Below are 138,946 nucleotides of genomic sequence, written 5' to 3' on the forward strand. Positions count from 1 at the left end.
GCTTTCCTCCGGTTCGTGTCCGTTACCGTCCGCCTCCCGGGGCTGAAGTTAACGCAGCAGAGCACCTGAACGTCCCCTTCCTCCCAGCGCCGAGCAGGTCCATCGTGTTAGCTCAGGCGGTCTTAACTTACTAATAATTTTCATCGTCACTGTGCAGTTTACCAGAGCTGGACTGATGCTTTCAGACAGCCACTGTTTGTGCCTGAACGGGATCAAGCACATTAAAACAACAAAAGCCTCCCCCCGCTCCCCACCATCACCCATGGTTCCAAACTTGAGCACACTTTAGCCTGTCATCATCACATTTCTTTCTTTTTTGCTACACTAATTCCTGGTCTTACTTCAGAGTTAAGTCCAGACCTGCTTTCCTGTCGTGGTTTAACCCCAGCCAGCAACTAAACACCATGCAGCCGCTCACTCACTCCCCCCCCCCCCCCAGTGGGATGGGGGAGAAAATCGGGAAAAGAAGCAAAACCTGTGGGTTGAGATAAGAACGGTTTAATGGAACAGAAAAGAAGAAACTAATAATGATAACACTAATAAAATGACAACAGTAATAATGAAAGGATTGGAATGTACAAATGATGCGCAGTGCAATTGCTCACCACCCGCCGACCGACACCCAGCCAGTCCCTGAGCGGCGATTCCCCCCCCCACTTCCCAGTTCCTATACTAAATGGGAGATCACATGGTATGGAATAGCCCGTTGGCCAGTTTGGGTCAGGTGCCCTGGCTGTGTCCTGTGCCAACTTCTCTTGCCCCTCCAGCTTTCTCGCTGGCTGGGCATGAGAAGCTGAAAAATCCTTGACATTAGTCTAAACACTACTGAGCAACAACTGAAAACATCAGTGTTATCAACATTCTTCGCATACTGAACTCAAAACATAGCACTGTACCAGCTACTAGGAAGACAGACTCTGTCCCAGCTGAAACCAGGACAGTTCCAAATTCTCACCATTGGTATTATTACTGCGCCAAACACTTTGAATTCTATTACACGTTTCTTTTAAACATTTCCTGCCTTCTTCCTGGTCTATCCCAGCATTTTGCTTGGCAGCATTGCGGATCTGCTCCTAGGCACAGGCGATGTGCATAGCATTGCCCACACAGCGCTCCCAGGGCTTCAGTCCCGTGCACACGAGGAACACCAAGGAACAGCATCCCAGGGGCCTGTCCCACGCCACAACCGGGGCCTAAGATGACTGACCGTTCGCTGCCACACAAACTGGCAGTTTCTGATGGCATTTTTGAGTTCTCTGGTGCTGGAGGGCTCTCCTATTCAAAAATGAGGAACTGACAGACAACCCATCTTACCAGCAAGGTTAGAAGTGCTCCCTGGCACTTTGTATTAATTCATGTCATTAAACCAAGGCAGGCACAGGAAACGCCACACACCTAGTTTTCTTAATACTTCCAGACTATACACACAAGCTGAGAAAACTTGAAAAATAAATCAAATTTTCATTGGGTTTTCTCTACAGAAAGGCATGATTACAATGCATTTCTAGCTACAGCTTTATAGTTCTGTAACTACTTTGCCTCCAGGGAATTTCCCTAAAGGAAGGACACACGGCAACACAGAGGAGACTGTACTTTGCAACGAGAACTGCAATTATGTGTTAGAAAACACATGAAAAGTTATCTAATAAAATGTTCCTGTGACTAGAAAATGCAAGGAAGAACCTTAGAGCAGGCACATGTATTGGCTTACCGGACAATGAGATTACAACAATCCTTGTCCTGGACGCACATGGAGTATGAAAAGGAGCTTTTTAATCAGCAAGGGAATTGTAACAAACTCCAAGGGCAGGCTGCAAACACCAGGGAAAAAAAATTCCTTGGGTTCAGATCTCATCACAGCTTTCTAGCACCTGGACAAAGATTGCTGCTAGAAATTGACACGCTCTCTTTTAGGGTGATATTTCACATAAACTGTTTAAGCATTTTGCTCTCCAAAATTTCCTGGAAAGTTTTTCAGATTCTGCCCTTATTATTTTACATCGTCTAACCTTGTCATGGCCAAATGTTAAGAATGAAGACGACCTATCCCACTGTACTTGCAAAAAGCAACAAGGCACAGTTTTAAATCATTGAATATTGACTCATTTTTATTAGTCACTTCATAATTTGTTTCAACCAAAAGACAAGACACACAGCAGAAGTCTAATGCATCCCATGTAAATGTTTACATCCGTTACGCTCCTCACTCACCTAAGACTCAGCATTTATTTAAATTTTTCACATCTCAAAAATAGGTCTGCAGAAGTTAGAATGCCACCAGGCTCCCTGCTCAAATGGCATGTTTTTACTTTAAATTCAGTTGGGTCTGTTGTGGTTTTGGTTTGGGTTTTTGTGGGTTGTTTTGTTTTTTTTATTATTTTTTTTACTATACTGTCAAAGAGGTGGGATGGGGCTCTATGTAAAATGTAAATTACAACATCAGGGAAGAAAAAGGAATATACAGGAGTAGAGTTAAAGTTCAGAGGGAAGCAGTCCAGTAGCTCCTTCCCTCACAGCCCCCAAGTAGAAAATGAACACATAGAAAGCGCATCAGCAGATCTAAAAAAAAAAAAGCCATCTTTGCTGCTCCAGCTTGCAGCTAGTACCAGCCTTGGGGAAGGCACTAAGTCACCTTTCCCAGCTGTTTCAGCATCTTCTGAGTTATATATCCAAGGTACTGTATAGGTGGCAGCCCCCTCACTGCTATTGCTTCAAAAGGTTGTTCAAGGCCATATTTTGTCCCATCAAAACCTGGACAAAGTCAAGTCTTATGACCTTCTCATGTCTCCTCCCCCTTCAGGCCAATTATGGCCACTATTCTTTCTGTCATTTTTTGACTCAAAATACATTCACTTGAGAAAACAGACATTCAATCTCTCCCAGCTCCAAAGTCTCCAATGCAGGTATTAGTAAGATTAGCCATGAAGTCTGTATCTTGCTCCCTTTATATTCCCCTTACACTGAAGCAAGGAAAATGTTGACCTGACCTGTAAGAATTGTTGCATTCAACTGGTGGAAGAAAGACTCAGAGTGCCTCAGATGTGGACATGCGAGTACTCTCCAGTGAGAAAAAAAAGCAGCAGCACAGAGCTTAAGAGATGCACTTAGGGGTCAAGGAGCAAGCAATGGTATCTAGTATTGCAGATACGGGAACTTGTGAAACCTGGCCTTCCTTCTGGCATAATGTTAGTACCGCATCCCTTAGCAGGGAAGGGAAAGAGCTCCAAGGACAACAGGAATGTTCGGCTGCTACAAAGGAGTACTTCATAGCCAAGGGATGGCTTCAAGCAAAATGCATTTCAGGTACATGCACTGCCTCCTTCAGCTTGACTCAAATGTATGACAAAGCACCTATTTCCCAAAACACAAACACTGTGCAAGGGTAGCTGAAGGAGCCAAGAAAAGAACATAGTAGGAATTTACCCTACAAGCTTACCAGAGACCAACAACAAAACCCAGCTGCCCTAGGAGACAGAAAACAAGTGCAGCAAGAGGGACAAGATAAGCTGTTCCCAACTATGCCACAACAAACCGGCCAGGTGAGAGACCATTTACTTCTTTTTCCCCATCTAATCTCCTGCACCAGTGTTCTTTCTCAGCAAAAACAAATGGAGATTGAGGCATGCCAGCTTTCAGTACAAGTGACCACATAACAATTATGCGAGGACAATGAGAGAGCTTATATGGAGTTCAGGAACTAAGGCAAAGACTTTTCATCAGCTTCATATCTGGGACACCCTCAGAGCTCACTGGAATCTAGATTTAATATGCTCAGCCTTCAACACTAAGGAGTTTGAACTAGTGGGGTAGTGAACAGTCACAACTGCAGTGAAAGGAACAAAGGTAAATGCTCAGCACCTACAAGTGGACTTCGATTCAGCCATTTTCTGCAAGACTGCCTCCTTCATGATGCTTCTAGCTGAAGCACAGTATCTATCTCACCACTGATAGCCAAAGCATGACCCTGCCACAACCAGAATTACTTTTAAGAAAATCATACATCATTCTTCTAGATTTTATAACCCCATGCTGATGCCAGTTCCAGGAGAATAATAAAGCTCTTTGCTAATCCAAAGGCCCAAACCTGTTTAATCAGTAAGGCAGCAAAAATGCCCTCCAAGAGAAGCTAAACTTATCCCACTACACAGAACAGCACTTAAGTCAGTGACAGTCAGTCCTATGTTATATTACTTAATGCAGTTAAAACCAAAGCAGACTGAACAACCTTTAGTGGCCTTCTGCTCCCAATTCAAGGGCAGAATAGGTCTTCAATTTTCCCTAAGTGCATTGTGCACCACTCTTGCAATGTTTTTTGGCAAGGACTGGAGCCTAGTGTTAGCACTTTTGCAGATGCAAATAGATGTGTCTAAGCTTGCCATCAGAGCACTGAGTGATCACTATCTGGAAAGCCCTAGAACAGAAATAAAGCAGATGTGCCATCCATTTCTTTTGAGAAAGCACTAGGTTGGAAGCTGGACTACCTTCGGTTTACCAGTACACTCATAGATGATGATCTAAGATATATCCTCCCCTCTTCCTCCCTGAAGAGGGCCAAACTTCTGAATAGTTTTGTCACACTGTGCTTTATGTCCTGTAATTGCCTCCATGAGAATTCACAGAACTGTACTACCTCGACAACAGTTCACGCTAGGAAGCATAACTGAATACAGCTTTCTACAAGCTTAGAAGAGTACTGGACCTCACATCTTTGGATCCAAATACTCAGACTGGCTTCCATTCAAAAAACAGTTAATTACTTTCAGTCCGAACCTGAACTAGCACATTTCTCTGAAAGGGGAGCAAGGAGCAAACTACAAGGATCAATCAAGTAACAAAATGGGAAAAGGTCTCTTTAAACCGCATGGTCTTTATTTCAGTGCCAATATTACAGATACAACACAAATATCCCAGTCAGAAGTAACTCAAATGGAATCCAGGGGGTCTACAACAGGCTCTGGAAATTAAACTGGGGAGAAGGTCTGGAATAACTGGGAAGAGCAACTTTGCAGCATAGTCTCTGATGAGTCTCCCAGCAGGAACAGAGCCCTTGCTCAAAGACTGATCTACAAAATTGAGTATGTCTTTTCTACCCATAAACCACAACTAATGGGTTAAAAGGCTTTGAAACCATCTGTGGTAGAAAACCAGCTGCTCCTTGGATCTCTACATCTCTCATACATCACCACATTTTCTGGGGAAGCTACAGAAGACTGACTGTGAATCTGCATGGCTGTAGCTATTGATGGAAAGAAAGAAAATTCAAGTGTAAGGTCTTCATTTCCAAGTACAGCACCAAAGCAATTTTATCAACTCTCACCCAGCACCTCTTTTCCTGCACTGTCTCAGGTTTGCAGATGAACTCCCAAGGCCTAACTTGCTCTTGGTATGTATCACATAACTAAGAGGTGGGTGTATACAGTAATGCACTGAATAGGCCATAAGAAGCCTCCAGCCGCTTCAGACACAGGGGATACAAAAAGAAAGAGGCAGGGCAGCCTGACATCCCCCAAGTCCCAAATCTGAGCCCCAGATGAAAGTGCCTGAAGGAATCCAGCTAGTAATGAATGACAACACTCCTTGCCCACCCCAGGGGAAAAAGACAGCAGAAAGAAGGGGCAGCTGTTCACTTGCTGCAGAGAGAAGAGATTCCCTGCTAGAAATTCCAGACTTCTCTTCCAACCAGGCTGTGTTTCTTTGCAGGGGGGTAGGGGAGGGTGGGGGGGAGAGGAGGCGAGAAGGGAATGTTGCTTCTGGCTGTGAATGCATATGTGAGGGAGTGCACAGTAGCCTCCACAAGCCGCCAGCCTCATCAGCGGAGGAGAGGAGATTAGTCTTAACAGATATGCTTCAAAGTCAGCAATCACTTCGGGAAAATTCCTCCTCATCAGCAGGTCTCATCTGTTCCCCATGCCCATGGTGCAGTTTGGGGGATTGCCAAGGATCACAACCTTCTTCCCAGAGTTCTTTTGATTGGGTGGGGTGAGAATAAGAATGGTGCCAGAGCCTCACTGCCAAGACTGAGGGGGGAAGTTGTTGACTTCTGCTAGATCCTGCATTGCTGAGCCCTTGTGATTATATGTCAACTTGATCCGCATACGTAGTTGTTGCTACAAGAGAAAAGGGGGAAAAAAAACAAACACAAAACAAATTCAGGTCTCCATTAAAGGTCAGTGAATCACCCCATGTCCCGCTCCCCTCCCTTACCCCATGAATACAAAACACAGACCTTTCCTCACCACAAGAGCTTGCTGGCAGGATGTACAGGGTAAGCTATGACACTGCGATAAATGCTTAATCTGGCAAGATGTTCATTGCTCGCTGTAGTTCTCAGATCAGGTACAAGCTCTCAGAAAAGATATAGCACAGCTTCTACCCATATCTCTCTCTGCACTGGCCCTACTCTCACAAGCGCTTAAGTCCTTAAATACAAAAATAACTGCCTTAAAATCCCAGTCAACAATGGAAGAAAGCAGGAGGCAGATCCGGACTTTGCTGCTTTGCACTTAGGCTCGCGGGGAGAGGTGTCATTCCCATACTAGCTGTTCACTTGAGGCAGCAGTCTGGAAAATTCAAGTATTGCATAGCTTAGTAGCACTGTGAAGGAAATAGCCTAAGGAAGACTGGAAACAGAGTCTCTAAGAACTTTTTCTCCTCCTGTGAGTAAATGATGGAATAGCTCAGAAGTTGTTTTACACTCTTGTCATTTGGCTGTCATCCAGATACTAGGTGGCCCTTAATAATAGCTAGAGCACAGCATGCTCCAGCCAGGTTCCCTATTCTCCTCACTCTCAAAAAACTCATTTCCCAAAAACCCTAAAAGGAAAACCAAAAGTTGGCTATTTCTGGCTCTTTTCCCCAGATCTAGAGGGAAATATGCAAAAGGAATAGCAGAGGGAGGAAAGGAGGACAATGACTGCTCCAACCAGCCTCAGGACAAAGAAGCTATGCTTTATGACTAATAGATCAATATAATCAGTGTCAGTTTTTGTTATATTTGGTGTTGTTTTGGGAAACTGGCCATCAGTTTCAATCCAGCATAATGACAGCCCATGTCCAGGTGAACAGACTTTTTTTACAACACTCACAAGACAAACAGCTACCTCCTAAGTAGCAAAGCCGTTCCAAGGTTGCCTCCCTCAGAGTATTCCAGGTAACTACACTATCTCATGGACAGGGTTCTTGCAAAGCTGTACTTTGAGGCAGTAGCAATCTAAAGGACAGTAAGAGATGCACAAATGCCTGAGGTGGAAGAGTTAGAAAACAGTGGGCAAGAGAAGAGGGTAGTAAAACACTCTGTATTCTGAAGCGTTCATAGGAGTTCTGGTGTTCCAACAAGAACACATCCCACTATCTAGGTGTATTTCATCTTGTGGGTCCCATCTGAGGTGGATATATTGCAACTTCTGGCATCTTACAGGAAAACTCCTAAACTCTCCCAAGTTCAGAAAATAACTTTCAAAGTGATCTTTGAAAGGTGCTCTACAGCACTACAGAGAAGTTCATATCAGAAGTATACAAGACCAAGAGAATTAGTCTTGTGCCTTAATATAGGCAGAGGGGAGCACACTACACAGAGATAAGGGGAGAGGCACGGAAACCACAAAAATTACACACTAGAAGACAACCATTTCAGTGAAATCTTGGGCTGAGATTTGAGAATTCTTCTAATTTGCACATCAGTCTAGCAGCAACACTTAACATCTAGAGCAGTATGTAAGTGTTAAGCTATGAAAAACTTAAGACGTTTTCAGTTCTTAAAGATGTTTAAGATCTTAAGGTGTCCCACAAAGGAAGAAATACATGATTTCAATTTTATTTTTCTTTCTGATGCCATCTAAATACTTGCAAAGCCTCTTAAGGAGGACATGTGGGCCACACCCCTCCCTCCCCTCAAGTCTGTTGCATCCCAGTCTTGAAGCCTGCCTCTGAAGGCTGTAAACCAAATGGAATTATGATTAAATCACACCTAAAGATTTTTTCCATCAATTGTTTAAAAATACACTCATCACATTAAAAACAAATGACACCACTTGAGAAAACAGACAATTTTGTGAAAATTATGGGTCAAGCTATTTTTTGTGTAACAAACATTTCAAGTAATGCTGCTGTAGAAAGCAAGAACAAATGTTGAATATATTTATATGGCAAGGTGCTTGCCTTTCAGACATCACTTTTACAACACATACAAACACCAGGTTGAGCTGTGCTAGAAAGGCCATCTAAAAACTTGTTTAACAACAATTCCAATGCAAAAGACATTCATGAATTCAAGAAGATAGCAAAGCTGTGAATCTGTTTTAGCAGTATAACCAAATAGAAGGCCAAACCTGTGCCCAGGACATCCTGTCTGTTTCATAACTTTTTCCTAACCCTAACCAAAATGACTGTCATTAAAAACACATCATCCACTACCTCACTCCCTATCTCTCATCAGAGATGCATCCCTAACTGACCGCCACTAAATGCACAATTCCAAGACAGTATCTTTAGTAACTGTTCTTGGAATCACTCACCTTTTGTGGATTCAGGACTTTAATGACCTGTGTGATGGTCCCCGAGTTAAATGCAGGGATGACACTGCTGCTGGGAGACAGAAGCTGCAGCTGGAATGTCTGAAGAAAGGGCAAAGAAAAAACAATTTGATGCTTAATCAAGTAAGAACATAAAAGTGTTTTGTTTGCACTGAGAGAAAGCAAAGAAAATTAAGAGTTCAGTTCCTGGCCCCAAATAATCAGTTCTTCAATTCCCTACCTATAAAGAACAAAATATTCACTAGTCCACCTGCTTTCTACACAAGTAAGATTCAGGTAGCACAAATACTAGGGGGTGGGGGCTTACTGTAGCATACCAAGATCAGCAGTGATGCATTGTTTCAAGTATCACACACAGAGGAACAGTCAAGACTGCTCACCACACCTGTAACTTCAGGAGTCCCATTCTTTCCCTAATTCCTTCCTACAGCAGGTATGAAACCTATCCGAATTAAAGTTAGAGCATCACTAATTCCTACAAGTGAAACTCCCAGAAGTGAATGTATTTTCCCCAAACTTGAAGAACATTCCAATCAAACCCTGCTTAAATGGTCTGCTCTATTATAAACTAGGCAATATCTGTCTCCCATATTTTGTGCTGCAGCTAAGTGCAAGGGGAGACAATTCACTGCTTAAAGGAGGACCACTACTCATCACCATGTGGGGACTCGTTTAAACTTTTATAGGCAGCTAATAGCTTCAAAAGACTTTTTTCATGTATTCATAGCTGTAAAGAGCATGGTGTATTTCCTAGAAACTAAGAATAAAGGGAAAGATTAGTGTCTTCACTTTTTTTTTTTGACCCAACATTTTTCTGTGTGTGGTTTAGCAACTTTCCTAGAAAGTGGTGATTTTAAAACAAGATTTTGTCCAAGCAGAAGTAGTCCAATCTGATAGGAACCGGTGTTCTATTGCATTTATAACATTTACTTTCAGACTAGAAAGAGATGACCAAACTGAGCACTAAGAGAACAGCTCTTAGCCTTGATTACCATGCTGCAATTTTCTGTCTACATGAAGGCACTGATCAGGAAGTATTTGCAGCTGGCCCTCTACCTATCACTGTAGTTGACCTAAGTGGGTCTACCTTTGGTACTGCAGCTTGGAAAACAAAATCTGTCATATCCAGCTCTGTGCTGTTGGAGGCCTGTATCGTGATTACAGTGACGCTAGGGTTGGTGTTTGACCTCTCAAAGGTGAAGTCAATCTTCAGCCCATTCTTGTTGTATGCAGTAATTGAGGGGATTCCTGTAGAAAACGAAAAAGCAGCAGACCTACAGAATCTGGAGATCATTCTCAACATCACAGAACACATTTACTTTACCCCAGACACAAACTCTTCTGAAGATTAAACACACCCCCTCCTCCTGCTCCAGTGTCAGTGCCACACTTCACTTCCCAATCCCCCCCTTTTTTACTACCCCTTGTTTCCTCTTTAGTTGGGTGCTGTGGCACCTTAGGCTAGGGATTTACATGTCCCTAACCTGCAGCAATATCATTGAAGAGAGGCTGTGATGAAAGTCCATCAAGCAGGAACGGAGGCTGTGCTATCTGGGGCACAGGGGCAGATATTGGAGAACCTACAAGAAACGTTGAAGGATTATTACTTAGCTGTCACAAAATGAAGAGTAATTACTCCTTCTCCAAAGATCAACTGCTGTATATCATCTGTGTTGTCATCCTCCACTTCTCTGCTTTCATTAACAAGCACTGGCTCCTCTCAAGCTAGCAGGCATTCAAATGGAATGAATTCCTCACATATTCCAACCCTCTCTGGAAAGGCTCACAGCATTCCCAGGCTGGAGTGTGAAAATGCTCATCTCACCAGCTAATCACACACAGTCAACCTGTGACTTCATTCCCTGACTCCCACCTGTATGCCAACATGGATCTTGGTAAGAAAAAGCATGAAGACTAGGACTTGATAGAAAGTGAAGAACTAGCCAGCCCTCATCCCACCCCAGGACTGAGAATGTAGACTTGGAAGAGATGCAGCCTGCTCACCTGTTAGGTTGAGGTCTCCCAGGAGGTCAAGGAGCTCCCCACCAGCAGAGGCTGGCTTGCTTGTAGGTGCAGTGGGGATTACAGGTGTTATATCACTTCCCCCCAACAAGTCCAACAAATCATTTGCCTAATGAGAGAGTGGATGTAATAGTTACATATTCAGGTTCCTGCTACTTTCCCTTGCAAATGTAATGGATTCTACTTGCTCTCAGATTGAAGACCAACAGAGCTGCTGGCCAGTCAGAGAGGTTTTTAGTTTGGCTATGGTCCCATGCCCCACAAGAGATCTAGTTTCCATGCTCTTGGGACCACAGAAATAGAGAAGGATGGAGTTCGTGCACACTGAAACAAGTTGGGTGATATATGGCTTTACCACACCTGGCTCTTGCACTCCCCACAATGACCTCTTCCACACACCCATGCTTGACACTAGAGCCATTAGAGTAGAAAGATGATGCAATCATCACCAGCAAAGAGGCAGAGAGGGGCAAGGAGATGGTCTCAGCTTACTGTTGGCAGTGGCTAGTAGTGTGGTCTGACATGCAGTGGAAACTCATCCTAGGTCAGTTTCCATTACCTGGCTAGCAGGCTGCAATCCAGAGGGTGGAGGTTTGGTTTCCAGTACTGCTGGCTCTGTCTCTCCATTGGTCTGTACAATCTCAGTAGGGCCATTTGTGGTGACTTTCTCCATTACTGGCATTCTCTCAAGCAGGGCTGGCCTGAAAGAAGCTGACATAGTTACACTGTGCCATCTTCCTGGATCCCAATCCAAATACTCAGACATTCAGGAGATGGTATACACAATGCAGGGGAACAGTAAGACTGCATGACAACTTGAGTGGTCAGAAGCAATTCCTGGCATTCTGTGCCAGTGTAAATACATTAGTCAACAGCTGAAAGCCAAACAAGTCCTCCTGCTTCCTGTTTTCCCTTAGTACTTAACACAGTTTCCACTGTGAGGCTAGGATAACAAACCCAAGACAAAGATTAAATTGAGAAATGGTGGATTAACTGCAGACATGGGACACTTGACTGCTCTGTTCCATATGCAGCTTAGTCAGAGTCAGCTCATTTGACTTCTCTTTGCAGAAGGGTTTACCACTTAGAACAGGTGAAAAGTTAGCAAAGCAAATCACAATGCTCTCATTTAGCCAAATTAAGTTTCCAAAGAGATTAAGTTCAGCCCTTGAGTACCCTCCTGAAATGATACAGAGACTGAAGAGGCGGCATGGGATCCAGGATCCTTACATCAAACCAAAAAACTAGGAAAACGTGTATAGGAAGAACTAGTCTGTAATACAAGAAAGGCCACTACCCTTGCAGATCAAGCCACAAAGGACTGCATGTAATAGGGGTAAGCCACACTGTCTACACATCTTTTGGGCTGAAAAAGTGTTCCAGTGCCAATAAACCCAACAATGGACCACATTTTTGACCATGAACAAGGCCTTAACGAATAGAAACTATTAAACATTGACCTTTACACTGTAATGAACACCAGAATACACTGGGGGGAAAAAAATACAGATGCTCTCTTGTAAAACTGAATGTTCACATATGTTTTTCTGAAGTGTAATGCTTCCCAAAACTATGAATAGTGTACACTGCCATCTGATCAAAAGCCAGCTGATTGCCAGACACTGCTGTCTGCAATGGTCCACTCAGATCAAAAGCCTCTCATGCTAGATTTTTCTCAACTCATTCATAAGGCTTCGCATGAAGCTCCAGGCAGCTCACATGCCCTAGCTCATTAACACAACTTTTCCAAGAACAATTTGAGCTGCTGCATGGATCCCATGGGAGGAGAGAAAAGAGGAAATCACAAGGATGTCGGTGTCCTACACATAGTGAATAGGATCGTACCTATGGAAAAAAGTGACTGTGAATAGCCTTTGAAACAAGCTTTAGAGGCTCTTACAAACACAGGCAATATTTCATCAAGTGGCACCCATTTTCTCTCTGTCCTCTCATCTAGACTCTAAAATGGATGCTCTTCCATCCAATGGCATCTTATGGCAAGTTTTCAAGGGTGGATGAAGTTAATCCCCAGAAGATCTCCTCCAATCTTATGATCCTCACTGAACAGAATCTGTGGTGCTCCTATGTATCAACCATTAACTATTGCAGATTAATGACTATTCTGCAAAGAACTATAGCTTTAGTTATTGCAACAAAGTAGGGTTTTAACTTTCTTGTAAAGAAACAATCACTTGAGCAAAGCAATGATGAATGGGGACCTCTCAACGATAAAGGTGTAAGGAGGTTAACATGCTCATGTAGTGTAGAACAGGGAAGCCAAGTGGCGCAGTGAAATATTATGCCTTTGCATACAGAATTTGAGATTTTAAACAGATACTACAAGAAGATACAGTGAATTAAAAAGATGTTCTGAAAAACTGAAAAGTATTAACAGTTGGATAATTACTTCAAGTTCAGAGCACAGCTTAGAAGGACAGGTCAATGGATCTCTGCATGTTTATTCCAAAAGACGTTTTAAAATCAATTTGAACCTAATGACTCTAGTAATGCTAGCATGATAAAAGCTACCTGCGGACACTTACTCAGCTAGCAAATTTAAGATTCAACACCTAGAAGCAAAAATTAGTCAAGTTCAAGCTCAAAGCAGGGCAAATGTTTTGGCAGAGAAAGTCTCTGATCACAGAACAATCTCCCACGATATTTTAAGTTCTTAAAACACTCACTAGCCCCATAGATGAGGGAGGAATTCTAGTTCCTCTGTAATCCTACCAAAATCACCAGGCAAAGCTCTCAAAGCACAAAGTGCGGTACACAGGAGATCAGAATAGAGTATAATGATCCTTTTCAAACACCAAAACCCATCAGCACTTACCTCATGTGATCGTATTTCTTGAAAAGTGCATTATATTCCACTGCCCTCTGCTGTAACTCCACATCAATGCTGCTGCCATAAATGGAAACTACCTTCTTAATGCGACTGTGTGGGGGCAGGGGGGAAACAAAAACAAACACACCATGGAATTAGCAGCAATAAGGGATTAGCATGTGTCATCCAGAAGACACTATCTGGCTTCTGCTCAACAGGTGTCCTGTGCAACTCATTTAAAATAGTAGTCACTGCTATTTTCCTGGAGTATCTACACAACATCCATTTCTGAACTGCCCCTTCACAGCAGCATCAGCAGGTGATTAATATACCACCACAAGACAAGGTATATCATAAAAATGCTCAACTACCCACACCGAGAAGCCATTGGTAGGAAACAAGGCTATTTTTCTCTCCATCATCTAAATAACGAACTGGAAAGAACAGTCTGCTGAAAGTAAGGACTTATCTTCCTCATAAAGTTTTCAAGCAACAGCAACATGGATTAAGTCCCTACATAGTAGTGTACATCCACAGAGAAAACAGTATAAATCAGTGGAGTCTTCCACCCTGCAAGCAAAGGAGGACTGTAAAACAAATAACAAGATGACTCTTGTAAACCATGGAAGCACAACATGTCCAAGGAATACTTCTACTGAAGACAACTGATGCCAGCATATTTGCCACAAAGCCCTGTGCAGTACATCAATGAGAACTCACTTGACAGTGCAGGTGAACCTTGTGGAAAGCTTCATGATAGCAGTGAGAGCATAGCCTCGTGTAACAGATGCAGACATATTAGATATCAGGACGCTTTCTAAAATATCAAGAACTTCATCCTCTGTTACCTGAAAAAGTACAGAAAGGTTAGGCTGAGACAGAGAGAAGCTTTGCAGCAAGCCTTCCAGGGCATACTGTAAAAACCTGTCTCTTGCTTAATGGCTGTGTCGTACCTCCTCCACAAGTTTGTGAGCCTGTGGCGTTATGTTCAGAGTGTGTGAGACAGATACACCTAGGTGGAGATCTTATTATATTTGTTTTAAAATACAGTTCCTGTTCCACACATTGAAAAGCAGGTTTATCACCAAAATACACAGCTAAGACCCTAGCAGATACCCTGCAAGCTACGGTAGCACTGAAACCACACTGCTCTGCCAATTGTAGCTGCACTCCTCACAGGGAGTGTTTACGCAGCCGATGCCTGTAGCATGGGAAAGAGATTCCTGTCCAGGGTCCATGACCATAACAGACATCAGTGCTAAGTAACCATTGTGAGTATTCCCCTCACATAGCCCGCATGAAGCAGCTCCAGCCTAGCCAGGTATAAAGTTGTTGTTCTTTCCCAAGCTATACCTGTATTGGCTCCTCCTCTTCACACTGACCAGACACCAGAAGATCTCCATACTCTCCTATGCACCAAGAGGCCACTTGCACCAGGGGCTGCTGTTAGAAGAAGAAGAAAAAAATCAGATGCCTCAGAGATAAATGGATGCCTGTATGACAAATTAAACTATCACCGTTTCCCAGAGCAAGCTTAGCCCTCCTTCCAGCCAAGGAACTTCTGCAGCAGAAGAAACAGGAATATCTGATTCAATCAAGAATTCCATAAGAGAATTAGAGAAAATAAAAAGAATGTGAACTTACAGAAGACATGCCTCCTCTGCAATCTGTCCCTTGGAGCTAGATAGTGTGATGTTGACTGACCTTGAGATGCTTAGTAAACATGCTTATTGCAGTACAACAATGAAACTGAAGCTGGTTGTGTTTGGTATTACCTGGGAGTAATCACCAAGGATGGCTTTGTAGAGTCTCTGCACAGTGTAGGCATGCATCTCCACACTATTAGTTATTAGCTGAATCAGATTGGGAACAGCATCATCACGAACATAACTTCCTGCCTGCAAGAACAATTGTTGTTAGGTTTCACTATCTGACTTCTCAGTAACACTGAGCATCTGCTGATATCCTTCACAAAGCCACCTGATGTGCATGGAAATAAAGAGCAAACTCCTCATCCCCAAGCACTTTATGGTTGATTTTCCACAGGCTCAGATGGGTAGAAATACAGGACAGTACGTTTTCCCTATGAACTCAACTATACCCAGAGAAATCCATACTATAGATATCCTGAAATTGTCAAGAAGGTAAGAGTGTGGACATAAGAATTCTGTGCTACAGAAGGAACAAAAAGTAACACAGAAAACTTCTCTGTTAAATGGAAGGCTTTAAGTCAAAGACACCCTGGGGGCAGAATGCAGCTTATTCAATCACCAGCTCAAAGCCAGACTCTATGCCAAGTAAGCACAGGACCCAGGAACTTGCCTGCATATCACTCTTTGGCTAGAGGATAGGAACACAGAACTCAGAGGGAAAAGCCCACCTTAAGGCCAGGAAAGTATGTGCGGGAATACACAATCACACAGCTTTGGCACTGAAGGGAAGATATATACTGTTCAAAACCTGTTCTGTTTAGGCAATCCTCTAGCACAGAGCAGAGCATGCAAAAAGAAGGAAATTAAGTGAGCCCAATTAGGTCAACAAAGCTAACCAAAGATGGCTGTATTGGGTTTGCATGTCAAGATTTTGGTAGTGGGGGTGGTCTACAGGGGTGGCTTCTGTGAGAAGCTGCTAGAAGCTTCCCCTATGTCCGATGGAGCCAATGACAGCCGGCTCCAAGACGGACCCGCCGCTGGCCAAGGCCGAGCCTATCACCGACGGTGGTAGCACCTCTGGGAAAACATAGTCAAGAAGGGAAAAAAAACAACCCCAAACTAGGCAACAGAAACTGCAGCTGGAGAGAGGAGTGAGAATATGGGAGAGAAAAAACCCTGCAGACCCCAAGGTCAGTGAAGAAGGAGCAGGAGGAGGTGCTCCAGGTGCCAGAGCAGAGATTCCCCTGCAGCCCACGGTGAAGACCATGGTGAGGCAGGCTGTCCCCCTGCAGCCCACGGAGGTCCACGGTGGAGCAGATCTCCACCTGCAGCCCATGGAGGACCCCAAGCCAGAGCAGGGAGCCTGAAGGAGGTTGTGACCCCGTGGGAAGCCCATGCTGGAGCAGCCTCCTGGCAGGACCTGTGGCCCCGTGGAGACAGGAGCCCACGCTGGAACAGGTTTGCTGGCAGGACTTGTGACCCCACAGGGGACCCACGCTGGAGCAGTCTGTGCCTGAAGAACTGCAGCCCGTGGAAGGGACCCACACTGGAGCAGTTCATGAAGAACTGCAATCCATGGGAGGGACTCATGTTGGAGAAGCTTGTGGAGGACTGTCACCCGTGGGAGGGACCCCATGCTGGAGCAGGGGAAGAGTGAGGAGTCCTCCCCCTGAGAAGGAAGGAGCGGCAGAGACAATATGTGATGAACTGACTGCAACCCCTGTTCCCTGTCCCCCTGTGCTGCTGGAGAGGAGGAGGTAGAGAAAATCAGGAGTAAAATTAAGCCCAGGAAGAAGGGAGGGGTAGGAGGACGGTGGTTTTTAAGATTTGGTTTTATTTCTCATTATCCTACTCTGATTTGATTGGTAATAAATTAAATTAATTTTCCCCAAGTCGAGTGTGTTTTCCCGTGACGGTAATTGGTGAATGATCTCTCCCTGTCCTTATCTCAACCCACAAGCCTTTCATTATATTTTCTCTCCCCTGTCTAGCTGAGGAGGGGAGTGATAGAGCAGCTTTGGTGGGCACCTGTTGTCCAGCCAGGGTCACCCCACCAGAATGGCTGATACCATCTTTCTGTGTTAGTTCTCCTAAGTTTGGTAAACTGAAAAGGATGTTTATCTGTAAGAGTCTACAGTAGTCAGTCTCGTAAATACAAGTTTATAAATGGCTTCTCCAGCAGCCAAGAGAAGGAAATTACTTTATTGAAGGAAGTCATCCGAGAGCAATTTTAACAGCCAACCTTCTAATGAAGGTCAATTCTCAGTTCAGAGGAATCTACTTTTCTCTGTTTCAGGGTGGCAAAATAGCACACAAGCCAGACTCGCTTCCTGATGAACTTCTCAAATTTGAACACTCATACTGATAAAATAAATCTGTTCCCACTCCTTTGCCTCAGGGAACACACTGCCTACCCAAGTGATCAATCTCTTCCCTCGTTTGCCAAAACACTACTCCAGTTCCACCTCAGCTGTGATGTTTATGAAGAAATTCAAGTAGGTAAAGAGTAATAATTGCACCCAAAGAAGAGAAACAAGAAGGCTGCTGATACAGTTTCATTAAAAAGCTTTCATAAGCTCAACTTGGAATAATTCCAAGAAATTGTTTCACCCCCTTTCTCTCTACAAGTTACTTAAGGCTGTGTTCATTCTCCCCTGAAAGCCCTGTATATTGGAATCACAGACAGCACAAGAGCTGTCCCAACTTAAGAGCTGATGCGATTACTGCAGTAGAAAAACTATGCTACACACTGTATTCTTGTGTGTTTCTGAAATCATACATTTCATCTAAAAAACCACTCAGTCATATTTACTGAGTTTATGTATTTCTGACTGGCTGCCTTGGGTCACTAGCATATAAGTACTCTTCCTCTGTGTATTGTAGCATTTGTTATCTGCCAGCCTTTATAGCCAACTCCAACTTGATAATGAGTAATTTCCTACAGAATCAAAAAATTTTTATATAGTCACACACAAGAGACACAATTTCACTCACCGTTGTTAAGACTCTCATAATTGTGTCTATGTGCCAGCGTTTGGAAGGAGCATATCTGACAAAATTAAGAAAACATGTTAGAGCAATAGTTGCTAGCCTTCAACACCAGCAAGAAACCCATCATTATCAGAACCTTGCCATTCAGTTACTTCCTGGCCCACTGTTTCTTGAGGGGGTGACATCAACAAAACACACACAAAAAAACTCCACAAAACAAACCACCACACACCTCACATTGACTTTTTTGTGTCAATGCCAACATTGGAAATCTGAATGAATAATACTGTATAATAACGTATAATAAATGTACGATACAGCGCAGCCATACTTTGCATATACAATGCTTCAAAGTCAGGCTGCTCATTACAATGGATCAACAGTAATGAGATCATTTCACTTGTACAACGAACCACAGAGAATTTGTGTGTGTGAAGGCGGGGCAGGGCCAGGATGTCAGCACAATACCTGTTCCAAAGTGCATTAGAAATCCATATACTAGACTGGTTTAGTGATAGGAGGACTATCCATATGGGACGCGCTATTGTGTCCCAAGGCACTAGTGTGTCCCGTTCCTCAGAGTGGGTTCAAACTGACAAACCACACACAGATCAGCAAACGGAGAAGAGGTGATCAACATATTCTCTCTTGGGGGTAAGGAGGGGCAAGAACAACACACAAAATGCTCATAATTCTGAGGACGTACGAAAAATTAGTAGCAAGTAAATTGACTCCATACTTTTCAGCTGCAAGAAATATTCCAGATGCACAGTCTGCCTTGAACTCTGGTTCACAGGAATCTAGGAAATACAGCAACTCCTTCATCATTCCACGGACATTGTTCCCATTAACAAGAGCAAAACTCAGTTCCATTGCACGCCTAGGGCAAGAGACAGAAAACTAATAAAGTATCTTCACCTAGTGAAGTAAAAAAAACCCAAACCAAGTCCAGCTACTTACCTTTTAATTAAGAAGAGAGAAACATTTATTAATCCTGTGAGAACAGCCTTCCACATTAAATGTACCAGTATTTTCCTGTTCATGGGCAGACAATAAATACCCACCCACAAAAAAACCTAAGGGGGAGTGGGGGTGTTGGGATGTCCAGATGTCCTAAAGGCTAGAAATATCTTTCAGCAACCAGAGTCCATCAGCGTTAAGGTCTGACTGTCCAAGTATTTGTAATCGCATGCTGGTCATTTCTGACACACAACTGCAATAAGTAATCCATGCTACAACATGCTTTCTGCAGCTTCAGAGATCCAGAAGAGACCTGTTTTGATCTCCATATATTAGAGATTCAAGTACAGTAGAGATTTAAAATACTAACTGATAAGGTTTATTGTATCCGGTCAGATAGACTACATAAGATTTCTAGAACCCAAAGTTACCCTGGTGCTCTTTTCAGAACCCACCCCCCTCCCCAAGTTGACACCACAACCAGACAGAGTACTGACTCTTTGCTATTCCTTGTTGCATACATCGAGAAGTCAGAGGCTTCTTAGTCCTTAGCCCTTCCACTTGAAGCTTCTGTAGCTGATTCTAGCACAGGTCTCCCATTCTTCTGACATTTTTTGAATGAAGACTACTATTTTCAAATGTGATTGATTTCTGTACAACAGTTATGTTAAAATGCATTAAAACAAGGCATTAAAACAGCCTCACTAAACAACCCTAACTGTTCTTTAAAATTTAGTATCTGGTGGAATCCAGAACCCGAACCTCCAAGTTGTGTCCTCTTCATACTATCAGGAACTTTATTCTGTGCCTGTCACCGACAGCCTACTAGAAGACAAGATTAAGATCCTCATAGCACATCAAAAACTTCCTCCCTCATTTCAGTTGTCTTTTGAAATCATCTGGATAGTTGCTGAATTACTTCATGTGTACAGTGATTTTGCACTGCTGCTTGTGCAACAGATTACATCCAAAATTATGCCAAAAGGCCTAGAGTCTGTTTTCTGACATACACTTTCTTTGAATAGAACAGACTTCAGCGTGTGTTTAACTCCAGCAATTTTCATTAAAATCATAATGTTGAGATGCATGAGTTATGCTGTCACCCTTTCATGTATTTATTGGCAGCAAACCCACGAGCAGTCCTGCTGCTTCTGTCTTGCTCCAGGGTCAAGCTTGCTAACCTACCACTACATGGAATAAGTTATTTTTTTCTGATCACTTAGTATTTTCCCAATGTTCATGAAACATCAACAACTTAGACCAGGCACATTACCCAATCCAATGGTATTGGGCACAAGCTATTTGTTCTCAAGAATCTGAAAACATATAGACAGCACTGCTTCTCAACATCTCCCTAGTTATCATTGTAATAAGGATTTCCACAGAATTGTGAACTGTAAACGTATTATTTTGCTTTTTACCCAACTAATACCCCAGGGACCTAGAAGACAGAGGTGTTCAGAACTAGTGTTGAAACACATAACTAAATTGTTACCTTTTATCATCCAGATCTGTGGCTGTTTGAAGACCTATACCATTATTAGAATTGTTTTCATCCCTCCAATTAGTTCCCAACCCCTTACACCTAACCCTACTGGGTAACAAGTTTTCCACGTTTACGTTTAACTTCTCAGTCACAGCATAGCAGATATATCAATACTGCAGGTGCACAGAGGTACTCTGCAACCTTAATACCAGGCATTTATCTCAACACATATTGCTTACCTTCAATCATATTACACAGCTCATTTCTGTCACAAAGTTCCTAATCATGTAGTTTGATCATATTAAGCAGACAGACAAAAAGACTTTAATTAAATGGCAAAGCCAATCTGAATTATACTACACGGACCAAAGATGCACTGTAATGCTTAAAAGATGATGAGAACAGGCCGTGCTTCGGATAACCAAAACGAGGTATTGCATCTTTCCCTCAAGTTCCAGCCCTTGAAACCTGGGGGACTCTGACATCCAATCAATATATTGCTTCAATGAAGACAGTGCATTGTCAGCAGCACGAGTGTCAGCACGGCAACATCATGCTCTGCTGATGGATCACTCAAAGGCTTCATCCTCCAACAGCACTCAGACATGAAGCTCTGTCATTTGTAGCGTACCTATGTTTTCCTAGCAGGCACCAATAAAATGCTTTCGTCGCCTTCTACCCAAAACTCAAATGAGGCCTTGCTATTCCACAACCTAGCCTCGTGGTGACTCTGGCACTGAAAAGCAACAGCAGCCTGATTTACTCAGCATATACCATACAAATTTGTGTTTTGGGATAGATTGCAACTGTAAAAATAGATTACGTGATACCCATTACATAACAGTTAACACTAAGTTTCAGAAGAGAGACAGATCCAATTTATTTCCTATTCAGTACATCTTAGAACAAGCAGTACTGTTAAAAATCCAGATCCGATTCAAAGATGGGCATAAATTTGAAGAATGCCTAGCAGAACGAGTATCTATGGCATATCTAATCAGTTTGACATAACTAAGTAATGAGAAGAAACAGAGGAAGAAGTTTAGACTGAGCATCAGAAAAAAGCTTTCCCGTAGTGAGAAGTAAGGTTGCAAGCTCTCCCGTTGCCTAGAAAAGTAGCAAGATACTGCCATTTAAATGACAAATGAACACCAAGAATGCATAACAGGACATGGTTTGTAAGCAAATTATTTGAACAATCAAGTTAAGTCTGAATTCTACCACTGCCTAATCAAATTTAATCAAGAATACATTATCTGGATGGCTTAATACTGCTTCAAGACAACACGGCACCGCCTGTTCATCTGGGAAAGAAAAGCAATATGGAGCATGTCAGAGTAGCTTTGATTAGGATCATACTTTATAGAGGCTTTCCATCTTGTTGGGAGCACACAATCTGATCTCCATTGAGACTCCATTTTGGAAAAATGCAGGCAAACAGAAAAACCTTTTTTTTCTTCCCCAATCCGAAATGTGCAAAATGTAGAAGCAGCTTCCCAAAGAAGGTGGCTGCACATCTTCATTACCCTCTTTGAAGTATGAACCGTACTATGCATTAATACTAGTCTCACTTACAGTTCCCCAAGATTATTGTAATTTTCCCCTATGCCCTGCTCACTTTCCATAGGCTGTCAACCTTGAGAGCCTATTTCACTGATATTTCAATTACCTCTTAATGGAGACATCCAGATCCTTCAGGCAGTCCACGATCGTGCTTCTATGCCGCTGTACTGCATTATGGTCTGTCTGCACAGTTTTCAACAATGATGTCAAAGCTACGTATCTGCAATAAATACATACGGTAATAAATAGTTGACAGTATGAATTTAATTTCTATGCACGGATGCTCACTCCCCCCAAAACTTAGTCTTCTTTTGCAACAGAACAGGGTTCCCTTGTACTCAGTAATGAATGGAAATCTTCCAGGGGACTGCCTGGCCTATCTTCAAAGGCGAGCTACCACATTAAACTGTAACAAGCCTAACAACATCCTGCTGCCTGGGCAAGCACCTGTCCCAGTTCCTGGGCTCGTGTCAGTTGTCCAGTCTTCATGAAGATTTTGAAAAGACAAGGCAGTTAAAGGTTAGACCTCTGCAGATCATACACTCAAACTAGCATGAGCTGCAATTCCTGACACTAGAGTCTTCTACCTATACCATGATTTGCAATCAAAATGCCTAGAGATGGAACTTAATTCTAGCAGTTGCAGCAATTCCATGTCCAGATTCATAGTGACCAAAGCACAACCAAAATTCCTTGTTGCCAACAGCACGCGATCCGAAAAAACACAGTCTTTGCCTAATTTGTCAGGTCTCCAATGCCAACTCTGATTTTAATATCACCACAGACCAGCTGGGACAAGACAGGAGATTCACAGGTGATTGGAAAAACCACTTGACTAGATTCAGAAATCCCATGTTAGGAATTAGATCATACACCCAGACTCATCAACTAAGAAGAGCAGGGCCACATTTAAGATTTCCACAGAGAAAAGAACGCAACAACATCCTGGTTTCAGCTGGGATAGAGTTAATTTTCTTTCTAGTAGCTGGTATAGCATTATGTTTTGGATTCAGTATGAGAAGAATGTTGATAGCAACAACTGAAAACATCAGTATTAAGTAGTGTTAGTATACTAAGTCAAGGATTTTTCAGCTTCTCATGCCCAGCCAGCAAGAAGGCTGGAGGGGCACAAGAAGCTGGGAGGGGACACAGCCAGGACAGCTGACCCAAACTGGCCAAAGGGATATTCCATACCATGTGATGTCATGCCCAGTATATAAACTGGGGGGAGTTGGCCTGGGGGGCGGATCACTGCTCGGGAATTAACTGGGCATCAGTCGGCAAGTGGTGAACAATTGCATTGTGCATCATTTGTTCTGTATATTCCAATTCTTTTATTATTGTCATTTTATTATTGTTACTATTATCATTATTAGTTTCTTCCTTTCTGTTCTACTAAACTGTTCTTATCTCAACCCACGAGTTTTGCCTTTTTTTTCCAATTCTCTCCCCCATCCCACACTGGGTGGAGGGGAAGTGAGTGAGCAGCTGTGTGGTGCTTAGTTGCTGGCTGGGGTTAAACCACAACAACCAAGAAAGAAGAAAGCTAGACAGTCATACTAAGCCCAATAATAGTACTTCCCAATATGGTCTCCTGGAAAGCTCTACTTCAGCATAATCTTTGTGTAATTGCTTCTCACACATTTTAAACCGCGTGTTGCCAAAACACACTTCATATAACTTACCTAATATTTTTGTCGTTGTTTAATAAGAAACGGCCTAGGATGTTAATGGCTAACACCTGCAGAAAGAGTTAGGGAAGGTCAGTGATCAAAAAAGGCTGCTGGTCATCTTCATTGTTTCAAGATGATTTTAAAGGCAATGTGTCAAAGCTACCATTGCTGTTCTTGGCCAAAAGCATAACATAAAGAACTCTAGAAGCTGCCTAAGCAGAGCAAAAGCTAAGACAAACACAGCACAGGCAGGCTCTCTCCTGCACTCAAGAGAATAGGGTCTGTAGGAAGTTTTGCTTTTTTATTTTTGTTATTTAAAAAAACCTAAATAACCAAACAACCAACCAAACAAACACTACTTTCTGAAGAGGCTACAGTCTTATCTAGAGCCAACTGCGGAGCTGTGTTTGGGTGAAACAACTTTGCTTCGTGTCCTCTACACAAATTACTCTAATACAAGCCTAGGAAAAAAACCAAAAGGCCATAGCAAAGGCAACTTACTCTCAGTCCACTCTCAGATTTTATGTCCATAATAGTCAGCACAGTTTCATAGAGAATGGCATTTCCCACGTTTTTACTTGTTTCTGTATTAGTAGCAACCTGGAGAAAAGAAACAAAATAGGTAACTCGAATGCATCCAAAACAGATCCCCTTTGTGCTGTTCTGCACAACAGGCAGTGGAACTAACCAATCCCTAACAAACAAGCATCACACCTATGAACATGTGTCTCTTGCAGCAAAATTCAACCCAGCGTAGCAAGCAGCTGTATCCTCACCAGTGCTGCTGAATCCAAATTATTAAGAAACCAAAAGAAAAAGTTTAAGCTGCTCATCAACCTTGCAGACCTCACCTGTGCAAGTATATCATTCATTGCTTCACTGGAATCATCATCATTTCGCCCTAAAATTCTTAGCAACCGCAGGATTCGTACCTGTTTGATAAAATAAAGCAAAGAAAAGCTCATCGGATGGCAGTGTTTTACATGGGGGCCATGAAATGCCCAGTACAATTCCTGAGGAGTGCCAAAGAAGCAAAAGAAGCTGCTGATTTCCTTTCCTAAGCAAAATGCTTATCCTTAATGAGACCTTTACCAACAAGAACAAGTTTATGCTGTGCTCATTTTCTTCCCACTAGCCAGAACTGTTAAGAGTACTCCCACTACCCACAGCCTTGCAAGACCAACACGTGTTGCTGCATCTTCCTTTTGTCACAACTTCACATAACATAAGGTACTACAACTGCTGTTTAAACTAAGGCAGGTGTCTTTCACTAAGGTAGATGAAGAACATCTGCACAATCAGCTCTAAAAAAGACACAAAATCTTAAAATCAACACAGCTGCCCTGAGGTAACCACATCATCACACCTAAGTCTCAAAACACAGCACTAGACTTAAAGCTATTAATCACTGTTTGCATCAGTTCTTACCTGCAAAAAGGGGTCACTGATCCCAGACACATCATGCTCTGGTGAATACCCAGACATGATAAGGTTCTTCAGAATACGAACTAATTGGGGAACAAGCTGTGAAGAAGAGAGATGTCCTATTAGGGTGTTGTTCCTTCCCCCCCACTCCCAGCTTTGAAGTACAGGTCCAAGAACAAATTTTGTATTTGAAAGCAAGTCAGTCTACGGATTCTTCCACAAAGTTCAACCTGCATACCTAGAGCTGATGTTATATGAATACCTACAGCTTAGCTAAGGCACAGCTAGAAACAGTTAAGCTGGGACCTGAGCACCATATTGTATCTTTAAAGTACTAAATCTACCAGAGCTTCGCAGTTGAGACCTGAGAGGAAATATCAACTTAAATCCTTCTCTTCATGAAAAGGGGATGTCCTGGGACTATTAAAATGGTATAACTCCAGGACTTCGCTTGCGGGCTTTACATTAGGTCCTGACTCATTTTCAGCAACATCTCCATGGAAGCATCAGGCATAGTGAAGAGTTTTGATCTTTTCAAGTCCTGCACTGCTATGATTAGAGTAAATTATTCAGAATTCCTTCAAGTTTGACACTCCATCCAACTTAGCTTCTAGAAAGAAAAGCTGTGTGATCTGCCTCCTCTCCAAGAGTTTCCAAATAGGGTTGAGAATGGATTTCCCTCAGCCCCCCCAGGGCTCTATTGTTAGACTACTTCTTCCCTGCAAGTAGCTCCAGGGTCTATTCTCCCCCTCTTCATCCCAAACTTCTTGGCAAGAGCAGCAATACTGAATGGACCGAATTCTTTGCTTCACTGCTGTTAGAAGGGTTCTGCATAATAGCAGAGAAACTGATGGAAGCACAAAATCACATCAACTTACACTGTTCATATTTTAAAGTTTCTTTCCAACTGTGCAGGCTAAAAAACTTTCAGAAGCAGTTCAGATTCCTCAGATGTTGATGGCACCGGTCTCCCAGTAGACATTTACCCATAGAAATAAGTTACCTTTCAAGACTTGTACACAGCTTTGAAGAAATGCTACCTATTTGCCAAAGTTTGGTTCAACTCCATCTTAGGCATCTCTAGCAATGCACTGCATTTGTCAGGGCAACTCTGAGGAACCGTAACAGAATTTCTCTATAGATCTCACACATGCTGAACAAGTAATCAGTTCAGGGCAGAACGTGGCAAATAAGCCAATCATTAAAGCAGACAAGCTATAACAAACTTAATATTTATCTCCAAAAACCTTCATAGCAGCTATGAGTAACAAAATAGCCTCAGGGTTGAAGTGGAAGCTCATTTCCAACACATCCTATGAAAAATCTTAAGGTTTAAAGACAGAAACTGGACTCATTTTCACTGAACTCATTTTCACTGAACTGTAAGAGAAAAACCACTCCTGGTGGATGATGTAGATATGTAGAGCTCTACAAGCATTATTCCTTCCACAGAAAGTTTCTTCTATCCCTCTCAGTGCTCTTATTATTAAAATAACCCAGACACTGGCTGGAGGTGAGGTGACAAACTAGACAGAAGTGTTATGGTGGCTGCACAAAGTGGTTTTTCATTCCTGAAGCATGGCTAGCACCAGGACAGCATCATTCTTTCTCTCAACTCCATGCATGACAATTACAGATTATCAAAATGTTCTCTGCAAAACCCTTCCCAACAAATTCACCCTTACGACTTAATTTTCCTGTCCTTGAGGTGGGCTGCTCCTGCATTCATGTATGCCTACTATGAGTCAGGGATTGCATTCACACTAAATGTTTACCATATCAGAGATTGCTTATAGTAAAGTTGCCACTTTTGACAACATCAAATCAAGATGGGTGTTTCAGATTCAGGACAGACAGTAGCAGAAAGTGCCAAAAGTACAATGTGACTTATAGAGCACAACAGCTGCATATGGACATACTAAATGGGCAATGTTTTCTGGACTAAAGTCCTGTACCTCTGTGGCACAGTGCAAGAAGAAAACCAGCTGAAATTCCCCATCATCTATTCCTACCTTCGCTCTTCAGGAATGACATACTCCTCTGAAAACGTACATTTCATAAAACCAAACAAACCACAAATTTCCTATTATCTGCCTTAAAGAGGAATGAACCAAAGGGTGCTGCAACATGTTCCCTCAGGACAGAGTAACAGACAAGTGGAGTGACCTGCTGGAGCATTCCTGGAACCCTGATTAATATTTTCTTTGCCTTCTAACACGCAAGAGTTATCAGGACTGAGGACAGAACAAACAAAGGGAAACATTACAGCCATGGAGATCGGTTGAGGGCCACCCCCCCAATCTTCTGTAGTCAGATTACACCATGAAAAATATCAGCAATGCAGCCATACTCAGTAGCTCTTTGCAGCACAGTAAGCCCACTTACAGGCAGCTAAGTAACTGTCTCTCCTGCTCACTTTTGGGTATCACTCAAAGTTACCTCATGATTCAGTCAAAACACAAAGCCCAGTTTGCAATAAGAAGAAAGCCCAGGGCTACAGTTTGCATAGGCACAAAAAAATTCCCTAAAGTATTCCTCAAACGAGGGAGAGCTTGAGGAAAGCAGGCTCACGTTTGGAAAAGGCCACAACTGAGATTCAGGGCTGCCATGGGTATAGAGGTTTAGTGACAAGACAAGACCAACACACAAAAAGCATTAGACAAGTACAACTGAACTAAGCATGTGGCATCAATCACAAATGTGGCATTAAGAGGCGCTGCCTCGCAAGAGACAAACATCTACAGATTCAATGCAAGCATGCACCATCTAGAAGAATTAACTCTTACCTTTTCATTCTAACACACAGCAGGATTCCAAACAGACAAAAGGGACAAAACAGACGAAGCAGGCATTAGGGACAGGTCAATGTTATACCATTCACAGCATAAACAACTACAAGAGATAGCTAGAAAAGAATGTACCTAGTACCTAAATTTTGTGGTCTCAGCTCTTTTCTCTTTTCCCACGACTATCAACTTAACTGAGCAATTAGTAGCAGGGATGGCTACCTTCAAGATGACCCTAGTCCCACTTTCATTCCTGCTTTGACATAGACAATCAGGGCAAGGGAAGATGCATGCCAAAATGCTAAGATGCATCAAAAGGATGTACTGTTTGAAATCCCTAATGATATAGACAAGCCAAGGAAGAACAGTAAACTGGGCATGCAAATAAATAAGCACCTTTAAGACTTTTCAGAGAAGCAAACAGCCAGTTCTGTTCTACCAGCTTTGTTCAATTTCTCCTTCGACCAAGAAGTCAGCATGACAATCAATGCAATTTTCGGATGCCCTTCTATTGGTAGTCTCATATGCCAATAATACTGCACAGCAAGTTATAGCAAACAGCATAAGGAAGTTTGTGCTGGGGGGGAAGGAGAAGCAAACATTCCTAACCAGAGGAGGAAGAGTAACGTTCACTCTCAAACCTTTAAGTTAAAATGGAAAATGATGTAATATGGCATGCACCAGAGATGAGGTATCTACAGAATTAGAACCCCCATTGATATTTTTGTCCTGAGTTTATAAAATTGTGTGGCTGTGGTTAAGGCATTCAGGTGTTGGTATAAGCCTCAGTTTTCTGTCTTTGCCTCTTTATGTTTAATACATTTGTGATTCCAATGTCACTATGCATTTAGCTACAAAGAGTGGAAAAAAACCCTATGGGAACATCAAAGAGGACACTTTAAAACTAAGTTTAGGATGAGTTTCATACTGCACAGTCTTAAGACTGATGTTTTGTAACTCACCCACTTATTGAAGGGGATTAGGGCTAGATACACATAAAATTCCTAAATTTAATGATTTTTAAAAAAATTTTGATAACAAGCAGACGGGATCATTAAATTCTTCACCCAAATAGTGGTAAGAATTTTATTAAGACATGCACACTGCTTTCACTAGGGAGACTAAGAGGATGCATCGGTTAAAAAAACCCAAAAACCCAAATACCCAAAACCCGCCAACCCACCACAAACCAACCCATGAATATTAACTCTTCAGTATTATCAGTTCACACTTACCTTTCTAAAGTGTGCAAGCATGTCTGGGCTTCTCTCACACATCTCTGTGAGGAGGACAACTGATGTGTGAAGAACACCTAAAGGTGAGGAGGGGGAAAAAAGTATCTACATTTAACATAACTTCACTGGCTCCATACATATGACAAAGATCCTACGGAAACAACAGGAAATCATTAAAAGAATATTCTTCTTGAATCAACATATCTACCCCGAAATACATTTGCGCTTGCAGCTGTGCCCAAGGGAAAGCAGGTAACAAAGTGCTCATGTCTTAAAGCTACAACTAAAGACCAATAGAGGAGAGAAACTGGACTGTCTCTGCAGAAATCTGCATGCTAAATATACAGTCAGATGGTAACAGAGTGGGACTAGATGATCTTTAAGGTCCCTTCTAACCCAAACCATTCTATGATTCTATACAAACATAAGACTCTAGAAGGATGATATATGTTAATTGCATTGTAGGTGTTGGGTTCCTCACGCTTCCTGATTTTCTCTTCTGATTTGGGTACCCTAGCTGACCTTATATGACCTGAACTGGACCCTCCTCAGAAGGTCTCAAAACTCAGTCTAGAGAAAGACTATAACAGACTGCTTGGTCAAGCCAGTGTCTGCACATTGGCAGCCAGCTGCTTGTGCCCTGCCTTAACGAAACCCAGTCAAAGTGTCTCTGAAATTAGTTAAAAAAGGCAAGTCAGTTACAAAACATTCAACTAGATGTCAATGCTAGATAACTTGTCAGCAAGATATAGCCTTGTAAAGCATGCAACTTCAACAATGAGCATTATTTACATCTGCATTCAGCTGTAACACAGCAATCCTCCTCAGATGCTTTTTCAGTTATTCATTTTCTGTCGCTGTTAAGTCTGTACTGGAGAAGTCCTGACTCAGAAAGAGATTAGAAGCTTGCTTAATAAGCAACATTTTCTACAGAGATGACAGCATTTATATTCCACAATCTATGCAGCTTTCTGACCTACTGCAGGTTCTATCCAAAATCTGTTTTGAAGTACATAAATATCTACCTATAAAGTTTGTGTCGCAGCTTGCTTAACACTGACACTGCCTGCTTATCACTGAGACCTCCCAAGGGGCTGCTAAAAGGGTTTCATATATATTCTGCTTCAGAGAAAGCTCAATACAAAGCCCATGGCTAAGACTGCTGGAAAGGAGATGCTGATACTTAAGGATGAGGAAAGCAGAAAGGATGATCCGGTTCTTGAATTCAGGTGAACCTAGACTCCATTCTCTGCTTGGCCAAGGCTTGAAGAAGAGCATTCCCATCTTTACAGAGGGAACAAAACAGCTCTCAGCTTTTCAGGGTTGAACGAGACAAAGACAGAGGATCTCACGCTACCAAGTTGGATCACGTAGGCATCACTTACTGACAGAGTCTAACAGAACATTGCCTATTTGAAGCAGTGCCTCGTCTCAATGTTCTGATCATCACATTTTAAATCAAGATAAACTAGCTGCACACACGTGAACGCCATTCCACATGCAAACCGTCCTGTACCTCAAAGGTTTATAACACATGCAGGGGGGGGAAAAAAAAAAATAAAAGGAAAAAAGGAAACAATAGCTTCTCAGGAAGCTACTGTGACCCGTTCGCACTGTTGGCACTTACAACTACCCTGTCTTGACAGAACTTCTCCCTGTGATGGGTTTTCAGCACTGCAAACATCTACTGTAGAACTCCTAGTACACCCACCTATTTTTTCAGGCACACGCTCATTGCAGATGTGCCACAGGACTAAGACTTTGGGAAGTGAGCACTAGGCTTGATACAAATTAGTCAAGGTGTTAATATTAGTATTTCTCTTTAAATAATCTTCTAGAAGCACTTGTGCAAGAAAATGGATTAAAACAGAATAATCTCGCAAAGGACCATTAAAGTGAGAATCTGTTTTATGATGTAGTTCTGATGAAAAACAGCACTGAAGAAAGACTTTCCTGACAGTGACATAGGTATCTCAGTCCTGGCAATGCCTGCTAAAATGATGTCAGAGAATCCTACAGTGCTATGCTAACAGAAGACACACAAAAAAACCCCACCCAAAAAGTGCACTTTAGAGCCCCTTTAAGCAGTGTATTGGATAAAAATCACAAACTTTCCCATTCCACCCACTCTGAAGTGTATCAAAAAACAGGGAGAGAGTTCCTTTTGTCACCATGCCATGTAAAAGTCCTTCTGACTAGCAGAGTCATACAAATCCCTTCCTTCTGAAGGACATTTGCTTTCACTGCATAGAATTGGGAAGAAACAAATCATACAAATACACCTCAACAATTCCTTCCAAACAAAACACTTAGGTAGCAAGTGCACCATCCCGTAAAGAATGTCATAGCTTTGCTAAGTAGAGTCTCGGATATTACCATGGTTCTTCTCATTCAGCAAGTTTTTGGTGGCTGGCAGGAACATCTCCATGAGTTCAGGCACCTTTCTAATGACATGAACAGCACACAATGCTGCCTGTACAGGAAAAACAGCTCTGTTAGTACATACTGTAATGACAACAATACACGTTTTGAGAACATCTAGCACAGAGGGAACTATCATGAATTTCATGATATACAAAGGCCTGGAAAGTTTATGGTACATTTTTCCACCTCTCTGCTACAAGTGATACTAAACAGCATCACAGAGAAGAGTTCAATAAAGCTACCAGGAGTCAGGGGGGAAGCACTAAGCTACAAAGTAATACTCCCACTAGCGATGGTTCATTTTTACATTATTCACTTCACAAGTGATATTAACTGCAAAGCAGCTCTGCCTTTAATAGGGCTACTTCAGCGTGTCTTCCTGTTGCTAAGGAGGGGATGATGCATTGGAAGCAAATAATTGAATTTATGTCAAATTATGGCTCATTTTCTTTCCCTTGAATATCATCTCTTTCCCTACAAAATAACTTCCTCCTGCAGGTGATGGGTCCTCTGAAAAACAAAGGTATACTGCAAAAAAATTGCCTACTTCTTCTAGGGCGCAGAAGCAACAGGAGACACTATTCTTTGCAGCTGCTTGAGAATCAAGTGCACTGAGGGCCTCTTTCCAGAATACAGCAATACCTCTTTGCATTGCTTTCTCTCCAATCTCTCTCTAGATCCAGCACTAGACAAAGAAGTAACAATGCATCTCTTCCTGAATTGCACTGCTCCCCACCCTCCCCAAGACTTAACAATGAAATAAATTTAAAAGAACAAGGGTGATTAAACTTTGCAGATGCTGCAGCACACTTCCTATGCAAACAAGACAATTTATAATTGTTTGCCCATTTCAAGCCCTTAACCTTTCTATCTCACATACTACTGTCACCATCATCAACAGAAGAGATCGAATAGGTTCAAATCTTCAGATATCAGCCTGCACTGTTAATGATCAAAGTTTCTCTGCACTTATCTGAGAAGATACAGAAATAAAACTGATTACTAGAAGTTTGGGGTTAACATCTGTGAACAGGCAGGTGTTGACATTAACATCAATAACCTTAAGGTAGAGAGTATCAAAATAGAAACAACTGCCTCACCTCTTGGAGGCTTGTCTTTTAGAGGCTTACACACATTCCTGCTATAGACAGACAGGGAGTTTTGACCTCTATCTGTCTTGCACACTGGGAAAATGCTCAACCAGTGTGATCCAAGCCATCTAGTATTCCAGATATTATCAGGTATCTGATCAATCTTGAGTTTTAATCCATAATAAAGTATTCAAAAGTTCCCTGAAGTACCTTCTTCCTAAGATAGGAGTTGGAAGTTTTGAGGAGCTTTTCCACCTCTCCTGCAAGGTCTCTGCACATTTCTGAGGAACCCATGCAGCCAAGAGTGCAGAGTGCCAGCCCCTGCACATATTGCGTGCTGTGATTAAGGTCACTGTAAAGGAGAAGAAAAAAAAAAGCCAATCAGCATGCACAAAGAGAACCTGCACACAAGAAAAAAAAGGCATCTGTATCTACAGTCATCAAACCAGCTGCACACATGGCCCAGCAGAACTCTCCAGATTCTCAGCTATTTGGGAGCATGCCTTAAGGAACAGCAGCAGCTTTGAATGCATGTACCACAGGGTTTGCTACTACTTCTACTTAGAATCCTCAATTATAAAAATAAAGTACTTGGTTAAAACTATCAGGTGGGTATCTAGGGATTGAGCTGAGACGAGGGAAGGCCACAAAGAATACCATTAAAACTTCTGAAGTTAAGACAAAACATTGTATTTTGGAACTTGCATGCAGAAAAGAACCTAACATGAAGTACAGTCCTGCAGTGACTCTGTGGGTTGTCCCAGTTTAAACACGTTCTAGGACAGGCTTTAGCTTCTGCATTTACAAACCAAACAGTATATAAAAATCTATGTAAAAACATCCTCTATCCTGAGTAAAAACCACAAACCCCACCACTCGCACACCTTGAAAATAATCCATACAGGAATTTTGTTTAGCAATCCTAACTATTCATATGCAAGTTGGAAGCTGCAAGTAGTGGTCAATAAGAAGTTAAACCACCTAACAGTAGATGCTATTCACGAGGCCAGCTGCCAATGTCACACTAACTAAAAGACAATATAGCTTCCACATGGCAATCCCAACAGCCTTTAAAACTTATTTCTATACTACTTTTCCATGAGACTATTTGGTACTCATGTCGCCACAGTATCCAGGATTCAACAATGTTGAAGAAAGTAAAAAATATGGTTCCTGGTTTGGGAGGCAAGGGGAGCTGGGGATTGCATGACAGGAGAGCTGGGGAAACGAGTGCTATGTAACCAAATGCGCACAACGTGCAGAAAAGCAAGAGACAGTATTCCAGTTGTAACATCAAGCAGCTATGGCAACATGCAGATGAAGGAACAGATAGCACATGCCACTAAATGGGTTGTTTTTTTGTTTCCTTCCTTTAACAAATTTTCAGCAGCTACGTAAAGCCGTGTGTATAGCAAGTATGTGCTTCACAAGGGTGCTCACTTTTTTTGTATCAAAAATCTAGGTCTTGCTTTAAAATAATGAAAGACAATGCCATAAATCAAATACCTTAATGTCTAAATAAAAGCAAGACAAAGTAGTACATACAGAAGCCAAAGGAGAAAGCAATAAACAACCCACTGAGATGGTGGGAAGCTGTCCACCAGTTTTGCTCAGCTTCAGTCTGACCCATTTCCAGTTCAAACTCACTACATCCTTACCACACAAATTCAATTTAGCATGAACAGTCAAAAGAGAGGTTAATCTAGCAGCCTGATCTAATGGAAGAGCCTCACAGGTATGACATTTCAATGAAAAATCTTTAGCCAAGTGTCTCTCCTCTCCTGGACACTAGGTCCAAAGTTAGCAGATCCTCAGGCCCACAGTTTTGTCAAGTTTCTTTCCAAGAACTTTGAGGCCACAGTCTAACTGAAGATCAATACTTGACTTGCTAATATCTGGGAGGCTTATGTTCTAAAAGTAACTAATAATAAAAACAGACACACCACACACAACCAAGCAGGCCTCTGGGTACACCAGCTAGAACACAGTTGTTCCACTCCTGCTCCCATCCATCTTGAAAAGGAGTGTTATTGGAAATGCACCAATCATCACCTACTAAACTATAACGTAAAACAGTCCCCGTTTAACAGCATTTTACTGAGAGAAAAGTAGTAAAAGAAAAAAAAAAAATTATTTCCCATGCCCTCTTGTCTGATTTCAGCAAGATGCCAAGCAGACAGCATATCCCCAGTTGCTGCCTTGCTTCCAAGGAAAACCATTCATCAGGACTGTTAGGCCAACCTTAAAAAGAAAGCAGGATATGCAGCCTTGATCCTTGAAATTGGACGACTCTTCAGAGCTCGTCAGCAGAAGTCAAGTAAACAAACACAGGACAACATGGCTGCAGCAATATATATGACTTTGTGACATACAATGGCCAGTCCAGCCTACAAAGTTTTAGCAGTGTTATAAAAACATCCTGATTCAGTCGTATTTAAAAGGTGCATGGACCTTTATTGATGCTGCATTACTGCTTGCCTGGCTCTTTCCTACTGCAAGCTGGAAGATAACTAATTTACAGAAATGGAAGAGAGCTCTTTACAACAATTAGAGGTCTTCTGCACTGGCTGAGCAGCTTACTGTGGTCATTTCATCTTCCTGAATTTATTTAACATGACCTCCAGAAACACATACTACCATTCTGTAACAGTAGTTAAATGAAGTGTTGTTTGCCACATACACCTCTTCAGGACCAACGCAATTTTATATTCTCTTCCCTCCAAGGAAGCTAGACAGGATCATCCAATACAGTACCATACTAGAACAGTCTTGTATGGTCACCAGCATACAACAAATTGAAGATACCAGTTTTCTAACACAAGGGAAAAAAAAACTAAAGTACTCAAAATATCACTGTCAGGAGTGTACTTTCAGATCCTGAAACCTCAAAGCATGTGTTGATGGAGAGAGAGGTGGTACCCTTACTTCTTGATGCAATTGGTCATAAGAAGATGGACATCCTGTCTCTCATCCAGCAGCAACATGGCACCTAAATACCCAATGCGCTTGTCTGTGAATTTCTGAGAGGCAATGAGCTTGAGGCACTCCAACTGGAAAAAAAAAAAAGGAAAAAAAGAAGAAAAAAAAAAAAAGACAGAATTAGCTTAAACTACTTCTTAGCTAGAGGAGAAACAGTTTGAATTTTGATGTTTACTCATTTAGGTCTCTCAGAATACATTTTTAAAAGTATATTTTATTCCCATTTTGGTGATGTGGAAAACAAAGAAAGGTTAAATGACCTGCCCAAAGCTCCCAGCAAGCCAGCAGGAAAGTCATTAGCAGCTCCTGCATCTTGAAGTAGCCAGACACTGTTGGCCTTCCATGACCCCAGATATACCAGATATGTGGGTTTATGTCAGATGACAAAAGTAAAAGATAACATATTTATAGAGACAAGAGATCCATCATTAAAAACAAAATCGTGAAGAAATCTAGATCATGTGTCATGTTTGATATGCACTGGAAACTTCTGAACCAGGCTTAAATGGGTCCATCTACCTACCAGAGAGGATCGATGCTCTGTAAGTTAAGTTGTCAAAAACAGTTTTTGTTTATTATGATCTGTAACTAACTTGCTAGCTAGGTAAACCTTAGATACAGTCAGAGGTAGTTAAGTTTTTGTGCTGCTCTGTAATTTCTATTTGAAAACCTGAAGTTTGACTAAAATCATATGCATTGTAGCCACTACAGACTTCCTTTGCACCACGTAGAAATGTCAACTGTGTTCAACAGCATAAAGGAGATCCCTAAGATAACATGCATAGCTGCCACTTGCACTCAGCTATTTAAGAATTTAATTGCTAACCCATTTTTAAACTTAACACTTTCTTACTGCAAAAAGGGACATCAACCACAGAGATATTCTGACATTACTATGCACTAAAATATTTTTCTCTAACAGATAACTCACCAGCTATAATCAATATCTACTTCCCAGACAGGAGGTAGCAGAAATGGCTTCTCAAAACAGGTAAGAGGCCTACCCCTCAAAAACACATCCCGTAAGTCTGTTTTACAAACTAGCTGGGGCAGCAAGTAAGCATACACAATAGGTTTAAGGAGGGGTCAGACAAAGCTTGCAACAGATCCGTTTTAAAGGAAGTAAAGGGGGCATGCACAGGCAAAAATACAGGGCATCATGAAAAGTTTTTCATGGTCCCTAGCTATAGGGAAGCTTGAACAGGGCAACAGAAACAGGTGAGATGCAAGAAGCACACACACATCAGGAAGGTAAAGTTGTACAGGATACCGATAAGAAAATTAAAGTTGAAGTGCCAGAGAAAGTAAGTGCTATAGCCTAGCCACTGACAAGTTCTTACAACTGCATGGCATCAGAACATACAAGTCAACTATGCAAGAAGTTGTCACATATGAACACCTGGCTAGTGCAGGGTGACAAACTGGTACGAAAAAGCTTGAAAGAAAGCAAGTTCAGTTTGCTAGGTTTAAAAGGGGCTGAAAATCTAGACTAAAGAAACACCTCTGAACAATAAGATCAGTCATCCACAAGGACAACTGAACTTGCACAAATGGGCAAGATCAACCAGGGATAAGGTACAGAACACTAGATATTGACCTCTTATCTTTCCAGTGCTTTCTGTAAGAGAATAATGCACCACTGAACCAATTTTCTTCCTCAGGTTTACAAGATACTTTCTTATACAACCCTCTGCAACAATGCAATGTAGAATTGATGACATCTAAGCTACAGTGTAAGAGCCAACAAAGGCAGAAGACGAATGACTAAGAAAAAGCAGAAGGAAACTAATGACTGCAACAGATACTGTCAGACATATTTCTAACACTTTTGAATTTGAAAGATATTATTGAAATTTACCCTGCGAAAGGCTGTTGAGTTCTTTTTTCACTTGTATACAAATACATGCAAACTAGCTTCATGCACAGCAATACTGAGAAACATGATCAGCTGAAGCTCTTACTAGGTCTAATTAGCGGAAGAAATCTTGATACCATTATATCCATTTCATTCAAAGGAACAATTAAAATCTGCTACATCAGTACTGTAACAGATACATTAGTAAAGCCAGATATGATACAGGCATACAGCCAGACTACAACTTACCCGAGTTTTTACTGACATAGCCACTCTTCCAATTGGAATTTTTTTGCAGGTAGAAATAATGACAATAATCATAAAGTTATCTGACCATTTGCCCAAGCTGCCTGACAACTTCTAAACTTGCACAAACGGCCTTCGCACACACTCAAGAGACAGCTTGCCATCCACTGCATCTCAGCATGCACTGGCTAAATACAGTGCTCATGCTCATATTTCTGTATAAGATATCCTGGGTCAAAATTGAGGATCCCTGGCTTGGAAAGAAGTAGATCAACTATTCACTACTTCTGACGCCTTCTCTAAATTCTCTTTTATTATTGGTTACCCCATCCACACTGTTTGCTGAAGTCAGATGTCTGCTTACATCTTTAAGAGAGACTGTCTAACACAGCCTGTGGCTCTCTTCTGTTTTTCACCGAAACATATGTGCTGCATATTTATCCTATCACTCTCAGAAACTTCCTGTCTGCAATGCTGGACTGTCTATCCACAAGACTCCACTGCTGGAACAGCATGTCTCTTCAACAGGTCCCCAACTCACACAAACTACATTCCACCTACACAACATAAGCACTTTGAAAGATTCCTTCCAGTTATAAGCCTTGAGGACATGCAAAGGTCTGCAACTTACTTGGAGAATACTTGCTAAAATCCCTTCTCAGGCTTGGGCCCTTATACCATCCTGAAAGTGCAGCTGATAAACTACATGAGAACCAAGGCCATCAAATGAAGCACTCTGTTCCCAAAACAGTCAGCACAGATGCTTCTGTTTGAGATGCAGCAACCCCAGCAATAATAGGTATTGAATAATCTGTTTTATCCTTCTTCCACTGAGTGAAGAGGTAATTTACCATTACTGACCAAAGGAGAAACTGAAAAATTATTAAGTCTTCCATATATGGGATTAAATACTTGAATAACAAGATAAAATAAACCAAATAAAATTTAAACATGTTCCTAACATAGGTCAAATGTAGAAATTCTAGATGACACTTATCTGTAACACTTTTCATTCTTCTTACAGCTCTTAGATACTTAGCCTTAATTTTTGTGACAGGAAGTTTCTCTCTTGGACCAGGGAGTCTGGCTATGTGAAGTGTTAAGAACAGTATAATACACAAATTCACTTGCTCTTATGCAACAACTCCTTATCCTGAGAGAAGAATCCAATGATGTAGAAGTAAGATGATGCAGTTTATATGCAATAGCACAGCCCTAACACTAAGACTACTTGGAATTTGATTTCAGTGGTTTGAGTTTACTGTTTCAGTGAGACATGTCAGGATTGGTAAATCCAATCACGAATGGATAGACTCCCAAGACATGAAGCTACTTAAGGGATACAACAATTTGATGGACTTTTTATTTAGCTTTATGGAAGGCCTAGGTTAGATTACTACTAACAGGACACTTACTGGCTTCTAAGCAAAACAGACTATGCCCCAAAGACTAAGCAAAGCTCAACCTGAAGAACATCTTGTAGATCAAGAACTTCCATCTTCCTGTCTCCCTTTTCCACAATCTATCTGTGTCAAAAATAGTGCGTCAAAAATAGTGCATCAAAAATAAGCCAAGAGATGGAAAACTCATACCAGCGTTCTCCAAGTCACCTCACTAAGATGGGGATAAGGAATATCAATTTTTCTTATTGCTGGGAACAGACCAGCCCTTATCTGCCTAGAATGGATTGCTTTAGGAGGAAAATGGTATAGAATCTCCTTTGAAGCATCTGGTATTTTCCATCAGAGACAGAACTCCAAAGTGCTCTTTTGAACCCATTTAGAAATATCCATATGTACTGGAATGTGGTTTAAGAACTACTGCTCTGCAGAAAACATGGGCGATGAGGAGCAGTCTGGCAAAAGCAGACTAACCCTAAGCTTCATAACAAAACATGTAAGTCTCCAAACAGCAGCTCTCACAAAGGCAAAACTAACTAACATAGGTTCAGAACATACGTGAAGACAGACCTCAAAACATCCCAAAGAGCAGACAGCAAAACCGCAGCTAGGAATGTGCCGAAAAAGTCAATGTGCCCAAAACACACAAAGCAGACTGGCATATGCACATAGCACAGCAAGCATTGAACTCTGACCTACCTGTCCAAAATGTGCAGGGTATCCCAGCATGTGCATATACAGCAGCTTTGCAACATTTCTGCATCGGTATGTGTTATCTTCCTCTCGGAAGGATGACCGGATAGCAGCACATTCCTTTTGGATCATCTCACGCTCTTCTGCCTGAGTTCTTGCTGTCCGGATGGTCCGGATCAACTCCCGCAGTCTGATGGGGGCTGGCATCCTCTGGGAGAAGAAAGAGATCTGTAAACCTTGTACTGTACCTAAAGGCTTCATAATGGTCTCATACTTTAGCCCCTTTTTTTTTTTTTTTTTCTTTCTTACCCTACAATTATGTAAGTAGAAGAATTAAGAAAATGCAGACTGCTTCAGTAGCATGGTTAAAAGTAAACTTGAAAACCAGAGGAATTCATTGTACCTCACATTTGCTTTTCCAGAACATTAGAAACAGGAATTGCTATGCTTTGAGCTAGCTGTCAGGTGAACATAACATGACTCCCCCATCTGAAACAGGCAGAAGTGGCACTCTGCAAGGTATGCTCTCATATTCACATCATCTGCCTTTCTCCAAAAAAGTCAGGCTCCAAAGAGAGTTGATCCCAAAATCATAACAACTTGGGACAGAAGTCCTTTACAAAAAGCAATGCTGTTTAATAACTTGCACAAGATTTCATGCAAGTGTTTCAGATAGCCATGCTTCAAAAATCCTGCAAACTTGTGCCATACACACTTCCTTCTTAGAGGCATGGAAGTGAGCAGAAAAAGCAGATGGAAGAGCAATCCTAGCTGTGTGGACTTTTCAGAGAATCTTCTTTAAAAAAAAAAATAAATTGAGTTGACACCATCCTTTTATGACACCCCAAACAGAACAATCCTTTCTAAAACAAACAAGCCTATCGCATTACTGTCTGGTGGCACTAGTATGAAAAGAGTGTGCAAGGAAAGTGTATTCTACATGAACCCCAAGCAGTTTCACTTCAGATGGAATACTGATTGAGCCATCTGACCTAGAGAGCAATTTAGTCTTCTGAGTACCCCTCAAGAAGAAAATGGCTCTCAAACAAAAGCCAAACTTTAGAATTAAGTTCCAACAGTTGAACTTTTTAGTTCATGCTCACCAAAGCTGACTTTTGACTTTCTGGGAGATCAGACTGTGCAAGCATCTCTACAGTCTTCTTTCATCCATGCTAGACTGCGAATGTAACTAAGCCATTCTGATAACAGATAATGTCACACCAACTTGTAAAAAGTTGCCATGGCAGTCTGCTACAGATTTTGTCTGGGTCACTGTCCTCCCAAAATGGTGTGTCATACGTTTTAAGCAGGGCCATATCAGAAAAAGACGCGCATTCAGATGCTGCAGTAACTGGCTTGCATGACACCACAGAACAGGCAGGCTGGGAAGCATACAGAGTTTGCTTTTCTGCAGCAAACAAGTCCCCTGCTAAGAGAGGTGCACATACAATGAGTAACGGTGGCCTCACAGTAAGACTGAATGCACCTCTGTAGGTCTGGATTATAAATCTGGTCTCCTACAGAATTCATACATAACACTAAGTCTCGTCAGTCAAACCATGTGGACCCCTCATATTCCAGTTCCCCATCTTCATACCCAGAAGGTTTGAATTCGCAGAGACACAAAGCACTCAATTTTGAAAATACAAGAGTAGATGTGTTCTTTCTGCATAAGGAAACTCTGCCCCAAAATGAAGACACATGTAGGACCAAGATTATTGGACAAGTTAATCCTTAGTCTTGCCTCTCCATGTGAATTTAAAACACTTCCTCACATTACTGTGATATGAATGAATTCATGCTTACTACGCATTCAGATGCTACACTAACAGGCATCACAGAAACGGTCAAGGGGTAGTAAAAAATCCATTTCCAGAACAGTATTTGAACATGCAATAAGGCCTTTGAATGTGGCAGTCATGTTATTTTAATGCAGCTTGTAATGTTCCTACACTGAAAAGATCTTCCTACACAGCATCTTATCTACATGCCTATGGGGAAACCTTTACTTAGATGGAGTCTTTAAACCCTTAACACAGACCTCTGCTCTCCAGCTAACAGTACAAGTGATAGTGATAGAAGTGTGATCTTTCAGCAGCAAGTTAAGATCGTAGGATCACAACAAACAGAACATGAAAACCCTGCAGAGCACTAGGAGCAGTACATTGAGACACATGTACTGTACAGAGTCTTTGGAGATTTCAGATGCTGAAGTGCAAGTCTCAAAGGAGCATGTACAAATCATTTTTGCAAATATTATTTGGCCAAATTGGAAGACTATTTCCACCAGTGCAACAAAACACACATCCTCAAAATAAAACAACAACTCCCCAGCACTCATACAGGGAGTCAGCCAGAAGCATAAAGGTTTCAAAGATTTTCAAATAAAAGGTAATTTAATTCTGTCCATTTCCTGCTGTATCCCCCCGCCATCCACACATAATAAAATACTTCTCCTACCTTAAGAGAGCAAAAAACTTTTCTAAAAGCCCGCAAAAAGCCTCTGATGAATAGCTTGCTTGGGAAACTTCAGAATGAGCAACTTAGAACTATTTAAAAAAGAAAAAAAAACAACCTAAAACCATGAATTTAAATAGCATGTAAAATCAAGGTAACTGGGCAAGAGTTAATGCAAGCTAGAGTTCCAATATAACACATACTAGTTGTTTCCTAGCTGTTGTCTGGTTGTGTTGCTTTACTCTGTGGTAATTTACTCTTAGAGAAAAGGGACAAACCCAGATTAACTGTGTGCTATCACTGGGGACTTGTTAACATGCTGCTAATTATACCCTACCACATATCCCCAAAAACTTGTTTGCATAAGTCTATCCTTAGAGCCTGCCTTCAGAGCTGAAACTCTTGAATAAAACTCAAGGCACAAGGCTTGTCTACCAAGGAAGTTATTCAGCAATAAGTTAGGATACAACCCCCTCCCAAATTCTACGAATCCTTACAACATCATCTGCTTAGGATACAACCCCCTCCCAAATTCTACGAATCCTTACAACATCATCTGCTTAGGATACAACCCCCTCCCAAATTCTACGAATCCTTACAACATCATCTGCTTAGGATACAACCCCCTCCCAAATTCTACGAATCCTTACAACATCATCTGCTTAGGTTCATGTTTCTGCTCTGAATTTGTCATATTGGAAGTGGTCTCAATTGCCTATAAAAGCTATTCTTAATTAATTCAAGTTGACCCCTTTTTTCTGTAGTAGTCTTCAACTTAACCTACTAATTTACATGAAGAATATGATCTGCCAACTCTTCACTGTCCTAAGTGGGCAGTCAAAGGCGGCAGAAAGCAGATCAGATATGGCCATACCAGGTCTGATCACAGCTCCACCCTGTTCAGAACCCCTTCTCGGACAACAGCAGATGCCTAGGTAAGAGTGTAAGAACAGGGCAAGCGTGTAGCAATACTTTGTCAGAATTCTCTTGCAGTCTTCAACAATTTGTGGCCCAAGAACTTCCAAAGCCAGAAATAAAACACACATTTGGAGCCCAGGTAAACTTCTAGAATCAACAATATTCTGCAGAACACAGCTTGAGTTCCACAGCTTCACTGCATGACATATGGAGACCCTGCTACTTCTTCTGTTTTGCATTTCCAACTGTTCGTTTCCACTGATACTCCCAATTTTTCTACACGCTGCCATTGTTATCCTTCCCTCATCCTCCCCAGTCTGAAAAAGTGCAGCCTCCCATCCAAGCCCTTCCATGACTGATTACCTTTGTTGCCTCACCTGCGCATTCTACAGTTCTCCTGTGTCCCTTCTGAAGGGGGAGAGGAGCAAAATGCTGCACGCAGCTTTTAAGAGGTAGCTGTACCATTGATTCATTTGTATAAAATATCTTCTATTTTGCTCCCTATTATCTTCCAAATAATTTGTAACAGTCAATTTGGGGTTCTGATTGCTACAAAGTGCTCCGCTTGTGTTTCTCACAAACAGTATCATAAACCCAAAAATCTCTTTCCTGGGTGGGAACGGTCTGCTTAAAGTCCCTAATTTTTAAGCCTGGCCTCACCTACTGCACACACATATCACACGGTTCTAAACTGATCTTGATAAGCCATGCTTTTGTTTGAAAATTGGGAAGAAGTTTAAAAAAATAAAAAAAAATAAAAGCACTACTGCAGGAATATTACTCTGCAGTCTACAGGCAATAATTTTGTAATCACTAAGACCACCCCTGCCCAGGCTCATGCTTAAAGAAGTGGTTCCAGTCCTCCCATTGAGCTGACACTGGCATTCCTGGGACAGTGCACCCCATGAGGCGACCTGTACATCTGAAAACCAGCTTGCTACTTTCCTCCCAAGAGTAGTAGTCTTAAGATGCATCAGTCTGGCTTGTGCAGACACAAAGGCAGCAGTGAGAACATACTGCTTTGGGAGACCTGAGATGGAGTGGGAAGAGGTGAAGCGTTCCCTCCAGCAGTAAACCACACTTATGCTATGGTTCTGCACCCTAGTTAAGTTGATCTAAAACTTTAACGTTCCTGAGAAGATAGGCTAGGCAGTGGCTATTACAAGTTAAAACCATGACTGACTATTTTAAAGAAAGAATTCTTTGGAAGCTTTTTGAAACACCTATATATAGTCTCCAAACAAACGGAAGTTTGGCAGCAACTTGCTTTGACATCACAAGTCCGTTTGCTCCCACTCTGTATTTGAAGGGTTTATAAACTGCTGAACACTTATATCTTCAGCCTGTGACTTGTACAATCGCACTGCCTTCCTTGCCGTGGGACCAAAACATTCCGTAGGTATGCCCATAGAGGGCTTCAGCATGTTAGGTTTGGCCCTGGACAACAGAAAGTAAAAGGACAGACAGCCTAAACAGTTTTAGTTAATGGGAAAACAGCATTGAACGAAGTCACCGTATATTCTAAGTGCAGATTTTTATGAACATTTATTTTGCATCCTTCACAAGTGTTAAGGCAGGACTTCCGACCTCACTGAGAAGGCAGGTAAAATGAAAACAAACACTGAAGATCTAGTATGATTTCACCCCAACATCATCCAGCCACTGAACAAAATGAATAGTCTATATTTACAAATGCCCTTGCATAAATAAACAATCAGCAAGCCACACTGTAAAGATTATTTTTCCTCCTTATAACCACAGGAAAGCAAGCAGAAACCAGCATTTTGGAAAGCGAAGAATTAAAGAATAAGGCTCATAATCAGATGATAGCCAAATTACAAGGCTACCTCCTGTTTTCATCTAACTGTGTAACACACTAACAGGCAGTTACTACAGACACAGTCCAATCTGAACTACTTCCTAAGAGCAATTGTGTCCCACACACGCTTCCTGCCTGATAAGGACAGCACAACTCAGAACTGCTCTGATGGAGGACAACATGAAGGGCAAAAGACAAAGCTATGATTTATTTTCCACCGTTCAGAACTTCTGTCTTTGTGCTGCAACTCCATACCTGGTCTTTTTTTAAGTCAATATTAAATCATTCAGCTTTTTAAAAAAATATACCTTTGAATTCTTCCCATAAAAGAAGTTTTGCACCCACCTATATAAGATAGTGTCTCCCTCTCACAAATCACTTCACATGCTTGTTCCTTGGGGCTTGAGCTCCTTTCTTATGCACACGCTCTTCTAGCATTTCCACGCATAGTAATTCCCATGCAACGCAACAGGTCGGCTTTTCTTCCCCTCCACAAGAAAATGCTCTCTTACTACCAACAAATTCTTACATGAGGTATTTGATTTTTGCCTTTGGCAACTTTAAGATTCTTCTGCATGCTAATGCACTGGAAATCTCATCTAATTTTTAAGTTTCAGACATTTCAAGTAAGTGTAAGCGGTAAATATTGTAGGTGTGAAGAAACTTTGGACATGAGAACACTTAAATTCAGAAACATTCCAGAACAGATTAACATTTACCTATTATCAACTATTCTGCAGCCTATTATAATGCTGACAGACCTTTAATTACCTTGGGCAATTCCTGCTGATTTTCTGTTAAGCATGACTGTTCGCGTGACACAATATGCATATACCCAAACAATTTAAATGATATGGTGACAGCTTTCTCACTAACAGACTACATGGTCAAGTATCTATTGTCCTATATTGATGCACTACAGGGCATAAATGGGAAATTGCAGAGAACAACAGCAGCCATGCCAGGTAAGGCATAAAACAGATCTAACCCAGTATCCTGTCTCAGGATGGGAAGTAGTGGGTTTCTAAGGGAAGTAACAGAGAAAGTACATCTCCTCGGTACCTTCCCTACTTCCAAGATTTGCTGCAACTTAAGGGACTTCCTGAACCACAGATAGCATCTTTCTGCACAACACCTCTCTACAGATCTATGGATTTATCTAATCACTTTTTGAAAGCATCCAACCTTTTTCTGATTCATACCCGTGGTAATAATTTGCACAGTTTAACTACACATTCCATGAAAAATTATCTTTTGCTTTAAACCTGCTGTCTGACCAAGTAAGAGATACTAAATGAAATCCTTGCACCCTGAGAAAGTAAGTACTCATCACCTGTTAATTGATTTTATGTCATCTATGATTTTACAGCCTTTAATTATATCAACCCCTCAGCCACCTCCCTTTCTAGGCAGTAGAGTCCTACTCTAATCTCTTCCTGTATGGAGCCATTGCACAATTCCTTCATATCGCTCTGCACCTCTCAGAAGTCCACTTTTTTTTTTTTTGTTAAACAAAGAGTAGACCTATAAAAACTATTCAAGCAGTGGGTGCACCATGGATTTACATTGAAGATATTTTTTTTCTTTGCACTTAGAAGTTAAAAATGTTTAAACTCACTTTGCCTGTTTGGCTGTTACCTTTTTTTATAAAGATCTACAGATAGCTCAAAGACCTCTGGCTTGAGTGACAACTTATTTAGATCCTTTCACTGTGTATTTATCTTTATAGCAATTTCTTTTCAGCGTAGGCATTGCTTTGCATTTATTGACAATGAATTTGTTTTACCATCTTATTGCATACTTCCTTAGTATCACAAAATCCTTCCACAGCTTTAGGGTGAAACTGTCACCTCACTATTCACTCCTCCAGATCACTTTACGAACACGCTTATGGTACAGTTTTACAGAGCGCCTCTCAATAACCACTTCCTATTACAAAAGCGGACAGATTTTCTCTCATTGTTTGGTCACTTTTCTTTCTTCCTTAGCTAGTTATTAATTCACAATAAGATCTCCCTTGAAAAACTGCGCTGTAATGCAATAAAAACCTTTGGTTAGAGTGTCTGTCAAGATTTCTGAAGAATCCAACAATTTTATATCCAGACGACCTTTCTCCATTTACTAAGAACTGGTCAAGAACCACACAGTTCCTGGGTCCTCTCCTGGAGCCCTTTTAAAAAAACCTGACATCACACAAACTACCACCTACTCTTGCTGTAAATAAAGTGTTGATTAAGATAGTGACATATCAGATTTACAATTTGAACAATTTGAGTTCCTTCAGAGATACTGGTGAATTTCACTTTCTATTGGCAATTTATTACTAATTTTACCTGTTTGTTCCATGAGTTCGTTTTGTGACATTTCAGTTTGGGAGTATTCCTCACAGATTTCAACATGAGAATCCCAATAAGTTTTTCCATATAAAATGTGGATTCCCCCCCCATAAATTTTTTTTCTTTACACACTGGTTATCAGACAGACTTCTAGCGTATGTCTCTGCTACATATCATATTCCTATACCAGGCAACAAAACAGAGTCCTTTCCAGGCACATGGTCTTTAAGTGTCACTGGAACATTTTAAAAAACAAAAAATGCATCTCATCCATGCTGAGGTAGTGAGAAAATTAATTATGAACACTAACTGAAAAGAAGAATAAGGACAGGAAAATAGATCAAGAAGTTTGCTTAGGAATGTAACGCAAAAAAACTTCAAACAAGTATTAAGCAGTTCTTCCTTTTTACTGGACCTCTCAGACACTTTGTCACATTTGAAAGTCAGACATGGCTTCCACATAACCACCAGCAAATCAATTCTCCTAGACCACCTCATTGTCTCAGTTCCCACCTATACAGCACAGATAATACTGACTGCCCTGGGATTCTGCAGGCATAATAGCTTAAATGCCTCTGTTACTGCAGCATTATCCCAAGCAGCAGCAAGGTGAAACAAATATGGTCAGTTTTGCTACAACCTACAGAATGGCTTCCTACTACTCCCACCAGAGGCATCTGCAGAATACATATACCTGAAAAGCCATGTGTTGCCCACAAAAACTTTAACTGCAGTCTTAGATCACTGACCACATCAGGTGACAAGCATCAAGATGGTACTGACACAAGGTCTGCTGAGTAAATTAACTACAAAACTGGGAGAAGCCAAGCCAGCAGGGACTGCTGGGGCAGATACCCACTTAATTAAAAAAATACAGCTGCACATGCTGTATTTTTCCTACCCTGAAAGAAGGAGCTGGGGATGCCTGAGCAGTTATTTTTCATGTCCTGCCTGTTAATCTCTCCCAGAGCTCCAGAATTAGCAGCATATGCCCCTTGGTGACCAAGCAAAGATCCACAGTTTGTAGAGGTCAGGAAAGCTGATCATCCTAAATGCAAGCCACCTGAGCAAACAAACCAGGTTTTGCGCAGGTATCACAAGGCTTGATAAAGTCATTCAGAATCTCAGTTTCACTCTCCAAGAAAATTCCTTTAGCTTTTTGAGGTCTGTATATTTTCATACTCAGAAGGGTGACCCAATAAATCATCCACACCACTTCCTGGGCAATCCCCTGCTCATCTGGATGACTCCTATGCAGGGGCAGGCCGTAACTGAACTACTAAGCCCACAATGCTATGACTTGAAGTAGCATGATTGCAGGCCAGAAGTATGCATTTTGCAAACTTGGTGGAAAAAGAGGCAGAAGATGTAGAATGGAGGCAACGAGATTACATGGATATTCCTACAGGATGGAAAACATTAATTCACACAAGATAGCAACCACTTCACACGATATAGTTCAAACCAGTATGCACCTGCGGATGTGCAGCTCAAGAAAAAAAACCCCACACTACTAACTGAAAGAGAAAAGACCGCACTGGCTCCACTTTTCTTGTTCCTTTCTAGAAGAAATACATATAAGAAGTGCCATGCCCTTTGACCCCTTAGTCCAATCAACTCTCAGTATTACTTCTATATCAATTTTCTAGGATTCTGATAGATTGCAGAACAATAGGAAACAAACATTTTTCCACATACACACTGCCAAGCAATCCATGACTGGAGACTAGACTCATTGAGCACAATGACAAGCTGTAACAGCAAGACAGGCACAAGGTGGATACAGAGCTGGCACTCTTGGAAGCTGCAGCATAATAAAAGGCACGAAGAATGGAAAAGGGCTCCAGCAAGCCCTAGAAGATGATTTATTGGCAAGTATTTATGACTTTCCGGATCATATAAATGAAGCATGGACAACATGCAGCATAGCCATAGCATGGCTCTGCCAAGGTGTTCAAACAGTTACAGTATCAAAATCTTACTGGGACTTGATATACAACCATACACACTTCACTAAAGGAAGGAATTAGGGCTATACATCAATAAACAGATTAATAATGAGTTAAAAAGAATACTAAAGAATTACAAAGGCAAAATATAAATAGGATTAACCAATTTAGAGCTCAGAAGAATTAAAACACTTAAGTGATCATCTAATTTTAGCTATATAATTTGTCTTGAAATGAGGCAGAATCTTGAAATTCACACTATGAACCATGTGAAAGATCAAGAAGTCAGCTTCAGGTGAAAACTACAAAGCTATCAAATAGCAAACTGCCATGAAAAATTAAGTTTTACAGACTTTTCTGTATTACAGAAATGCATTTTATTGCACAAGATAACTACCAGAGAGAGGACAACCATATCAACCGGTAATAGCAGACCTGAAGTTTAACTTTAGCTGGCTAAATGCTGCTTAGAACTTCCTTCAAAGTAGCAGGTCTTGTTCTTCTGGATTAGTTAACATTTTTCACCAGTACAGGCATATGTTTTTATTCTTCGCACATTAACACAAATGACAAGGCAATTTTTAAAAGTAATTACCTCTTTCCTCATTTTGTTTACAGCAGCAGTTTCCCTCTGCCATTTCTTTGCTAACTACAAGCTCTAGAAATCAGGGATGATCCCCGAACACCCGAAAAGAGGCTACCAGTTAATATTTACGGTATCTGGTAGGATTGAGCACAGATTTCTTCCACCTCATCAAGTCTGCTTCCCCCTTCTCATTTTGAATGCTTTGCTCATTAGAGTAACTTACTATCAAGATCAAAGCTTCTGAAAGAGTTAAGATACCTAACTCATATTAGTTCCAATGGTATAGGTGGCTGGTGTCTAAGTTCCTCTAAAAAAAGAATTCCAGCTTTTTTCCTAGTCTCTGGATTGCATGAAAGGTGTTAGCTCAGTGATTCTCCTCCCTCTGCTATTCATGAATTCTTCCCCTGAACCAATAAAAAAAAGGCATTCTTTCTTTATGCAATTCATTCCTAGTAAACTACCCAAAAGTGAAAAAAATTAATCAAGAAAACAAAAATCGTAATGTATTAAAAACATTTCGGTTTTGTCTAAATTATGCTTCTAAAGCACTACTGTCTCCCCTTTTATGGTCTTTTATTAGTTAAGCTTGTCATGTTTAAAGTTAAAGATTCTATTCAACATGCCATTATGCCAAAAATCTTTAGGTATAGAACATCACTAAAAGTCTCTCTTACAATACAATCAAATTCAAATACGATTGTTCACCAAATACCCTTTTATATTTACAAGAAGCATCTAATTACCAAAACCCACATGTAAAATTGCTGAAGTACTTCAGCCAAGCAATAGTCCTCTATCAGGAATTGCAGCGTAAAGACAAAAGCACTTACTACCAGTAAACATGTAACTGAGTTGAGATCCTTCCCTCTGGAAGCTATTCAGAAATGTTAGCTTACGTCTAAAAAAAAAATAAAATTAAAAATTACACCCACTCCTTCAATATATTAATGAATACAATAAAGTTGCCTAACAACTTGTTTAGGACAAATTATCAAATTATCAGACATGTTTTAAAATTCCATTATTATTTAGCCTTGAATTCTGGAAACATTAAGACATAAACCCCGTCAGAGCTCACAGAATTATTCACAGAAAGGCTTCACTGTTTGGGGAAATTGTCTGAATTTTTCAGTTCAGGTAAGATACGTACCCAGTTATAGCTCTTCCTGTAAATAGCATTTCTGAACTCGGTTCATCCTAGAAAGCAACCCAAGACTGAAGAAGCATACACTTTCAAACACATCTAAAATACACAATTTAAGTTGCTCCACCCCAACGCATGCATAAGTAATCACATTCATCAAGCAAAACCAGCTTTTGGGAAGTTACATAATTAAAGCCTGACCCAACTCCCAACTGACATCAGTAGCAGAACTCCCCCTACTTCTTCAGTGTAACTGAATCAAGCCTCCCCTACACAAAAGCAGAAGATACATCTGGACTACATGAAAGGAATAACTGCAATGGTTAAGTACAAAATACTGATGGCCTCAACTCCATACAACTATCAGTGGGCTACACACTTCTACCAGATAGTTTAAAAAAAAAAAAAAAAAAAAGACACATTGGCAGTAAAAACAGAAATACACACTGCAAATAGAGATGAAGCTGTGAAGAAAAGCAGAGATATTGGTATATGGTCTAGTATTATCAATATTTATACAGAAAACAGTAAACACCTAAGCAAGGAGCACCATCATCATCAAGAAGGGCAAAGAAGGGCAAAGGCAACACAAAAGAGTTGAGAGAAAAAGCAACCAACCATACAACATTCCAAGTGGAAAAGTAATCTCTCTTGAGAAAAAGCTATTTAATACAACAGAGAAGTAGAAAGTAGAAAGTAAGTAACATCAGAAAATCGAAAAGAAATTAAGGCAGCAGGGGGCTTCAAAATACAGTATGAAAATAAAGGGCATCAGTGTTATACTTCGCATTATACAAAGACAGCACGCAGGGGGAAGAGGTCAATTAAGGAAAAAAAAATGCCTCAAAACAAGAGCTAAAAAATAGTCTCAGAAGAAGTGATGGGCCCATTTCCAGTTACATTCAAAAAAACCAAGAAATGTAGCACAAGAGTATTCAAGAGGCAAGCCACCATGCTGTTCAGAAGCTGAGAGGAGGATGAGATACAGGATAGTGACAGAGGATTTTACACTGTTCTTCAAGACCTTCAGTTTGAACAGATCCTACAAGCATGCCAAACAGAATGCAGCCCTACCTCTCTTTTCTTTGCTTCCTGTGGCTACAGCCCAACAACAGAAGTTAGTGAGACTAGGTAAGCACTTTTGATGAGGTTCCCGTTCCTGCACAACAGTACATACACACCAAACCACTCCTGAACTGGCTTCAAAAGATGGACTGAGCTTTCAACCATTACAAATATTAACTTCAACACCTGCCAAAGAAGAAAATAAATGTTACCCTTTTTTTTAGAAGCTAACGAATGAAGCACTGGAAGAAGAGTTAGCACATCTCCACAGCTGATCAGCGTGACAGATGAGGTCAGAATTCCAAATTTCCTGGCTTCTGTTTCTATACTTCAATCACCGCTGACCTACATTACCTTTGTATTTCTGACCTGCTTCTAGTTTCCTAACTATTTTGATCTGCAAGGTAACCTGGTTATTTTACTTCCTGTTCACTTTCCTGCAGAGTTTAAAAAAAAAAAAAAAATTAGCTACTACTTTGCGACAAAAAACCCCACACCTTTCTTTACCTTGGTTAACGCCAGATGAAAGACAAGATGCCACATTTTTACATTCATTAATATAAACTTTACAATATACCACCTAACTTCAGCTATGCCCTAGGAAGTTCTGAGTTTAGATTTTACCTATAGCACCTCTGCCAAACAGCAGATAAAGGCTAATACTGCTACTTGTAGTATTAGCAGGTTCACTTATACTCACGTTACTGTAACTCTTGTTTTTCGAGTTACAGCCTCATCATGTATTCGCTTATTAACTCCCAAACTCTCATCCAATGAAGTAATACTTCTACCAAGGCAGACCAGACCCTTCTCTGCAGAGAATAGCTGAGTACCACCTAGAACAAATTAATATACCTTTCAGCCCTGTTATTAAAAAATACCAAGAAATCAAACCACCCATCCCCTGAAGTTACATACATTGCCAACTCAAAAATAAAAACAAATATTCACACTGAAGAGGCACAAGAATCTTTAATGAATGAGTGCCATCAACTTTAGAAGCAGTTAAGATTTTTATGAGCCCTTACACTTTGAAAGGTGACTTTCCAAATCTGCACTGCATTAACCAGTGCAGTTATTCCTATCACACCACCTTTAGGAAAAAAAAAAAATCAGATCAGCAGTCAGGAACAAAAGCAACCAAACCAAACCACAAAAAAAACCCACCACCAAATGAAAAAAAAAAAAAAAAAGAAAGGAAAAAAAAGGAAGATAATGCTTTTTTTTTTTTAATCAAAAAAGGAGGAAATCTGAAGTTAACTTACACACTGGAGACAGAAAAGCTGGGTCCCTTCACAAAACAATTACCCCAGACCGACTTTCCCCTTCTCAACTCACAGGAGTTTAAATACCTTCTCTTCCTTCTCCCGCCAATCAAGAGGTTCACACTGAACCCCTCAGAAAAAACACAAAATCTCTAGCCTTCATTGAGCTCTCAGGTACCCAGTAAAGTTTTCAAATCCTGTGCCAAATACCAGAGCGTACAGGAGAAGGCAAAAGAAAGAATTTGGCAATAGAATGGGACATGCAAATAAACAAAGGAAAAAATAACAAGTGCAGTTGGGTGTGGGGGGAAACAGGCACACAAAAACCAGTGAGTTGTGCAGTGTCACATAGAAGTGGAACGAGAAAAAGAGGAAAAGAAAACCTAAGAACGCAAAAATCTCTGCCATTTTAAATGTAAGATGCTAGGGATACTATGCAGGGGAAAATACACATATATTTTACTTTGTTTAATGCAATATGGGCCAAACACACTTTCTGGTCATGCATGTTAAGTGTCAGCCTTCCAAAGGTGTTCCACTGGGATTCCATATTGTTCCATCAACGCTTCAAGCATCAGAAACTAAAACACATCACTAAGCATGTTTCAGCATCATTTACAATGCAATAAAACACACAACTGTTCTACCTGCAAACTTTAAAAACAATGCCTACTATAAAAAAACTTCTAATTTGTCTTCTAGCTTGTGAGAGGAGAGATCTCAACCAACCTTGATGAAGGGACCTGAAACTGTCTTTACAGACTGATTCTCAAGCAGTAGTCTACCACTAACACAGACCCACACCCGCAGTTTATTGCAAATGCCTTCGGCCAGAGATCATAGATTTTTTTTTGCTTCCATTAAAATCCACGCAACCGTAAGACAGACAACACGCAAACACTATAAGTATTACAGAAACGCTAACTATAACACTCGGAGCAGCTGCGCGGCACAGGCAATAAAATACAAAAGGAAGGATGGACAGAAACGTCCAAGCTGCTCCTCAGCCGCCGCGGGCCTCCAGCATGGACGAGGTCCTGCTACGTTTCGCGCCGACGGAACTTCTGCAGGTCTACGCGTTCCGCTTCCAGAAACGCTGTGCGAGATCACCCGCGTCCCAGTAACGGGGTGAGAGAGGATCCTGCCAGCAACACCTTCCCATGGGCAAAAGCCGAAGCACGTTAAGAGCCTCGGGAGGCAGCGGGCCAGCCCGGAAGCGTGGGGCAGAGTCCGAGACGGGCCCCGGACCGCCGGGCGGAGGCGGGGGGGCCCAGGCCGCGGCCGGGGGGGGGCCGAACGCGGCCGGCACGGGCAGGCGGCCCGCGAGAAGTCGCACCGGCGGAGACCGCGGGAAGGCACCGGGCGGCCTCCGCCGGCAGAAAAGCCCGCGGCGGTGTCGCGGGGCCGCAGCCCGGCCGCGGAGCTGGGCGGCGGGCAGAGGCAGCGAAGGCACGCGGCGGGCCCCGGGCGGTCGGGACCCCGCGGGCCGCGGCAGCGGAGACCCGGCCCGGCCGGCGGCGGAGGGCGGGAGGGAGGAAGGGGGGCGGGCGAGCGGCGAACGCCCGGCGCGGAGGCGGGCTGGGGCGGCGGGCGGCCGCGACCCCACTCACCGGGCCGGTCCCTGCAGCGGAGGAAGCGGCAGCGGCAGGAACCAGGCATTCAAAATGGCGGCGGCGCGGCCGCAGCACCGATACCGCAGGCGGAGGGATCCGCGCGCCGGCACGCTCCCCTCGGCCTCTACCGGCCGCGGGCGGGGGAGGGGGGCACGGCCGGCGGCGGTCTCAGCGGAGACAGCGAGGGGGGGGAGGGCGCGGCACCGGCGGCGGCGAGGCGGAAAAAGGCCGCTCGCACTACTTTTCTCGGCGGAAGCACCCGCGAGGCCGGGCTCGCGAGGAGCGGCGCAGCTGCACCGTGGCAGCCGCTGATGGCGTCACGCGCGGGGCGGTCCCCCCGCGGCGAGCGCTGCCCCGTGGTGAGGCCGGGCGGGTCGCGCCGCCCGCAACCAGGGTTCCGCGGCACGGGGCGGCCGGCGCCGGGTCCCGGTCCGCGGCGGTGGAGGGGGGGTGGGGGGGTTGGCGCACGGAGCTCGTCGCGGCCCCGGGAGCGCGCAGGCCGGCCGAGAGGAAGGCCCCGCGGCTGGGCGGAGGCCAGCGGCGCCCGCCGCAGGGAGACCGGCTCTCAACCGGCCGGTTTCTGGCGGTCCTTCTTAAGCGTTCGCCGGCGACCGCGGGAACAGCCTCACGCTCTCCCGGCGTCGCGGGGGGGGGGGGGGCTCGGGTGCGCGCCTTGCGCGCGAGCAGCAGCCCGCAGGCCCGAAGCGGAGCGCCCGGCGTCGAAAATGCGTGGGGAGGGCGACGGCGAGACCAGCTCGGCGGTGGGCGAGGCCGCGGCCGCCGGCCGGGCGCGGGAGGCTTGGCCTGGGCAGCGGAGGAGGGATCCGGAGACGGGGCTGCGGCGCCGGCCCCCGCTCCGGGCAGCTTTTCTCTCTGCGCCTCCCGGGACCTTTCGTCGCCTTAAAAAATCGGCGAAGGCCGAGAAACGGCGCCGGCCGGCGGGACTCGCTGGCAGCACCAGGAGGAGCGGGAGGGCCGCCCGGAGCGCGGGTGCGGGACCGGATCGGGGTACGTTCGGACGAGAGGCCGAAGGCCGCGCGGAGGAAGCGGGGGCAGGTGCCGCTCCGGCAGCGGCACCGCCGGCTCCACCGCCGTGAACCCCCGCGTTCGCGGCCGCCCACCGGGGAGGTCCGCCCGCGGACGCGCGAGCGGAGCCAGCGCCTGAGGAAGCGCACCGCCCTGCCCGCGGCCGGCTCGCTCTCGGCGACGGCCGAGCGGGCCCCTCCTTCGCGCGCGGGACGCCGCTGCCCCTGTGGCCGACCCGCCCGGCTGGGCCCCGGGCCTCGGCGCAGGCCTGGCCTCCCGGCGGGCGCCTTTCCTCCGCCGGCCGGCCTGGCGGCACCCGCCGGGCGCAGGTCCCGCCGCTCTGCCCCGCGGCCTCCCCGGGCGGCGCTCCGCCGCGAACCTCGGCCCCACGGGGACGTGCGGCGGGCGCGGCCGGTTGCCACGACGACCGGCGCTGTGGGCGCCCGGTGACGTCGGCCGGGGGCGTCAAGCCCCGCCCCGCCGGCGGGTGAGGCACTTCCGCCGCGCGGGGACGCGCGTCATCGCGGCGCGCCGCGGGGAGGGGTCGGGCCGGAGGCGGCCGCGGGCGGCGCCGGGGCCGATGGGGGTCGCGGAGGAGGAGCCGGGCGATGGCGGGTGAGCCGCGGGCTGCGGTGGGCACCGGGCGGGCCCGCGGAGGCGGGGCGCGTCTGCGGCGCCCTGGGCTCGGCTCGGCTCGGCTCGGCTCGGCGGGGTGGGGCGGGGCGCGGCGCGGCGCGGCCGGGGCTCTGGGGCCGGGGGTGGGGCCGGCGACCGGACTGGGGCGCCCTCCGTCCCTGGGGCCGGAGCCCTGGACGAGGGCTGGGGGCCGGCGCCTTGCTTAGGTTCGGGGCTCCCCCTAGTCCTCTGCGGCCCCGGGGGCTCCCCCCGGGGCCCTCAACGACCCGAGACTCACGGCTCCCTCTGTTCCTGGTGCAGGTGAGGCGGCGGCCGGCAGCGGGGATCTGGGAGCCGGCGTGTGGCAGCCCTTGCGGGTGCCCCCATGAACGAGCGTCGCGGCCGGGGCTGCCGGGACACCGCGGGGCACCATGAGAGCGGGCCACGAGCGGAGCCAGGAGTGCCTCCCGCCAAAGAAGCGGGAACTTCCCGCCGCCAGCACCGGCGCCGAGGCGGGACGGGCGGGGGGTGCCCAGGCCTCTGGCGAGGGCCCCGAGTGGGCCCGGACGGCTGGGCCGGGTCCTGCGGCCCTGCGCTATGGCCCTGGCGAGGCCACAGAAGCAGTGGCGGGGCTTACGGTGGACCAGTATGGGATGCTCTACAAAGTGGCAGTGCCACCCGCCACCTTCTCCCCCACGGGTCTGCACCCTGTGGTGAACGTGAGCCCCCTGCCCCCTGCCTTCAATGTGACCTCGCCAATAATCCAGCACCCGGGGGTGCCCTACCCTCCCGTCCACTACGCGCAGATCCCTCCAACGTCCCTACAGTTCATCGGCTCGCATTATACAGTGCCCTATGCTGTCCCTCCTGGCTTCCTGCCTAGTCCTCTCCTGTCTCCTTCCACCAACCTCACCGCCTCTCATGTCCCCCACTTTGTGCCATATGCCTCTCTCTTCACGGAAGAAGCCGCTCCTTCCCCCCAGACTACCTCTCCTACCCACACCTTCAACAAATCTGCTTCTGCAGTCTCTCCTTCTGGCCAGATGCAGCACCATGCTGGGACCCAGCCGTTAGATATTGCACCAGGTAGAATTCCTGTTTATTATCAGATGTCCCGCCTCCCACCAGGGTATTCAGCATATGAGACACCTACAGCAGGTGGAAGCCCAGAGTCTCCTCAGCAAGACAGTCAGCTGAGTTCAGAGGTAGCTGCTGCCAATGGTGGACAGAGACATCTGGAGCATAATTTGGTGAGGAGGACCAGCGAGGCTGTGGACTCTGCCAGCAGTAAAGCTGAAGACTGTCTGCCAGGGGCTGCAGCGGGATGTATGGTTGATGGACAGTTCCTTTCAGGTTACCAGACGTTGGGAACAGAGGTCTCTGTGCCAGCTCACAGAAGCACCCCAGACGCTGATCTGGAGGTTCAGAGGGTGGTGGGGGTGTTGGCATCTCAGGATTATCATATTCTGGCAGCCCAGAGGAAAGATGACCCGAGCCCTTTAAACCTTTGCCATAATATCCCTGATCAGCAGGGGGAGTCAAAGGACGCGCTGAGGAACACGGTGGAAAGGGCTGCTGCTGAGAAAAGCCAGTCCAGGAGTCCGTATGTAATGTCCCCTGAAGAGTCGGTTAGACAAAGACAATTAACCAAAGGAATGGTGATAGCCAACGGCAAGCCAGTCCTGGTTCCCGTTGGATCTGAGCCCATCAGGTCTTCCACTTCAGAAACCCTGGTGAGGCGGAGCCCAGATGCACAGGCTCGAGGAAGCGTGCTTGAAAAGGACCTGGTCCAGCTGCAGCCACCCAGCTCCTCACACTTGCCCTCTCACTTCATGAAAGGAGCCATCATCCAGCTGGCTACAGGAGAGCTGAAGCGGGTGGAGGACCTGCAGACTCAAGACTTTGTTCGTAGCGCGGAGGTGAGCGGGGGCCTCAAGATCGACTCCAGCACCGTGGTGGATATTCAGGAAAGCCAGTGGCCTGGGCTTGTCACACTGCATTTTGTGGTTGGGGAGCAACAAAGTAAAGTGAGCATTGATGTGCCCCCAGAGCATCCCTTCTTTGTGTATGGCCAGGGTTGGTCCTCCTGTAGCCCAGGGCGGACTGCTCAGCTCTTTGCTTTGCCCTGTCACAGGCTGCAAGTGGGCGACGTCTGCATATCAATCAGTTTACAGAGCATGAATGGCAACTCGGCTTCTCAGGCTAACTACCCTCTCACAGACCAGTTGATATCTACTAGGGAGAGATCTGAAAGAACAGCTCAGGGGTCCAGAGAACCATCTGACAGAGCTGCTGAAAGGAAGAGCCACACAGATAGGGACAGCACAGCCCAGAGCTCTCATGCAGAACCCTCTCAGCCTGAGACTGGCAGTCAGCACAGCTGGACAGCCCCAGGCTTCCAAAGATACAGCATGCAGGCAGAGGAGCCTCGGCCCTCTCTCCTCCGTCCCTCTTTCATTCCCCAGGAGGTCAAGCTGTCTATTGAAGGGCGTTCTAATGCAGGGAAATGATCCCTTTGAGGCTGTGAGCTAGGCCATCCCCTGTAGGTGAGCCTCACCATCCGGTGGAGAAATTGCACAGACTTTGTGACAGGTTCACCAGCAAGGCTGCTTTCTGCCCTGCAGGACTGGATTTGTTCCAGTTCAGTGGCTGACCAGTTCCTCTTGAGGAATCAAGAGGGCTCCAGTGCCTCAGGGAGCAGCAACAGGCTAGCTGGGGTAGAGAACAGGGATGTGCTCATGAGCTTGCGATGAGAGCATTCCAGAGGTTGGAGGCTGGGGCTTTCTCACACCTCCCTGAATCACTGATTCCCTGCAGGGCAGGGTCTAAGCATTCAGGATAGGTGGGGAGATGAGGAGGGCAGACACGGCTTAAGGTAGCAGATAAAATTGCTGAAGATTTTATTCCTCCTTTCTCATGATGGGGAGAGATGGGTCCCCACTGGAGTTTAGGGGGCTCTACTCCCAGTATCCCTTTTCTTCACACATGCACTTTAAAAGGACCGTTCACCGATGGAGCTCTTGAGGGCAGGGCGGAGATGCTTCTCTGGTGGTTCTGTTTTATGTCTCTTCCACTGAATCCAACTGCTCTTTCTTCTTGCAAAGAATGTACAGATTTGAATGAATCACAGAAATTCAAGAGGAAGGACCAAAAGGATGGGTTTGGGTGTAGGTGAATAGGGAACTTGAGCACTTGGGATGGGACACGAGTTGGGATGGGAGGTGTCAGTTTCCTGCTATAAAATACATTTAATTATTTGTCTCCAAATCAAATCTTTCTTCCCATGTTAATAACTTAAAAAAAAAAAAAAATCTCAGGCTTATAGCTTTTGCAGAGGCTTAGCCTATGGATGAATGGGGTTGGGGTTTTTTGTTTGGTTGGATTTGGGGTTTTGGTGTTTGGGTTTTTTTAAAGCTGGAGTAAAATCTCTTCAGCGTTGTCTAGGGAAGGATGGAAACATCCTTTTTCTGTGAGAAGACCGAGACTATTTCGTAATTAAATCAGAAGAAAACTTTCCAGATGGCTAATTCTTCCCTGCAGGCATTTTCCTGAATAAGCTCTAGACAAGAGACGAGTGTTTGTGCATGTGCAGGCAAGGTACAAAGTTTCTGCTAAGTACAGTTCTATGATTAATGTAGGGACTCTAAAAATATCACAGCATCATAGGGCATTTTGGGGTGGTTTTGTGTTAGTTTTTCTGATGCTTCACTTCGGAGTTCCTCTGTAGAACAACATGGTAAAATCAAGAGTAGTCTTTTTCACAGTGAGATTTAATACAAATGTATATTAATACCTCGTTATGGTAACAACACTCCATTCAAGTGAAGGCTCTTGTAGTTACACTAATTTGTCCTCTCTGATGGTGTGTTATGACACCAGCTCTAACTGCTTAGCTAGAATAAAAAATAGTCACTATTATGTTGAGGATAAGAGTCTTCACTGACTTAACTTGGGTTAAGTATTCCTTGTATTAAGGTGCCCATCTCTGTGCTAGGACCAGGCTTTTGAGAGGGTTTCTTTTCAGTGTGCAGGTCCCTGCTAGAGTCCCGATGCTGCTCCTGATGTTAAGTGTACCGTTTTCCATCTCCCTTCTCTCATCTTCCTGAAGATTTCTGTCAGGCATGCCTGACTGCTAGGGCACTGCTGCTCTCTTTCCCTGAATGGCTTGTGTGTCAGCACCTCTTCTCGGCATAGCCGTCCTTCAGTCAGCTTGCAGTGGCGGTGTCTCAGGGCTGTTCTGCACACTCTCCAGGAATGTGTCCTGTAATTGGTTGGCTTCAGTTGACTGTGTGACCGAGGGGTGCGCTGCCTGGGTATTAGGCAAATTAGAGAGTCTCCAGAATGTCCTTTCCTTCCGGGCTGCCAGTCCTGTTTTCCTAGCACGTTGCTAGCCGTTTCTGTTGCCTTTTAAATGTCTGCACCAGGACAGTTTCTTTTCAGGCCTTAGGTGAGATATGCGCTACTCATGCCTTCAGTGTTTGTGCCTCATGGGGGTTTCTCCAGAATGAGGATGCTGCCTGTGTCACATGTGGCTTCCCCCAAATGACACACTGCTTCTGATCTCATCAGCTGCGTTTGAAACGTATGAAGTCATGGTGATGCTGTCATGTGAAGATTCTGCCTCCTTGGATGCAGCAGCTGTGGGAACAGATGCTGTTTTCATGGCACCATTTGTCAGTAAAAGTACTGTCTGGGCCCAGGTGCCTGGCCTCATCACCTTGTGTGTTTCACAGTTGCTGTTCATTGGACTCTCCTACGCAAAGACCTCGATTAATGTTGGTTAGTACTTAATGCTCAGGATATCCAGGGTGTCTGTGGCCAAAGGCAGAAGGCAGAGGAGCCTGGGTTCTCTTGCCTGTTCTTTGCATGGTGCATGCAGAGGAGTTCAGAGCTGTGACAGGCAGCTAAGAAAGGGATCTTGCATACGTATGGTGTGTGAATGTAGACGGGCTGGTTGCATGCATAGAGGGAATGTCTGAGCAGCTGAAGGGTGCAGAGCCCCTCATGTGCATCTTTTGAACACAAAAGTCTCTGTCTTTTAGAGAGAGGGTTTGGAGAGCCTGCCTTATCTCATGTGTGTTACTGTAACTACTACTCCTAGATCTCAGCCACACAGAACAGTGGTCTGAAAGGGCAGACACTGATTTATGAGGCAAGATGCTGTGTGGCTAAAATAGCTTTGTACTGTAGGCAGCTGAAGGGCGGTGAAGGTGCTCACCCTGATGTTTACCTGGCCGCTGGCCTGGACTTTGGCTAGCTGGGCATGTCTTGAGTGCAGTTCTGAGCTCTGTAGAACAGGCCAGGGTGAATTGGACCTCGGTGCTTCTATCCAGATTCCCTGTCAGTCCCACTGTTGTGCATGTTTCAGCTGCCAGCTCTTCTATGGAAGCAACGGTTTGGGGCACATCTCATGGCGGGGCGTTGAGATGAAGAGTCTGGGCATCTGGCTGCTTGCCCCAAAGGTGGTGGGCAGGAAGGGGCTACTGGTGGCCCCCTGGCCCAGCTTAGCAGTACTCGTAATCACTGGAATCTGTCCTTACTGGGTTGGGCTGTGTTGCTCAGCACCTGCGGTGGTGGTTGTGTTGAGCACTGAGGCTCTCCTGAGATAGGGAGTGTGTGAGACAGGCTCTGCTGTAGGCAGAAAGGCTATGAATGAGCCCACGGAGGAGGCTTTTATTTCTTAGGTTTACAGGGAAAGGAGGAGATAAAGCCAGGAAGACTTCGGAATGAGATGGTTATCTATCTGGGCTTTTCCGCTGGCAGAGATGTGACAGGCTTCTCAGAGAAATATACTGTTTTCCTGCTGCTATTGTGAAGGGGAGGAGAGCTGTGGTCTGTCCTACCTGGAGGAGGAGACCTCCTGGCCATGGTCTTATCCAGCTCATACTCTGTGGCAAGAGTCTGTAGGATGCAATAATGGGTGTCTGTAGCCATCTGTCCCATCTCACGAAACATTCCTTGGGTCAGCTGCCCAGCAGAGGACAGGCCTGTTTCTAGGCTATGTGTACACTGTTGCTCCAGGAACGTGAGACTTGCTCCAAGCGATGAGCGCTCATCACTACCAGACTATGCAGAGGAAGCTCTGTCTGGAAAGAAGGAAAGCTGCAGAGGCCCCTCTGCCTCCCCTTTCCAGCAGGTGCGCAAGTATAATGCACTTTTCACATTAAGTGTCCCTGCCCCCCCCCCCCCGCCACTTGAAGTCACTTTCCCCTGTAGAGAACTAACAGTCCTTGTTACTCAGAAAATATTGTAAAAGAAACTACAGCAGCTTGAGTAGCCCAAATGCTAGTTCCTGCCCACAGCAGTACATGTGCCTTTCCCTAGCGTCACTCATAACTGCTCTTTGTCTTTCAGGCTGTCCTAGGGCCTGAAACTTTGCAGAAGCTGCTAAGATGGCTACGAATGCACATTCTGTACAGAGTTTGGCCCAGGGTGTGTTCCATGTATGGTTTAAAATGCTGATGGTCAAGGCCCTTCCACGGTCTTCACATCTGTCTATGGAGGACAGGACTTGCCCCTAACGTCCTTCTAGGCTGCTGCCATTCCACCCTGCAAATGCACCCGTGCACATTCTAGTTCTTTTCCCGCTGTCATGGCACCTTAGCGCCAGGGGAGGGTCTGCCCATGCAAAGCAGAAAAACAGACATGTCGAACTGGGGGAACCGGCTGGGCTGCCCTGAGGCAAGGAGGTCTTTGTAGATAAGTGCTGATCCCTCAACTATAATCCCAGTTATGTAATGGCTGTATTAACATGTAACCGACCGCATTGTATCTAAAGCCTTAGAACTAGTCAGGTGCTCCCCTCCGACCTTGTTCCTGCCCCTTTCCTCCTACCTGATCTTTAACAAAGCATTAATAATTCTAAGGATAATCTCTATTTTGTTGTGCTTTTTTTGTAACTGTTTTAAATAAATCAATTTGTACTGTATATTTGTACTTTTGGTGAGATCCTTTTTCCTGTTTTACCATTTTAAGTCTGTACTTGGCTACACACAGATTGTATTTTTATTGTTAATGCTCTTATGAATATTGCATTTAACTTGTTGACTCTGTAAACACAGTATATATCTATATATATATATATCTATATATAAACCAATAGCTTTTCCTTTGGTGTTTGAGACTTTTTGCTCGTCTGTAGCATCAGTGACCATTAGGATGTGGCTTCTCTGCTCTTACACAGAGTGATCTGGAGACTTGTGACAAGGGCGAGGTAAAGACTGTCTGACAGATGGATTATAAGCCGTAATTCTGTGTTCAAATACTTCTGCTTTTATGTGGTCTCTCTTGAACCCCTTGGAATAATGATCAGCTACCAGTGACACTGCAGATTGCAGAGTGAAGCTACGTCTGCTAGACAAGCAAAACACACAAGATGATAGAGCAATAGCGAATATTGCAAGAAGCAAACTCTGTCGGTTTGAGTATGAAAATGGACAGAGGTTAAGAGTTAAAGGGAGAGATCAGTTTGGAGAAAAGGGAACATGGAACTGAATAGATCCTTTCCAGATATGATGCCTTTTCCCAAAGTGAGATAGGCAAGGATGGCTCCTGGATGTCACTTCTATGTGATGAATGACATGTTAAAACAGCTTCTGTAAGGTGAGGAAACGAGGTTACAGGGGCATGTGGAGGAAACTGCAGCATCGAAAAGATTAAATGCTTTTTGTAGCAAGGGTCCACAAGACTGTCTGTAAGGTTAGTTCATTATCGTGAAAAAAATGCAACATTATGCACTTTGAAGGCAACTATTGTAAGCATTAACTAGGGCTTTAAGGGGCTTCAATCAAAAGTTTTTCAAACTGAAAAAAGAGGGAAAAATCAGGTTTCTAAGTAGTCTGGCCAAAAGGTTTTGCTTCTTGTTTTAACTTTACTCTTCTGATCTCAAGTAGGAATCTTGTAGTCACCATTTCTAACTTAATGCAGAGAAACAGCCATCAAAAAGAAGACAGTAGCTGCCAACATATTTAGACCACCATGGAACTGTAGCGCAGACCTTAACTGGAGATGCTATGAAAGCAGTAGGGGTCTTCAGGCTACAAAACATAGATGTGTGGCACACCAGTGTCTGGTGGACTGATGTTTGGAAACCACAAAGCTACAGCATGCATTTTTAGATGCTCATTCTTAAAGAAACCAAATAATGGAGAGTCTACCACCCCTTTGCCCTCCCATGAGTCCTTCTGTGCTAACGTTTTGCCTTTTCCAGTTTAAACGTGCCTAGATTTAATTTCCATAGTTGTGTAATTTCATAATGATTTCTATTAGCAATAGGAACCTTTTCATATAGGTACAGACCATGATCACATTTTGCCTTGGCTACCTCCTGAATAAACTAAAGAAGGTTTAAATTCCCTACCCTCTGGCAGGTTTTTCCAGACTCGCTTACTGTAGCTTCCCATTGTAGCTCACCCCTTTTTCTCATTCCTTTCATTGGTTTTGCTGCTGAGTGTGGAAGCAAAAGCAACTTTCTTTTCTACCGGTGTGGTTCTGCTTACTGATGGTCCCCCCCCTTGCCCCACAGTGTTATCTGCAGTGACCACTGAAAGTCGCTGTTGGTCACAGAGGAATTTACTATGAGAACGAATAACTTGAGTGTGATTCGTGGTCCTAGATGAGCAGTGCCTTTGGTTGTATTGAAATGGTTTAACAAGCTCAGCTTACTATGAAGTCACAGAACGGTTGAGGTGGGAAAGGACCTCTGGAGGCCATCTGGTCCAACCCCCCCTGCTCAAGCAGGGCCACTTACAGCCAGCTGCCCAGGACCATGTCCAGACTGCTTCTGAGTATTTCCAAGGTGGGAGACTCCACAACCTCTCTGGGCAACCTCTGCCAGTGCTCCATCACCCGCACAGTGAAAAAGTATTTCCTGATGTTCAGAGGGAACGCCCTGTGTTTCAGTTTGTGCCCACTACCTCTTGTCCTGTCACTGGGCACCACTGAAAACAGCCTGGCTCCATTTTCTTTACACTCTCCCCTCAGGTATTTGTACACATTGGTAAGATCCTCCCCTCCTCCCTCAAGCCTTCTCTTCTCTAGGCTGAACAGTCCCAGCTCTTCCAGCCTTTCCTCATGAGAGATGCTCCAATCCCTTCAGTTATCTTAGTGGCCCTTTGCTAGACGCTCTCCAGTATGTCTGTGCCTCTCTTGCACTGGGGACCCCAGAACTGGACACAGTACTCCAGATGTGGCCTTACCAGTACTGAATAAAGGGGAAAGCAAATCCATACAGTACTAGAGAACTGACCTACCCTTATTGTTTACCATTCAGTCAACTCTTTCACTTGCAAAACTGACATGCTGTTTAAGTGAAAATTAACTTGTGAGTAAAGCAGCAAACTTGTTTGCTGTTTGCTTACCTCAGTCAGCCTTTCTGTTAGTGTTTATATGGGGTATCTTAGAACAGGAACTCAGTTTCCTCTTAGTTTTTCCATGACTGCTACTGCAAATAAGCACATAATGATAGTGTTAAGAGAAAGGATGTGCACAGCCATTTCCAGGGAGATGACATCCTTCTTTGCTTCCTTTTCATGGGCACAAACTGCGAGGGATTTAATCCTGGAGGAGTTGTGGACTATCGAAGTCCTCAGCTCCATAATTCATGCTGCAGTAAACAAGATCCCTTTTTAGTGAGGTAGGCTTTCACCTACAGCAGAACTGCAGCAGCCCAGACCCATCTATGGGGCAAGGGTCCAAGAGCAGGACAAAGCACAAAAGGTAAAGAAGGGGACTAAATAAACGTGAACATTAATTTATTTTCCCTCTGTTCACAGGCTGTGACTGGCCCGCAGAGCAGACTGTATCCTTAGACTCTGCTCCCACCAGGGCTACTTTGGCAGACATCTCTCAGCTCTGTTCTCCTATGTTCAGGAGGAAACCAGAACCATCTGTCAGGGAGAGTCAGCCAGGGACCCACAGCAGCCTCCTGAGCGTAGAAGCCTGCTAGTGCACCTGTGGCAGGTGCAGCAGAGGTGGCACAGTCCTTGGCTGCAGCTTAATGCAGCGCACTGTTGCTCTGCTCCTCAAAGGTCATTTTACCCAGCAGCTGGCTCTCCAGCTCCACATTGCTCACTGGCAGCTGGAAAAAGTTCATTTCAGCTGCCAAAGCGGCCATGGCAGAGGGGTCCTGGCCAAACTGTGCCCGGAGCATCATGTCCATTTTCTCCAGGCGCCTCTTGAGCCTCTTGGCCTCGCGCTCCCGGATGAGCCGGGCCTGTCGTTTCTCTGGGGTCTCGTTTGCGCGTTTCAGTCGCATGGCTTCCCGGTCTCTCTGCAGCCGCCGTGCCCGCTGCTCATCTGTCTCTTGCATGCGCTGCAGGCGCTTAGCTTCTCGATCCCGCATACGCCTCACTTCCCGTTCTTCAGGTGTCTCATTGTCCCGCCGGCTCTTCTTGGCCGTGCGCTCCCGCTCCAGACGCTGCAGCCGCACTTCCAAGGGCTCGTTCTGCCGACGAAGTGCCCACTTTCGCATGCCAGGTGTCTGTGCCTCCAGCAGCTTACGATAAGCAGCACAGTTGTTGCACACTAGGAGGATGCCTGCAGGATACACAGGGGTGTGAAAGGCAATGTCTTTCCCCTCAACACTGGAGGGGCCCTCGCTCTGTGGTGCCGGCAGGCGATCTGCACTGAGCACCTCTGGCAGCTTCTCACTGGAAAGCAGAAAGAGCAGAGAGTCAGAGACTTGGTGCTGACAGAAGAGTCCCCATCTCAGACTGCCCAGGGGGCTGCAGTGAACAGTGCCCCTACTACAGCCCACGACAGAGGCCTCTGCTAAACCATCCCTGCCCACAGACACACGTGAGTCACTAAAATGAAGCAACATCATATCCAGGGGTAGGAAGCAGGTTAGCCCAGAGCAGTATCTGGGTTGGAAGAGTGCAAGAGCAGGAATTAGCCAGCAAGCTGCTCCTCCCCATCATCTCCGGATTTCTCCTTTCAGCCCTACTCTACTGGTCAGTGGATAATCTTCCACCAGGCAGGACACAAACAAGGAACATTTTGGTTTCTGCCTGTAGTCCTGCTCTGGAAATGATGAACCTATCTGGGCAGTACAGACCTACTCTGACGGATTGCTGGGCAAGGGAAGCAGCTGACTGTTGTCCAGTGACTGGAGTCCCCAGTGCTTTCTGCACAGTTCTAGTTCTTCACATTGCTAAGGAACACCCTTTTATCAGCACAGCCCGTGGAGGTCTTAGCAGGTGATGCAGAGCTGCAGGCAGGAAGGGATCAAGGGAATCTCACTCACTGAGGGTGTTCACAACTCTTCTACAGGCCTTAGTGGGTCCAGAGCTGTGACTTCTGTGTCATTTAGGGCAACCCACCTAAACTTTAATGTGGGTACCCTAGCCCACTCACCAGCCAGGGCGACCCTGACCTGTTGAATGTGGCGTGGCTGGTGAAGCGTGCTCCACACACTGCACAGTTTGACAGCTGGTCCTCTGAGTGGATCAGGAGATGTCGCCCCAGGGATCCTGGTGAGCTGAGGGCTCTGCCGCATACAGGACACATGTAGCTCTTGGCACTCACCACAGCTGCAGTGTGCTGCAAAACAGCCACTAGGTTGTTAGTTACAAATTGCCCAGCTCCCTGCCCAGTCTGAGGCAAGCTCAACAGATATGGCAAACTATTCAGTTCAGCCTCTTGGAATGGAACACTTTACCACTAAACCTCTGTCTAACAGCTCCTAGACCAAGCTCAAGACATTTGGGGTGTCAGAGGTCAAACAGCAAGGAGGAAACCTTTCTACAGAGAAACAATTAAGGCCAAAACACTTGGATCCTAAGACCTGACCCTTGTTTTCAGAAACGCATCTGAGGAGCTGCTGTTGATGGACAAAGCATGACTGGACTACCAGTAGGCAGGATGCTGGTGAGGAAGCGCTTAGATGGAGACAGTCAGCTGGTGCAGGTAAGTGGCCAGTTCAGTTCTGTTTCATTCCTTCTTTTACAGATTTTGATGTGCTGTGAAGAGAGCACTGACAACAAAACCTGTGAGATACCAGCACAGATTTCCTGCAATACTGGAATCATTTCAGAGGAAGAACAGCTGTTTTCATGGGTAGGAACTGCGATAAAGGTACAAAATAAAGAACTGAGTGATTAGGAGGAAGGTTTCTTATCTCACTGAATGATGTAAAAATTGCCTCCATGTTTAATCTGAAGGAACTGCCTGGTCTCAGCCTGCAACTGCTTGCAGACACTGCCTTGGGAGAGAGTTGTGTTTTCCAGATCTGCAGACCAGTGCCTTGCTGATTCTTTCCCCAGGACACCCTCTGGACACAGTTTACTGCTGTAAACTTCAATCACATTCTAGCTAGAAGCTCAGTTCTGTGACTGCAAAGACAGAACAAAGCCACCCTGTGCTTTGGGTTGTTTCTGGATTTGGGGCTTAAGGCCAGAGATATGCCACAGTTTGGAACCATCCCATACCTGGTATACGTGAGCAATGAGCTGCTCTCTGCTTCCACACTCCAGCTGGCAGAGGGGGCACCGGGACAGTCCCAGCATAGGGTCAGCATTCAAACTCTCAGGCACCTACAGGGAGGAAAAGCCACTTTGGTGTAAGGCTCACAGATCCCCCTCCACAACAGCCACCACACCCTCACTTAGTATCTAGTCAACACTGCAGGCAGGTCTTGACCAGATCAAGTGTTGTGTGCCCAGTCCCACTGGGGCTGGTTTGTGTTCTTGCAGTCTGAAACTTCCTTTATGTAGCCTCTGAGCAAAACTCCTGCTGCTCCAGGGAGGACAGGCAGAGGCCTCATGGCCTCCACTTGCACCCAGGCTCTTGCCAGCACAGTGGCGCTGGCAGGCAAGGCCTGCTCTGTAGCAGAAGGGAAGGGGAAGTCGGTCAGACAAAAGCACCAGAACTGAAGGAAGGGGGCACGATCTGCACAATCATCTTGGCCAGCCAGGAGAATGGCAGTTTGTGCCTGCTATCTCCTGTTCCTGGCAGCCCAAGAGCTCTTCATACCCTTGCCTCCTGCCAGGAGATGTTGTTTGGAGGAGGTGGGAGGGAGAAAAAGGTAAGAAACCATGAAAGGGAGAGAAGATGTTTAGACAGTACCCTTCTCTCTCCCTGGGAGGCTAAGGTGAGTGCAGAGCCAGTACACACTTGCCTCATTTTCTCTCATCAGTGGGGTTCCAGCCACAGGTTGTTCTGCATTCTCTAATTCTTTCTTCACTTTCACCATTGAGCCATCCTCCTCAGATGTATGGGAAGAAACTTCATCCTGGGTGGTTTCCTCGTCATCACTGCCACCTGGAACATGCAGAACAGTTATTCCAAGTGTCAGGACCCTCAGGGCACTCATAGGCCTTAATTGTCCTGACCAGCATCACCTGGGGCCTCTACCCACCCCCCTCCAACCAGGGGCTCCATTTAAACTCAGGCTAGGGCAGTTCAGTCCCTGAAGTGCTCTGTAGAGTTCCTGGATCTGGCCTCTCACCCTGCCTTGCTTGACAGTCACTGGACCATCAGCTGGATCTGCTGCTGCTACCACCCTGCTGTGGTAAGTTGGGACTGCGTCCTGGTGGTGAGGCTGTTGCCCAATCTGTGTTGTAGTGGTCCTTGGCTCCTGGCTTGCCTTCCCTTAGGGAGCAGTCTGGCTCTTGCTATTTGCTTACAAAGCCCTGCACAGGAGCCAAGGGCTAGCCCAGAGAAGGAGATGGAGAAGATGGTCCTCAGAGGACCCCCACAAGCTGTGCAGCACCTAGCCTCACCCCTTGTCAGAGTCTCCCCACTCCACTACCTTGCCATTATTGGAAGGGGCAGAACTCACTGCTGCTGGAGTCAGGGTCTTGCAGTGGATGAATGGCTGGCCTTTGGTCCCCAAGAGCTCCAGGAAAGTTGTTTTTCATCATGGCTTGGCGGGCTTGCTCCTCCAGCCCTGCAAAGACTTGCTCCCCTGGCAGCCACAAGGACAAAGAGTCAGATTGGTGTTGTTCCGTTGCTTTCACCACCAAGGTTTGCCAAAAACCCAACAGGTGTGGGGCTGCTCACCTGCACTGTGCAGAACCTCTGAAGTCACCTCTCAGAAAGCATTTAAGTAACCTCTCTGCTTGCCTACCCTGCAACACCAGCCTCTTGTACCTGATGGCGTGAGTCCAGTCCCTGTGTGTAATACAGTCTTGCTAGTGGAAACGTCCAGCATCAGGGTGCTCTCGGCACACTCTTTATATGCCACTCCAGCCACAAAAAAACCTGGGAGTTCCCATATATCTGCCATATGTAGCCAGGTGGCTTTTTCTGTTACCAAGCTATCTGCCAATAGAGCTATAGCACTGCTCTAGACAGGGGGGAAGCCACTTGGGGATTATAGTAGGATCCCAGATCAGGCATAGTGCTACATCACTCTTCTAAATCATCAAGTCCTATTCCCTACTATAACAGGCAACTTGCACAAAAATAGTATCTCCCCAAGTGCCTGGCACCTCATCTGTTCTCCACAGTAATACTAAAACCAGGGGTTGTCCTTGGCATGCTCTGTCACCACCTTCTGTCCCAGGAGGACTGAGGACAAGCTGCCCTTCAAGAAGGTGTTTGTGCTCGGAGCTGGTGTTTTCCTGCTTATGTGATGCGTAAGTTGCTTCACTACCTTGCCTTGCCCAGGAGTGGCTCTGGCTAAAATAAATCTCAGTGACACTTCATATGCTCAAAACAGACAACTAAGGGAATGAACCCAGAAAGATGAGATGCTTGTTTAGGATAGCTTGCAGTCCGTTTTGTTGAAAGACACTGATCACTAGTACTGCAACTCAATAGGAGATGGCAAACACATTGAAAGAAAGCAATTATTTGTGCTTCTCTGAAAAACACCTTCTTACAGCAGTCCCTGCTAAGGAGAACTTTTGGTTCCAAAGAATAACAATAACAGGCAACCATTAATTTTCATATTAAATCAAAGAAATGACTTTGTTCCAGGTGTAGCTGTGATTTACCTCTCTCAGTAGATGAGCTGGGAGTGCTTGGGACAAGGTGCTGAAGTTCCCAGCAGGCTAGCTTTTGGGTTAAATTTATCAACTGCTTTGTGAGTTCTCAAGAACCACTCAAAGCCTAAATGCTAAAATGCTAAGGAAGACGCAGTGCATTTTTCACATAAAACAAAAGTCAAAACATAGCTTTCAGAAGAAAATTGTACTTTTTAGTATAGGGCCGCAACTGGCATCAGTATAACCAGGGAATTGAATTCCTGACCCGTTGAGAGAGCACCAGTCCTGTTACAAGGACAGGTACATTCCCGCATGCTAAACTGTTTCAGCCAGCTCTGCCCCATACTCATACTCACACTGCCTTTGTGGTGCTTACCTCGCAATTTCCGGCAGTGCTTTAAAAAGTAGTAATTTATGGAAGATTTCAAAGACCTTCAGAAGTTTCACGGAGACTGGGAGAAGAGTTTTAGTTCCCAACATCCCCATGGAGGTTCCCAAAAGCATTTGAAGGCATTTATCATTCTGTTTCAGAAATGTGAGAGGTTTCTGTAGAGAAGACTTGAGAACACAATCCATGCAGGCTGAAGAGAGGTTCTGAGGAGCACCCTAAGTCTATTTCTCCCCGAAAGGAGCAAGTACCATCATGACTGCTGTGACACATGTACCCCCATCAGAAGCCATTCCAGCACTGAATGGTCTTCATAATCTGGAGCGCTGCTTTTATGTCTGGACCACAACCTCACATTGGTGGGACTGAGATATAGACTGTATGAACAGCAGACGCTACAGAATTACAGTGCCTCTCCGAGAAGCAGATATCCCCAAACCACCGAGATAAAAGCCCGGAGACTAAAAAAGGATTGCAAGACAAAGTATGGTGAAATGAGGAAGCCTGCAGAACACAGGACAGATGTAAAACTATGGTGGGAGATGTGCTACCTCTGACAGAGTTACAAAACAGAATTCCCAACTGCTAGTGGAAGCAGATTTCTTCCCCCTTTCCCCTTCCAGATGGCTTATGTTTCCACTGAGCAGCAGCCTGGAGTCTAATGGCAGGTAGGTTCCTGCTCAGATACACAGACTATGCGGACAGTCTGTAGGACTTTAAAAGCTGCGATCTTTGTATGAGGCAACTGAGGAGGGAACTCCTATCAGTAACACTAGCATCAATCACAACAACTAAGAGAGCGAGCATGTCTGCCAGTGGCCTTTCTGTACAACATACCCATAACCAAGTTAGCATTGATTCAGCGCGGTGCAGAGAACTATCAGCTTACAGCCAGAAATGCAAACTGTTAACCAAACCAGTGCTGTTAGCAAATGACATCTTCTGCATTCTCCACTAGCCTGTATCTAAAAAGGCATCATGGGATGGGGAAAGAAACTTTTAAAAACCACTATCTTTAGCTTATACAGAATTTCTTATGTATTAAACTAATATTGTCTCAAAAAGAACTTAGGGAAGAGTGTCCTGTTCATCTACTGATGGACCAAGTCCTGCTTTGATGAACGTTTAGAGCTTTAATGTTTGATAGGTACAGGATTATACTTTTATTGTTTCTGCACACACACACTCACATACAGACACTTACACCCCCACCTCCGCCCCACTTTGAATACACTTCCATTCATTTGGAAAGGGAGTGAGACAGGCAACAGCTTTAGGATCACTGCTATCAGTAAAGGACGTTATGCTCATAGTGAATTCACAGACTCTTCTCCAGAAGTTTCTTTATTAAATACAGAGGGCTGCAGGCTGACCACAACACCAAAACAAGTTACTGTATTTGTTTTACAAACAGCTAGAGGTGTAGGACAGTGAAAGATCATACAAATGCCTCTGCTTTGCATTCCAGTTCTCCTCTCCGTTATCTTGTAAATGAGTGGGATGTCAGGTGAGCAGCCATGGAGGTAGGGGGCAGCCCTGCAGTACTGTGCAACAGGGACAGTAACGACTGCTAGGATCTGGTGGTGTATCAACTTGGTAGCCAGAAATGACTTTTTTCCTGAGCCCTTCCCTTCTTGAACTGTATGAATGCAGGATAACTCTCAGGTGTTCTGGAAAATAAACACACAAACAAACAACCCCCACCCCAAAATCCACAAAACAAAATCAAAAGAAACTGCATCATTCCCCTGTCTTCCTTCCTAAACAGAAAGGTCTCTCAGAGATGAGCCACTTTATTCCCTCCTTGTACATCAATTTAAAGTCCCTGTTCGTGTAGGTCTTCTCTGTGTTCCTTTCCTGGACCTGAAATTTGCAAGTCTTTCCACCACTGTGGATCTAGTCCACCTGCCCCATCGCTATTCTGGGTTGTCCACACTGCTGTAGTGGTTACTGAAATGAAAAACAACACAATTGAAAGAGTTAATAACGGCAGCCCACAGAGCCTTTAAGAACCAAGGATTTTGATGCAAGTAACATTTCTGCTCAGTTTTGAATGCTGGGTGCTATTTCTTGCAAGATACTTTCTCTTCAAACTGGGAATGTTATAGACAGCAGAATTCAGGGAACACTGAAGAGCACAGAATATGTGTGTGTGTCAGAGGGAGAGGGAAGGAAATACAGGATTAATGGGATATTGGGACCATGATAAATAGAGCTAGGAAGTGGGAATTAATTTGACTAACAAAAGCTGTTCTCAAGAGTTCTAAAATAAGCATCACTTGCAAAGGGTAGAAGCAATAGAAAGAAAAGCAGCTCATGGGACAGCACGGAGAGAAAATAAAAGTGCACGCTAACACCTGCAGCAAATTTTTGGCAAGCACAAGAACAGCGAGTAGCTCATAACTGATGGAGCGACAGTGCAGCAATGGATGGGCTTGAATGCAAGATCAGATGCTTAGAGACATTTTATACTTTAGACTCTGGGAGAAAATGAAGACCAAATTGAACGAATTAAAATACCTCCACAGGAACAATGTAACTGCATTGTATTTTTCAGTTGAATGTGGAATGGGCAATGCAATAAGTATATTTCAATATTATAGTTTTATTTGTTACCACTTTGTCAGGTGTGTTTTTCATGCACCATGGGGCAAAACAAAATTAAATTATTAAGAGCCAATTATGTGCTGCAGCCATGCCAAATAGAAAATAACTACAATTAAAACTGTAGAAGGACTGGCCATCGTGCACGATGAGACAATTTTTATCATTGTTTCTGTATTATTTTGAATTTCCTTACACGTCAACTTCCATTTAAAACTGCTTTGACTTGTAACGACACAACTTCCCAGCTGGTCACTCTGCGTGCCAAAGTGATTCTATGCTACGTGAGGACAGCAAACCATGTTGTTGTGACAGCAAGGTTAAATGGGGGCCATGCCAAGCCTGGAAAGTAACCCTGGAAAGAGGTGGCACCAAGCAAGCCAGGGAGAGGAGATCTGCAGCTGTAACTTGCCCTAGTGAATCCAAGAAAGAAGATAACATGGAGTGGCCATGCAAGGAAGAAGTAGGCACCGTCCTCCCACAAATTTGTCCAGTAAGATATTCACAGTGGTATTTATGCAAATCCAAAAAGCACCTCCCCAGCCCCGTAGCCTGCCAAATCAGACCCCAGCTGCAGACAACTGCGTAGAAAGCTGCATACCTGCTGTCCCTTTTATTCCTCTCCTCCCAACCACTTCAGTCCCTGTGAAGAAGTCTCAGTAACGTGTCTGCTATGTCTCAGCCTGACTCCTCATTCTGCTGGCTCACCCAGTTCTTGGAGCTGATGCTCTCTCCGATTATCCTCGTCAGTGCACTGCATGGCATTTCTGGGCCCTCCAGATACACAGCAGGCTAGGTAGACAGAGAAGTCCCAACGATTTGGTGGTGTTCATCATAAGACAGACAAGATTTTCCATCCCAAGGTGGAGACATCACCATTGACATGTTTCTTGTATCTTTCGGTCCCTTTATTTTCTTGTGGTCCTACTTGCTGCTCCTGATGGTTCCTGTTGAATAGCTGCTCTGTAGCAATGTACTGCATGTAAAGGAGGTGAACAGGTCCCAGAATTCCTCTCTATGGCATACCAGATGCCATAACCTCAACCTCATGCCTGTTGGTAGCATGTTTGTCAGATAGCTTCCCCTGAGACCAAAACTGGAGATACAATCACTTGTATTGCAGATAAAAAAGCAACGTTCACTGTGAAAATAGTGCACAGCTGAACTCCATAATATGTATAGTTTTGTATATAATAGTACAAGCTTCTGAAGGACATAACCCTTATGCAGCGGAGTGCAGAAAAAAGCCCACCTAAACACCATGGAAACTACCTGCACCATTACAGCTGTTGTATCCCTTGGTTTCCATACATGAGAGACCATGACTCTACACCAGGGGAGACAGCATAAGTGCATGCCTTATATAAGTCTGATCTGAACAGCAGCAGTAATATCTGGGCACTCTCAGAAGCAAAAGTGTGTGGACACAAGATGCGTTACTGGCATCATAGGATGAAACACAGGACATACCAAATTTCTCTAAGGAAGACAATTCCAAAGTCATTAATGTACTATCAGGCAAATCAAAACTATACTCCACCCACTGTTGAACCCAGCACCCAGAAGCAGGAATTGGAGAGCACAAGTCAGTGCAGATGCCAAAAGCCACGCCTCAAGACTCTTACGCTGGCCACCAAGGAAAGCTTTGCCAGCTCTCCCATGCCTAGCTCTAGCAGTCAATGGGGCTTTCAAGTTCCAGACTTGGTAAGGTAATTCCCCCCAGCACACTCACTGAGTGTGAAGAGTGTTAGGCTATATCAGAGTGTATTTTCCCCTAGTTCAGAGAACAGCATGCATATATTCCTGTTGCCATACCCATACAAAAAGGCAGCACAGAGAAACACACAGAGACATGCAAGCCAGCAGCATCAGCAAAGTGAGGCAGTGTTAGGGCTGCAGCATTCAGCTCCCTGTCCCGTACTCCTGACAGCTACTACAGCTTAGCAGTACCCAGGGCCCTCTCATCAGCCTTGCTTTCACATGTTTACAGAAATGGAAATTTGTTTTCCTCATTCCAGCCCAAATTCCAAACGCATCTCCAGCCACAAAGCTAGGTATGAACAAGGCCATAGCTTCAGTCCCCCCAGCTTCCCTCTACTGCAATCAGTCAAACAAAAACCATATATATGCAATTTCCCCTTTGCAGCCAAACATCCATACGTGTGTCTCAGCTCCACTAACATCTTGCTGTAGCCTGCCCACAAGAAGTGCTGATGTACAGCATCTTCAGCCCTTTCGCTATCAAACAAATGCCAGGGTCTTGACAAATGCTGGAGAAACAGAGATCTGTCCTATCAGCTCAGCTCAAAAACGATCTGACAGATAGCATTTATCTGTCCAGTAAATTACTTAGCTACTGTCCATTCCCTGCAAGGAAAGAGCAAATGGCTTTATTTACATTATCTGGTAGGAAACCGAGGTACAGTGAGCTTAAGTAATATGCCCAGTTGAGTCTGTGGTAGGGCAAAGATCAGAACCCAGGACTTCCTGGCTTTCAGCCACACACCCAAACCACCTTGCCTAGAACCTCCTTTCCTACCCAAGACAGGCCAGAGCCCTGAAGTCACATTTCTTAGTAGACTAACTTGCACTTGTGACAGTGTGAATGCAAAGCACAGCTACAGGCCCTGCACATACACACCTACCTTTACAGCATTAGTTGTTCGTTCAAGCCTATCCCTGTCCTGCCATGCCAGGACACAGCCAGCTCCCCTGATGCACAGAGCTCAGTTTCTCTTCTTACAGTCCCTAAGATGAAACATGAGTAACCACCATTCTCCCACACTGTACCTTTTCATCATTCCCCTCCTCCCCATCTCACTCCACAACAATCCAGCTAGGGCAAGGATCCCACAATGCTGTGTAACAGAATACTCACAGTGAACTTTGTTAGGAGTGGTCTGTTTCCGACGGGACATGTTTCCCTGACCTGGGAGCACAGAGTGTTCGTTCCCTCAGCAGAGGGCTCACCTGAGAAGAGAAGGAACACACCACTGGAACCTTCTGAGCCTCTGGCAAAACGCAGCTGGCTCCGGGTCATTCCCCACCCTTCTGTCTACAGGTCTCGTTCTACATCGCCACAGCTGTACTCAGTGCCAGCATCCAACGTGAGCCGCAAGCATTTCACAAATCACCGTGTATGGGCAGTCCCACCCAGTTCTCAAGCAAAGTTACAAGCAATCCTGTCCCCAGCGTACAAAAAGCTAAGAGCGCCCCACTCCAAGAGTGACCGCAATCTCAGTCCAAACACCCTTCTCCCTCCTGTCCGTTCCCACGGCCGACAGGGCAAGAGCCTAATCAAACCTGCAGACCCTGCCCTATCTCTGGCCCCCCACCCAGAGAGAGACTGAAGGGACACAAGGCCCCACCACACCCAGAAGCCTGGTGTCGGGCATCGGATAACCCAGCCCAGGCAGACAAAGGAACCGGCCGCCCTACGGGCACTGCTCCAGACACAGCCGGGACGGCGTGGCCAGCCCAGGGACAGGTCTCAGACAGACACCCCTCAAAGGGCCCGACCTCACCGGGGCTGCTGTGGCCTCCCTGGGCAGGCAGGGCCGGGGACAGGCAGGTGGGGACACACCAACGCCCTCAAACTTTACAAGGGGGGAAACATCAACTGCTTGTCCTCAGACTGACAGAGGAAGGAATCAATCCCAGCGGTCCTCTCAGACAGACAGTCAGACAAAAGGAGGAGCTGAACCCATTTCCCCCTGGACAGACAGACACGGGGCACCCGTCAGCCTCCCGCCGACAGACGGACACGGGGATCTAGACAGACGGACACGAGGATCCCGTCAGCCTCCCGCCGACAGACGGACACGGGGCACCCGTCAGCCTCCCGCCGACAGACGGACACGGGGATTTAGACAGACAGACACGAGGATCCCGTCAGCCTCCCGCCGACAGACGGACACGGGGCACCCGTCAGCCTCCCGCCGACAGACGGACACGGGGATCCCGTCAGCCTCCCGCCGACAGACGGACACGGGGATCCCGTCAGCCTCCCGCCGACAGACGGACACGGGGATCCCGTCAGCCTCCCGCCGACAGACGGACACGGGGATCCCGTCAGCCTCCCGCCGACAGACGGACACGGGGATCCCGTCAGCCTCCCGCCGACAGACGGACACGGGGACACCCTCAGCCTCCCGCCGACAGACGGACACGGGGACACCCTCAGCCTCCCGCTGACAGAGGGATCCAGCCGGCAGACCCAGCACACGGGAGGCGGCAGGAGGAGGGATCCAGCCCATAAGCGGACGGACACGCAGACAAACGGACCCCGCTCCCCCGGCAGAGGGACGGACGGGGGAACCCAGAGCGGGCGGGCCCCCGAGGATGCCGACGGACGAACGAAGGACCCAGCCCGACAGCCCGGACAGACAGACAGACCGGCCCGGCCCCTCGCAGGCAGAAGGACCGACGCTGCCGCCCCTCAGGCGGACGGCGGGATCCGGCCCGCCCCTCGCGGGCGGACGGCCCCGGCCCGCGGTCCGGCCCGCCTTACCCGGTCCCGCTGCAGACGCCGGGGAGCCGCAGACAGACAAAGGGCCGCCGGACAGACAGACGGGCAAGATGGCGGCGGCGCCAGAGCGCGCGGCGCGGGCACGGGCGCGGGCACGGGCACGGCCCCGGGAAGCCCCCGGCCCGGCCCGGCCCCGCCGCGGGAAGACCCCGGCCCGGCGGCGGTAGTGCCGCGCTGGCTGTCCGAGACGTCGCCTGCAGCCCCCCGGTGCCAGCTGTTCGTTATCGGAAGCGCCTCACCTGTTTTTCATGGATCCGTCCCAGCCGGCAGCTCCTGCCCGCCCGAAGGAGGTCATCCGTGCCAGCTGCGGGCCTCGCGTACCCCGGCGGGCAGCCCGGGAAGCGGCGCCGAGCCCCGGCCCCCTCCGCTGGCAGCTGCCGAGCCCCGCCGCCCGGGTCGGGAGGCGGCTGTCCCTGCGCTACCCGAGCTCACCAGAATCTCGCTTACCCTGCAAGGTCAAAAATCACGATTTTACTATTAATTTAAAAGCCACCACGTGCGCTGTGAACTCATGCATCCGTTTAGAAATGAACCGCCCCGCCCCGCAGAGTGGGGGGGCCTCTGGGCTGCTTCCCCGTGCGGGCCATCGCCAGCCCCAGAACAGCCGCCTCCGCAGGGGTCTGCGGGCACCGCCTGGGACCGACGCCGAGCCAGCTTACCCTCGGGGCTGCGCCGCCCCGCAGGAACGCAGCGGCAGGAACGCAGCCCCTGGGACCGGGACCGGGCTCAGCCTCGGCCCGACCCTCCCTCACGGTAGGCGCCACCGCCGCCTGGCCCTTAGAGAACCGGAGACCCCTTCGCCCGCCCGCGACCCTGCGCGGTGTCTTCAGCCGAGCGGCTCCCGTCCCCCGTAGAGGCGGGGCTGACGGCAGGGGCAGCCGCAGCCGGAACGCTGGACTGCCGGAACCTCCGCGCCGGGGGGCGGGTACCAGCGGGCGCCTATCGGGAGTACCGCTGAGCACTTGCGCGATCGAATCCCTCCGCTGGGTCATTTAGTCCCTCGGCGCTGCTCTCCTCGCTTGTGCCGCTGCCGCTTCTTTCCCGGGACGCCGGTGCGGCCGGCGTGTATTGCGGCCTTGCCGCCGTAGCTGCCGCAGCGAGCTCGGTCGTGCCCTGGGTAAGGGGTGGGGAGTGCCGGCGCCGTAGATTCCTCCGCACGTGGTGAGGTGGTGCGGCTGGAGGCCCGCCATTTTGAGTGCCTGAAGCTTGCGCGGAAGGGCGGCTGGTGAGTGCGGCTGGGGCTGGGGCGGCCGAGCTGGGGGCGATAGGGCGCGCTCGGTGGCCGAGAGGGTGCTGGTAGTGAGGCGGGTGCGTTGCCCCAAGTGCTGGCTGGTGGGGCTGAGGGCAGGCCCGGGGCCTACCCCGCCCGCGCGGTGGGACGTTCCCTCGGCGCCGCCTCGCTGGGAACGGCAGCGGAGAGGGAGAGGGATCTCTCCCTCTCGGGCCCGTCGGCGTGCAGCTGCGCCGGTTAACCCAGGACCTCCTGCGCTGCCTGCGCACTTCTCTGAACTAGCCCTGGCCGTTGGGCAGCTATGGGGCGAGTCTCGCCGGCTGGCTAATGCCCCTGGAAACCGCCCCAGCAGCAGGCTAATTGCTGTACGAGTAAAGGTTAATTTCGGTCTGGTCAGAGTGGCAGCCCGTCTACAGGAAGGGATGGGAAGGCAAGGTGCAAGGAAGGATGAACTGGATCAGTCTTCCTGCAGCAGTGTGGCTGAGAGGCTTATGCGGGAGAGTGGGGGCAACAAAACTTTTTGGAACGACAGCAGGATGGTTGCAAAAGAGTGGCTGGTGAGCTGGCTGCTACTTAGTGGCTGTATTTTGAATTAATCTGTTAAAACAGGTTGTTAATCAGAATAGTTATTTAATAGGTGCTTCTACAGAGACGTTGCAACTTGTGCTGAGACTGTTTCTTGCAGCACTGTGAAGTTATTTTAATGTTGTAGGAGTATGTTCCAGTTACAGAAGGGCAAAACTTACTTTTTATGGCATCAGACTTGCATCATGCTGTGGTGGGTTGACCCTGGCTGGATGCCAGGTGCCCACCAAAGCCGCTCTGTCACTCATCCCCTCAGCTGGACAGCAGGGGAGAGAAACTATAACAAAAAGGCTCATGAGTCGAGATAAGAACAGGGAGAGATCACTCCCTAATTACCATCATGGGCAAAACAGACTTCACTTGGGGAAAATAAACTTAATTTATTACCAATCAGAGTAGGGTAATGAGAAATAAAACCAAATCTTAAAACACTTTCCCCCCACCCCTCCCTTCTTCCTGGGCACAGCTTCAATCCCAAATTCTCTACCTCCTCTGCCCCAGTGGCACAGGGGGATGGGGGTTGGGGTCAGTTCATCACATGTTGTCTCTGCAGCTCCTGCCTTCTCAGGGGGAGGTCTCCTCACTCTTCCCCTGCTCCAGCGTGGGTCCCCTGTGGGGTCACAAGTCCTGCCAGCAAACCTGCTCCAGCGTGGGCTCCTGTCTCCATGGGGCCACAGGTCCTGCCAGAAGCCTGCTCCAGCATGGGCTTCCCACGGGGTCACAGCCTCCTTCAGGCATCCCCCTGCTCTGGTGTGGCATCCTCCATGGGCTGCAGGTGGATATCTGCTCCACCGTGGACCTCCATGGGCTGCAGGGGGACAGCCTGCCTCACCATGGTCTTCACCGTGGGCTGCAGGGGAATCTCTGCTCTGGCACCTGGAGCAGCTCCTCCTGCTCCTTCTTCACTGACCTTGGGGTCTGCAGGGTTTTTTCTCTCCCATATTCTCACTCCTCTCTCCAGCTGCAGTTTCTGTTGCCTAGTTTGGGGTTTTTTTTTTTTTTCCCCTTCTTGACTATGTTTTCCCAGAGGTGCTACCACCGTCGGTGATAGGCTTGGCCTTGGCCAGCGGCGGGTCCGTCTTGGAGCCGGCTGTCATTGGCTCCATCGGACATAGGGGAAGCTTCTAGCAGCTTCTTACAGAAGCCACCCCTGCTGCCCACCCCCGCTACCAAAACCTTGTCACGCAAACCGAATACACATGCATGTATATTTCTGTAGCAATGTTTTTTGAGCTTGGTTTGTTCTGTGCATCATTGAAATAACTTGAATAGACCAGTTAAATAAACTGGATGTACTGTAGATAGTAATAAATCTTATGTAAACCATTTGTTATGTGCAAAATGCTATCACTATCCAAAAGTCTGCACCAATGTGTCCTTCCGGTACAAGCCAAGGTCTTTCTATGTGATAGCTCTTAAGGAAGCGTTTTTTGGTGAATAGTTCTTGGCATAATAAAATGTCTTCTGAGTTAGTTTTCTGTGGGACTAATGAGTTGAACTGGCTCATGAGAGACTGGAGAAGTGCCAGAGCATGTGTTCAGTAAGCAGGAAGAGTGTGGGGAATATGGAATGGCAACTTTTTCCTTCTGATGACAGGACTGTTACAACCTTAGTTTTTATGTCCTTGGATTAATGATACAGCTGTTTTACAACTTGCATATTAATAGGACAGAAGCTGGCTTGGTTCTTGCAGTTGACTTTCATGTTTCTTTAAAAATGTGGTTTTATCAATGAAGTAACAGAGAGAGAGAGAGGATTTGACTGTGTGATAGTTGTTGCAGACAGCATCTTGAGGCATTGGTTTACTTCCCTCACCTTTCGAAGTAAGGGAATGAAAGCATGTCTTCTAGTAGCTATGCTGTTTTTTGGGAAATCTGAGGGTTTTTTCCACTTGGGCGTCTTAGAAATCTAGGACCGAATAGAACCTCAAAATACCACCTCAGTAAGCTCAGCTTACTGAATTGAGGCACAATCACATTTTCCTAGACCGCTGCTGGCAGATGTTTGTCTAACATTCTTAAAACTTAACTGTCCTGCAGTATTCACATCAGTGGCTAGTGTCACTTACCTAGGTTAAATAGACCCAGGCCTTTAACTTCTTGTTTTAGGATATGTTTTCTAACCCTGTTCCTATTTATGGAGTAGCTCCAGCTTTTTATCATCTTGCATCTGTTTCTGGGGTCAAGATTCAGTCTGACAGAATGGGAATATCCAGGAAGTTTCTGTTCCCTGTTGGCCTTGGTTAGGTGCAGGGTTGTGAAGTGGGAAAGGGAATCATGAGTAGGTCCAGTCATTTGTAAATAACCAGATTCAGGAATAGCAGGCCTGTGCCTCTTTGTTTGGAGAACTTGTTTGGCTTTCCCCCCCGCCAAGTAAAACAGTGACTGGTGTCCTTCTGACCAACAGCTCTTGGTTCCAATGACCTTCCCCTCTTCTCCCACAGAAAGCATTTATCATGTTGGGCTCTGGGTTCAAGGCTGAGCGCTTGCGAGTCAACCTGCGCCTTGTCATCAATCGCCTCAAACTGCTGGAGAAAAAGAAGAGTGAGTATTTGAGGGGGCAGGTGTGACCCAAGATACTTTTGGGGCTCAGGAGACTTGAGGAGATTTTTCTGGAGTCAGGGTACTTTCATGGGCTGAGTATGGAGTAGCCTTTTGCTCTTCCCTGAGGGACCTAGGCCTTGCAGTCTGCCCCAGTGTGCGAGTACCTGGAGGAGCAGGCTGGCCACAACGTGGCCTCTGTGCACCTTCCTGGCAGGTATCAGGGTGCAATCTATGGGGTGCATGGTGCGGAGGGACATGCCATTTTGCCCTGGGGGGCCTTTCTCGGGCCTGGTGTGCTCACAGCATAGCGGGGAACTTCCTGGGTGCTGTGGGAGGCTCTCCCCACTTGTGCTGTCCTGCCCTGCCCAGACACAGATAAGATCCATGGTTCTGATTGACTCTGTGGGGAAATTGAAGGTGTAGGAGTGTTTCTAGCAGCTAAAAGCCCACTCTCCTTTCTCCTGTGAGTTAGTGTGCTAGGACCTAGACACAAGGGCTCCGCCAAGCCATGGCTGAGTGTCTTGCCCTGCAGAGGCTCGTTGAAGGAGAGAGGAAAGCTTGTAATGGCTTTGTGTGTGGTGGGGACTGTGGGTGGGTACGGAGGCAGCAGCCCTTGCCAGCACAGTGACTGGCCTTGGGGATATGTGCTGTAGCTGAGTTGGCCCAGAAGGCAAGGAAGGAGATTGCAGATTATCTGGCAGCCGGAAAAGATGAGCGTGCCAGGATTCGTGTGGAGCACATCATCCGTGAAGATTACCTTGTGGAGGCCATGGAGATCCTGGAGCTGTACTGCGATCTGCTGCTAGCCCGCTTTGGCTTGATTCAGTCCATGAAGTAAGCTCTGGCCTAGAGGGTATGCTGTGGGAGAGGGTCCAGGCCCCCTGGGCTCAGGGAGGGGTACTGCTGGGGGCAGGCCTGGGGTACAGAAGGGCACCTGTGTTTGTCTTGGTGTCCTAGGGCCTCCAGAGACCTTTTCTTCCCCAGTCAGGGAAGACTCTGGAGCCCAGCATGGAGGATTGGGACTTTCAGGCTAAGCAGATTGAGGGCAGCAAAGACTAGGTGCTTGGTGTGGAGATAGGATTGTCTTCTGTTGTCCTTAGGGAGCTGGACTCTGGCCTGGCAGAAGCAGTGTCTACGCTGATTTGGGCTGCACCACGACTCCAGTCGGAAGTGGCTGAGTTGAAGATTGTGAGTAGGGTTGTTTGAAGAGTGTTACGTATGCAGGGTGGGGGTGACACTGCCAGAAACTGGTGGAAGCCTTTGTCTGGGACTCTGCGTCATTTAAGGCAGAGGACGTGTTTTTATGGGCTCTGCCGATGGACATCCCATTATAGGTGTCCCTGGAGCATCATGGATGGCTAAGGCTGCTCAGCTGGGGCACTCAGTGGCAGAAATGAGGGCGACCTGGGGAGGGGGGAGTGGGCAGCTCTAGGGGCTACAGCAGATGTGCAGAGTGTGGTGGGGGAAAGCAAAGGTGTGCACATTCCCAGAGTTTCTTTCCTGCTGCAGGTTGCTGACCAGCTGTGTGCCAAGTACAGCAAGGAATATGGGAAGCTGTGCCGGACAAACCAGATTGGGACAGTCAATGACAGGGTAATAAACTGGTGGAACAGCTGCAGCCAACTGGAGCTGGCAGAACAGAGGTGCCTGCTGTGGCTTTCTGCCTCTTTTTCCTGTGGCCAGTGGCTGATGCCTGTGGCTCACTGCAGAGTAGGATGGGCCAGCTGTGCTGCTAGGGGCCTGCCTGCATTGGAGCATGGGAGCATAGTGCCGAGGTCCCTGGCAGGTGGGGCCCTGCTGTGCTGGCTGTGGATGGAGAGGAGCAGAGCGCATGGAGCCCTGGCCTGTGGTTGCCAGCAGCGTCCTCTGCAGCAGTGCCGTACTGGGAGGAAGGGCCTCCCCAAGGCTGCACTGTGCTCCCTGCAGCAGGTGGCCCTGGCTGGCATAGCGCTCTGCTGTGCTGCACTGCCCCGCCCCGGTCCTGCTGAGTGTTTCTGCACCCTTGTGTTCCAGCTGATGCACAAGCTGAGCGTGGAGGCACCGCCCAAGATTCTGGTGGAGAGATACCTCATCGAGATTGCCAAGAACTACAATGTGCCCTATGAGCCTGACTCAGTGGTGATGGTGAGTGAGGCACCTGCAAGTCTGGAGCTCCCTTCTGTGTTCCAGTGGCTGTAATGTCCTGTTAGTGCTCTGCAGGCTTTCAGAGCACAGGGCTGTGGCATTGCAGTGAACTGGGTGGTAGTTGTGCTTTGGTAACTTCTAGACAGCTCTAGCATAGCACGATCCCTGCTCCTTCCCACAGCCCTATGGCATGTGGCTGTAGTTAGTCATGCTGTAGTCAGGTTGCCTTTGATTCCCATTAATATCACTGTGTAGTTGCTGTCTGTTCTGTCCTTGTTGTGTTGTCCCATCTTGTCCAGTGACAAATGCTGCATCTAATGCTCTTCAGAGGGCTGTGATCAGAATAGAGATGTGTTGATGAGCAGAATTCTTCCCCCCTCTCCAGGCTGAAGCCCCTGCAGGTGGAGAGGCAGATCTAATTGATGTGGGATTCACAGATGATGTGAAGAAGGGTGGCCATGGAGGGGGAGGAGGTGGTGGATTTACAGCCCCACTGGTTGGTCATGATGGACTAGTACCCATGCCAGTGATGATGCCTATGCCCATGCCAACACCAAATCCGCCCTTCTCCTATCCGCCTCCAAAGGGACCGGTAAGTGCCTTTGCTTTGAGCATTCCTTCTTTCTGTGGAAGACTCTGATTGTGGTGCTTAGCCCTGTGCCTGCTGACTGGGAAGTGTCTGTACCTGGTAGCTTGATGTGTCAGAAGGCCATCATGTTGGTGTGAGACTGCATGGGATGGAAACTGTTGGCAGTGCAGCTGAAGCTTCATGTTGTTTCTTGACTGTGGAGGTTCTCACCCCTGTTCTCCAGCCAGCCCTCTTTGCCTTCAGGGAACAGAGGAGTCCAGACTTAACTCCTGAGGCAGTCTTCTGACTGCCAGGCTTTTGGCCAGGGGTTGGAGCTGCACTTTGAAGTTGGTAGGCTGGTAGTGTGGCAAGATTCAGTCAAGGAAATCAGGTGAGTTTTGTGGGGTGGGAACAGCACAGAAAAACGTGGAAGCACACTGCCTTCAGACCTGCAAGGGAAGGGGACTAGGCCAATGGCTCTTGCAGATGATTTGTTGTGAGAGTGGAAGGTGGGAGCTGAAAAGAGCCCTCTTCTCTGAATTCAGTCATTTACAGGATGTCTGTGTAGACTGGAGAGTGGTAGAACAGTGGGATGGCTTGGAATCTTAATATGGTCCCAGCAATACTGAGGTGTTTTTTGTGGAAAATCTGGGTCAAGTATCATCAGCCAGCTGTTGGCCCAGGCATAAATATGTTGAGGACTTGTGCCAAGTCTAGGTCTTTGAAGCACTGTTGTGTTACAAGTAAGGGTAATACAAAGCCTCGAGTGAGCCAGAGACCTCCTTCCTGTTTTGTTATACTGCACTCAGGAGAAATGGCTCAGGTGTGCTTATTGCAGGGTATTACCCTTTTTGTCCTGGTACTTCTAATGCCTTGAAAGATGAAGTGTTTAGTCATGCTGGTTCTTTAGAATAACCCACAGTCCTGTTTGCTGGGTCTGATTGCTGCAGGTGACTACATCTGACTTGAGAATCTTTTCCTAGTAAGTATAAACTGTATCAGGTTGGATACTTCCCTGCATTTATCTTAGACTACTACTTTCTCTGACTCCCATAGCAGCTGTAGGTGTATTGTGTCCCATCGTCACTCTCAGGTAAGTAGTCTGGTGCATGACTCTAATCTCTCTGTACAGGAGAACTTCAATGGCCTGCCAGTGGGGACCTACCAGCCTTTCACTAACATCCATCCACCACCAATTCCAGCAGCCCCACCAACATATGAGTCTGTAAGTACCTGAGCTGAATCACCGTTGTAGGCAGCAGAGGGAACCTCAAAGAATGCAGTGGTAGCCACAGAAAAGGCAAATGTTCATTAAGCACACTGCTGTCAACCTTTGGAGCTTTTGGGGTGGTGCTTGGCGTTGCTTATGGGTGTGGTGAATCACTGAGTGCATATGATGGGAGAATGACTTGTGGGGAGAAGTTCCTCATTCAGCTGTGTGTTGCGGCTGCAAAGGAAAGCCAAGATTTATTTTACTGCGGTGCTAAAATGGTGATAAACGCTTAACAAGTAGAGTCCACAAATTCTGTTTTTTGCAATGTGAAGGGTTTATCACCTTCAGTCTGTTAAATTACGGCTTTTGAACTAATTCATAGTTAGCCTGGATGACAGTTTTGACTGACCCAAATGATGTATGTTTAAACACTTTTCCTTTCTCAGACTTCTCAGTCCTTGGGGACAATGGAGGAGAGGCTGGAGTCTTCTCTTTCCATGCTTGTCTATGTGTTTGTTGCTGCAGTTCATGATCATGCCTCCCATTTTGCTTTCAGCGACATGCTTCTAGTTTTGGCAGTTTCCTGTGTAGGAATGAGCATCGCCAAGCACCTGCGTGTGCTAACACCTTGTACTAGCTGCACAGCAGCGTTTGAGTCCAGGAGATGCAGGCACCGATGCAGCAGTTGTTAGCTGGTTGAGGATAGATGTCACTGCAGCCCGCAGGGAATGAGGAGTTACACCAGCAGAACTGACCATGCTGTGGGCCTTTGTTCCAAGTGGACCAAGACCTGAGATGGGTCATTTAGTACCTTGCTGCTGGTTACAAGGACCTATCTATTGTTTATGAAAGAAACGAAGCAGTAGCTGTGATTACGTGGATGAAGAGGGCAGTCTTCTCCCTTGATAAGTATTTCAGATCTCCTAGTGGATATGCTCTGTTTATCCAGTTCCAGAATATGGCCAGGGAAGCTTTGATTGACAAGAGAGGGAGAGGAAAGTCGAAGCACTGCCTCCTTTTCTTGGGAAGAGAGGCAGATTCTTCTGAGTGTGTTGGAAGCCAGGGTTGCCTGCCTTCTTGGGGAGGGGTGGGGTATGCATTGCTCTGCATGGGTGTGGCTGCTGTTGTCCATTAGCAGTGCCTACACAACTATGTGATTCTGTGCCTGGTAGGAGAGCAAGCTGTAGTAACTTAGAGTCTTTTTCAGATTGACAAGCCTAGTGCTGACAAGGATGCTTCTGTGCCGGTGGCTGGTGAGTATGTCAAGAGGTCTGGGAAACCTAGGGTGGTTAGGGGCTGTGGTTAGCTTGGGATCCTAGTGTCCCTGGAAGGAAGCTTTCCATGTAGGGAACAATGTGTAGAACTTGACACATCTTGAGAGCAGGATTTGAGTTTGGAGAGGACTCTGATGGAGATGGAGAGTATCCTCTCAAAACAGGGAGGAGCCAGACTTCCACTGGGAAGCTCAAGAACTGGAGTCTGACTTTGTAGTCAGTACTGGGTCTCCAGCTTAAGCTGCCTCATCAGACCAAGTATAGGGCATTGCAGGATAAAATGAGAAAGCAACAGCTGTAAGTGATAATATATTTTTACATGGCATAAATAATATTGTTCTGCAGCAACAGAATGAAAGAAGTAAGCACTAAGAGAGGGTAGATAGGTTTATATTGATGTCAGTGTTGAGGCTGCATACAGCAGAGCAGGAGTAGTAGAGATAGCTGTTATCCCCTGGTCCATCTGCGTAAAAGGCTTGCGAGATGCTTCATGCATCATAATTGGATCATAAAAAAATTCTACTGCCTTGTACAGTGTGATTCTGCTCTGTGTGTTTTGAAAGCACTTGTTATCTCTAGCACTTGATAAGGGTGGAGAGGGTTTTTAGAGTAAGTGGACGCTTGCCAGCTCCAGCAAGGATTTCTAACAATCTAATGGAGTCCTCTGGGGAGTGTTGGTGGTGCGTGCTGAAGAAGGTAGGCCTATGGGTGCGCTGGATCTGGCTGTATGCTTCAGACTGACAGCTGGGTGACAGCATGTGATACCTCCGTGTGTCTTTAGGAGGTGCTGGAATGGAGAAAACAGGGATTTTTGAATCCCCATGATGCAGTCCAGCCAGTATAGGCATGTGGGAGCTTCAGCCCACCGGCAGCTGGGCTGTGGGCAGTGGAGGGGGATCTTCTACTGTCTGGTGCAGCCATAGGATAGCAGCCCCTTGCAGCCATATAAACCTGAAACGTTTTTCCCCATTGAGTCTACACACAGTTGGAGGTGCGTGATCACTGAGTCCTGTTCAGAAAAATACACTGGTGTACTGCATTTTTGGTAGAATGACCTTTCTTTTGTGTGGCTCTGGCCTGGTGAGAGTGTGATGATGATGAAGTGAAATGGTATTTCTCTTATTCTAAATAGGGCCTGGGCCCAAGTCAGAAGTTTCTCCTAAACCAAAAGCTGGAGCTCCCAATACCTTTGATAACTTTGTGCTGCCTGAATTACCATCCGTGCCAGATACGCTGCCGACAGCATCTGCTGGTGCCAACTCTTCTGCCTCTGAAGACATTGACTTTGATGATCTTTCTCGGAGATTTGAGGAGCTAAAGAAGAAAACATAAAGCTGACTGGGCTGTAACTCCAATATGAGGGGCAGGAGCTGTAACAGCTGCTTCTCTCTGAAACAGACTCCCCTTGAAACTGGTTTCCTGTATTAACCTCAAATGAATGCGCTCTTCTTTTTGAGCTCTCTTCCTGCTGTACTTAAACCAGGTGGTGCCACTTTCCCGATCTTTGTTGCTCCAGGAGCTGAACTGTGGGGAATCTTGTGAGACTGGAGCAGGGAACAGCCCTGTCGGTCTGGGTAGCTCTACAGGAAAGCTGTGCTTGGTGTTCTGGCATTCCTGGCTGCCTCCACAGTGGCTCTGTGCCCCCTCCCACAGAGAAGAGAGGTGAAGGCTGGAACGGGACGGCGCTTTCTCCTCTCCCCCGATGGTCTCAAGGGCAGCACCATCCACAAGCTGCCCCTCCCTGCTCTGTGGCCTGTACGGTAAGGGTGATTAAGTCCCTTTGGTAAGACTTCTAACTAATTGGGGCAGGGAATACAGTCATGAGGAGACGTGGCATTGCCCTTGAGGCTGTGCAGTACGCTGGCACTTCTGCCATCTCCCTGGCTCCAGCCCTGTGTGCTTGAGTTTGCCTGACGTCCTCTCTGGGCTCTCAGGCAGCCTCTGTGGCCTTTGCTGGCTTCTCAGTGTGGGGCTCTGTTCCCTGCTCGCAGGAGGGTGGCACTGTACGGTTTCCTCTTGGGCGGTGTGTTCCACCTGAGCCCGCCGGGAGGGTGAGGTGGCCAGGCAGAGGGCTGGCAGAGCCACGCTGGCTGCACCAGCTGCTTTCTCACTGGGCACTAACGTGTATGGAGAGCTGAGGTCAAGGGACTCTGATGGGATATGTGGCAGCAACTTTGCTTACCCCTGAGCAAGGGGATGGGAGATGCCTGGCCTGAGCGCTGCAGCCGGTGCTGCTGCTGTGTGCAGGGAGCGGGGGTGCTGCTGGAGGTGACCTGCGCTCTCCTCCGTGATGTAGCTGTATATAACCCTTTCACACAACTTTTCTTTGGAGTTTTTGGCTGATTTGTATCTTACGGGTTGGTTCCTAATAAAGTCTAGGCTTGTGAGCTGCTGTGGGCCGTGGGATGCTTTCACGTGGGGGTCGCACAGCGACGGAACCCTCTGCCGCAGGCGCCCGGTTGGGGCTGGGCCCCGGTCCCTAAAGCCCCGGAGCCCGAGGAGGTGACTGGCGTGAGCCCGGGCGGGGCCGGGGCCGCCCAGGGGCGGGGTCCCGCTCGGGCTCCTCCCCGTGGCCGCCCGGGGGCGGGGCCAGGGCGGTCTCGCTCCAGGTCCCGCCCCCGCGGGGGGTCCCTCCCTTGCCTTTCGTCCCGCGATCCGGCCGCCCGCCCCGAGTCCTGCCGCGCCCCTATTGGCTGGGAGAGCCCGGCCTCCGCCAGTCATCGGGGCGAGCTCCAGGAAGCATCCCGCCACGTGTCGGGCTGAGCAGATGGCGGCGCCGCTGCGCGTGAGCCGCCGGCGGGCCCTACGGCGGTCTGGGGTCCTGGGGGCGGCGGGAGGGACCGGGACACGGGACCGGGGAGCCGGGAGCCGGCCGGGCGGGGCGCGCTGACGGGGTCCCCAGGGGCTCGGGCTTGGCCGGGAGCGGCTAGGGCTGGAGCAGGCAGTGCCGGGGCGGGGGACGGGAAGGGATGGGGGCGCTGCCGGGGCGGCATGGGATGAGGAGGGGGACCGGTATGGGATGCAGGCGGGGCGGAGTGCCGGGGGCGGTACCGACGGGGGGGCGGGCTGCCGTGCCGGGGCGGGGTGCCGGTACGGGTACTGGGGCGGGCGGGCTGCCGTGCCGGGGCGGGCTGCCGGTACGGGGGGCGGGCAGGGCGGTCTCGCTGCTGACGGCCTCCCGCAGGGGCGGCTGCGGGCGCTGGCGGCGGCGCTGGGAGGCTGCGGGCTGCTGCTGGGCTCGGCGCTGGCGGCGGGCGACGAGCGGCTCTACGCGGCGGCGATGCCCGCGCTCCGCGTCCTGCCCCCCGAGGCCGCCCACGGCCTGGCCCTGCGCGCCGCCGCCCTCGGGCTGCTGCCACCTGCCCGTCCCGACGGCCCCGTGCTGGTGCGGCTCTGTGGCGGGGGGAGGCCGGGGCTGGGGTGGCCGAGGGGGTGGTTCAGGGACCGGGGCGGGGGAGGGGGTGTGTGGCCGGAGGGGGCGGCCAGGGCGTGGGGGGCGGTGGGGGCATCGTAGGGCCCGGCGGGGTGGGCGGGCGGGAGGGTCCCGGGGGGCGGCTGTGGTGGTCCGCGGGGGGGGGGGGCGATGAGCTCTGGCAGACAGCGGAGGTGCCCAGCAGGGCTCCCAGGGCAGCCCCGGGTCCAGGAGATGGTCCCGGCAGGAGCCGTGGGTCCCCCGGGACAGGCACCCAATGAGGGCACCCTGTGGGGCAGAGGGAATGGAGGGGAGGGGGCCGGGGCTGCTTCTGGGGGGGCCGGAGCGAGGCCCTGGCTGCGGCTCCTGGTGTCGGTGGGCTCTGGCCCTCCCGGCTGCCCGTGTCTGACCCAGCCCCTGCCCCGCAGGAGGTTCGAGTCCTCGGGCAGCGGTTCCGCAACCCGGTGGGTCTGGCGGCTGGCTTCGACAAGCATGGCGAGGCTGTGGATGGGCTGTACAAGATGGGTTTTGGCTTTGTGGAAGTAGGGACTGTCACACCCGAGCCCCAGGAGGGGAACCCCAGACCCAGGGTCTTCCGGCTGGCGGAGGACGAGGCGGTCATTAACAGGTGGGATCTGAGGGTGGCTGCTCTGCGGCGTCCCGCAGGCTGTCTACCCAGAGGGAGCACCTTTGGGTGGTCCCAGCTCTGTGGTCCGTGCTGTGGTGGCTCTTGGGTTGGATGTGCTGAGCGGAGCTGCAGACGCCATACGTCTCCCTCGTGTTTCTCCTGGGTCCTGCTCAGGGCTTGGGGACGCAAGCCCTGAACTTGTCTGTTCTGGTGCAGGTATGGGTTCAACAGCCACGGCCACGTCGCAGTGGAGCGGAGGCTGCGGGCCCGCCAGGAGACACAGCTCAGGCTCACTAGTGGTGAGACAAGCTTATAAGCCTTTGCTCTTGGGGTCTGCAGGGTGGGTTTGGGGGTCTCCTGGGTAGCTGTAGGCCAGGAAAGGTGTGTAACACTAACCTCCAGGCATGGGAGGGCCCTGGCTGGAATGAGGTGCAATTCGACAGCAGGAACCCTCTTGGGGCTGTAGGCTCTTCCCCTTGGGACTGTGACCAGGCACCTTTTTCCCGCTATTTTCTCTGTGATAAGGGCTCCGCTTGCTGCTTTGGGCAGGACGTGTCTGCTGAGACTAGCCAAAACCAATAGTGCCCCAGCTGGGCAGTTTCCGAGGGCAGCCTCTCCTGGGTGGCCAGGCTGGAGGCTGTGGTGCTGGGAGGTGCTGACCAGGGCAACTGTGGTGGTGCTCCTGTGGCTGCAGAACAGTCCCAGGCCCACCCCCGTGAAACATGTGGGCTGCATATCTCCATCTTCATTTAGCTGGTCCTGGGGCCTCCCTCGTCAGGTGCTCTGGCCCCTTGGGTGGTGGTTGGTCCTGCTGCCCTGGTTCAGCCGTGTCTGTGTTCCAGCGGGGATGCCCCTTGGAGTCAACCTGGGCAAGAACAAGAGCTCTACTGATGCTGCAGCTGACTACGTGGCTGGGGTCCGGATGCTGGGCCCTTTGGCTGACTACCTGGTTGTGAATGTGTCCAGCCCAAACACCCCAGGGCTGCGGGACCTGCAGGGCAAGACTGAGCTGCGGGACCTGCTGACCAAGGTGGGTGACCCTCACAGCCAGCCCAGACTACAGCTGCAGCACTGGATGCATCCCATCCCCCAGCAGCGCCTGCTCTGCTCCAGCCGGTGGGTTTGCCCCAGCACAGGGAGGAGCGTGGTGGCTCCCTGGAGTGCTGGGCAGAGCCACCGAGATGCCCCTTGATCAGCTGCTGGCGTGGGGTTCACCAGGGCACTGTACTCCAGCAAAGGGCACGTGAGCAGCGAGGTGTTGTGCTCTGCTCTGCTCCTGCAAGGGGGCAGTGAGCCACCCACCCCGCAGCATCGGGAGTCACTGCGGTCCTGTGCGGGTCCTTTGCCCCAGGCCCTGTGCCGTAGCGTGTCCGTCCCGTTGGCAGCGCCATGTAGGGAGAGCGGGGCCTGTCCCTGTGCTGCCTTGTGGCGATGGGTGCACGTGTCTCCCCAGTCCGGGGCAGGAGGCGTTCCCCCACCACGCGCTGCTCTGTTCCCCCATGCATCCTCCTGCAGGTGCTGGTGGAGAGGGACATGCTACCCTGCGAGCGCAAGCCAGCCGTGCTGGTGAAGATTGCCCCTGACCTCACTGCACAGAACAAGCAGGACGTTGCTAGTGTTGTCTGCGAGGTGAGGAGGTGGGAAGGGGAGACTGGCGAGGAGCTGGGCTGGTGTGCCTCCTGCCTCACCTCGCACAGCACAGGGGCAAGACCATGGTGCTCCTGGCAAGTCACCTCTCTGAAGGGACAGGCAGACCCGCAGCTCTCTGGCTGCCATAGGGATGGTGTCCTGGGTAGCTCTGAATCTGCGAGGGCCTGTGTGCATCACCCAGACCTTGGGGATGGTCCAGGCAGTGAGGGGCAGCTGCTTTGTCCCCGGGCACGTTGCTGGAGCACTTGCTTGGGGGGGGGGGGGGGGGGGCGGGTGGGCCTGGCAGCCTGGGGGATGAGAGCGGGGGGCTGCTCGTGGCAGCTGTGTCCTGATGCTGCTGCCCCTCTCAGCTAGGTGTGGACGGGCTGATTGTCAGCAACACCACCGTGAGCCGCCCCAGCAGCCTCCGGAGCAGGCAGTGCACAGAGCCTGGGGGCCTCAGTGGGAAGCCCCTGCGGGAGCTCTCCACGCAGACCATCAGGGAGATGTACTCCCTCACCCGAGGTAGGGGCAGAGCAGGGCTTGGGGGTGCGTGCTGGCATCGCCCGTGCTGTCCTGACCCTGCGTCTGCCCACAGGCCAGGTGCCCATCATTGGGGTGGGTGGGGTGAGCAGTGGGCGCGATGCCCTGGAGAAGATCCGCGCTGGAGCCTCGCTTGTGCAGTTGTACACGGCGCTCGTGTACCATGGGCCGCTGGTGGTGGGGACAGTGAAGCGGGAATTAGAGGAGCTACTGAGGTGAGTGAGGGGCTGGGCACCTCCCCACAGGGAGCCCCTGGGCAGCCACGTGCTGGTGCATGAGCAGTGGTACTGCGGGGCTGAGCCGCAGTGCCAGGCCAGCCCAGCCGTCACGTGCTGTCCCTGGTTAGGGAGCAGGGGTTCAAGAACGTCATGGAGGCAGTTGGAGCAGATCACCGGTGCTGATGCGCCACAGAACCAACGTCTAGCCAGGAGGAGCCGTGGCCAAGCAGGGACAGGTCTGATGCTTCCAGTGCTGCGCAGGCTGGGACTGAGCTGAGGTCCTGGTCCCAGCCCCCGAGAAGGGTCAGTGATGGGTGAAGCTGTGGCTGCACTGGTGGGGAGCAGGGGAGGGGGCCTCCACACTGGTGCTGCTGTCCAGGGCTGTATTTTGGCTTTCCTGTGGGTTGGGGTCCCCAGCAGAAACCAGCGCTGGGTAAGGCTCTGCTGGGTGGTGAGGAAAGCTCCTGAGGGGACAGCCCTGCAGTCCTGTGCCCTGCCTCCTGCTGCAGCGCTGCCCCATGGAGAGCACACCTTCCCTGGTGTTACTGCCCAGAGCTGTGGGCCAAGCAGTGTATTGGGTGTCCCTTCTGCCGGGGATGCCACAGCCCATGCTGCCTGCTCTGGCTGGCGCTCGGTCCTCCTGCACCACAGCCTCTGCAGGAGCGTCTGCCCTCCCTGCCCTCCTCCCTTCTCCGCACATGATCCTGTAACAAACCTGCAGGTCCTGGGTCCTGCCTGAGTGTCAATAAATGTTTGGCTCACCTGGTCCTGTGTGCTGCTTTGGGGACACCTCTTGAGTCAGAGGGATGCAGCCCGACTCTCCTCAGCCGAGCAGGATCAGCTCTCTTTATGTTGTTACTGGTCAGTGCATCTTTTCCTGGTGGTAGAAACCGCAGGGTAGCTGGGCTCTGGGATGGATCCATGCAAAGCTTGCCAGGGCTCCCCTTGCAAAGACCTCTGCCTGAGGCTGGGCCCTTGTGAGGTGCTGGGCGCTGTTTCCTCCCTTTGCTGCTGGTGTGCAGATGTTTGGAGACAGCTGCGGTTATGCCCTGTCGCTTATTATCGAAAAGCCCTGTTCGTTCACGCTTCTGGAAGCTGTTGGATTTGTCTTTGGGGCCTCCGGCATTGACTGCCACTTTACCCCGGACTCCCTGCGGTCATCTCAGGCTTTTCTTGAGCAACACAACTTGACCTGGACACAGTGTTCCCTCTGCAGCCTCTTGCAATCCACCCTGCAGAGCAGGATTGCATCACAAGCACTTCAACAAACTTGTTTACAGGAGGAGTGGGACTGCTGACCCTGCTCTCAGTGGCCCTCAGCTCACATCAGGGCTGTCACCCGCCTGCTCCCCTGCTTCTGCAGCCCTCTGCACCAGCCTCTTCATCTCCTAGATTCTCTGCTTCTGGCAGGTGGTGCTTATTGCTGCTCTAACAGGGATGTGAGCTGGTCCATCGGCCAAGGTTTTGAGGCACTTTCTCCGGAGAGGGCCTGGGAGGCTCTCGCTCTCCTGGTCTGAATGTGGCCGTCATGCCTGTGGGAGCACGAGCTTGAGTTTCACGTTGTCCCACGGCACTCTTGTCTGTGCTCTGCAGCTGATACGTGACTGTGGCTTGGAGACATTCAGTGCCTTGCACTGCCACAGCAGTCGCTGGCAGCGTTGGCCTCAGGCATGGTCCTGCGCTGCCATAGCCCAGTGCGTGGGCTGTGGTCCGTGCCCCACGAGCGGGCTGGGGCGGCTTCCCCCACCTTCCTGCAGGCAGTCCCTTTGTCCGAGCTAACCTTGAGGCTGCCGAGTGGGTACCAAGGCACAGTCATGTGTTGCTTTTTTCCCCCTGCCAGGACATGGCAGTCTCCTGTGGAGGGACGAGCCTGCTGCAGTGGGATGGTGCTATCTAAGCCTGCTATCGTCAGATGCCACAGCACCTTTCTAAGTGCTGGCGTGGTTCATGGATCGGAGCTGCCAAGCCCTGATGCATCCTGTGCTGGACTCTAGCCTTCTGCGTTTCGACTGTGGTTGCATATGACCGGTGCTGGGCCAGACATGTCAAGCCCTGCGCTGTTTAGGGGCACAGGTGCCCCATGAGATGGGAAGAAGCTTGCACAGGATGGGAAAGCCGCCTTCTGGAGCACCTGGGACCAGACACAGATGTCCCTCCTGAGCCTGACGGACGGGCAAGAGGCTCACTGGTGAGACCCCCGGCAGGCCAGGCATCAATGGCTCAGGGCCAGGGCTGGCCTCACATGCTCCACATGGTTTTGGGGTGGCCTCGCTTCAGCACTGGCACCCTGGGGTAGATAAGAGGGTGGGTGCCTGTCCCTTCCCTTCCGTGCTGCCCCTTAGTTGTGCTCCTGCTGGAAGCAGACTCAGCTCGTAGGAGCAGGCTGATGTGCTCTGCCCCGTGCCCTTGCTGCTGGCCAGCCACATCCAGCTGGGCACTGGCCAGCGATTGCTGCTACGAGTTCCCGTAAGGCTGGGCTGGGCCCTTGCCTCTGCTGACAAACAACCTGCACCCGAGGGGCCAGGGGCTGCCGGGACGTGGGGCTGGAGCCCGCTGGGCGGGAAAGGGTGGGTACTTGTGGGAAGAGGTCGGTTTGGCCGAAGTCCACCAGAGCCTGCAGCGAGCGGGCATGGGACGGGCTGCACCCCTCAGCCAGCCGGGCTGGTGCTGCCCAGAGCGCTGGCAGTGCCGAGGCCCGCTGTGCCCCAGCTTTGTGGGGTGGCTGGCAGGGTGCGCCCCGGCTATGGGTAGAGCCAGGCACAGGATGGGATGGGACTCGGCTCCTGTGCGCCGGCTTCGCCTGCCGGCACACGGACGGCTGCCCAGGCCCTGTGGGGCTGCCGGGTGCCCCCGCAGGGACTGCTCTAGGCGGTGGCGCAGGGCAGTTTTGCAGGGGGCAGGGGCCGGCTCTGCTTTCTGTGAACTTCAGCTGGTGTTGCAGCACCAGGGCACCAGTGTCTGCAGCCAGATCCCTCCCTGCATATTTGTAGCTGCAAAATCCCAGAAACTCCTGGCACGCTGGCTTCCCATGGGGGGTTGGCAGGCTCTCCCGGAGCCTCTGCCAGGCCAGCTGTGAGCCAGGTGGGGCTTTCTGTGCTCCTCCTGCTGGGAAAGGTGCTGGCTGCACACGGCAGGGTCAGGAGGTCTGGAGCACAGGGGCTGCCCAGGGCAAGGGAGGTGGCCATAAAAGGGTTGAGGAGGGAGCCCTGAACAGCATTAACCTGCAGAAGGAGGCTGCTGCGAAGAGAGGGAGCTATGAGCATGGGGTGAGCGATGTCGATGTGTGTGTCCTGCTTGCCTGGCTGAGGACCTGGCCCTGCTGTGAGCTGTGGCAGGACCCGTGTTGGGCCGGGAAGCGCTCCAGGTCCCAACACTGCAGCCTTGTCCTCCACAGCAGCAGGGTCCGGGACTGGCCCAGGCAACTTCTCCGGGCTGTGTCCGATGGGCAGCCCCGGGGGTGTGGGGTCAGCCCTCTGCCCTCTGGGGAAGGCGGCCCCCAGGGACAGGGCATGAGCCTGGCCAGGGCAGTGGTCCTGGTGGAGCCCGCAGACTGGGAGCAGGGGGTAGGGGCCCTCTGCTGAGTGTGCCCTCTCTTCCCTGCAGGCCTGCAGTGCTGCTGATTGCTGGCCTGGCCTGGACCGTGCTGGAGACTGCAACCGCCACCGGTACCTTCCAGGGCAAGGGTGGGAGCACTGGGGCTCGGACGAAGCCAGGGGGAGCTTGGCAGGGAGCAGGCATGGGGCAGGGAAGACAGGAGTGGGGGGGGACCTGCCAGAGGTGGGGGTGATGTTCTAGGCTGAGTCCTCTGGGCCAGCTGAGCATCCTCTGCCTGCAGACTGGAGCTGTGCAAAGCCTGCGGAGATTGAACATGGCTACGTGGAGCACCTGATCAAGTACCGTTGCGACCCGTACTACCAGCTGCGCGGCTCTGGTGACGGTGAGGCAGGCGGCATGGGCGCAGCACCCAGGGACGGGGCTTGTCCCCGGCTCCAGGGGATGCATGGGGCTGCCCCAATGCCAGATGATGCAGCCCACCCCCACCTTCCTCGGGGGTACAACTAGCTACCCCTGCTCACCCAAGCCCTGGGGAGGTACAATTACGCCTGTGCCTCCCTGGCTGCGGGGCCCTTCCCCTCCCTCGCAGGGCAGGGGTGCTGACTCCAGTTTCCCTCCAAAGGCACGTACAAGTGTGACGAGGATCATGAGTGGGTGAGCCCTGAAGCTGGCAAGGAGGTGCCTGTCTGCGAGCCAGGTGAGAGCAGAACAGCAGGGGCTGGGGCTGCGAGGGGCAGGGCACGTGGGGGGCTGTGAGCGGTCGGTCTGGGCAGCTGAAGGGCTGCAGGGGCTCCTCGCAACCCCCATCTTCAGTGCTGCTCCCTGGGGCTGCCCCGGGCCAGGAGGCATCCAGCACCTGCCGGCCTCAGAGGGCTCACCGGGGCTCTGCTCTGCCCTACGCAGTGTGCGGGAAGCCAAAGAACCCCCCCAGGCAGATGCAGCGTATCATCGGCGGCCTGCTGGCCGGGAAGGGCAGCTTCCCTTGGCAGGGCCGGCTGGTGACCCGCCACAACCTCACCGTGGGGGCCACGCTCATTGGTGACCAGTGGCTGCTGACCACGGGCAGGAACGTCTACCTGAACCACAGCGAGAACACCAAGCCGGAGGAGATCGCCCCTACACTGCAGCTCTTCCTGGGCAGCCAGAAGGAGCCTGCCTTGGACATCGAGCGTGTGGTGCTGCACCCCGGCTACCCAGAGACTGTGGATCTGGCCCTGCTGAAGCTCAAGCAGAAGGTGCTCCTCGGGGAGGAGGTGATGCCCATCTGCCTGCCCCAGAAGGACTACGTGCGCCCAGGGCGGGTGGGTTACGTCTCGGGCTGGGGCCGCGGGGCCACCTTTGCCTTTCCCGACATGCTGAAGTACGTGATGCTGCCGGTGGCAGAGGGCGAGAGGTGCAGGGAGTACTATGAGGCGCGGAATGAGTCCTACTGGGTCCAGCCTATCCTTAGCAATGACACTTTCTGTGTGGGCATGAGCGAGCTGCGGGAGGATACGTGCTACGGGGATGCCGGCGGCGCCTTCGCCGTGCAGGACCCCGATGACAACACCTGGTACGTGGCTGGCATCCTCAGCTACGACAAGACCTGCACCGTCTCCAAGTACGGCGTATACGTGGACATGCAGCGCGTCCTGGCCTGGGTCAAGGAGACGGTGGCGGCCGGCTGAGGGGGGTCTGTGGGGGAATAAAACTGCCCCACACCTGGCCACGGGCTCTGTCTGTCTGTGCACAGTGCTGCGGGGGCGTGCATGCGTGTGTCTGTGCGGGGGGGCGAGCGTGTGCGTGCGCTGGCCCCTGGGTGGGGTGCAGCCTGTAGGGTCCGTGGAGGTCTTTCCCTGAGGTGGGGGGGGGGGTGCCTGGGGCTCTGGGGGTGTTCTCCCCCTCCCCCGTCCGTGGGGGTGTGTGTGGGGTTCTCCTCCCCCCTTCCCGTCCGTTTGGGTGTCTGTGGGGTTCCCCTCCCCCCTTCCCGTCCGTTTGGGTGTCTGTGGGGTTCCCCCCCCCCCCTCCCCGTCCGTGGGGGTGTCTGTGGGGTTCTCCTCCCCCCTCCCCATCCGTGGGGTGTCTGTGGGGTTCTCCTCCCTCCTCCCCATCCGTGGGGTTGTCTGTGGGGTTCTCCCCCGCCCCTCCGTGGGGGTGTCCCTCGCTGTCCCGTCCGTGTCCCCCCCTGCGCTCTCTGCCGGCCGCGCCCTCCATGGCCGGAAGTCCTCCCGCGGCCACGTGACCCTCCCCCGTTTTTCCCCACGCCGGAAGTCCGCCGAGGGATCGGTGGTACGTCTTGTCTAGCGGCGGCTGGACTCTATGGTGGCTGCCACTCCTATGGGCTCTGGCCGCTATGTCTGTGGTGCAAGTGGCTAGAGCGGCTCTTCTCGCGGAGCACTGTGGGGCCGTCATGGCGGCGCTCAGGGCGCCGGTTTACGGTCGCTGAGGCAACCGCAGGCCGGTGTGGGGGCTGCGGGAGCGGGGCCGGGCCGGGGCAGCGCTCCGGCGCCTGGTCTCCCGCTGACGCCCGGCCCTGCGCGGCGATGGCCGCGGCGAGCGAGGAGTCGCTGCACCGGCTGGCGGGGACGAGCCCGGAGGCCGAGGCCGGCGGGCTGGTCCTGCGGAGGCGGAGCGCCGCCGCCGAGCAGCACGTCTTCAAGGCGCCGGCGCCGCGGGCCTCCTTGCTGGGCCTGGACGTGTTGGCGGCCCAGAAGCGGCGGGAGCGCGAGGAGGAGGCGGCCGGCGGGAAGCGGTCCCGGGTCTCCTCCTACAAGGACTGGGAAGAGGGCCGTGACGAGGCGGGCAGCCCCGAGGAGGACGAGGAGGAGGAGGAGGCGGAGAGCGGCCGGCGCAGCCGGAGCGCCCGCAAGGACAGGTGGGGTCTGCGTGGGGCCTCCCGGCGGCAGCGGTGGCACCGGGCGCTTCGCAGCCCTCGGGTCCCCGCCGGGGAGGCGGGGGTGCGGACCGTCGGCGTCCGAGGGAGCTGCGACCTGTCACAGGCGGGGACGAAACCTCCGGTGCGGCAGGGAGGTCTGGATGTCTCCCGGGGGAGGGCTGTGGGGCATCTCCCTGGATCTGGGGAGGTCTGGGAAAAGCTCTTTCGCTGGTGCCCTCCCGGAGGCGTTAGGGGCAGGCGCGCTTTTAGGTGCTGTTGGGCCTGCAGATGCCAGCCGTCCTAGTTGCGAGACTGCCTGGAGGCAGTAGCCTGCTCAGAATTGCAGGCGTCTGAGAGCGTCAGCAGACTTGGTGGGCTGCTAGCAAAGGACAGAGAGCGCGCTTTTAACCATAAGCTTCTGCTGTAGCAGAGGTTAGAACTAGAGCTGCGTGAGGCAGGTTGAAGGCCAGCTATTCCTCAGCACTCTTAAGCTTTTCTTCTCTCTGCTCTGCCGTTGCAGGCATTACCGTTCTGTCCATGTGGAAACACCTTCCTACACAGGGGGTGTCAGCGAGGAGTTTTGGGAACGCAGCCGGCAGCGGGAAAGGGAGCGTCGGGAACATGGTGTCTTTGCTTCCTCCAAGGAGGAGAAGGAACGAAAGAAGGAACACAGTCGGGATCGGGACCACGATCGTAAACGGGACCGCGGTAACTGCTCAGAGACCTTTGTGACTCTCCCTGCTTAGGGTTTGGGCTTATCTCTCAGCCTGTTTGTAGTCCTTAGCTAACGTTCGTGGTGTTTTCTGCAGCAGACTTGGGAAGCCCATATGTGCACTGGGCACCTGATCTTACTTTCGTTTTGCAGAGGAGCGGGACAGAAGTCGTCACAGCAGCAGATCAGAGAGAGATGGCTCATCGGAGCGGAGCAGCAGGAGGAGCGAACCAGAGAGCCCCAGACATCGGCCCAAAGGTAGAAATGGGACCCAGTAGAGTTCTCATGTGAGACTTCACAGGAAGGGTCTTGTTCTTTTTTGTTTCTTTGTTTCCTGCTGGTTTTGTCTGGACAAGTGTGGTAGAAAAGCCTGTATCTCTTAACGTTTGTGATTAGGGCAAGCATAAAACTCCTAGCTCGACCTGGGTCTGGGAGCAGTCTGCCAGCTGTGTGTGTGAAAATCTGGCTGATCGCTGTGCAGTGGGGTCTGCTCTGGGTGCATGTGGTAGAAATGTGGTCCTTTGGCGATTTTCCTTGGAATTGCTGGGTCAGCCCCCTCTCTTAGAGGGACAGCAAATGGGTACCCTCTCTCCGTGCTCCTTGCTAGAAGGTGTAAGGTGGCTCTAGGTGCCTGGGGTCACTGTGTGAACATCAGGTGTCAAACCCCATCTCTTCTGCTAGATGCAGCCACACCATCTCGCTCCAGCTGGGAGGAAGATGATAGTGGCTACAGTAGTGCCCGCCGCTCGCAGTGGGAATCTCCCTCACCCATGCCTTCCTATCGAGACTCAGAGCGCAGCCACCGGGCATCGTCACTGCGGGACACGGACCGGAGAGACCGGGACAGGTATCAGTGCCTGGGGCTGTGGCTATGAGCTGTTGAGCTGTAGAAAGGGGAGGGTGTGTGTAAGAGTAGCGCCTGGTTGTGGGCACCAACTCCTCCCTCGTGCTGTTTTTTCAGGTCTGTAAGGAGCAGGTACTCGGATAAGACACCATTGCCCACCCCGTCATACAAATATAACGAGTGGGCTGACGACCGGAGACATCTGGGGTCCACGCCGCGGCTGTCCAGAGGGAGAGGTGAGGAGCCTGGGCTGAGCTGCCTAGGCTGGGCAGTGGCGGAACCCCTTCCCCTGCACAACACAAGGTCAGGCTCTGTGGGATTTCCTCCAGAGCAGCTGGACTGGCGCCCAGACTGACCATCTCACCCCCTCCAGGGCGGCGTGCAGATGGGGAGGAGGGCATTGCCTTTGAGACGGAGGAGGAGCGGCAGCAGTGGGAGGACGACCAGCGGGTGAGAGCCCAAAGGCGGGCAAGGAACAGTGCGGACAGCGGGCTCAGGGCTGGGCTGGGCTGGCCAGGCCATGGGGCTGCCGCTGGCCAGCGGGAGAGGTGGGGTGGGGGGTGGTGGGAGGACCCAGCCTGGGGAGCCTCTCCGCAGGCGTGTGCTGCAGGGGGCTGTCTGGTCTGGCCTGCGGGGCTGGTGAAGCTCAGGGCCACACTTCTGCCCTCCCAGCAAGCTGACCGGGACTGGTACATGATGGATGAGGGCTACGACGAGTTTCACAACCCCTTGGCCTACTCCTCTGAGGAGTATGTGAAGAAGCGGGAGCAGCACTTGCACAAGCAGAGGCAGAAGCGCATCTCAGCACAGCGGCGGCAGATCAATGAGGTATGGGCGAGATGCGGGGTCAGCTGCTCTGAACGTGCGGGTTTTGCTGCCCCTTGAGAGATCTGCTTGCTGGCAGCAAAGGCTGAGCCCTTGCTCTCGGGTGGAGGAGGGCAGTCTGTGTCCTGGCCCAGACTGAACAAGGGCTCACAGGGAAACTATTGTTAAGTTCCCCTGGAAAGTGTAGCCCTGTGCCTCCTGCGTGGGGCAGAATTCACCATCAGAGTGACTGTGGTGGATTGCACTGTCTAGGGCAGCACGAATGCAGACCGCTATGCTCTTGCTATTCTGGGGCATGAGTTACGTTACAAGGGTTTTCTAACATTGGCCCAGTGGATGCTGGGGGCTGCTGCCCTCTGCACGAGTGGCATTATGTCCAGGCTTCCTGGCATATTCTGAGTATAGCAGGGGTCTTGTGGACAATGTCTGTCCTGCATTTCCTTGGAGACAGTCCTGTTGACCACGTGCTTCATATGGCCAGTCTGTGTTTCCCATACCCTGCTGTTACTTCCAGTTACTGTTTCTTCCCTAGTGCTTACTTTCAGGCTCCCCAGGCTGGAACCATCACTTTCATCCTATTGTCAGTGCAGGGCTCAGACCTGACCTCAGTGTTCTGGTGTGGTCTCTCAGGCTTTCTGTGGGGCTTCTGTGTATTTTCTGATACGTTGTTTCCTGCAGGATAACGAGCGCTGGGAGACGAATCGCATGCTGACCAGTGGTGTGGTTCATCGGATTGAAGTGGACGAAGATTTTGAGGAGGATAACTCTGCTAAAGTGCATCTGTTGGTGCACAACCTGGTGCCCCCTTTCCTAGATGGAAGGATTGTCTTCACCAAGCAGGTAGAGACCGTGGCTGAAGGTGCTGGTGGCAAGGAGCCCCACAAGTCTGAGCTCTCTGTACTGAAACAATACCTCTTTTCTCCAGCCAGAGCCAGTCATCCCTGTCAAGGATGCCACCTCAGATTTGGCCATCATAGCCCGGAAAGGCAGCCAATTGGTGCGCAAGCACAGGGAGCAAAAGGAGCGTAAGAGGGTATGCTGTGACCTTTTGGCTTACTACCCCACTGTACGCATTATGTAGTGCCTCACAGCCTTTTTTTGGACTTTGCAGAATACAGGCTTTGGCAGCAATGATGAGAAGGAGTTCATGTTTTTATGATCTGGGATATCCTGGCAGCCTAGCTCATTACATTGTCTCATAAGCAGCTGCTGTGATGTGATTTTCTCAGGCACAGCCTGGGACACGAATCACTGTGCACTTGTGCAGAGGAGTCCGATCCAAAGGACATGCGGATCATGGGAGAAGAGAGCAGGTGGAAGAATGCAAGGTAGCTTAGGGACAGTCAGCAGTCAGTATGACGTTAGGATATATCTTGTCATATCTCAGCAGAAGAGTTGTGAGGAGGAGTATGCAGTAAGGTAGCATGTTAGTTTTTGGGGGTGTTTTCTAGGAACTTTCTCTAAAGCTTATGTGATAGCTGTGGGGAAAGCACACATGTGTTCCTTGTAAATTGAAACTGAGCTGGATTTGAGCTACTATGACTGGAATGGAGGTGTAAGCTAAACTGATATCAGAGGCAAGAGCACACAGGAAGGTGGGAGAGAGGCCTGTGAGCACCTGTCAAGAGCAGAAAGATTATCTCTTATTCAGATTTGTGAAGGTTTAAGTTCAAATTTAATGGAAGGGTCAGCAGCTGGAACCATTTTCTTAAAAGGTGGTTGGTCATCCTGTGCCTGAAGTCTCTGTATCCAGACCAATGTCCAAAAGCTCTGCTCCAGTTCACTTGGAAGAAAGGCACTTGATGTAGGAATGGGGTGTGCGTTCTGCATTGTAGTGTTGGGGAATTGTGGGGCTAATATGCTTTCCTAGTCTTATGAGTAGGATTGGAGAAGAATGATTTGTCAGTGCTTGCTGTGGCAAAGTTATGCTGCTCTCTGTCCTTCCAGGCTCAGCATAAGCACTGGGAGCTGGCAGGCACAAAACTGGGAGACATTATGGGGATCAAGAAAGAGGAGGAGAAGGATGAGATGGTGACAGAAGATGGCAAAGTGGATTACAGGTAGAAGCTTGCTTTGAATTATTCCTGCTCAGCTGGTGACATGGGCTGTAGGCATAGCAAAGTGTGTGGAGAGGCAGTTTCAGGACTTCTGGTGTTTCCTTAGGACTGAGCAGAAGTTTGCTGAACACATGAAAGAAAAAAGTGAAGCCAGCAGTGAGTTCGCCAAGAAGAAATCAATCCTGGAGCAGAGACAGTATCTGCCCATCTTTGCCGTGCAACAGGAGCTGCTCTCCATCCTCAGGTATGGCTGCTAGGGAGCTGCTCATAGAGCATCCCAGGGCATTGGCCTACATGTCAGGAACCCAAGTGGGAAATTCTCCTAGATACATGGCCTGTTTGGAAGCTGTACCCTCAGGAAACAAAGCCCATTGCTTTGTGTGGTTGGTGGCAGCTCTCCTGCCTGAGTAGGGTGACGCTTGGGTGGCCAGCCAGGGCTGTGAACGCAAAAGCGTTTCTTTGTGGCGTATGAATAAATGCTTCTTCTCTTTCTTCAGAGACAACAGCATTGTGATTGTGGTGGGGGAGACGGGGAGTGGGAAGACGACTCAGCTGACGCAGTACCTCCATGAGGATGGCTACACAGACTATGGCATGATTGGCTGCACCCAGCCCCGCAGAGTGGCGGCCATGTCAGTTGCCAAGCGGGTCAGTGAAGAGATGGGGGTGCGTCTGGGAGAGGAGGTGAGTCTGGCAGTGGGTGCAGGGGTGCAGCCTCATGACAGTGCGTGCATGGGCCTGTTGGAAGACTTGCTGGTATCTCTGCCCTCCCAGGTGGGCTATGCCATCCGCTTTGAGGACTGCACGTCCGAGAACACAGTGATCAAATACATGACAGATGGGATCCTTCTTCGTGAGTCACTGCGAGAGGCTGACCTGGATAACTACAGTGCTATCATCATGGATGAGGCACATGAGCGCTCACTCAATACTGATGTGCTCTTTGGCTTGCTTCGGGAGGTGTGTGTGAGCCTGGACTAGAGGACAGCAGCATAGGGCACATGAGCTGGTCTTAAAGCAGCGTATTGGTAGGGACAGCCCTTCTCTACCAGGTCTGGGAGAGGGAAGGAGAGCTGCCACATCTCTGTCTGCACTTGCTGTTCCAACATCCTGGTCCCTGGTTCTGGGGATTAAATCTCCCCTAGTGCCTGAGTGCTGCCAGAGGCTTGATGGCTAACTGTCAGAAACTCTAGGTACAGAGATCTCTGCTGGCTTAAGGCTTCCTGGACTGAGGTCAGCAGGTCTTTTTAAGTGCACAGATCATATAGCAGCTGTGTTCCCTAGCAGTAGTGGCCAGTGCCTCTAGAGTACAGCAGAAGCTCTGTCCTGTGCTGTCGTCTCAGTAATAATGGAAGCAGCCTGCAGCCATCCACAAATGCCCCTTCCTTATTGTTCCTTTCATCTGCTTTCTAGGTGGTGGCCCGACGCTCAGATCTGAAGCTTGTTGTCACCTCGGCCACCATGGATGCAGATAAGTTTGCCTCCTTCTTTGGGAATGTTCCTATTTTCCACATTCCTGGGCGCACTTTCCCTGTTGATATTCTTTTCAGCAAGGTATGGTCAATGTTGCAGAGGGAAGTTCTGTTCTGACAGGAGGGGGTTGTGACCTGGGTGTACTGTACTCTGTGGTGGACAGAAAGGATAGAGAAGGAGTAGCTGTGCTATGATGCAGTCTTGCACACAGGATGGGGCAAGTGAGATCATTTGCGTCTATAACCAGGCTGTGCCTTTCAGACCCCACAAGAGGATTATGTGGAGGCAGCAGTGAAACAAGCCCTGCAGGTCCATTTGTCTGGTGCTCCTGGAGACATCCTTGTCTTCATGCCTGGCCAGGAGGACATAGAGGTGAGCTGGAAGGGCAGGCAGTGTCCTAACCCTTTGTTGTTTTAATCTTATGTTTACACCCCTCTTCATGTCTAGGTGACCTCAGAGCAAATTGTGGAACACCTTGAGGAGCTGGAGAAGGCACCTGCTCTTGCTGTACTGCCTATCTATTCTCAGCTACCGTCGGACTTGCAGGCCAAGATCTTCCAGAAGGTGCTGATGTGTGCTCTGTGATAGGAGTGGGAGCTGGGGAGACTACTGAGCATGAGTGAGAGGTGCAGACACGCCTTTTGTATTGCATGTGGAGGGCAAAAGAAAGCACGTGTCCCCCTCAGCTTCCCAAGAGTCACCCCTGTCCTTCTGGGTTCTGTACTGCTGCTCTGCACTCTTGCTCAGTGGTGCAGAGGCCCTTGTCCAGGGATTTGACTGATGTGCAGTATGCTTGCAGGCTCCGGATGGGGTCAGGAAGTGCATTGTTGCCACTAACATTGCAGAGACCTCGCTGACAGTGGACGGCATCATGTTTGTGATCGACTCGGGCTACTGCAAGTTGAAGGTAACCCAAGATGCCCTGTACTGTTTATGTCTGTGATCTCTGGGGTTGGGTTGAGGGAGTTCTGTGGTAGTGATCCAGCCTTCCTCTTACTTCAGTCTGTTCTTCTTGTGCCCTGCAGGTTTTCAATCCCCGTATAGGCATGGATGCGCTGCAGATCTATCCCATCAGTCAAGCCAATGCCAATCAGAGGGCAGGCCGAGCTGGCCGAACAGGCCCAGGCCACTGCTTCAGGTAGGCATGTCACTGGTGTACCTGTTCCTGTCGTACCTGCAGCTTGGCTTCAGGTTATATATATTTTTTTCTCACTGGAGCTGTTCATTGTCTTGAACTTCTGGGTGGATAAGGGCAGTACGCAGGCCTTCTCTTTTGGACCCAGTGCCTCTGCAGAGGAAAGGATATGCTCCAATTTCTTTCCTTGCCCACCTTCACTTGTGGCTGTTCCACCCTTGATGGTGTCAGGACAACAGCCGAGCCAAAGGCAGCTCTCTCAAGGCTTTGCTTTGAGACTGGTCTGCGCCCAGGGAAGGGCTGTGCTTGAGAGGGATGTACACTGTCCTGCAGCCCAGGCACCCTTATGTGCTGGGGAGGCCATACTTTGCCCAGGGTAGAGGTTCCTCCCTGGGGTCCTGCTGCCTGGCCTGCCTGAGTGCAGAGTTGCTGCCCTGTGCCACGCCTGGCTGGGTTGGGCAATGGCTGGCGAGTCAGTAAGGAACACGGTGGCCTGAACGGGAGGAGCATGGTCTTGGCATCTGTTCCCCAGGCTCTACACCCAGAGTGCCTACAAGAATGAGCTGCTGACAACCACGGTGCCCGAGATCCAGCGCACCAACCTTGCCAATGTAGTGCTTTTGCTCAAGTCCCTGGGTGTGCAGGACCTGCTGCAGTTCCACTTCATGGATCCACCCCCCGAGGACAACATGCTGAACTCCATGTACCAGCTGTGGATTCTGGGGGCCCTGGATAACACAGGTATTGGCTGCCGGGGCAAGCTGTCAGCCCATGGGACTGGGACCTGCCCAGCTGCTGATCCCTATGCTGTTCCTACAGGTGGTCTGACCTCAACAGGGCGTCTCATGGTGGAGTTCCCACTGGATCCTGCGCTCTCCAAAATGCTCATTGTCTCCTGTGACATGGGTTGCAGCTCTGAGATCTTGCTCATTGTCTCCATGTTGTCTGTGCCTGCCATCTTTTATCGGCCTAAGGTACCTGTTTGTTCTTTCAGCAGCTTGGGGCCTTCCCCTGCCCTTTGACTAACCCATGTTCTTTGCTCACCCTTCAGGGCCGAGAGGAGGAGAGTGACCAAGTGCGGGAGAAATTTGCTGTTCCAGAGAGTGATCACTTGACTTATCTGAATGTTTACCTGCAGTGGAAGAACAACAGCTATTCTACACTGTGGTGCAACCAGCACTTCATCCATGCCAAGGCCATGCGGAAGGTGAGGCTGTGGCAACGAGGTTGGGGGAGGGAGTGAGCCTTATGCAGGAGAGGGATCCGACTGCCACACACCTTTGCAGGTGCGGGAGGTGCGTGCCCAGCTCAAGGACATTATGGTGCAGCAGCGGATGAGCCTAGCATCCTGTGGTACTGACTGGGATGTTGTCAGGAAGTGCATCTGTGCTGCGTATTTCCATCAAGCTGCAAAGCTGAAGGTGAGAGGTGTCTGTGCTAGTCTGGGGGCTGAGCCCCTGTCTGGGTATAGGTGGGCTCACCGCACTTCTCTTTGCAGGGCATTGGGGAGTACGTGAACATCCGCACAGGCATGCCCTGCCACCTGCACCCCACAAGCTCTCTGTTTGGCATGGGCTACACACCAGACTACATTGTGTATCATGAGTTGGTCATGACCACCAAGGTGAGCTTGAGCTGAGGGCTAGCAAGAAGGCTGAGGAGTGCTCTGAGGGAGATGGGAGGGCTTTGCTGTGGTACCAGGATTTATCAGAAGGACAGTTCTCAGCCTTTCTCATCTGTACCAACTAGGCATGTCTGTGTCAGCTGCAGAGTCCTGTTTGTCCCTTTCCCAGTATTGTTCCTGGCCTGTGTGGGACATGTTTGAACCTCTTTGTGGTCTCACCAAGTCCAGCCCATAGCAGCTTCCGAGGCTGGGAGGAATTGTCTGGAAGGGGTACGGTCCCCAGCCTGAGAAGTGCTATCAGCAAGTGGGGGAGGGAGGGAGCTGCCATGGCTCTGGAAATGGCCAGGCCCTGAGAGTGCCATCCTGCTACCCTGGTCTTTCCTTCTGTCCCCGCAGGAATATATGCAGTGTGTCACTGCTGTGGATGGAGAGTGGCTGGCAGAGCTGGGCCCCATGTTCTACAGTATCAAACATGCTGGCAAGTCACGCCAGGTGAGTCTCCCATCCAGGATGAGCTGGCAGACAGCAGGCCCACTGCATGCCTATTCTAGTGCAGTGTGTGTGTGTGTGTGTTTTGACATGGAGGAAACAGGCTTGTGGGCCTGCAGAGAGTCTGCTGCTGGCCAGCCCTCTGCCTGTCCCTGACCTGCTGCTGCCTTGCTCCAGGAGAACCGCCGCCGTGCCAAGGAGGAAGTGTCTGCCATGGAGGAAGAGATGGCTTTGGCTGAGGAGCAGCTGCGTGCCCGCCGGGAGGAGCAGGAGCGCCGTAACCCACTGGGCAGTGCAAGGTAGGTGCCAGCCCTGCCTGGCCATGGGTTGCCTGCATAAGAGCAGGAGTAGTGAGCTGCGTGGAGGATCCCAACTTCCCCAATGGGTGTTCTGGTGCAGGGAAAGGTTGCATATTCCACTAATCACCCTCGTCCTCTCCTGGCAGATCTACTAAAATCTACACCCCTGGGCGGAAGGAGCAGGGGGAGCCCCTGACGCCACGACGCACCCCAGCCCGCTTCGGCCTCTAAGAAGGCAGTGCCCGTTGCTCTGAGGCTTAAAGACTTCCAGGAGCAGCTGAGTCTTAGGAGACTGCCCAGCTCCTCTGATCACTGTACTCTGTGAGGTGCTCTACAGCTTGTGGCCCAGGAAGGCTTTGGTGCTTAGCACCACTTTTGCTACAGAACAGAAAGAATTTTATTTGTTTAAAGGTTTTCAGTCTAATCCTTTCTTTGTTTTCCACTGCTTCTTGTCCTGGAGGTGAGTGTTGGGTGGAGGTAGCCCTACAGAATCATCGTGCAGGGCTGGTACTGCCAAGTTGTTGCCCTGTAGAACCTGGGACAAGGTACAGAATTACACTGACCTAGAGGGCAAAGACAGCTTGGCCCTGGCCCAGCCCTGGCCCATACTACCGCAAAGGCAGTTCTCCCACAACCCATGCCCTGGGCAGGCAGCCAGTGCCCAGCTGTCCCTGCACACGTAAGACCATAGGCCCAGCCCTGTTTCAGGCCAGGCTGTGCCAGGAATTCTGCTCACCTTCAGCTGCTCACACTTGTGGTGCCGCTCATGTGCTCTGACAGTGAGGTACATGTTTTCCTCCTGCATCCTGCCCAATGTGTCTTGAAGATGCCTGGAGGAAAGGCAGTGGAGATGAGGTGATGCAGTGGTGCAGAGACAATCTTGATCTGCTGGCCTTGCAGGAGCTTGAGTAGTCCAGCAGTTGTCCATCTGTCCCATACACCCCTGCTGGGAGCAGTAACTGGTGTGTGTGGAGAGCTCAGCCCCACTTCCCGTGTTCACCACTTACTCCTTTTTGCCTGTCAGCTCTGCGATCTGCTTGATTTGCCGCTGGATCTTGTGCCCTAGTTTCTCATTTGACTGCCTGAAAATAAGGTGTGAGCTGAGCGAGTTGGTGTGAGGAGGCGGCAGCTACCTGCCCCTCCCTACTCTGGTAAGGCTTCTCACTCACATCTGCTCCTTGACACACTGGCTGATGTTGACCAGCACCAGCTCCCTCTCCTTGCGCAGCCGGCTGCTGTCGGAGCATGCCAGAACGTGGGAAGAGCGCAGGATTTCTACCTGGAAAGAATGACCACCCCACCCTGTGCCATGTGTGAACCAGCATGTGACTGCTCTTCCCAGCCTCTATGAGACCAGGACTGAAGGCAGTTGGAGAAACCAGGCTGTGCTGAGGCAGCAGCCTTGAGGCCGAGCAGAGGGTCGGGAGAGGCTGGTGCCTCGGGAGAGCTGCTCTGGAGAAGAACTGTTACCTCAGCGCTACTGGCTGTGAACTTCTGTCATAACATGGTAGTTCCATGCTGAGGGGCTTGTTTCTAGCAATGGAGCAAAGAGGGCTAGTTTAAGGAGAACGAGATGTTCAGCCCTGCTGCTGCCAGACCCACAGCCTCCTCCCTTGGTGGCCTGGGATCTGCAGTACACTGTCCCCTGTCCTGTCCTCTCCACCTCTCCCCTGCCTGTGGGCCAAGATCTGTCATTCCCTGGTGCTAGGGGCCCAGCCTGCGCTCCTGCCCTTGGGCTGTGGTGCTGCCTGTTGCTATCCTGCACCTGCTCCGTGGCCTTGCTGAGCTCTTCCTTGAGGAAAGCCAGCTCCACCTTGCAAACAACCAGCTCCTCGTCTCGCATAGCCAGAGCTTGCTTGCTGTCCTGGTGTAGCTGTTGCCACTGTTGGGCTCGGCTGCTCAGCTCCTGCAGCCTCTCCTGGAGGGAGTGGGCCTGCCGGTGGCACAAAGAGACAGTGAGAGAGACAGGCTGAGCACAGGCTCCTGGTGCCCTGTGGGAAGGCTTGGGACACACTTGCCTCCTGCTTGCTCTGCTCCTGGGCTCCCTGCAGCTTCCTCAGCTCCCATTGGAGCTGCTGCCTCTCTTCCTCGTAGGCTGCAATCTTCTCCTCCTGCTCAGCATTCTCTTGCTGGGCTCCGGCCAGCTCTGCCTGCAGGGTGGCCATGTTCTGCATCTGCATGCAAAGTTGTGGGGCAGGGAGGGTGGTTGGCCAAGCTGTGGGCAGGCTGGGGCTCCCCCCAGGGGCTAGTGCTGCCCAGGAGCAGGCAAGGGCGCTCTGCAGCACTTTGCTGCTCCGGCACTGAGGGCTGTGTGGTGGCTGGCTGCAACTTGGATCTGTCCTGTCCCTGCCCTCACCTGTTGCAGCAGCTCTGCCAGGTGCTTTCTGTTGGAGGCCACTTCTTGGTGCAGGTCTTGGATGGTCTCCTTGGCTCTGCTAAGCTGCTGCAGACTTTGCTGCTCACGGGCCTGGGTGGCTCTCAGCTCCTCCTGCAGCCAAGCCAGGCTGTGCTGCAGGCCCTGGCTCTGCTCCTCCTGTGCCCCCAGCTGCAGGGAAGGCAATGCATTAGTGGGTGCTGCATCACGGTGCTAGTGCCGCTTCCTGGCAGAGCGAGATCTGTACCCTCTCTCCTGCTGCTGATCCCAGCTCACTGCCCGCTCCTGCAGCACAGGCTTTGCTGCAGGGCTTTATTCTCTCTCGTCCACTCCCTCACCTGCTGCAACTCTTGCTAGAGCTTTCCCTTCCCGTCCTGCTGGCAGCACAGCTCCCCTTGCAGCTCCCGTGGCGTGGTAGCCTGCTCCTGGCACTGGGCAGGCCCTGGATTATCCATGGGGGCAGAGGAGACCGGGGCCAGGCTGACGGAGGGACCTCACAGCAGGTCTCGCCCATGACCTACCTGCTCCCTCAGGGCTTGGAGCTGGTCCTGGCTCCTCTGCAGCTTCTCTTTGGCATGGGCCGCAGCGTGCATGTGTTGCAGCGCCTGCTCGAGGGTCACCTGCTGTTTCCACTGCCACTGGCTCAGCTCTGCCTGGAGCTGTGTTGCTAGCTCCCTGGGGGCAAGCAAGGGGACAGTCTCAGCTGTCACAGTCTCAGCTGTCGCAGCCCCAGGCTGCCCTCCCTTGATGGAGTGGGTGCAGGCAGAACCCTAACTGGGCCCTGGCTGTGCCAGGGACAGCCAGCCTCAGGACCTGCCTACCTGCTCTGTGCCTGCTCAGGTTTGCTGCTGGCTGCTTGCTTCTGCAGTGCTTGCAGCTCGGTCTCTACCTCGCAGTTGGCCTTGTGCTGCGTGCCCTTCCCCAAGCACAGGCACGGCTGCTCCTCTGTGTGCTGCAGGATGTTCACAGCTGGCAGCTGCTGTGCTGCTGCCTGGGCTGCTTGAGATGGGGGGGTGCAGGCTGGCATTGCCTCCCCCCACCCTGTCCCAGGGCTTCTGGGGGAAGCGGAGCAGGGCTCAGCCCTGCAGCGCAGTTTTGGGACACTTGCTTTTGTGCCTCCCGTGCTCCCCTGGCTGCTTCCTCCCCAGGCAGCTGCCTCTCCACCTTCCCAGAACTGCACAGGGAAACGCTGTCTGCCCTGTAACTCTGCAACTAGTGATGCCCCAAAAGCACAGGTAGCCTGTGGTGCCCACAGGGTCTTGCCATTCCCCTCCCCTTGCATCCCCTGTTGCACCAGGATGGACTGGGTGCTGCTGTAGTGCGTGGACGTGCAGTAACTGATGGGGAGGCACTGCGTGCTGCCTCCTGGGGTGCTTTCCTTCCTCATCCTCCAGCTGTGTGTGCACTGACCCTTATGGGTGCCAGATGCCTCCTTGCTGCTGCTCTCTGCCATGGGGGCAAGCTCTGGCTGGGCCTGGGCTCCCCACTGGAGCCACCAAGAGCGTGGAACCCTGTGGTGCTGGCTGCAGGCTCCAGCCTTCACATGTCCCAGCCCTGTGGCCCTGGATGCCCCCCTCCTTGCCCACCCCACTTTTCTCAGCACTACTTCGCTCGGCTGCCCTCCGCAGCTGCGTGTCCTGTGCCCGGTACTGGCGCTCCTCAGCTGCCCACTTCTGCCTGAAGTGCATCACCTCTGTGTCTACCACCGTGACCTGTATGAGCAGCACAGCCATGTGCTGTCTGCCGGCTCCCGTCTGGCCCCATGCACCAGTGCTGTGGCTACTGGGCTGCCAGCACTGACCTGCTCGAGCAGCTCCGTGCACTCCTCCTTCAGGATATTGCAGCTGGTGTCAGAATGGCTGTAGGCAGTGACCTCTGTCTGCACCACCTCATCTTTCTGGTCCTGTGGAGAGGTGCATCACTGGCCTGTGGGTACCCAGCATGGTGTGGGACCCCCTGGATTGCCCTGTGCCCCTGCTGTGGAGAAGCTGGGGCTGGAGAAGCAACTAGTTTGGGACAACCCGCGGGCAAAGGGCTGCTGGGGAGGACCTGTGGCAGAGGGATGTGGCCTGCACCATGTGGGAAGCAGGATGGCTGCTGGCTCCTGTGCATATCCCTGTGCATCCCCCATAGTGCCCTCCCTGTTGCGGCAGTGTCTGCTGGACAGCCAGCAGCCCTGGAAAGGCATCCCTGTGGTCCCTGATCCGTGACAGGACATGGGCACAGGAGGAGAGCAGTGAGCCCAGTGTGCTGGCGAGGCTGTGGGCTGCAGCAGTGCCACCGGCCCTGGGACGGTGCCTAGGGTGCCAGTGAGGCCACTGGGGGCTGCAGACTTCCAGCCCTGCTCAGCTGCAAGGACCGGGCCATGTCAGCCATGCCTGCCCTCTGCCTGGGCTGCTCTGTACAGGGTGCGGTGCTAAATCCCTGTCCCACATGTGGCTGGCAGGACATCCCCTGCCCTCCCCTGGGGGGCTGGTCACCCGCTGTTTTCACAGGCAGGGCTGTTGGGCAGGCATGGTGCCTAGGCTGTGATGGGATGGCTGGGGGGGGGGCACATGGCCAAGGGAGGGGGATTCATGCAGCCAGGCCTGTGGCCGTTTTGCCCAGCAGTGGTACCTTGCCCATCACTGCCTGGTACTGCTGCATCAGAAAGACCAACTCCTGGTGCTTCTGCTCCACTGCACGCTCCCGCTGCAGCAGCTGGACCAGCCGCTTGTGGTTCGTGCCCCTGCAGAAGTCCAGGTCCAGCTGCAGCGCCTGTATCGAGGCCAGCACCTGCGCTGGCTCCAGCTCCTGCTGCTGCGTGTCCTGGCATGCTTGGGGCTCCCTTTGCCATGGCTCCAGCACCGATACGTGCCTTTGGCCCTAGGACATAGCATAAGCAGCATCTGTCTGGCTCACTGCTGTGGCCAGCCCATCTTGCAGCTCCTGCCAGGCACTGGAGCTGGACTACAATGCTGGCAGTCCAGGTTTTTTTGGTCAGAGAGCAGCAATGGAGTGTGTTGACAACTGGTGGGTGCAGACCTCTCCCCCCACCCCCGAGGCAGCACCACCCTGTGTGTGTGTTCTGACAGTTCCCCTGGGCTCATGAACAGCCAAGCCCCCGAAGCTGCTGGCACTTGGCACTGCAGTAATGCCAGCGTGAGCTGTGGCTGCTGTGGGAAAAGGTGGCAGTGGGAGCAGTGCAGCTGCAGCAGGACTGGATGCCCCTGAGCCCTTTTGTGCTTTCCCCAGACTTGGAGGCCGAGCTGTCTGGTGGCACAGGCAAGGGCTGGCCAGGGCATCCTATACCACCCGGCCACCAGCCTGTGGCTACGTGACCAGCGTCTGGGGTGGCAGTGGGGTTGGCACTGCTCACCTGGAGCTGCCAGGTCTCCGTCTCCTGCTGAAGCTGGTGGATGGAGCTGCTCAGCTCTGATGTTGCCTCCTCCGCTCCCGGCAGCCCTCCACAGGGACCCTCAGGCTGGCCCAGAGGTGCAGGAACCTCCCTGGACGTGCCACATTCTGGCCACTCTCTCGCTGCTGGAGGGACCACAACATGGGACAGGCCCTTCCCACTGGCCCCAGACAACCCTTGGTCCCAGGGATGGGGCAGCCAGGGATGTCACCCAGCCCTGCCTGGGGCAGCCCCACCATCCTGTGGCATTGGCACTGCAACTCCCCATCGCAGGAGCGCCCCGTGCCAGCAGGCAATGCCGAGCCTGGGGCTCCTACGAGAGCATGGCAGAGCTGCGTGAGGGCCCATGGCCATCCCCTCCAGCAGCACCTGCCCCCTCTCTGCAGAGCACAGCCCCATGGCTGCCTGCAGCCCTCACCGCAGCCTTCGTGTGGCATGTTCCTCCTCGACTGCACTCTGTCCCTGGCACGTCATGACACTCTGCCCTCCCTGCAGCCTGTGCCCTGGCCTCGTTCTGTGGACAATGCCCAGAACTAGAACCTGGTGACCTCGTGCACCAGGGAACTCCTCCTGGTGCTGGTGCAGCCGGCAAGCCCCATCCTGCCCCACTGGCATACACGGTGATCCTTGCGGCATCCTCGTGCCATGGCTGAGTCTCACCAGCCTCACACTGCCCTTGCACCCCCTTCTCTCTGAGCTGTCCCCCCCCCTTGCACCATCCTTGTGCCATGCTCTGGCCCCAGGACACGCTGCAGGCCTGCAGCCAGAGGTGGGTGCCAGTGGGGACGGCAGCGGTGCCACGTTTGGTGTCGTGCTCCTGGGACAGCCGGGCACCGCTGCCTCCCACTGTGCTGGCCTGCGGCTCCCCCCTAGAGCTGCACCGAGCTCTTGGAGGAGCTATTGACCACATTGACTGAGGCTACTGCTCCGTGTTTCTCCCTGTCCAAAAGGGTAAAAATAACAGGAACAAGTTGTCGGAAATGAAATTTCAATTTCTCCACGCCCTTCCCTGTCCATGCGGCTTCCCAGCACAGATCAATAGTGTTTAGACAGCGAAGGCGATTTTTTTTCCACTCTTAAAGCACCAGATCAATAGTGGAAAAAAACCAAACTCAAACCCTCTGCCTGTGTGTGTGCGCTACAGTAAATGTGAACAAACCAGGCCCAGGGCTGCCCAAGCGGTGTGACAGCAGTGGCCGGGGGTGGGTGGCTGTGCGGTGTGGCCCCTCTGCTCTGCACACCACGCATGGGGCACGGCTGGCGAGACCCGCCGCAGGGGCACATCCTGGCAGGGCTGCAGGCCACCGGCCCCAGGGGAGGCTGAGTGTGCCCCAGAAGCTTCTTGGGACAAATGCAGCGCCCATGGGCGAGGAGAGACTCTGAGGATGGAGATGAGCCTGGCTGCCAGCCCAGCTGCCGCTGGGGGAGTCGATAGAAACAACACTGCATCAGTGCGACACTGATCTGCTGGGGAGAGGGCAAGCAGCTTTTGCAAAGGGAAAACCCTGCAGGAAACCTTCACCCAGGGCTTTCAGGAAAACAATCGGTCGATGCACAGGGGAGGGACTGGCTCTGGCAGGAGGAATCAGTGTCCAGTCTTGGCAGGCAGTGACCTCCAGCCAGTTCTGGGGGCACAGGAGACCTGCCCCATCCCGTCGGGTCGCAGGTCACCCGGTAGCGGGTGGGAGGCATGGATGCAGTTTGCCGAGCTGCCAAAGGACCATGTAAGACGGTGACCAGAGGAAGAAGCAGTGCTAGTTCTGTGTAGATACGTGTGCAGATGTATGAAAACCAGTCCACAGAGGCAAAATGCTGCTGGAGATGGGATCGCTGTCTGGTGAAATGGGGTCTGCGGTGCCTCAGCTGGGGGGCCGCTGGGTGAGCCTTGCACCCCAGGCCAGCGTGCTCACTGAGACGGGGGGGAGTGGATGGGGCTGCCCCACCATGGCTCAGCAGCTCTGGGCAGCAGGTGGCTGGTCTGCCCTCCCTGCCTGGGGCTGCACTGCAGCAGCCCGGGTGCCCCGGGGTAGCAGAGCAGCTCACTGGGTGCCAGCGCTGCCCTGAGCGCAGCTGCTCAGCGATGCTCTGGGCACACACCTGCCGCTGGCCCTGGCTGCCTGTGCCACAGGGTTCCCTGTGCTGTCGCCTTCACTGATGCTCAGTGCAGTTTCACAGGTAAGTATTTTAACTGGAAATTTCCAAGGCCAAGCTGGGCCCAGAAGGTGAACACAGATGTACCATAATAGAAATCATCAGTTGCCATGACGACCTGCTCCACCAGCGGGTTGCAGCCACAGGCAGTGGGAGCGGGGCGCAGCACCAACAGTCCTGCGAGCAGGGCCACTTAACCCCCACTGTGCAGAACACAATTGAATTTAGCCCTAATTTCTGCCAGTGCAAGGGAACAAAATTTCCCTGCAGATTTCAGTCTTGTTCAGGCAGTGGCAGCCAGGGCACAGAGCCTCCACGGCTGCCATCCTCTGCCTTGGTGCTCCATCAGGGCCTTACTGCTGCTTTAATTAAAGCTGGTTGCCCTCCCCTGGCAGCACCCTGCACATAGTACATAGGCTGGGACTGAGCCCAGAGCAGCCCACGCCACTCTGCATGGCGCAGCTCTGCCCAGCACACGGTGGCACAGCTCGGCACGGCTTGGCATCATTCTGCTGTCCCACAGCAGTATGCGCCCAGATCTGCAGCACCACGGCTCGCCTGCAGCCACTGCTTATGTGGGCCTTTGCCACCTCGTTTACCCTCCTTACTGCATGTGGCAGCCCTGGCTGTGCTGCCAGGCTATGCCCGCTGCCAAGCTGGTTATTGCATGTGCTGCGATGGTCCACACTGCTGCGCCACGCGTGCTGCACTGTGCTGAGCTGTGCCATGCCATGCTGTGCTGCATCCTGTCACGCATCCTGAGCTGTGCCATGCTGTGCCATGTTATGTTGTGCAAAATGCAACGCCGTGCTGCATTGTGCCATGCATGCCACACTGTACTGAGCTGTGCTGCACTGCCTGGACCCAGCCACCCACTCCTGGAGTGCGGGAGCTGTGGTGGGGCTGCGCCTTGGGCCGGGGTTTCCAGAGGCACCCGTTGGCTCCCTGTGCCTGGGCATGTCTGACCCGCTGCCACACCTGCCCTCTCCTCCAGCTGACGTGCTGCCCATCCTGCTGCTGCGGGGCTGCAGGCAGCGCCGACCTCGACAGGGCTCAACCCTGCTTCAGCTCCTTGTGAGCCTGTGGGGCAGCCCCACAGCCCTGGCCCACAGCCGCCCGCCCGTGCTCGCCTGGTGCTGGGAGGACTGGGGGGCCAAACTGGACCCTCTGCCGGGTGAGCCGGCACCACGCGGTGCTGGGGGTGGGAGCTGGCTCACTTTAATTACTGCCGTAATGTTATTCTTTTCAGTGCCACGTTAATTGAAATTAAACAGCTGCCACGTTCTGGCTGGGACAAAAGTGAATCCTTTTTCATTCCCCTCCGGTTTAATGAAGACTGACGTGCTGAGAGAAAACAAAGGCGATCCAGCTGCTGCCTCTCGCCGGCACACGCACCAGCAATTACCAGGGTCCCTGCGAGCCAGCAGAGACACCCCGGAGCACCCTGCGGCCGCCAGCCCCGGCAGCCCAGCCCCTGTGCCCAAAGGGTCTGGCTGGGGGGACATGGGGGACAGGGCGCCCATGTCGCAGGGGATGCCGGCACGGGGATGTCGGGGAGAACTGCGGCATGCCCAGGCACCGAGCCCAGGCTTTGATCCCGTCTGTTAAGAAGCGTCCGGCCACCAGCCCTGCCCCAGCGCTGCTCCTTGGCTCTCCCGCGCCATCGGGGTCGTCCCGTCCTCGAGGGCTTGGCCGGCCTTGGCCTCCAGACGTTCAAAGTCACCAACCGGCCCATGCAGCCTGAAAGCCTGAGCTGAGACAGCAGTATTAGCTGAGGAGGGTCTCTCTCTCCAGCCTTAAGCTTTTTTCTGTTTTAGGATGAGGAGCTTGCTTGTGATGCCATTCCGTACTTTAAAATATGCAAAATGAGGCACTGGTACAAACCTCATTAACACCCGCCTCCAACATCATTAAGATGTTTCCAAGAAAATTAATTGAGAGACTCATTAAAAATAAATTAAGAAAAATGTGTTGCAGAGCGCCTGCTCTGAGCTCGTAAATCACGGCTCAAAGCTCCAGGCCGCTGCACAGGCAATTAACGCCAGCCAATTTGTTTTATCCTGACTGCGAAAATTAGAAAGCAGACATGGAGATTAGATTAGGGATGTCTGTCAAGTGGAACTTGGAGTGAATATTTTAGGATACAAAATGGAAATCAGGAAAACAAAGCTGGGACTTCATTCGGAGGAGCTGACAGGCAGAGGTAGGGAGGAAGGAGAGAGATTTAGATGTTTTCTGTTCCAAGGAGTGGCACCATGTCTGTATTTAGATATACACCCATCTCACTCTCCCACTACCAGACAGCTCTCCATTTTCATCTGCACATCACCAGTCCTCTGTGGCTGCGTGTACAGATACCGACTGCCCCTTTCGGGAAGCGTGAGCTCATATGGAGAGCGCGCTTTGAAGTTGCTGTGTATTACACAGCCTGAACCAACATGTCGCCTATGTATACCCTGATTACACACTTGGATTAGCAAACACAGTACAACGGGGTGAGACCACTGCTTGGGACTTAGTCAGCTTTGTGCCATGAGTACCCCTTTGTCCATCGCTAGCACCTTCCATCAGAGGATCTCAAACCACTTTATATTCATGAACTGAACAGCAGAGCCCTTCTGCAAAATGAGCAAGTGTTATTATCCCCATTTTGCACAGGGAAGCTGAAGCAGAGATAAGTTAAGGTCTTGCTTGTAACTATGTGAATGCATAAATAGCTTATGCAGCAGCAGACATTGTATTTGCACATACCAGCAGTGTGTCCGACACCCCGATGGCTATTTGTGCAGCCAAACGTCCAGCCATGGCTGTGGCAGAATCAGCCATGGTGCACATGAGGGGGCAGTTTGCAAACATCCACGCAGACAGCTAACAAAAATGCAGGTCACAGTGTCCTGCCTGTGATCAGCTGCATAACAGGAACAGATCTGGAGTGACCTGGCAACGTGGCCCTGGAGCAAACGCTGCCTCTTCCCCCTCACACGGACCCGATGCCCGGGAGCCGACGGGCAGCTCTCTGCTGGGTGAGGGGGCTGTGTGCGGCGCTGTCTGATGTTCTGCTTCTCAGATTCAACAGACGCTGGCCTCTTCCGTAGCTGAATATTATTTCCCAGCAGCCATCCTAAATGGCCAGTTTTTAGAAAGCAATGATCATGCTTTTGCACACAGAAAACGGGAAAATCCTGCCCTGGACAGGGCAGACTTTAAATCCTTGTTTTCTTTGCTTTCTTATCTCACGTTGACTAGACATGCCTGATGCTCATGTCCTGAGGTCCAACTCCATAATACACCTGATGGTTTTGGGTGGTATTTTAAAAGGAGAACTCTCCAAGTATGTAAACTCTTCAATAGCTCAGAAATCTCCAGCATTTTAACCTGACTTTCTCTGACAGCCCTTTCTTCACTGTCCCCTCCACGGAATGGCGGGAATGCTGCCTTTGTGCAGCCACTACATGTCAGTTCAGTTAAATTTCAGTATTTAATGTGTATGCTAATAATATACACCTCCTCTGTATCCTGTCTGGTTTTGACCAGATACGTCTACGGGCACCAGTGTGGGTCAAGCCTACTGATGGAAAGTTTTTTGGTTTTTTTTTTTGCCAGTGCAGTATTTCTACTGCAAGCACCTTTTAACATAAGGAACTTCTGCTTTCCCACCGAATGTGAGCCTACGCGTTTGTGCACATACTTTCCCCCACCCTACCCCAAACGCTGCCTCACTCTCTCCACGTGGGTTCCTGGACTGCATGGCCTCTGAACCAGTGCCCAATATACTGCAATTGAGCAACTGGAAAGGAAGAATCAGTCTGGAGTAAAACCCAGATGGGATCACTTTAACATGAGCAAGATCTTGGAGCATGCAAAGAAGCACAGAGGATGGTGAACTCCTCCAGCAACTGCGAGGCACCTACATCAGAGCAGATAGTAGTATTTTTACCTAACAAATGGAGGAAAACAAAGAAATGACCGATCAAATCAATGAGAAATTCATGCACACAGGGACAGGGGGACAGCAGAGGAGGCAGCCCACCACTACAGAAACTCTGGATGCTGTGGTATGCCAGGTGCAGGCAGATGACATGAGGTCACTGCAAAACGTAAAATCTGGCTTTCAGGAGCAAAGCACAGACACTGTTCCAGCAGTGCAAAGACCTGTCCTGGGAGCACAGGCTTGGTCTTGGAGATTAATCAGCAGCTTGTGGGTGCTCAGTGGAAGCTGTGGGCTAATGAGTCAACGCGATCGCTGAGTTAGCGACAGGCACATCTCAACAAGGAGCTGTGGTCTCTTGGTGGTGGCGGGAGCTGGCGTGCTCCTGGTGCTGACGGTGCAGGGGGATGCTGGAGCTCTGGGAAGGGCTCCAAGAGGAGCCACAGGCACTGCCCCAGCCTGCAACACTCAAGTGATGGCGCATGTGGGGTTTAGTGGAGAGGAGAGTGAGGGGTAATTTGCTCACACATCTGTATGTAAGTGGTTTTGTGGAGAATGGAGTCGATAAGAGAAGGCTCTTAGATCTAGCAGGCAAAAGCACATCTTAATCTGATGACTGTAAGATGAAACAAGCCAAACTTAAACTGGAAATAAAGCATACGCATTAATAGTTAACTCTTGGCAGAGTAAACTGAAAGCTGCAGGAGATGTGCCATCAGTGGACTTCTAAATCGAAGTTTGGACAAAGTTTGTTTCTCTGTTCAACCAGTTACTGATTCCAAAGCAGACATTAATTCTGGTGGTCCTGGGATGGGGTGGGAGACACTGTGCTGGGTTTTCACTGCCCCTTCGGTGCCAAGGCAAACACACCCATCCCTGGGCTTGTCTGGGGGGGTATTGCTGGGCTTGTGCTCAAAGGGGTGATCCAGGCTCTGGGTAAGCTACTGCAGAACTACTGAAAGAGGTCTTGGGCTGAAAGCTTTATTCAGGTTTTTAGTCCTGCTCAGAGGGGCTATTCCTGTGTAGCAGGTGAGTTGAGGTTATGTGCGCATCAGTGTTTGCAGGCTGAGGGGACCATGGGCATGATCATGTCATACTCAGGCTGAAGTCCTTCTACAACACTTCTGTTTTGCAGCTAAAAATTTCCATGTTGAGCCTTTGGGTAAAGATGCATTTAATTCAAATGTTTGATTAGCCTCCTTTCAACTATTTCTGAGTTATGGAATGAGTGGAAAAATACTTGCATGTAAAAAATTGCTAGTGTTAAAAATAATTCTAACCACAGGAAAAATAGCTACATTTTTTTAGCTTAACCAGACTTCATCTTCATGTGGCCTAACTCCTTCCCAAGAAACAAATACTTCCAACTACACCAAAAATGCTTTTGAGCATGCTCAGATGGTATATGCTGAGCCTACAGGGTGGAGGGGGGGGGGGAGAGAAGGAAAAAGGAAGGGAAAAAGAAAGAAAAAAAAAAGAGTAAAAACTAACCCCAGTTTAATCCCACTGTCTCCCTCAACCTGACCATGGAGTGATCTGTGGATGTCATTTGTACAACAGCACTGAAAAAGGAATCCTAAAATAAACAGGACCCCCACCTCCCCATATACACCACAGAAATCAAGCACGTGCCTAAGACCTGATAAAGGAGAGAATGACAGCTTATAGTAACACCTGACATCCCACAATTTAGAGGCTTTATGCTTTTTTATTGTTCTGCAATTTTTTAGCTGTACTTTGTGTGTATGCTTGTTTACTAAGACCAGAGATCGTATGAAAGATGCCTCTGCCCGGGATGCACGTGCCCTCCCACCCATTAGACACGCGGTGCAGGAGGACACAAGCTTTGTCTCAGGGGGCAGCCAGAGCACCCACCCCCGGAGGCTGCCCCAGCAGACGCGTCCTGGGCTGCTGGGACCAGGGTGGGTGGACTGCCGCAGAGGGGCCATGACAGGGGTAACTGTGCTGCGGCTCTGTGCCGCGGTGGTCCACGTGAAGATGACTCACTCAGGAAAGCTTCCCAGGTTATTTGTGGTTTCAGCACTCAGCCTGAGCACGACCGGAGGTAAGGGAGAAGGAAATCGGGGCCGCTGGGGAACAGCTGGATTTCTCCAGCAGGATTTAATGAGGAATGTGTTTAGTGTCTGATCGGAAAATAGGGGACAACCACCTTGCATCTAGAACTAGGGAGCTCTTCCACCTCACGGGATAGACACAATGCGAGAAACCATACTTAAGAGAAGTACAAATGTCTCCATGGCCATCCACTGATGCTGGCTCCGGGACAGTGGGACTGTCTGTGCAATGTCCAAAAAAACAAGTGCCCCAGAATTCAATTGGGGAAGGGTTAGTCCAGAGCTCCCTGAAAAGCTGCGGAGGGCTGCACCACTTGAGGACTGGTGATTGACAAATTTAACAAAGGTGACATGCAGCAGCCTTGCCGAGCTCCCTGCATGGAGCGCTGTTGCATCGTGCTGCAGTGTGCCAGCTCCCTGCTGAACGATTCCTGATAGCCCAAGCAGGAATTTTGAGCGAGCCAGATAGGCAACTGCCAAAACGCAGTAAGAAGATGACAAGAAAGAAGAAGCTGCAGAAGGGTGGGAGGCTGAAAAGGGGTGGGAGGCAGAAAAAAGGCTCGGAAGCTGACAAGAAATTAAAGGCCAAAAAGAGGTGGAGGCTGACAAAAGGTGGGAGGACCGAAAAGGGGTAAGAGGTTAAAATGAAAGAAGAGGCCAAGAAAGGGTGGGAGAACAAAAAGAAAGTGGGAGGCTGAGAAGGGCAGAGAGGCCAACAAGAAAGTAGAGGCCAAAAAGGGGTAGAAGTGGAAAAACCAATAGAGGCTAAAAACGAGTGGAACACTGATGGAGGGATGGGAAGCCATCAACAAAGTAGAGGATGAAAAGCAATGGGAGGCCGAATAAGGTTGGCAGGTGGAAAAGGACTGAGAGGCCAAAGGGTGAGAGGCCAAAAAAGAGTAGGAGGCCAAAAAAAGGATGGAAGGCCAAGAAGGTGTCGGATGCCAACAAGAAATTAAGAGGCCAAAAAGGGGTGGAGGCTGAAAAAAGCTGTGAGACTGAAAAGAGATCGGAGACCAAAATGGTGTGGGAGGATGACAAGAAAGCAGAGGATAAAAAGGATGACAAAAAGGACAAGAAAGCAGATGCCCTTTTTGGACATCTAACCCTTTCTGGGCTGCCACCTCTGTACAGCATCCCACCCCTTATTGGCCTCTACACTTGTTCAGCCTGCCACCCATTTCCAGCCTCTCCTTTCTCTACAGCCTCCCACTCCTTTTCAACCTCTACTTTCCTCTTGGCCTCCCACTCCTTTTTGGTCGCCCACCCCATTTAGTCCTTCTACCTACCTCTTACTGGCCTCTACTTTCTTGTTGGCCTCCCACCCCTTTTCAGCCTCCCACCCATTTCCGGCCTCTACTTTCTCCTCGGCCTCCCACCCCTTTTCAGCCTCCCACACCTTCTCAGCCTCCCACCCATTTCTGGACTCTACTTTCTTGTTGGCCTTCCACCCCTTTTTGGCCTCCCACTCATTACTGGCCTCTACTTTCTCCTCGGCCTCCCACCCCTTTTCAGCCTCCCACCCATTTCCGGCCTCTACTTTCTCCTCGGCCTCCCACCCCTTTTCAGCCTCCCACCCATGTTTGGCCTCTACATTCTTGATGGCCTCCCACCCCTTTTCGGCCTCCCACTCATTTCCGGCCTCTACTTCCTCCTCTGCCTCCCACCCCTTCTCAGCCTCCCACCCATTTACGGCTTCTACTTTCTCCTTGGCCTCCCACCCCTTTTCAGCCTCCACCCATGTTTGGCCTCCCACCCCTTTTCAGCCTCCCACCCATGTTTGGCCTCCCACCCCTTATTGGCCTATAATTTCTTGTGGGCCTCCAACCCCTTTTCGGCCTCCCACTCATTTCCGGCCTCTAATTTCTCCTCGGCCTCCCATCCCTTTTCAGCCTCCCACCCATGTTTGGCCTCCAACCCCTTATTGGCCTCTACTTTCTTGCTGGCCTCCCACCTCTTTTCGGCCTCTACTTTCTCCTCGGCCTCCCACCCCTTTTCAGCCTCCCACCCATGTTTGGCCTCCCACACCTTATTGGCCTATAATTTCTTGCCGGCCTCCCACCCATTTCCGGCCTCTACTTTCTCCTCGGCCTCCCACCCCTTTTCAGCCTCCCACCCCTTCTCAGCCTCCCACCCATTTCCGGCCTCTACTTTCTTGTTGGCCTCCCACCTCTTTTCAGCCTCCCACCCATTTCCGGCCTCTACTTTCTCCTCAGCTTCCCACCCCTTTTCAGCCTCCCATCCCATATTGGCCTCTACTTTCTTGTTGGCCTCCCACCCCTTTTCGGCCTCCCACTCATTTCCGGCCTCTACTTTCTCCTCGGCTTCCCACCCCTTTCCAGCCTCCCACACCTTCTCAGCCTGCCACCCATTTCTGGACTCTACTTTCTTGTTGGCCTTCCACCCCTTTTTGGCCTCCCACTCATTTCCGGCCTCTACTTTCTCCTCGGCCTCCCACCCCTTTTCAGCCTCCCACCCATTTCCGGCCTCTACTTTCTCCTCGGCCTCCCACCCCTTTTCAGCCTCCCACCCATTTCCGGCCTCTACTTTCTCATCGGCCTCCCACCCCTTTTCAGCCTCCCACCCATGTTTGGCCTCTACTTTCTTGTTGGCCTCCCACCCCTTTTCGGCCTCCCACCCATTTCTAGCTCCTATATTCTCCTCGACCTCCCACCCTTTTTCAGCCTCCTACCCATGTTTGGCCTCCCACCCCTTATTAGCCTATAATTTCTTGTCAGCCTCCCACCCATGTCCGGCCTCTACTTTCTCCTCGGCCTCCCACGCCTTTTCGGCCTCCCACCCATGTTTGGCCTCCCACCCCTTTTCGGCCTCCCACCTATTTCCGGCCTCTATTTTCTCCTCGGCCTCCCACCCATTTTCAGCCTCCCACCCATGTTTGGCCTCCCACCACTTATTGGCCTCTACTTTCCTGCCGGCCTCCCACCGCTTTTCGGCCTCTACTTTCTCCTCGGCCTCCCACCCCTTTTCAGCCTCCCACCCCTTCTCAGCCTCCCACCCATTTCTGGCCTCTACTTTCTTGTTGGCCTCCCACCCCTTTTTGGCCTCCCACTCATTTCCGGCCTCTACTTTCTCCTCGGCCTCCCACCCCCTTTCAGCCTCCCACCCATGTTTGGCCTCCCACACCTTATTGGCCTATAATTTCTTGTCGGCCTCCCACCCATTTCCGGCCTCTAATTTCTCCTCGGCCTCCCACCCCTTTTCAGCCTCCCACCCCTTCTCAGCCTCCCACCCATTCTGGCCTCTACTTTCTTGTTGGCCTCCCACCTCTTTTTGGCCTCCCACTCATTTCCGGCCTCTACTTTCTCCTCGGCCTCCCACCCCTTTTCAGCCTCCCATCCCTTATTGGCCTCTACTTTCTTGTTGGCCTCCCACCCCTTTTTGGCCTCCCACTCATTTCTGGCCTCTACCTTCTCCTCGGCCTCCCACCGCTTTTCAGCCTCCCACACATTTCCGGCCTCTAATTTCTCCTCGGCCTCCCACCCCTTCTCAGCCTCCCACCCATTACCGGCCTCTAGTTTCTTGTTGGTCTCCCACCCCTTCTCAGCCTCCCACCCATTACCGGCCTCTACTTTCTTGTTGGCCTCCCACCCCTTTTCAGCCTCCCACCCATGTTTGGCCTCTACTTTCTTGTTGGCCTCCCACCCCTTTTCGGCCTCCCACCCATTTCCAGCTCCTATATAATCCTCGGCCTCCCACCCCTTTTCAGCCTCCCATCCCTTATTGGCCTCTACTTTCTTGTTGGCCTCCCACCCCTTTTTGGCCTTCCACTCATTTCCGGCCTCTACTTTCTCCTCGGACTCCCACATTTTTTCAGCCACCCACCCATTTCCGGCCTCTACTTTCTCCTCGGACTCCCACATTTTTTCAGCCTCCCACCCATTTCCGGCCTCTACTTTCTCCTCAGCTTCCCACCCCTTTTCAGCCTCCCATCCCATATTGGCCTCTACTTTCTTGCCGGCCTCCCACCCCTTTTCGGCCTCCCACCAATGTTTGGCCTCCCACCCCTTTTCAGCCTCCCACTCATGTTTGGCCTCCCACCCCTTATTGGCCTCTACTTTTTTGTTGGCCTCCCACCCCTTTTCGGCCTCCCACCCATTTCCGGCCCCTATATTCTCCTCGGCCTCCCACCCCTTTTCGGCCTCCCACCTATTTCCGGCCTCTATTTTCTCCTCGGCCTCCCACTCCTTTTCAGCCTCCCACCCATGTTTGGCCTCCCACCCCTTATTGGCCTCTACTTTCTCCTCGGCCTCCCACCCCTTTTCAGCCTCCCACCCCTTCTCAGCCTCCCACCCATTTCTGGCCTCTACATTCTTGTTGGCCTCCCACCCCTTTTCGGCCTCCCACTCATTTCTGGCCTCTACTTTCACCTCCGCCTCCCACCCATTACCGGCCTCTACTTTCTCCTCGGCCTCCCACCCGTTTTCAGCCTCCCACCCATGTTTGGCCTCTACTTTCTTGTTGGCCTCCCACCCCTTTTCGGCTTCCCACCCATTTCCAGCTCCTATATTCTCTTCGGCCTCCCACCCCTTTTCAGCCTCCCACCCATGTTTGGCCTCCCACCCCTTATTAGCCTATAATTTCTTGTCGGCCTCCCACCCATTTCCGGCCTCTACTTTCTTCTCGGCCTCCCACCCCTTTTCAGCCTCCGACCCATTACCGGCCTCTGCTTTCTTGTTGGCCTCCCACCTTTTTTCAGCCTCCCACCCATGTTTGGCTTCCCACCCCTTATTGGCCTATAATTTCTTGTGGGCCTCCCACCCCTTTTCGGCCTCCCTTTTATTTCCGGCCTCTACTTTCTCCTCGGCCTCCCACCCCTCTTCCGGCCTCCCACCCATGTTTGTCCTCCCACCCCTTATTGGCCTATAATTTCTTGTCAGCCTCCCACCCATTTCCGGCCTCTACTTTCTCCTCGGCCTCCCACCCCTTTTCAGCCTCCCACCCCTTCTCAGTCTCCCACCCATTCTGGCCTCTACTTTCTTGTTGGCCTCCCACCCCTTTTCGGCCTCCCACTCATTTCCGGCCTCTACTTTCTCCTCGGCCTCCCACCCCTTTTCAGCCTCCCACCCATTTCCGGCCTCTACTTTCTCCTCGGCCTCCCACCCCTTTTCAGCCTCCCACCCATTTCCGGCCTCTACTTTCTCCTCGGCCTCCCACCCCTTTTCAGCCTCCCACCCATGTTTGGCCTCTACTTTCTTGTTGGCCTCCCACCCCTTTTCGGCCTCCCACCCATTTCTAGCTCCTATATTCTCCTCGACCTCCCACCCCTTTTCAGCCTCCTACCCATGTTTGGCCTCCCACCCCTTATTAGCCTATAATTTCTTGTCGGCCTCCCACCCATGTCCGGCCTCTACTTTCTCCTTGGCCTCCCACGCCTTTTCGGCCTCCCACCCATGTTTGGCCTCCCACCCGTTTTCGGCCTCCCACCTATTTCCGGCCTCTATTTTCTCCTCGGCCTCCCACCCGTTTTCAGCCTCCCACCCATGTTTGGCCTCCCACCACTTATTGGCCTCTACTTTCCTGCCGGCCTCCCACCCCTTTTCGGCCTCTACTTTCTCCTCGGCGTCCCACCCCTTTTCAGCCTCCCACCCCTTCTCAGCCTCCCACCCATTTCTGGCCTCTACTTTCTTGTTGGCCTCCCACCCCTTTTTGGCCTCCCACTCATTTCCGGCCTCTACTTTCTCCTCGGCCTCCCACCCCCTTTCAGCCTCCCACCCATGTTTGGCCTCCCACACCTTATTGGCCTATAATTTCTTGTTGGCCTCCCACCCATTTCCGGCCTCTACTTTCTCCTCGGCCTCCCACCCCTTTTTGGCCTCCCACTCATTTCCGGCCTCTACTTTCTCCTCGGCCTCCCACCCCCTTTCAGCCTCCCACCCATGTTTGGCCTCCCACACCTTATTGGCCTATAATTTCTTGTTGGCCTCCCACACATTTCCGGCCTCTACTTTCTCCTCGGCCTCCCACCCCTTTTCAGCCACCCACCCCTTCTCAGCCTCCCACCCATTCTGGCCTCTACTTTCTTGTTGGCCTCCCACCGCTTTTCAGCCTCCCACACATTTCCGGCCTCTACTTTCTCCTCGGCCTCCCACCCCTTCTCAGCCTCCCACCCATGTTTGGCCTCTACTTTCTTGTTGGCCTCCCACCCCTTTTCGGCCTCCCACCCATTTCCAGCTCCTATATAATCCCCGGCCTCCCACCCCTTTTCAGCCTCCCATCCCTTATTGGCCTCTACTTTCTTGTTGGCCTCCCACCCCTTTTTGGCCTTCCACTCATTTCCGGCCTCTACTTTCTCCTCGGACTCCCACATTTTTTCAGCCACCCACCCATTTCCGGCCTCTAATTTCTCCTCGGACTCCCACAATTTTTCAGCCTCCCACCCATTTCCGGCCTCTACTTTCTCCTCAGCTTCCCACCCCTTTTCAGCCTCCCATCCCATATTGGCCTCTACTTTCTTGCCGGCCTCCCACCCCTTTTCGGCCTCCCACCAATGTTTGGCCTCCCACCCCTTTTCAGCCTCCCACTCATGTTTGGCCTCCCACCCCTTATTGGCCTCTACTTTTTTGTTTGCCTCCCACCCCTTTTCGGCCTCCCACCCATTTCCCGGCCCCTATATTCTCCTCGGCCTCCCACCCCTTTTCGGCCTCCCACCTATTTCCGGCCTCTATTTTCTCCTCGGCCTCCCACTCCTTTTCAGCCTCCCACCCATGTTTGGCCTCCCACCCCTTATTGGCCTCTACTTTCTCCTCGGCCTCCCACCCCTTTTCAGCCTCCCACCCCTTCTCAGCCTCCCACCCATTTCTGGCCTCTACATTCTTGTTGGCCTCCCACCCCTTTTTGGCCTCCCACTCATTACCGGCCTCTACTTTCTCCTCCGCCTCCCACCCGTTTTCAGCCTCCCACCCATGTTTGGCCTCTACTTTCTTGTTGGCCTCCCACCCCTTTTCGGCTTCCCACCCATTTCCAGCTCCTATATTCTCTTCGGCCTCCCACCCCTTTTCAGCCTCCCACCCATGTTTGGCCTCCCACCCCTTATTAGCCTATAATTTCTTGTCGGCCTCCCACCCATTTCCGGCCTCTACTTTCTCCTCGGCCTCCCACCCCTTTTCAGCCTCCCACCCCTTCTCAGCCTCCCACCCATTCTGGCCTCTACTTTCTTCTCGGCCTCCCACCCCTTTTCAGCCTCCGACCCATTACCGGCCTCTGCTTTCTTGTTGGCCTCCCACCTTTTTTCAGCCTCCCACCCATGTTTGGCTTCCCACCCCTTATTGGCCTATAATTTCTTGTGGGCCTCCCACCCCTTTTCGGCCTCCCTTTTATTTCCGGCCTCTACTTTCTCCTCGGCCTCCCACCCCTTTTCCGGCCTCCCACCCATGTTTGTCCTCCCACCCCTTATTGGCCTATAATTTCTTGTCGGCCTCCCACCCATTTCCGGCCTCTACTTTCTCCTCGGCCTCCCACCCCTTTTCAGCCTCCCACCCCTTCTCAGTCTCCCACCCATTCTGGCCTCTACTTTCTTGTTGGCCTCCCACCCCTTTTCGGCCTCCCACTCATTTCTGGCCTCTACTTTCTCCTCGGCCTCCCACCTTTTTTCAGCCTCCCACCCATTTCTGGCCTCTACTTTCTCCTCGGCCTCCCACCCCTTTTCAGCCTCCCTCCCATGTTTGGCCTCCCACCTCTCTTCGGCCTCCCACCTATATCCGGCCTCCACTTTCTCCTCGGCCTCCCACCCATTTCTGGCCTCTGCTTTCTTGTTGGCCTCCCACCCCTTTTCGACCTCCCACTGATTTCCGGTCTCTGCTTTCTTGTTGGCCTCCCACCCCTTTTCGACCTCCCACTCATTTCCGGCCTCTACTTTCTCCTCGGCCTCCCACGACTTTTCAGCCTCCCAACCATTTCCGGCCTCTACTTTCTCCTCGGCCTCGCACCCCTTTTCAGCCTCCCACTCATGTTTGGTCTCCCACCCCTTATTGGCCTCTACTTTCTTGTTGGCCTCCCACCCATTTTCGGCCTCCCACCCATTTCTGGTCCCTATATTCTCCTCGGCCTCCCACCCCTTATCAGCCTCCCACCCATGTTTGGTCTCCCACCCCTTATTGGCCTCTACTTTCTCCTCGGCCTCCCACCCCTTTTCAGCCTCCCACCCATTACCGGCCTCTACTTTCTCATCGGCCTCCCACCCCTTTTCAGCCTCCCACCCATGTTTGGCCTCTACTTTCTTGTTGGCCTCCCACCCCTTTTCGGCCTCCCACCCATTTCTAGCTCCTATATTCTCCTCGACCTCCCACCCCTTTTCAGCCTCCCACCCATGTTTGGCCTCCCACCCCTTATTAGCCTATAATTTCTTATCGGCCTCCCACCCATGTCCGGCCTCTACTTTCTCCTCGGCCTCCCACCCCTTTTCGGCCTCCCACCCATGTTTGGCCTCCCACCCCTTTTCGGCCTCCCACCTATTTCCGGCCTCTATTTTCTCCTCGGCCTCCCACCCGTTTTCAGCCTCCCACCCATGTTTGGCTTCCCACCCCTTATTGGCCTCTACTTTCCTGCCGGCCTCCCACCTTTTTTCGGCCTCTACTTTCTCCTCAGCCTCCCACCCCTTTTCAGCCTCCCACCCATGTTTGGCTTCCCACCCCTTATTGGCCTATAATTTCTTGTGGGCCTCCCACCCCTTTTCGGCCTCCCACTCATTTCCGGCCTCTACTTTCTCCTCGGCCTCCCACCCCCTTTCAGCCTCCCACCCATGTTTGGCCTCCCACACCTTATTGGCCTATAATTTCTTGTCGGCCTCCCACCCATTTCCGGCCTCTACTTTCTCCTCGGCCTCCCACCCCTTTTCAGCCTCCCACCCCTTCTCAGCCTCCCACCCATTCTGGCCTCTACTTTCTTGTTGGCCTCCCACCTCTTTTTGGCCTCCCACTCATTTCCGGCCTCTACTTTCTCCTCGGCCTCCCACCCCTTTTCAGCCTCCCATCCCTTATTGGCCTCTACTTTCTTGTTGGCCTCCCACCCCTTTTTGGCCTCCCACTCATTTCTGGCCTCTACCTTCTCCTCGGCCTCCCACCGCTTTTCAGCCTCCCACACATTTCCGGCCTCTACTTTCTCCTCGGCCTCCCACCCCTTCTCAGCCTCCCACCCATTACCGGCCTCTACTTTCTTGTTGGCCTCCCATCTCTTTTCAGCCTCCCACCCATGTTTGGCCTCTACTTTCTTGTTGGCCTCCCACCCCTTTTCGGCCTCCCACCCATTTCCAGCTCCTATATAATCCTCGGCCTCCCACCCCTTTTCAGCCTCCCATCCCTTATTGGCCTCTACTTTCTTGTTGGCCTCCCACCCCTTTTTGGCCTTCCACTCATTTCCGGCCTCTACTTTCTCCTCGGACTCCCACATTTTTTCAGCCTCCCACCCATTTCCGGCCTCTACTTTCTCCTCGGACTCCCACATTTTTTCAGCCTCCCACCCATTTCCGGCCTCTACTTTCTCCTCAGCTTCCCACCCCTTTTCAGCCTCCCATCCCATATTGGCCTCTACTTTCTTGCCGGCCTCCCACCCCTTTTCGGCCTCCCACCAATGTTTGGCCTCCCACCCCTTTTCAGCCTCCCACTCATGTTTGGCCTCCCACCCCTTATTGGTCTCTACTTTCCTGTTGGCCTCCCACCCCTTTTCGGCCTCCCACCCATTTCCGGCCCCTATATTCTCCTCGGCCTCCCACCCCTCTTCGGCTTCCCACCTATTTCCGGCCTCTATTTTCTCCTCGGCCTCCCACTCCTTTTCAGCCTCCCACCCATGTTTGGCCTCCCACCCCTTATTGGCCTCTACTTTCTCCTCGGCCTCCCACCCCTTTTCAGCCTCCCACCCCTTCTCAGCCTCCCACCCATTTCTGGCCTCTACATTCTTGTTGGCCTCCCACCCCTTTTTGGCCTCCCACTCATTTCTGGCCTCTACTTTCTCCTCCGCCTCCCACCCATTTCCGGCCTCTACTTTCTCATCGGCCTCCCACCCCTTTTCAGCCTCCCACCCATGTTTGGCCTCTACTTTCTTGTGGCCTCCCACCCCTTTTCGGCCTCCCACCCATTTCCAGCTCCTATATTCTCTTCGGCCTTCCACCCCTTTTCAGCCTTCCACCCATGTTTGGCCTCCCACCCCTTATTAGCCTATAATTTCTTGTCGGCCTCCCACCCATTTCCGGCCTCTACTTTCTCCTCGGCCTCCCACCCCTTTTCAGCCTCCCACCCCTTCTCAGCCTCCCACCCATTCTGGCCTCTACTTTCTTCTCGGCCTCCCACCCCTTTTCAGCCTCCGACCCATTACCAGCCTCTGCTTTCTTGTTGGCCTCCCACCTTTTTTCAGCCTCCCACCCATGTTTGCTTCCCACCCCTTATTGGCCTATAATTTCTTGTGGGCCTCCCACCCCTTTTCGGCCTCCCTCTCATTTCCGGCCTCTACTTTCTCCTCGGCCTCCCACCCCTTTTCAGCCTCCCACCCCTTCTCAGTCTCCCACCCATTCTGGCCTCTACTTTCTTGTTGGCCTCCCACCCCTTTTCGGCCTCCCACTCATTTCTGGCCTCTACTTTCTCCTCGGCCTCCCACCTTTTTTCAGCCTCCCACCCATTTCTGGCCTCTACTTTCTCCTCGGCCTCCCACCCCTTTTCATCCTCCCTCCCATGTTTGGCCTCCCACCTCTCTTCGGCCTCCCACCTATATCCGGCCTCCACTTTCTCCTCGGCCTCCCACCCATTTCTGGCCTCTGCTTTCTTGTTGGCATCCCACCCCTTTTCAGCCTCCCACTTATTTTCGGCCTCTACTTTCTCCTCGGCCTCCCAGTCCTTTTCAGCCTCCCACCCATGTTTGGCCTCCCACCCCTTATTGGCCTCTACTTTCTTGCCGGCCTCCCACCCCTTTTTGGCCTCCCACCCATTTCCGGCCTCTACTTTCTCCTTGGCCTCCCACCCCTTTTCAGCCTCCCACCCTTCTCAGCCTCCCACCCATTTCTGGCCTCTACTTTCTTGTTGGCATTCCACCCTTTTTTGGCCTCCCACTCATTTCCAGCCTCTACTTTCTCCTCAGCCTCCCACCCCTTTTCAGCCTCCCATCCCTTATTGGCCTCTACTTTCTTGTTGGCCTCCCACCCCTTTTCGGCTTCCCACTCATTTCCAGCCTCTACTTTCTCCTCGGCCTCCCACCCCTTTTCAGCCTCCCACCCATTTCCGGCCTCTACTTTCTCCTCGGCCTCCCACCCATTTTCAGCCTCCCACCCATGTTTGGCCTCTACTTTCTTGTTGGCCTCCCACCCCTTTTCGGCCTCCCACCCATTTCTAGCTCCTATATTCTCCTCGACCTCCCACCCCTTTTCAGCCTCCCACCCATGTTTGGCCTCCCACCCCTTATTAGCCTATAATTTCTTGTCGGCCTCCCACCCATGTCCGGCCTCTACTTTCTCCTCGGCCTCCCACCCCTTTTCGGCCTCCCACCCATGTTTGGCCTCCCACCCCTTTTCGGCCTCCCACCTATTTCCGGCCTCTATTTTCTCCTCGGCCTCCCACCCGTTTTCAGCCTCCCACCCATGTTTGGCCTCCCACACCTTATTGGCCTCTACTTTCCTGCCGGCCTCCCACCTTTTTTCGGCCTCTACTTTCTCCTCGGCCTCCCACCCCTTCTCAGCCTCCCACCCCTTCTCAGCCTCCCACCCATTCTGGCCTCTACTTTCTTCTCGGCCTCCCACCCCTTTTCAGCCTCCGACCCATTACCGGCCTCTGCTTTCTTGTTGGCCTCCCACCTTTTTTCAGCCTCCCACCCATGTTTGGCTTCCCACCCCTTATTGGCCTATAATTTCTTGTGGGCCTCCCACCCCTTTTCGGCCTCCCTTTTATTTCCGGCCTCTACTTTCTCCTCGGCCTCCCACCCCTTTTCCGGCCTCCCACCCATGTTTGTCCTCCCACCCCTTATTGGCCTATAATTTCTTGTCGGCCTCCCACCCATTTCCGGCCTCTACTTTCTCCTCGGCCTCCCACCCCTTTTCAGCCTCCCACCCCTTCTCAGTCTCCCACCCATTCTGGCCTCTACTTTCTTGTTGGCCTCCCACCCCTTTTCGGCCTCCCACTCATTTCTGGCCTCTACTTTCTCCTCGGCCTCCCACCTTTTTTCAGCCTCCCACCCATTTCTGGCCTCTACTTTCTCCTCGGCCTCCCACCCCTTTTCAGCCTCCCTCCCATGTTTGGCCTCCCACCTCTCTTCGGCCTCCCACCTATATCCGGCCTCCACTTTCTCCTCGGCCTCCCACCCATTTCTGGCCTCTGCTTTCTTGTTGGCCTCCCACCCCTTTTCGACCTCCCACTGATTTCCGGTCTCTGCTTTCTTGTTGGCCTCCCACCCCTTTTCGACCTCCCACTCATTTCCGGCCTCTACTTTCTCCTCGGCCTCCCACGACTTTTCAGCCTCCCAACCATTTCCGGCCTCTACTTTCTCCTCGGCCTCGCACCCCTTTTCAGCCTCCCACTCATGTTTGGTCTCCCACCCCTTATTGGCCTCTACTTTCTTGTTGGCCTCCCACCCATTTTCGGCCTCCCACCCATTTCTGGTCCCTATATTCTCCTCGGCCTCCCACCCCTTATCAGCCTCCCACCCATGTTTGGTCTCCCACCCCTTATTGGCCTCTACTTTCTCCTCGGCCTCCCACCCCTTTTCAGCCTCCCACCCATTACCGGCCTCTACTTTCTCATCGGCCTCCCACCCCTTTTCAGCCTCCCACCCATGTTTGGCCTCTACTTTCTTGTTGGCCTCCCACCCCTTTTCGGCCTCCCACCCATTTCTAGCTCCTATATTCTCCTCGACCTCCCACCCCTTTTCAGCCTCCCACCCATGTTTGGCCTCCCACCCCTTATTAGCCTATAATTTCTTATCGGCCTCCCACCCATGTCCGGCCTCTACTTTCTCCTCGGCCTCCCACCCCTTTTCGGCCTCCCACCCATGTTTGGCCTCCCACCCCTTTTCGGCCTCCCACCTATTTCCGGCCTCTATTTTCTCCTCGGCCTCCCACCCGTTTTCAGCCTCCCACCCATGTTTGGCTTCCCACCCCTTATTGGCCTCTACTTTCCTGCCGGCCTCCCACCTTTTTTCGGCCTCTACTTTCTCCTCAGCCTCCCACCCCTTTTCAGCCTCCCACCCATGTTTGGCTTCCCACCCCTTATTGGCCTATAATTTCTTGTGGGCCTCCCACCCCTTTTCGGCCTCCCACTCATTTCCGGCCTCTACTTTCTCCTCGGCCTCCCACCCCCTTTCAGCCTCCCACCCATGTTTGGCCTCCCACACCTTATTGGCCTATAATTTCTTGTCGGCCTCCCACCCATTTCCGGCCTCTACTTTCTCCTCGGCCTCCCACCCCTTTTCAGCCTCCCACCCCTTCTCAGCCTCCCACCCATTCTGGCCTCTACTTTCTTGTTGGCCTCCCACCTCTTTTTGGCCTCCCACTCATTTCCGGCCTCTACTTTCTCCTCGGCCTCCCACCCCTTTTCAGCCTCCCATCCCTTATTGGCCTCTACTTTCTTGTTGGCCTCCCACCCCTTTTTGGCCTCCCACTCATTTCTGGCCTCTACCTTCTCCTCGGCCTCCCACCGCTTTTCAGCCTCCCACACATTTCCGGCCTCTACTTTCTCCTCGGCCTCCCACCCCTTCTCAGCCTCCCACCCATTACCGGCCTCTACTTTCTTGTTGGCCTCCCATCTCTTTTCAGCCTCCCACCCATGTTTGGCCTCTACTTTCTTGTTGGCCTCCCACCCCTTTTCGGCCTCCCACCCATTTCCAGCTCCTATATAATCCTCGGCCTCCCACCCCTTTTCAGCCTCCCATCCCTTATTGGCCTCTACTTTCTTGTTGGCCTCCCACCCCTTTTTGGCCTTCCACTCATTTCCGGCCTCTACTTTCTCCTCGGACTCCCACATTTTTTCAGCCTCCCACCCATTTCCGGCCTCTACTTTCTCCTCGGACTCCCACATTTTTTCAGCCTCCCACCCATTTCCGGCCTCTACTTTCTCCTCAGCTTCCCACCCCCTTTTCAGCCTCCCATCCCATATTGGCCTCTACTTTCTTGCCG

The 138,946-nt window shown here is 50.3% G+C and overlaps 7 protein-coding genes and 1 non-coding gene across 27 annotated transcripts; 5 read left to right on the top strand and 3 right to left on the bottom strand.

Moving 5' to 3' along the window:
* Positions 1-4,847: 4,847 nt before the first annotated feature.
* On the bottom strand, positions 4,848-55,245 carry AP1G1 (adaptor related protein complex 1 subunit gamma 1). 3 transcript variants are annotated; one of them, XM_052797413.1, is made up of 23 exons: positions 54,989-55,244; positions 39,846-40,049; positions 35,592-35,716; positions 32,877-33,018; positions 31,528-31,624; positions 29,152-29,228; positions 25,134-25,229; positions 24,557-24,637; positions 24,207-24,305; positions 23,718-23,773; positions 22,139-22,252; positions 18,763-18,903; positions 18,027-18,081; positions 15,156-15,278; positions 14,734-14,820; positions 14,101-14,228; positions 13,387-13,491; positions 11,113-11,254; positions 10,536-10,662; positions 10,016-10,111; positions 9,619-9,779; positions 8,514-8,612; positions 4,848-6,107 (listed from the first exon to the last, which is right to left on the bottom strand). In XM_052797413.1, the coding sequence occupies exons 2-23, from the start codon at positions 40,044-40,046 to the stop codon at positions 6,006-6,008; spliced, it is 2,454 nt and encodes an 817-aa protein (XP_052653373.1). In that variant the 5' UTR covers positions 40,047-40,049; positions 54,989-55,244; the 3' UTR covers positions 4,848-6,005. The 3 variants fall into 3 exon arrangements, with proteins under 3 accessions (XP_052653373.1, XP_052653372.1, XP_052653374.1); XM_052797412.1 differs by having other exon boundaries at positions 14,734-14,823; positions 54,989-55,243; XM_052797414.1 differs by lacking the exon at positions 10,016-10,111 and having other exon boundaries at positions 14,734-14,823; positions 54,989-55,245.
* LOC128146672 (small nucleolar RNA SNORD71) lies at positions 20,983-21,069 on the bottom strand. The gene has a single exon (XR_008236815.1). It is a non-coding gene; the product is annotated as a small nucleolar RNA SNORD71 (small nucleolar RNA).
* Positions 55,246-56,522: 1,277 nt separating the features above from the next.
* Positions 56,523-63,739, top strand: ATXN1L (ataxin 1 like). Its single transcript, XM_052797415.1, has 2 exons — positions 56,523-56,632; positions 56,954-63,739. Exon 2 carries the CDS (start codon positions 57,064-57,066, stop codon positions 59,140-59,142), a length of 2,079 nt encoding a protein of 692 aa, XP_052653375.1. The 5' UTR covers positions 56,523-56,632; positions 56,954-57,063; the 3' UTR covers positions 59,143-63,739.
* Positions 63,740-66,367: 2,628 nt separating this feature from the next.
* ZNF821 (zinc finger protein 821) lies at positions 66,368-79,453 on the bottom strand. 17 transcript variants are annotated; one of them, XM_052797423.1, is made up of 9 exons: positions 79,322-79,357; positions 77,433-77,524; positions 77,200-77,302; positions 75,156-75,501; positions 70,413-73,900; positions 69,750-69,892; positions 69,061-69,165; positions 68,007-68,173; positions 66,368-67,281 (listed from the first exon to the last, which is right to left on the bottom strand). In XM_052797423.1, exons 5-9 carry the CDS (start codon positions 70,492-70,494, stop codon positions 66,627-66,629), a joined length of 1,152 nt encoding a protein of 383 aa, XP_052653383.1. In that variant the 5' UTR covers positions 70,495-73,900; positions 75,156-75,501; positions 77,200-77,302; positions 77,433-77,524; positions 79,322-79,357; the 3' UTR covers positions 66,368-66,626. The 17 variants fall into 17 exon arrangements, with proteins under 17 accessions (XP_052653383.1, XP_052653385.1, XP_052653388.1 ...); XM_052797425.1 differs by lacking the exon at positions 79,322-79,357 and adding an exon at positions 79,065-79,110; XM_052797428.1 differs by lacking the exon at positions 77,200-77,302 and having other exon boundaries at positions 75,263-75,501; positions 79,322-79,405.
* Positions 79,454-80,079: 626 nt separating this feature from the next.
* Positions 80,080-91,007, top strand: IST1 (IST1 factor associated with ESCRT-III). Of its 2 annotated transcripts, XM_052797435.1 has the most exons (10): positions 80,082-80,307; positions 83,342-83,441; positions 84,095-84,275; positions 84,542-84,629; positions 84,951-85,034; positions 85,455-85,565; positions 85,951-86,157; positions 87,266-87,358; positions 88,554-88,599; positions 89,753-91,007. In XM_052797435.1, the coding sequence occupies exons 2-10, from the start codon at positions 83,354-83,356 to the stop codon at positions 89,950-89,952; spliced, it is 1,098 nt and encodes a 365-aa protein (XP_052653395.1). In that variant the 5' UTR covers positions 80,082-80,307; positions 83,342-83,353; the 3' UTR covers positions 89,953-91,007. The 2 variants fall into 2 exon arrangements, with proteins under 2 accessions (XP_052653396.1, XP_052653395.1); XM_052797436.1 differs by lacking the exon at positions 84,095-84,275 and having other exon boundaries at positions 80,080-80,307.
* A 289-nt stretch (positions 91,008-91,296) lies between these two features.
* On the top strand, positions 91,297-95,816 carry DHODH (dihydroorotate dehydrogenase (quinone)). Its single transcript, XM_052797434.1, has 9 exons — positions 91,297-91,405; positions 91,805-92,005; positions 92,461-92,660; positions 92,877-92,959; positions 93,503-93,690; positions 94,176-94,289; positions 94,661-94,814; positions 94,888-95,047; positions 95,179-95,816. Exons 1-9 carry the CDS (start codon positions 91,388-91,390, stop codon positions 95,231-95,233), a joined length of 1,173 nt encoding a protein of 390 aa, XP_052653394.1. The 5' UTR covers positions 91,297-91,387; the 3' UTR covers positions 95,234-95,816.
* A 2,349-nt stretch (positions 95,817-98,165) lies between these two features.
* Positions 98,166-100,309, top strand: LOC128146231 (haptoglobin-like). Its single transcript, XM_052797437.1, has 5 exons — positions 98,166-98,316; positions 98,654-98,715; positions 98,886-98,987; positions 99,228-99,302; positions 99,509-100,309. The coding sequence occupies exons 1-5, from the start codon at positions 98,306-98,308 to the stop codon at positions 100,270-100,272; spliced, it is 1,014 nt and encodes a 337-aa protein (XP_052653397.1). The 5' UTR covers positions 98,166-98,305; the 3' UTR covers positions 100,273-100,309.
* Positions 100,310-100,867: 558 nt separating this feature from the next.
* Positions 100,868-111,331, top strand: DHX38 (DEAH-box helicase 38). The gene is made up of 26 exons (XM_052797411.1): positions 100,868-101,459; positions 101,980-102,167; positions 102,325-102,429; positions 102,853-103,018; positions 103,133-103,251; positions 103,389-103,465; positions 103,688-103,843; positions 104,519-104,680; positions 104,766-104,873; positions 105,788-105,900; positions 106,004-106,141; positions 106,395-106,581; positions 106,672-106,857; positions 107,311-107,451; positions 107,632-107,742; positions 107,818-107,934; positions 108,170-108,277; positions 108,396-108,508; positions 109,038-109,246; positions 109,325-109,479; positions 109,557-109,712; positions 109,792-109,926; positions 110,004-110,129; positions 110,526-110,621; positions 110,796-110,917; positions 111,064-111,331. Exons 1-26 carry the CDS (start codon positions 101,128-101,130, stop codon positions 111,146-111,148), a joined length of 3,711 nt encoding a protein of 1,236 aa, XP_052653371.1. The 5' UTR covers positions 100,868-101,127; the 3' UTR covers positions 111,149-111,331.
* Positions 111,332-138,946: the final 27,615 nt, after the last annotated feature.

The sequence above is a fragment of the Harpia harpyja genome, chromosome 9 (assembly GCF_026419915.1).
Source record: "Harpia harpyja isolate bHarHar1 chromosome 9, bHarHar1 primary haplotype, whole genome shotgun sequence".
In the NCBI taxonomy this organism is placed as follows: Eukaryota; Metazoa; Chordata; class Aves; order Accipitriformes; family Accipitridae; genus Harpia; species Harpia harpyja.

Coding starts and splice junctions, on each gene's coding strand:
- AP1G1 (XM_052797412.1), bottom strand. CDS start 40,046: ATGCCAGCCCCCATCAGACTGCGGGAGTTGATCCGGACCATCCGGACA. Junction 29,229..31,527: donor GCTGAATGAGAAGAACCATG/GTAATATCCGAG, acceptor CCTCACCTTTAG/GTGTTCTTCACACATCAGTT. Junction 13,492..14,100: donor AGGTTCACCTGCACTGTCAA/GTGAGTTCTCAT, acceptor GCCCCCACACAG/TCGCATTAAGAAGGTAGTTT.
- ATXN1L (XM_052797415.1), top strand. CDS start 57,064: ATGAGAGCGGGCCACGAGCGGAGCCAGGAGTGCCTCCCGCCAAAGAAG.
- ZNF821 (XM_052797417.1), bottom strand. CDS start 77,472: ATGTCCCGTCGGAAACAGACCACTCCTAACAAAGTTCACT. Junction 70,539..77,432: donor CACTCCTAACAAAGTTCACT/GTGAGTATTCTG, acceptor TGTGGCTGCCAG/GGGAGCAAGTCTTTGCAGGG. Junction 69,893..70,412: donor AGACCCTGACTCCAGCAGCA/GTGAGTTCTGCC, acceptor TGCATGTTCCAG/GTGGCAGTGATGACGAGGAA.
- IST1 (XM_052797435.1), top strand. CDS start 83,354: ATGTTGGGCTCTGGGTTCAAGGCTGAGCGCTTGCGAGTCAACCTGCGC. Junction 86,158..87,265: donor ATCCGCCTCCAAAGGGACCG/GTAAGTGCCTTT, acceptor CTCTCTGTACAG/GAGAACTTCAATGGCCTGCC. Junction 87,359..88,553: donor CCCCACCAACATATGAGTCT/GTAAGTACCTGA, acceptor AGTCTTTTTCAG/ATTGACAAGCCTAGTGCTGA.
- DHODH (XM_052797434.1), top strand. Junction 92,960..93,502: donor ACAGCTCAGGCTCACTAGTG/GTGAGACAAGCT, acceptor TCTGTGTTCCAG/CGGGGATGCCCCTTGGAGTC. Junction 93,691..94,175: donor TGCGGGACCTGCTGACCAAG/GTGGGTGACCCT, acceptor ATCCTCCTGCAG/GTGCTGGTGGAGAGGGACAT.
- LOC128146231 (XM_052797437.1), top strand. Junction 98,988..99,227: donor GCTGCGCGGCTCTGGTGACG/GTGAGGCAGGCG, acceptor TTCCCTCCAAAG/GCACGTACAAGTGTGACGAG. Junction 99,303..99,508: donor GGTGCCTGTCTGCGAGCCAG/GTGAGAGCAGAA, acceptor TGCCCTACGCAG/TGTGCGGGAAGCCAAAGAAC.
- DHX38 (XM_052797411.1), top strand. CDS start 101,128: ATGGCCGCGGCGAGCGAGGAGTCGCTGCACCGGCTGGCGGGGACGAGC. Junction 104,874..105,787: donor AGCAAAAGGAGCGTAAGAGG/GTATGCTGTGAC, acceptor CTGTCCTTCCAG/GCTCAGCATAAGCACTGGGA. Junction 107,452..107,631: donor TTGATATTCTTTTCAGCAAG/GTATGGTCAATG, acceptor TGTGCCTTTCAG/ACCCCACAAGAGGATTATGT.